This window comes from Anthonomus grandis, chromosome 11 (genome assembly GCF_022605725.1).
Source record: "Anthonomus grandis grandis chromosome 11, icAntGran1.3, whole genome shotgun sequence".
In the NCBI taxonomy this organism is placed as follows: Eukaryota; Metazoa; Arthropoda; class Insecta; order Coleoptera; family Curculionidae; genus Anthonomus; species Anthonomus grandis.
Window position 1 is genome coordinate 29,070,160 of NC_065556.1, and position 144,179 is coordinate 29,214,338.

At 33.5% G+C, this 144,179-nt stretch overlaps 3 protein-coding genes across 6 annotated transcripts; 1 reads left to right on the forward strand and 2 right to left on the reverse strand.

Moving 5' to 3' along the window:
• Positions 1-5,367: 5,367 nt before the first annotated feature.
• Positions 5,368-34,509, reverse strand: LOC126742383 (uncharacterized). Its single transcript, XM_050449033.1, has 6 exons — positions 34,299-34,509; positions 22,955-23,377; positions 17,345-17,554; positions 17,127-17,292; positions 8,855-9,169; positions 5,368-6,308 (listed from the first exon to the last, which is right to left on the reverse strand). The coding sequence occupies exons 2-6, from the start codon at positions 23,343-23,345 to the stop codon at positions 6,092-6,094; spliced, it is 1,299 nt and encodes a 432-aa protein (XP_050304990.1). The 5' UTR covers positions 23,346-23,377; positions 34,299-34,509; the 3' UTR covers positions 5,368-6,091.
• On the forward strand, positions 24,715-28,172 carry LOC126742384 (uncharacterized). The gene is made up of 3 exons (XM_050449034.1): positions 24,715-25,157; positions 25,707-26,011; positions 26,831-28,172. Exons 2-3 carry the CDS (start codon positions 25,769-25,771, stop codon positions 27,287-27,289), a joined length of 702 nt encoding a protein of 233 aa, XP_050304991.1. The 5' UTR covers positions 24,715-25,157; positions 25,707-25,768; the 3' UTR covers positions 27,290-28,172.
• Positions 34,510-46,614: 12,105 nt separating the features above from the next.
• LOC126742241 (neuropeptide F receptor) lies at positions 46,615-114,350 on the reverse strand. Of its 4 annotated transcripts, XR_007662511.1 has the most exons (7): positions 114,123-114,350; positions 71,026-71,324; positions 63,967-64,209; positions 62,917-63,177; positions 53,770-54,009; positions 52,425-53,281; positions 46,615-48,348 (listed from the first exon to the last, which is right to left on the reverse strand). XR_007662511.1 is itself a non-coding variant. In XM_050448866.1 (6 exons), the coding sequence occupies exons 2-6, from the start codon at positions 71,257-71,259 to the stop codon at positions 53,006-53,008; spliced, it is 1,254 nt and encodes a 417-aa protein (XP_050304823.1). In that variant the 5' UTR covers positions 71,260-71,324; positions 114,123-114,350; the 3' UTR covers positions 46,615-53,005. The 4 variants fall into 4 exon arrangements, 3 of the variants coding, with proteins under 3 accessions (XP_050304823.1, XP_050304824.1, XP_050304826.1); XM_050448866.1 differs by having other exon boundaries at positions 46,615-53,281; XM_050448867.1 differs by lacking the exon at positions 114,123-114,350 and adding an exon at positions 71,402-71,583 and having other exon boundaries at positions 46,615-53,281.
• Positions 114,351-144,179: the final 29,829 nt, after the last annotated feature.

Sequence of the window (144,179 nt, forward strand, 5' to 3'; positions counted from 1 at the left end):
TAACAAAAAGTACACTAATGCAGAAAGAATTATTTAATGAGCTCAACAGACCGGTTTATAAATCCAAAATATTTCAGTTTTGTTAATAATCGTATCGAACGCTTTCGAAAAGTCTAAAAAGACAAGTTTTGTTGACAATTTATTCATATTATACGCAGTCAACTGATTAACAGTCACCGCCTAAAGTTCCGCATAAATTCGATAAAAATTAGAGACATGATTTTTTGAGAAAATACTCGGATCCGTCGTTTTTTATTTTAAGTTACGCATTATTTCACATAAATTTTTGTATACAGGATGGAACAAAAAAAAAGATATGACGTCATCGGTCATTTTTTTAAATGGAATGCCATATTTTTTATTGCATTTATGAAATATAGGCGAAATTGGAAGCAAGTTTCATATAACACACCTTATCTCAAAACTCAACTGTTTCAGAAATATTTACATTTAACCAACAAGAAAGCAGGTAAGTACGTCTATTTACAAATTAGGATAAAATGGAGGATAAAATTTTATAAACTGTGAAAACTCTTATTAATGTATCAAGTGTTCAAACTGATCCCCATTTACTTCTTGGCAGAAAGCAAGACGGTTTACAAACTCATGTAAAACACTATCAATTATTTCAGGTGATATACGTCTAATTTCTTATCTAATTCTATTTTTCAAATCTTCTACGTTGTTTGACTTCTCAATATAAACTTTACTTTTCAGATACCTCTATAAAAAATAATCGCAGGGATATAGGTCTGGTGACCTGGCCGGCCACTCTATTGGCCCTCTTCGTCCTATCCATCTTCCTGGGAACACTGTATCCAAGCAATTACGGACATCTCGAAATAAATGTGGCGGTGCGCCGCACAGTATTGCAACTTATAGGGAAATCAGGACAAAAATCATTATCACTAGATAAAAGTTAAACTAAACACTTTTAAATTTTTATTTATACATGAACACTTTACCCAATAACATTAAATCATATTTTAAACAAAAAAGTGCATTGGTGTCTCTATCCAGGGTGAAACAAATCAAGACAAAAATCATTATCTAATTAAAAGTTAAAGTAACTAATTTTTTGGTTTTATTTATATATGAATACTTTTACCAACAACCTATCAAATTAAACATAGTTTGTATAGAAATTGGTGTCTTTATACAGGGTGAAAAAAAGAAGTTATTTACAATACTAAACATCTTCGGGTACATTATCATTTTTTAAAATTAACGAATCTGTTTCTATATGGTCATTTAAATATTCTACAATATCTATATCCCACGTTATGGGTTTGTTTTGTTTTTTTGACAGATTTCTAAGATAAGCCAAGTTAGGGTCGGAAGTTATCAAAAGGGTTCTAATGAGGTCTGTATTGCTTTGAATTGCTAGAAATTTAAATAAATGCTCCTAGTATTAATAAATAAGGACTGAAATCTAGGTACGTTAATCCTAGAACCTGAAGAAAGTACTCTTAAAATGAATTAAAAGTTTTTAATTAGAGTTGAGTCGATACCTGTTATTTCAGAGCTAATATCTACGTTTTTAAAAAAATGTCCTGGCAGTATTTCCATCATTTGTGGAACCACATCCGGGCTTTGGCTTATCGACTGGATTTGTATTTTCAAAAATTTCTTTACTTTTACCATTTTTAATTGTAAGTGATAAGCGATGTGCAATACATTCTTTGAAGCACTAAGTCCTGGTTCATTTGCCTTGGTGTGGCTCCACAAATAATACAGCTGGATGTAGAACAGGTTTCTGAAAGGATATTGGCCACACTACTGTCAAACAAAGTGAATAACATTTCGTACGAAACATTTACATTTTTTTCTGAAATAAAAAGATGGTAATTATTAAGATTAGTTATTAATGACTCAATTTCGCCGTGAAGGGTTCGAACAACATCTGAAGTTTCATTTGTAAATTTAAATGCAATTGGTCGACAATGCATTGTTGATGATGAACGTGGGTTAGACCATATACTTTCTCCATTTTCATTATCAATTAATCTAAGAGGAGCTAATGCGAAAAGAAACATGAACTCATCTGTTGACAAACTATCTTCAAATTTTTGCTTATAAAGACTATGCGCCGAGCTACCGTCAAACCCCCATTTGCAAATTAATTTAAAATTTTTGTTAGATTGTATTATAATATCCTGAATTTTTAAAATACTCTCTGCAGAAGCTTTTGAAGATTAAATTCAGCTGAAGTGTCAGTCACAATAATTTTCGAGGGTAAAAATGTTTTTTTACATTCAAATAGAGTGCGATAGCTCGGAAAACAGTTTGTATGCAAAGAATTAATAATCTTAGAACGCAGTATATTATATCTCTCAACCGAAAGGTTTAGGTGTTAATTTTTTTGCCTCTGAAGGAATTTCCTTTCGTTGAGAATTAATCCTCTCTGCCGCAAAACATATTTCTTCTGGCGTATAATTTGTCAACAACTCTTGTACTCTGCGCAATTTGGTTCTTTTTGATGCAGCTTCAAAAGACACATGCGGTCTTCCACGATTATGTCTTGGTTGAGGATCCACTTCCATGTCAGTTGCTTCAGTTGGAATATTGAAGATAGGGTAAATGAAGAGTGCTTTGTAACCATGTTGAATATTTTTTAAGAAAATCATCTCGGCGTCTTCCACAATTGGTCCACATTCTTTCTAATGAAACAGAAAATAGCTTGCTGCTCAATGTCAGTTGAACAATTATCTAATGCAAAATAAGTTTTAATTGTTTTCATTATTCCTTATGCCTTTTTATTTTTTTCGCAACTTAGCCATTTTTCATACAGGATTGTATTAGGTATGGTTTTTTCTAAAAAACAAAAATTCCGCATTATTTCGCAAAAAGTGATGGGTGTCATTTAAAAGCAAACACTTTAGAGGATTGATCCTAAAAATTTTATGAAACAACTTTAAACTACTTTCTGTAAATTTTGATGAAAGTGAGAAAAATGATAACTTACCTTCGAAAATGTTGTTCATACTTAAGTGTACAAAATTAAAAATATAATTACTTTAAAACACGAGTGCACACTACAAAAATTTTATTTTAAACTAAACTTCTAAGAATAACCACAAATCTTTATCGGTATAAAATGTTTTTATTTTCTAAAAATTTCTGAATAAAAACAGTTAAAGGTACCTGCCTTATCTTACTCGGGTATTTTGCTAAACATAACCCCAAGAATGTTTTAAAAATTAAATACTTTATTTGTACATTTTTGTCCATTTGTTGCAACACTGTGCGCCGTCAGCAGGGTCTTGTTCGTTTGGGTATAGGGCAGCCAAAGCAGGGATAAGATCTTCTGAAAAAAACTTCAAATAGCCTTGTCCTGTTAAGTTTTCTTCGAAAAAGTATGGCCCTATTACTTTATTTATTTTCCACGATACCAGCCCAAACATTTATAGATTTACGGTACTGTGTATGAGCCTCAGTTGCCTAGTGTGGATTTGACGGTGACCAGTATCGACAATTTATGCCGATTTACGACACCGTTTAAACAAAAAGTTGCTTCATCCGAAAACAAAACTCTTATCACAAACTGACGGTTATTATTGTAAATGTTCATCATTTGCTCGCAAAATTGGTTTCTTCGATCAGGATCGTCCTCATTTAATTCTTGTATTAGTCTAATTTTATAAGGATAGTATTCATTTTGCTTTTAATATGCGTCTTACTGACGTTCCGGCTATATTATTATCAACTGAAATTTGTGAAGTTGCATTGCTTGGATTTTCTTCGACGGACAGCAGAACGTTTAATTTTGTTTCGTCAGAAATTTTTGGACGACCTGATCTTGGCAAATCCCTAACATGACCTGAAGGTTTGAATTTGTGCTCTATTCTACTAACTGAGAAATAGGATGATTTGGGTATTTGGCATTAAACAGTTCACTTACTCCTTTTTGCGTGTGCACTCGATCCCCGTACCCTAGCATCATCAAAATTTCAATTCGTTGGGTTTTCGTTAAATTAGCCATCATTTATTCTGATAAAACTCCAATTGACAGTGACATTCTAAAATGGAGATTCTTTACAAGTGCAACCATGGAAATAGAAACAATTGGCAGTGTTTATAACATTATTTTTATCCTCGATTTTACCTTAATTTGTAAATAGGCGTACTTATTTGTTTTCTTGTTATTTAAATGTAAATATTTCGGAAACAGTTGAGTTTTGAAATAAGGTGTATTATACGAAACTTGCTTGGAATTTCGCCTATATTTCATAAATGTAATAAAAAATATAGCATTCCAGTTAAAAAAAAGATCGATGACGTTATATCTTTTTTTTTGTTCCACCCTGTATATAAACATTTATGTGAAATAATGCGCAACTTAAAATAAAAATCGACGGGTCCGAGCGTTTTCTCAAAAAATTATGTCTCTAATTTTTATCGAATTTATGCGGTCACTGTATGTACACTGACAAAATAGTTAAGGAGTGTAACTTTTTAGTAACAGGTTTACTTATCAAGATTCATTCTTTTTAAAAATGGACTATTATACTTTTTGACATTAATTCCATATTACTATGAATTATTTTCTTAATTTCAGTAACACAAGGTAAATTAAAAGAAATTTGAATTTAATTATTTAAAATACTTCGCTCTTAGAAGGTTATTTTAGTTTTACTAAAAAATGTGCTTAAATTATTAAAATTAATTAAATTATTAGGAACGTTTTTGGACCTATGTTAAAAGATCTTACTATTTTCCAAGTCTTTTAAAGGTTTTTCTTAAGAAATGCATTATTTAAATATTGTTCCGTTTTTCCGTTATTAGATTTATGGCCCTTTTATAGATCCCACTCGTTTTTTTAAAAAACCCCGGAATGCTGCATCACTTTATCCTAAAAACTTTAATATTTTGTGTCAATTATGGAGTCCAAGGTTTACTTATTCTTGTTTATCAAAAACTGAATTCAATATATTTAACAAAAATAGAAAGAATAAGCTGATTAAATAATAAATTAGTTTCTTTATATATTATATCAAGACAATGTATTGACCAAGGTATCATCAGTTTCAAATACAGGGTCCAGTAGTGATGGGGAATTACCTGATATACGAATGGGTTTTATTAAAAATTTAAATTAGGTTTAATTGTTAAAATCTTCCCTAAATATTATTTCCTCAATGTATTGTTTCCTTCTCTTTTGTTCTAAGAGTATTAGTTTTTTTTTGCATAATAATTGCTTTATTATACTCAAGATGTCCCTTTGGGTTTGCTTTAATTACACTTATTTTACATGTTTAACAATAATTGGTTTTCTTTCATTAAGTCCACAATTGAAGAAAAAATTATTCTCGTCCTAGGAAAAAGTGGAGGAGTAATTGTTTACAACAAAAATTTTCAATAAAACAATTTTTTCCTAAATAACAGTTTTTTTTTATTTACAAGAATCCCTTAGACCTATTTACCTAAAATAAATAAGATATAAAAGACAATAAATAGTAAATTAAATAACTATGGACCAGCGCTACCTTCATCAAATTAAATCAAACATTCCAAACGGGCGCGGAATTATTGATCTAATTTAATTACTATTTAAATATTATGCAGCACAAAAGTCGAAAATAGGCAAATCAGGTTCATTTAGACGGGGAAATCACTGTTATACCACTTGAAATTCAAATGTTATTTGGTAAATAAATATAGTGTAATTTATTTTGAATACTCATAAAATAATCAGTTTTCCCAGAAAATCACCGGGAAATTAATTGTTTTATAAACAAAAAGAGACAACAGTATGGAATCGGTCCTAATAACATTTCACTGGAAATTGGAAAATATAAAACAACTGGTGCTTTTATCATAAAGTTTTTTGTTATCGTTTGTAATTTAACTGACTTTAAAAGATTTTTTATAAGCTTAGGACAGTTTGGGTTGAAAATTGAAATTTGAACCTTAACCAGTCTCACGCCTGTAATCTAAATAATTTTGCAAGAAAACTACAATTTCATTATGATTAGAGCAATTACTTAAGAGTAAAATGCTATAGACCATATTCATTTTCAAGCATTATCTGCCATAAAATTACTATACTGGATACAATAAGATCTTCGCTAATAACAGTTATATGATTTATTTATTTACTAATTTTTCTAGCTTCAACCAGTTTATTGATTTCATTATAAGTAGTGAGCAAGGCGGGACTAGGTTCGTGGGCAGTTAAAGCAGAACATCCTCCATGTTCGGGACACTCCGTTTCACCATCTTGACCATCTTTGGCGGCCTTCATGTAGCGGAAGAACCGCAGGATTTCCGGGTTATCCGAAGTCGGTTTTCGCAGTTCGTTTAGTTCCCTGCAAGAAAAAAAAAACAACAAAATGTAAAGGGAATTTAGGTTTATTCGTTATTGATCCAGACATTCAGAGTTCGGCAGCGTTCCAATATTTCCGGAGCGTCAAGGATTACCTTGTTGTTACGAAAATAACCATAAAATCTATCCTAGGCCGGGGGCTTAAACTTGACGAATTAGCCGGAGAGTGGTCCAATGGGAGAACTAAGTTCCTGCTTTCGTCCGGATGCGGTTTTCGCAGTTGATGGAGGGATTTAATTAAATTTTCTACCGTGTCCGGCCTGTGACGGATGATGGCCGCAATCGCAAAAAGAACATCGGGGTTTGGAAAAAACACGTGTACAAAATGGCTTTTGCCTCAGAAATATCGATTAAAATCAAATTTGACAGGGGGAAGGCGAACCTCTGAAAAGGCCTTTTTATATGTCTCGATCCTCTTCTACATAAATAATTTAATAGAGAGGTCCGCAAAACCTCAAGAAAATAGGCCCTTGCCATTAAACAGCCTTTTAGGCTTATTTGATTACAGTTCCTTTCTCTTTGATAACTTTATTTGTCTGAAGCAATCCAATTTATTCCCAGACTGTTGAGATATGGGATTTAATTAAGAAATTTGTTTTTCTTTTTTTTTTTAATAATAATAATAATAAATATCTGCCGTTACATAAAATTTTGCGCCAAACAGATTTTTTTCTTGCACCGGATAACTGACAGGTATGCAATTCCCAGCTGATTTATATATCAATTCGGAAAATATCGAATGAAAATACCTCTACGTTTGGTAATATCGCTGCATTTATTGGTTTTATATGACGGCTTTCGAGTGGCAAATAAAAAGCGTTTTTAACCCAATCGATAGAGATATTTTCAGTTTTTCTATTTATCAGTAACTAGAGATTTTTAGTTAAAAATTAATTCAACCGCATTCGCTCCAGTTTTTAGTATGAATTGGCTTGCAAATGAAAACCATTTCGCAGTGGTCGTCAATGATTCCCGGATCCGAGGGCAGTTTTTGTTTTAATGAAATTATTTATTTTTAAAATAAACAACTATAAAGTCTTGATAATATCAAAGGCTTTACGAACATCTAAATATTTTTCAAGCTCATTGAATAATTTTTATTAATTTTAGTTTCATATGAAAGCCGATGAGTTTCTTTTCCAAAAAAGGCCTTTACAAGTTTCCTTGTAAATACAGCCATTCTTGAATTACTGAGTCATTGTTCAATAAATCAGGAAAATGTTGATGGTTTTTTGGAAATTTTTAAAATTTAAGGAATTTCCTATTGAATTGATTTTTAAATTTATTAATTTAAAAATTAATGTGATGGCTTTGGATGACAAGTTTTTTGCAATGTTGCAATAATTAATTAGTAGGTACCACTGTAAATTATTTAATAATTTTTTTTTTCTTTTAAGGTAATTATTTCATGCAATAAAAACGTTTTTTTAATAAAATTACCCTTAGCCCCCCACCCACCCCACATTTTTATCCAGTAAGATATTCTTCTGAAAAGTCATCGTTTTTATATTAAATATTTATATATAATTTATTTAAAATTATAATAAATTGAAATAAACAATTTTATTCATGTATTATTTGATAAAACAGTGATTTTGCAAAAGAATTTTTACTGGTAAAGTTTGTGGGGCGGGTGGGGGGCTAAGGGTAGTATTTTTGAAAAACGGTTATTTTGTAGAAGAAAAAAACAATTTTTTAATGCAACTATCCTTAGCCCCCCACCCACCCCACATACTAAACCGGTAAGAAATTCTTTTAAAAAATCACTGTTTTTGTATTAAATATTTAAAAATATACATACATATAATTATAACAAATCTAAATAAAGAAACTGTGTTATCCAAGCGTATTATTTTGGAAAACAATGATTTTTGAAAGCAATTTCTTACTGGTAAGGTGTGTGGGGCGGGTGGGGGGCCAAGGGTTGTATTTTTGAAAAATGGTTATTTTGTAGAAGAAAAAAACAATTTTTTAATGAAACTATCCTTAGCCGCCCACCCACCCCACATACTAAACCAGTAAGAAATTCTTTTGAAAAATCACTGTTTTTGTATTAAATATTTAATAATATACATATATATAATTATAACAAATCTAAATAAAGAAACTGTGTTATCCAAGCGTATTATTTTGGAAAACAACGATTTTTGAAAGCAATTTCTTACTGGTAAGGTGTGTGGGGCGGGTGGGGGGCCAAGGGTTATATTTTTGGAAAACGGTTATTTTGTAGAAGAAAAAAACAATTTTTTAAGGAAACTCGTTTTCCTTATCACTTTGTATAAAATATGTCTCAACAAAAAAAAAACGCGTACATGTCTAATTCACCATCATACGATAATCTAAATTTCCCCCTTTGGCATATTATTTCCACCCGTCCGTTTCGACTAATTGCAGAAAATATGTACCGAGTACAATGACCCATTTTAAAATTGCTCCGACGAGTGCAGCAGCGGTCATTAGCAAAAGTCGATTAAATTGTGCAATTATTGTAAAAGCCCTATTTTATTAATTTATTAAAATAATGATTACCTGCTTAGTTGAGCGGACACCAAATTACTATACGGAGCATATTTGGCGGGATTCGCGTACATTAAGCACACGAGTCGTTCCCGGCACCTCTCAGTTTCTTGGCCCTTATCTTGGCCGGCCAATCCCCACTGTTGGAAAACCGCATCCAGTCTGGATAGAAGTGGACTGTAGAACGGATCGTAGCTGGTCAATAAAAGCGACGAAGACGGAATCTTATGGAACACTTTGTAGTCGGTTTTCTTTTGGGGACGTCGCAAGTAGTAGTTGTCGCTCATGGTTGGGGCGGTGTAGATTCTTTTGTTGGCGAATCCTAACCTGGAAAATTGGCACGGACTCATTTTTTCGAATTCAAATTTACTATCTGAATCTGATTAAATAATTAGTTTTTTCTTAGAAAAAATACCCAAACTAACTTATACAATATTAATATAAATATGGAGGCATTATATAATAGACCATAGGTTTCATCAATGGTGCTAAAACTAATTTTTCACAATAGGCTTAAATTGTTATCCGCATAGTTTAGACAATTAAATATTTTATACGTAATTAAATGTAAGCAGCAAAAATTCAGAATAAAAGAAATTAAAAAAAGGAGTGTTTCAATTTAGTAATTGATAACAAACACTTAGATTAAAGGTCAATTTTTGTAAAAAGATCAAATAACAAATCCTATTGTTATCTAAATAATAAAATAATCTAAATAAAGAAACTGTGTTATCCAAGCGTATTATTTTGGAAAACAATGATTTTTGAGAGCAATTTCTTACTGGTAAGGTGTGTGGGGCGGGTGGGGGGCCAAGGGTTGTATTGATGAAAACCGTTTTTATTACATAAAATAATTTAAAATAAATAGAGTCATTTTTCAAAAAAATGTACAAAAAAGCTTCCAGAGCACAGATTTACTTGATTTTTTTTGATAATAGCTGAAATACATCTCATTAATAAATTTAATTAATTAAAAAATCTTGTTTAGTCATTTTTACTTTAGGTGGTAGTCCTTGAAGCAATTTTCCACACATTTTTCTTCACAGACAGAGGACAGAAATAACGTGTTTCTCGTCGAAGTTTATTCGAAGTACATACACGGCAAGGTCTTGTAGGTCGTTGTTTTTTTTCGGTTGGTGGTATACCTTCCAAATAGTGAAAATCCCGCTGCTGTACGCCTAGGCTTTTTCATAATGCCTAGGCATATTGTAATATAGTTCAAATAATTCAAAATATCACAATTTGACTAATAATTTTAGGCGTATTATAATACGACTGACGGCCATCCAGTCGAATTATTATATAAAAGCAATATCATCTCGGCTTTTGCTTCATTGCAGTTAATTTGTTATTTCTATGTATAATATAGTTATTATAGAAATAGATGTAGAATGTATAGCTAAAAATCTTGGCCTTGGACTTTTTTTAGCTTTCACAAAACTAGTAGTAGAGAGGAAAAAAAATTAAGCTATAAATATTTTAAATATAAAATTTATTTGGAATAAAAGTAAAAATTATAGTTCTAGAGTAATTATTTACTGTTGGTGGATTTTAGTTGGAGTTATAGGTCTAAGCTAGAAGAACACTTTGAAAAAAAATTGTATTTGCCGACGTTTTGATTTAAATTAGATCATCCTCAGGGCACTAAAAACAGGTAAAATTTATGGACAATTAAATCAGAGTTAATAATTATTTGTATAAAATAGACATGAATTAAATATACAGATAATTATTAACTCTCATTTATTATATTATCATAAATTTTGTCTGTTTTCAGTGCCCCGAGGATGATCTAATTTAATTTGAAACATCGGCAGATACAAGCATTTTTCTCCAAAGTGTTTTTTCTTTGACCTAAATCCATTAAAGAGATTTTAATGTTTTTGAAAATATACAAATAAACCAACAGTTTAAGGTTAAGGTCACCATCAAAAGATAAAATTATTATTTATTACAGCATGGTCCGCCTTTATGACATTTGCTACTACATTTTATATGAGCTTTAAAACATAAACATTTATTGTTGCGATACTGTACCTTACTTGGTTTACAAGAACACTTTTTAAAATCCTGTCCTTCAAACTTTGAAAACAATCTTAGAGCTTCCCTTAAGGAAATTGACTTTTCTTCTGGGATGTTAATAATGGTATTGTTTTTGCAATAAGAAATTTCATCCCTGGGAAACCATCGATTTAACATGCCATGTGTAGTACCAATTTGATAAACACCGTTAGTTACATTTACTATAGCTCCTAATATATTCTTGGGATCAAGTGGTCCTCTATCTACCTTAGGAACCTCGATTGCAATAATTTGGCCTATATTCAGAGGCTTTAATTTTTTATTGCTGACCTCCAACATTTTTTCTGCAGCGCGTTTTTGTCCCAAAGCAGATCCTTCTCTTTGATGCTTAACTTTTTTTTCGTTTCTGCATAGATCACAAGTCTGCTGTTGTTGATTTAAGGAAATTGATTTAGGCAAATTATTTTGGTCACACTTTATACATCTTAGGGTAGAAGCATCTGTAATAGTTTCTTTATTGTCAATATCAGGTTTTTGCTGAGAAATATTTTCATGATCTTTTTCCACAAATTCCTCTGTAGCATTATCATCAATATACAGTATTTCTACTCCATGGTTCGCTTCTAAATCGTCTATTGGTTCTTCTAACTCATAGATAAGTACCATCCTGTCATCTGTATTATTCAAGTCGGTAACTACTGAAGTCTCGATTTCTTTATAAATGTCAGTAGAATATTTGTCGTCAGTGTGATTGCTAGTCGTGTCGACTTGTAAGATAGTTAATGTGGCATCGTGTACTCCTTCAGATGTTTAACGATCAGCTAAAGTATCTTCTGGACATCCTCCAGTTGAACTATTATTTAAAGTTGTTTCTAAATCTTCTTCTTTGTTTATAATATGAATAACCTCAGAAGGCAAATTAGTAGAAAACAAACCAACCTGAAAATCCACTCCAAATCCTGTGATCCTGTGATAGGAAGAATTTTTTTGCCACTGAACAAAATAGCAGCCAAAGGACCAGTTTGTTGAATTATTATTTTTTAGAGCAAGATTTAAGCACATCCTGGTTTGATCTTTTAACACTTCCTTGACTTTGCGGGTGACGCGGGCGTCCATTAATGATCTTGCAAGAGGGCCATTTAGCAACCATTTCATGGATTATCTGGTTTACAAATTCTCTTCTATTATTACTTTGCAAGATAATAGGAGCTCCGATTTCTAAACAAAATTTTAGAAGTTCTTCGCATACATCTTTGGCATTCTGAGATTTTAAAGATCTGAGATGAATAAATTTGGTAAGATGGTCCTGGTAATTCATTAACCATTTGTATTCTCCATCAGGCGTTGACTGTAAATCGATAAGGTCCACTTGTCCGCGATGATTAAAATCTTTGGATATAATGAGTTTCACTACCACACCTTTTTTGCTTTTTTTTCCGCACAGGCTGTAAAACATTTAACAAATATTTCTACTGCTGGTCTGGGAATTGCATAATTGGATTTCAATGCCATTAACATCTTATCGCGGCCTCCGTGACCCGTACCTATATGAATTTCAATTAATTTCTTATAAAACTCTTCATAGGCAATTATGAAAATTATGTGATCATCTTCCTTGGTTCTTTTTTTAATTACTTTTCTTGTTCCACCAATTTCCATAGTTTCATAATTACGTGAGTAATACAGCTAGCTGGTTATTATTCCTTCTAGTTCCTTTATTTTTTGCTTCCCGGGAACTAACTAAAATATCGCTTACTTCTCTTATTTCTTCCAGGGTCCATGGTCTTTTACTGCTTTTTCCATATTCTGAAATTAAAAGACGTATTTTTGTAAAATAATAATTACAAAGTTCCCAATATGGAATAATGTAACTTTTTTTAGCTAAATTAATAATATTTATTAGTTTATCTCCGCCACTAGCTAATGTAAAAACTTCATATTTCTTACAGTTATGGCTCTTCATGCTACTAATACTTGTGCAATAACCCTTCCCCGCATAAAAATGCAGAAAAACGTGAAATTACATTAAATTTTGCATATTTTAGTGCTTAAGACCCCCTCCCCCCCAAGCCCCTCCAAAAGTTACTGTCTAGTTGCGCCACTGGACTTCTGTATTAATTTCGTATCTTAAGCAAAAAGTGTCTAATACAAAAGAAATATAAAGTTGTCAACAAACAAGGTTATAGTTATGTTTATATAGTTTACTTACCATTATAAAACTGCTCTTGTTCTATATAATAATTGGCTTTATTCACAAACATTAAATTAGCACTCATTTTAAATGGTATATAGGTAGGTATATCGCACAACACTAACTAAAATTAAGATTGCAATTCACCTGACAAACTGTTCAATCTAGTTAGTAGTCAGTTCTTCTGGAGAGCCATCAGTCGTATTATAATACGCCTGCTCTCATGTAGTCATATTGTAATATACTCACGTACAGATTGAATTTAACAATAAGCCTACTAAGATTCAGTCATATTATAATACGCCTAAAATTATTAGTCAAATTGTGATATTTTGAATTATTTGAACTATATTACAATATGCCTAGGCATATTCAAAAAGCCTAGGCGTATTACAATACGCCTGCGACATATATATTTCCAGAATATGCAATGAAATCTTTTTTGGCCATCTAATAGTTTTTCTTAGTGAGCTATAGTAACTTAGCATTTGATCGGACTGGTCGATACCTGACATTCCTGCATTGTAGTCCTTTATTAAATTAGGTTTCACAGAAACTTTTCCGTTCCTGTTGCGCACTTCAATCATTAATTTGTACTTTGTGCATATTTAAAATCGTGGTTGGGCGCCACAAGAAACTTCTGCTCGGACACGCCCGACCACGAGATAACTCGAAATTATGATTTGTAAGCCATTTTGACTAAATATTTCAATTTTGACATAGTGGCGTCTGAAAATGTTTTTTATGTAAATGTCATGGCAGTCAACGTGTTAATCATTATTAGATTTTATCCCTTAAGTTAAACAAGAATATGTTTAATTGAATATCTACTTCAGGCTTTATAAAAATATTTTTACTTCCTGTAATATAATAAAAGTATAAAGCTAAGTAGGTCCTCTATTGATTTCGAATTAATTTTCTAATATTATTAACAACTTTTCTAAAGTTTTTAAGCGGTTCCTTCATTCAGCATTATACTTTCCTATAAAACATCTTATAGACACTAGACAGCATGGCTTCATGAAGGGCAGATCCACTACCACTAATCTTATTACGATCACGGAATTTATTTCAGAATCTATAAATGATAATTCTCAAGTTGATGTAGTCTATACAGATTTCTCCATTCCATTCTTATATCAAATCTTTCTAACCAATTTGGGTTTTCATCTCGTTTAACTTCTCTGATCTCTTCTTATCTCGCTAAACGTCCTCAACATGTTGAATGCTTTGGACACAGCTCACCTGAAATAGTCTCTCCCTCAGGCGTACCACAAGGTTCCATATTGGGACCTCTACTTTTCAACTCATTTATTAATACCATTTCTAAGGAGGACCTAGAAGTAAACAGCTTATTATACTGTGATGATAATAAATTATACTGTAGAATTGATACTATTGAGGACTGCATTAATCTCCAAGCAGCCTTTAACGCAGTGAATGAATGGTGCAAGAATAACAACTTGCCTCTAAATGCCTCTTATCTCCTACTCCTTAGAAAAGAACTGTGTTACTTACCAATACAAAATGGATAAAGTGATACTACCAAGATCAACCCACTTCAAAGACTTGGGAGTCATTTTTGATTCAGCTCACTTTCATTTAGTTTTCATATCGAAGATATCATAAAAAGAAATTATAAAATGCTGGGTTTTGTTATCAGGAACTCTCCATTCTTTGAGAATATCTCTAGCATTAAACTCCTGTACTTTACCTATGTTCGTTCAATTTTGGAATATTCTTTCCAAGTCTAGTCGCCACATTATCAAAACCATATTCAAGAGCTTGAAAATATACAGCGAAAATTTCTTAAATTCCTTTGGTTTAAACGCGAAGGAGTGTACCTGGAAATAGGCTTCTCACATGATCGTTTGCTTGTACGATTTCAGGTAAAATCTTTACAGGAAAGAAGGGATTCGGCAGATTTACAGTTCTTACATAAATTAATTAATGGCGTAACTGACTCGCCAGAGATCTTGCAAGTTCTAAATTTACGCACTCCTCGGCTATTAGCTCGCAGTTCTCAAACTTTTTACCTTGCAATACCTCGAACCAACATTACAAAATTTTCGCCTATACGTAGGGCTTGCAATACATACTATATAGATTCAATGCGATATATTTAACTGTAGCCTAGCCGAAATTAAAAGAATTCGCTTAGTTTAGATAATCTTGTTTTCTTCTTTTTATATATTTATAAATAATTTATCATATCTGTAATATTAATTTTATTTTGATAAGATGATTTCATGTTTATATACATCGTTTCCACTCTATTATTGGAGTTTCTCTGTTGAGTGATGTAAGTAAATAAATAAATAAATAAATATTTTATAGATTATCTACCTCTTTAGCCTCTACCTATTATTCGGAGTAAAAAAATTGAAACCAATTCCTGCAAGTTTTATGTCAGTTTAGAAGCAAGTGGAGAGTCTTTTTTCTGGATGTCTTGCAAAAGAACCCCACAATCTAAAGAAAAAATATTACTGGAAATAAGATGCATCGTATCCATGATCCTGAAAAAGAAACTCACTATTCACCATCAAAAACGACTGACTAGTCATAAATTCTATTCATTGAAAGAGTGCTCTAGAATTCCTAAATATCTTGGATATACTGGAATCCTCAGCTTCATTTACAGGCCTAAATTATTTGTAAAAAAAAAATTATTTTAAGTACTCTTAGGACCAAAACATAAATCATCTTACTACATAGTGCGAGAAAATAGCCACTATTTTTCTCTTAAAAAGACCCTTTCTTGCAATTTTTCTAATTTAAATAAATTTCTATTAAATCCGTCACCTAGACAGCAAAAATAAGACATATCCTTTTAAAATGTTTGTTCGAGTTCCTTCTTGCTCCGTCCCTGATTCTTACGTCATCTGTTAAAATTGACACTGTTGACGCTATAAAGGTCGGTTTAGACGTAACGTCAAATGACACCGAAACAAAATAAGGGTACTTTTAGGTGCAACTGTATGTAATAAATGTAAAAAGGTTTTTTTTTTTAATTCCAGGCAGTACAGAGGAATGTAGCTGGTATATATATATCACTTGCCTGTAAAAATTATAAAATTATTAATATTAGTAACAATTCAGATAGTTAAAGTCACTTTCGACTTTAATGAATGACTTTGACTGCCTGGAATGACCACGAAATTACATAAATTGAGGCATTGCATTGAAAAATTAATTTAAATGTCTGGATAATGAAAAAACGAACTTGAAATAATCAGAAAGTGACATAAAAGAAAAAACTAAGTAAACGAGAAATGTCAACAGCAAATTTGACGCATATGTTACCAGATCATTACAAAAAAATACAATAATTGTCCAAGAAATTCGGATAATAAAACCCTTTTCTGTAAGAAATGTAGCATTAGCTTAAATTTTGTATGCACGTTTTTATTTTAATAAAAAGTGTCACTTTTAACGGTTTTTTAACGTGGCTGACATCTGTCAGATTCGCGCGGTTGCCAACTTGTCATTTTCAGTTTATGTATTTTTGGATTCTACGTAATTGAAAAGTCAAAGTGTCAAGACAATAGGACGGAGGCAAGTTATCACATAATTAAATTTCAGTTTTTATTCTGAACATATAAAGTTGTTGATCTATTTTTTTAATACTGAATACACAAGAAGACCTGATGATGCCCAGTACAGGCGAAATACGTGTAATCTTTTCACTTTGTTTAGTTTGATTTATTACTATCTAAGCGTATTGGTAGCAAGTATTAGTAATAAGGAGACTATGAGTGATTGAACAATGTTTACTCCAAAATTAGTACCTGCCATATTAAATCAAACAGAAAAAAAAATATAATAATATTTATTATGCATGGGTGTTTCTAACGGTTTAAAAAAACCTACTAAAGTGTATCGAAAAAATAAACATACCTTGAAAAAATTATTCGGCCATAAAATGGCTTAAGTAAGCGTCAATTATCCGCCTGACTTACCACAGTTTACATATTTACAACTCTTATAAAGCCATTATGGTATATAAACCGATTACTGTATTGCGATCCGTAAAATCGTTTTTAACGCTCATTTTAAATATTTTTTAAGTACCTGCTATTTGGAGAAGCGGTACTGCTACTATCCAATGTATTCAGAGTCAAACTATCCTGGTCATCATTAAAATCAGCTCCGAGTGGCGGTTCCTCGTTATTATACGGATCAGAGTCCTTAAATTCGAAATCTTCCATTTGCTGCAACTGTTGATGTCTATTTAAACCTGAAATCATTAGATTTAATTTCACGAAACTGTGATAGAGTGTTGAATTTACCGGTGGATGCAGTAGATAGTCCGGAAAACGTGGATAAACCTTTTCCGGCCAATCTGCCCAATCCTCCCAGTAGCGTTGGAAGAAACATGGCAATCAGCACCGACTTGATCAGTTGAGCACCAAGGAACACAGGGAGCATTAATTTTTTTAGGAAAAATGCTAATAGACCCATACTGAATCCCGCGAGGAAGGAGCTCTTGCCAGAACCATCTAAAAAAAACACAATTTCCAGAAGATCCAGATAGGACAGTAAAATTAAAGGGTGTTATAAGAAATGAGAAAAACAATTTAGTTTCTTATTAATATCTTTGTTTAACTTCGACGTATCACAGAGAAGGGTGATTGTGTGACCTGACAACTGATTGGTTCCGTTCAAGGGTTAGATTTTTGGTTACAGGGATGCCTTGTTTGGAACTTATTTTATTTAATATAAGTTTATTCGATAGAGTATTTACAGCTGATTTAAAAAATACTAAACACTATGTACTTATCTCCAACCGTTCTCGAGACATTTGGGTTTGAAATGCGGTTATATTGTGATCGGTCCTGGTATATTTTTAAATTATTAAAACGTGAATATCTTGAGAACGGTAAGAGATGACCCCAAAGTGTTTGGGCTTTTTGCAATCAGGCTTTTAAGGGCTATCTGACTGATTAATAAAATCGTACAAAAAACGTAGATATAAAAAAATTAATTAATAAGCCCTCAATTTTATTTTATCGATGAATAGAGATTTTGATGCTGATTTCAAGAATACCAAACACTATGTATTTATCTCCAACCGTTCTCGAGACATTTGGGTTTGAAATGCGGTTATATTGATCGGTCCTGGTATATTTTTGAATTATTAAAACGTGAATATCTTGAGAACGGTAAGAGATGACCCCAAAGTGTTTGGGCTTTTTGCAATCAGGCTTTTAAGGGCTATCCGACCGATTAATAAAATCGTACAAAAAACGTAGATATAAAAAAATTAATTAATAAGCCCTTAATTTTATATTGTCGGTGAATAGAGATTTTGATGCTAATTTTAAAAATACTAAACACTATGTACTTATCTCCAACCGTTCTCGAGACATTTGGGTTTGAAATGCGGTTATATTGATCGGTCCTGGTATATTTTTGAATTATTAAAACGTGAATATCTTGAGAACGGTAAGAGATGACCCCAAAGTGTTTGGGCTTTTTGCAATCAGGCTTTTAAGGGCAATCTGACTGATTAATAAAATCGTACAAAAAACATAGATATAAAAAAATTAATTAATAAGCCCCCAATTTTATTTTATCGATGAATAGAGATTTTGATGCTAATTTTAAAAATACTAAACACTATGTATTTATCTCCAACCGTTCTCGAGACATTTGGGTTTGAAATGCGGTTATATTGATCGGTCCTGGTATATTTTTGAATTATTAAAACGTGAATATCTTGAGAACGGTAAGAGATGACCCCAAAGTGTTTGGGCTTTTTGCAATCAGGCTTTTAAGGGCTATCTGACTGATTAATAAAATCGTACAAAAAACGTAGATATAAAAAAATTAATTAATAAGCCCTCAATTTTATTTTATCGATGAATAGAGATTTTGATGCTGATTTCAAGAATACCAAACACTATGTATTTATCTCCAACCGTTCTCGAGACATTTGGGTTTGAAATGCGGTTATATTGATCGGTCCTGGTATATTTTTGAATTATTAAAACGTGAATATCTTGAGAACGGTAAGAGATGACCCCAAAGTGTTTGGGCTTTTTGCAATCAGGCTTTTAAGGGCTATCTGACTGATTAATAAAATCGTACAAAAAACGTAGATATAAAAAAATTAATTAATAAGCCCTCAATTTTATTTTATCGATGAATAGAGATTTTGATGCTGATTTCAAGAATGCCAAACACTATGTATTTATCTCCAACCGTTCTCGAGACATTTGGGTTTGAAATGCGGTTATATTGATCGGTCCTGGTATATTTTTGAATTATTAAAACGTGAATATCTTGAGAACGGTAAGAGATGACCCCAAAGTGTTTGGGCTTTTTGCAATCAGGCTTTTAAGGGCTATCTGACTGATTAATAAAATCGTACAAAAAACGTAAATATAAAAAAATTAATTAATAAGCCCCCAATTTTATTTTGTCGATGAATAGAGATTTTGATGCTAATTTTAAAAATACTAAACACTATGTATTTATCTCCAACCGTTCTCGAGACATTTGGGTTTGAAATGCGGTTATATTGATCGGTCCTGGTATATTTTTGAATTATTAAAACGTGAATATCTTGAGAACGGTAAGAGATGACCCCAAAGTGTTTGGGCTTTTTGCAATCAGGCTTTTAAGGGCTATCTGGCTGATTAATAAAATCGTACAAAAAACGTAGATATAAAAAAATTAATTAATAAGCCCTCAATTTTATTTTATCGATGAATAGAGATTTTGATGCTGATTTCAAGAATACCAAACACTATGTATTTATCTCCAACCGTTCTCGAGACATTTGGGTTTGAAATGCGGATATATTGATCGGTCCTGGTATATTTTTGAATTATTAAAACGTGAATATCTTGAGAACGGTAAGAGATGACCCCAAAGTGTTTGGGCTTTTTGCAATCAGGCTTTTAAGGGCTATCTGACTGATTAATAAAATCGCACAAAAAACGTAGATATAAAAAAATTAATTAATAAGCCCCCAATTTTATTTTGTCGATGAATAAAGATTTTGATGCTAATTTTAAAAATAACAAACACTATGTATTTATCTCCAACCGTTCTCGAGACATTTGGGTTTGAAATGCGGTTATATTGATCGGTCCTGGTATATTTTTGAATTATTAAAACGTGAATATCTTGAGAACGGTAAGAGATGACCCCAAAGTGTTTGGGCTTTGTACAATCAGGCTTTTAAGGGCTATCTGACTGATTAATAAAATCGTACAAAAAACGTAGATATAAAAAAATTAATTAATAAGCCCTCAATTTTATTTTGTCGATGAATAGAGATTTTGATGCTAATTTTAAAAATACTAAACACTATGTATTTATCTCCAACCGTTCTCGAGACATTTGGGTTTGAAATGCGGTTATATTGATCGGTCCTGGTATATTTTTGAATTATTAAAACGTAAATATCTTGTGAACGGTAAGAGATGACCCCAAAGTGTTTGGGCTTTTTGCAATCAGGCTTTTAAGGGCTATCTGACTGATTAATAAAATCGTACAAAAAACGTAGATAAAAAAAATTTTATTATTAAGCCCCCAATTTATTTTGTCGATGAATAGAGATTTTGATGCTGATTTCAAGAATATCAAACACTATGTATTTATCTCCAACCGTTCTCGAGACATTTGGGTTTGAAATGCGGTTATATTGATCGGTCCTGGTATATTTTTGAATTATTAAAACGTGTTTATCTTGATAACGGTAAGAGATGACCCCAAAGTGTTTGGGCTTTTTGCAATCAAGCTTTTAAGGGCTATCTGACTGATTAATAAAATTGTACAAAAAACGTAGATAAAAAAAAATTTATTAATAAGCCCCCAATTTTATTTTATCGATGAATAGAGATTTTGATGCTGATTTTAAAAATACTAAACACTATGTACTTATCTTCAACCGTTCTCGAGACATTTGGGTTTGAAATGCGGTTATATTGATCGGTCCTGGTATATTTTTGAATTATTAAAATGTGAATATCTTGAAAACGGTAAGAGATGATCCCAAAGTGTTTGGGCTTTTTGCAATCAGGCTTCTAAGGGCTATCTGACTCATTAATAAAATCGTACAAAAAGCATAGATATAAAAAAATTAATTAATAAGCCCCCAATTTTATTTTATCGATGATAGAGATTTTGATGCTGATTTTAAAAATACCAAACACTATGTATTTATCTCCAACCGTTCTCGAGACATTTGGGTTTGAAATGCGGTTATATTGATCGATCCTGGTATATTTTTAAATTATTAAAACGTGAATATTTTGAGAACGGTAAGAGATGACCCCAAAGTGTTTGGGCTTTTTGCAATCAGGCTTTTAAGGGCTATCTGACTGATTAATAAAATCGTACAAAAAACGTAGATATAAAAAAATTAATTAATAAGCCCCCAATTTTATTTTATCGATGAATAGAGATTTTGATGCTAATTTTAAAAATACCAAACACTATGTATTTATCTCCAACCGTTCTCGAGACATTTGGGTTTGAAATGCGGTTATATTGATCGGTCCTGGTATATTTTTGAATTATTAAAACGTGAATATCTTGAGAACGGTAAGAGATGACCCCAAAGTGTTTGGGCTTTTTGCAATCAGGCTTTTAAGGGCTATCTGACTGATTAATGAAATCGCACAAAAAACGTAGATATAAAAAAATTAATTAATAAGCCCCCAATTTTATTTTGTTGATGAATAGAGATTTTGATGCTGATTTCAAGAATACCAAACACTATGCTACTAACCGTTTACAAGATATTTGAGTTAGAAATATTAATATATTGACCGGTCCCGGTATATTATAAAGTCACTGAAACATTTCACCTGTTGTCTCACTCACATTGTCCAAAGTATATTGGAAAAACGCAATTTCCAAAAGATCTAGATAGCAATAGAGAAATGAAGAGGTGATATAGGAAAAGAGAAAAAAAAATCGAGTCTTATATTTATATCTTTGTCTTACTTTAACGAATCACCGAGAAGGGTCATAAATTGGTGTTGTCTCACTCACATTGTCTAATTTATACCAGCAAAATCCAATTTTCAGTGGATCTAGATAATAACAGAGAAATGACGGGGAGATATAGAAAAAGAGAAATAAAAATTGAGTCTCATCATTATTTATTTGTCCCACTTTAACGAATCAATGAAAAGAGTGATACATTGATGTTGTCTTTCTTATCTTGTCCAAACTATACCAGAAAAATTCAATTTTCAGTGGATCCAGACAATAACAGAGAAACGAAGGGGAGATATAGAAAATGAGAAAAAAATCGAGTCCCATATACTATATCTTTGTCTCATTCTGACATATCACAAATGAAAGTAATGAGTTAATGTTGTCTTACTCACATTGCCCAAACTATGCCAGAATATCACAATTTAAAAAAAAATCGCCGATATATACGCGGTCAAGGCTTTTCCATATGAAATTTTAATAACAATTAAAACTCCCTGGACAAAAGTAAATGACTAAGACCGAGGACTAATGGGTCCCAAATTACAAAAGTAATTATCTTTTATGAGAGGGAGGCCGATAAAATATTGTTCGGCAATATTGGTTTTACTAGTCATTTAATAAATTGGTCATTACGGTGTCATCGCTATAGAGCCACCCCGGACGAGCTTACTTAGCTGGATAATTTTATTTCGGCATAATTACTTTACTATTGTAATTAATTAGTAATGGAACTAGCCAGATAATATGAGCGATATTGAATGGTTAATATTTTAGGGATTAATTTGGTAGGTAGTAATTGGATGAGAAAATAGCTATAATCGATCCGGGGTTATGAGGACGGGTAATAATAGACTAATTTAATATGTTTTGTGTATGATGTTCCCTTAACGTCAAGTGATTCCAATAAGGAAACAATCTATACTATATAATTCTATACTAACCAGTGCTGGAATTTCCAGTGGCATCTCCACTAGAAGTCAAAAATCTGGCGGTCTGTTCAAAATTAACTGACACCACGTGAGTCTCGGCATACTGATCCAGTCTTCTCCGTACGTAATCTTCAAAAGAGTAACTGCTACGCCCCTTTTCGCAACTGCTATCACTCACCACTGCACTAAAGTTTCCCAATTTTTCAACCTCCACCCCCGGTATGATACTAAAACGGTCGGTTTTCAGCACCCGATCCACGTAATTTTTTAATTCTTTATCTAAAGCACTCTCGTCTTTGATCTGGTTGTCACATGCGCAGCACACTTTGATACACAGGGAGATTATTATTAGTTTTATGAGGACCAGTTCACTGTTTCTTTGATTTTTTGGTGTGGATTTCATAATGATGTATGGTCATTCCGGATCACAGAAATCTGCAAAAATAGGATTTTTTTTAAAGCATTTTTTTAAAGTAATATTGTAAACAGAATTCCATTACAAATTCATGTTATTCGGGCTTTAAAGGAAAGGGATGGATAAAAGGATAAAACATATAATGCCGTGACATGAAATTTTCATTTCTATATTTACGTCGCTCGTCCTATTCAAAAATAAATTAAATTTGAAGTTGTCTTGCAGTTGGAACACGTTAAATCGAATTTAATAAAAGTGACGAATATATTTTAAAAAAATCATACATTATAAAGCGACTATTAAATAATTCTTCTTAAGTGAAGGGTTTCGATTGAAATTGAACCAACCCAACACGAATGTGTTCCGATTTCCTCGCGGTATTCGTGTCAGATATAAAAGAGAAATTGACGGCGCTCTGCTGCAGTTATTTAACGATAAAAGTCGTAAACAAAATAAGTTTAATCAGCGAATATTAATGCGCGCAAAGACGTTTGAAAAATAGTTCATGGCAGATAAAAATTGTGCCTGATTATTTAGTGGCTGGTTTGTTTAAATTGGAGCGTCGGTCGCTCCGAACGTCACATCGTCCCCAAATGGATACAAATTAAATTTGCTTTTATAATTTAAATATATGTTTTTTGGGTAATTTATTGTACGAAGGGGCTCAATTATTTATCTCTTTCGAGCGGTTAAATTGAGTTGTTTGGGATTTCCAGGCATTTGAAGTCATTATTTCTCTTCTTTATTTTTTTAGGCAGTTGAAATCGATATTTTTTTCTCTTCTTATATATCCTACAGGTTTTTCTTTATTTATTTTTCGTTAATTGAGTTGGGTTGGGATCGTCTTGTGATTCAAATAATATATTTTTTTTAATTTTCATAAGTTCTCAGGCATTTGCATTATTTCCCTTTTTTAACTGCTTCTCGACATTTTTTTCTTACACAAACGTCTGCAATAATTTCGAACTTATCGTTATTTATTAGGCATCAAATATTTGTTTCTTTTAGGTATGTAACCAGATTTATTCTAATTTCCAGACTTAACTTTACCACTTATGAAAAATATTCAGGCATACTTTTCATATTATGCTTATCAAAGTCATTTTTTTCACATTCAAGATTAATTCATTTTTAATTTGTCCAAGAATTAATTAACATTTATCCTTTTCGGGCGCAATTTTTTAACGCAGTTAATAAATTAAAAAACTATCTGAGAAGTCGAGATTTAAAAAAAAATAAATACACTGATGTTAGAACTATTAAAAAATTACATTGTGAATCCTAACAATTAATAAGATATATAATAAAGTAAAATTATATGAAGTTCTAGTAACAAGAAATATTTTGTGTTTTTCAATTATTAATTAATAGGGTGAAGTGGGGTAAATGTAATCAAGCCCTACGATTTTTTTTATAACGTTTTGGAACATATTGTCTTCGAAATTCGAAAATATGACCCTTTTTATACCCATATTACTTTTGATTAACCTCTTAGTTCCAGTTTCAAAGATTTTTTTTCTTTTTTTGGTACTTACCCTGGCTCTACACTTGCGTACACAAATAGACGAATATTTGGAAACGAATAATTATGTATGTTACTTTTGACCGAATAATTGCATTTTTGGTTTAAAATACGGAAAATATTCGCTTTGTACCGTCGCATGCTATTTAAGATAGATGATTATTTAATAGCTGCAGCTGCCTACTTTTTTATGTGTTACTATAATAATTTAAGGAAAAACCTAAAAAACCTAGGAAAAGAAGATGGTGGATGGTTTCCCTTCATCACAGTAGAAAAAGGTAGGACCTTTTTGGCATTTTTGATTAGGGTGTCCTAAATACCAAGTGCCACTATTGCTATCTCCGAAAGGGTAAGTGCCACGGCATAGGTTAAATTAGAGAAACGTTGACATTTTTTATGCTCATTGAAGATCTTTTTGTAATTTTGCAAAATTTTTATTAGTTTCTGACTTACAGAGTGATTTATGAAAAACGCCAAAATTAATTTCGTTGAATATTTCAAAAACTATTGGTTTTTAGAGGCCCAATTTCAATTAAAATTTTTTTAAAAAATTAATTTTTTCGTTTTTCATAAATCACTCTGTAAGTCAGAACGTAATAGAAATTTTGCAACACTGCAAAAAGATCTTAAAGGGGGAAAAAATGTCAACTGTGGCGCTTACCGTTTTGGAGATAGTAATAGTGGCATATGGTATTTAGGATACCCTGTATAAATTTAAAATAATTAGTATTTTTCAAGTTAGAATATAAAAAATATACCATCGACTTCTTAATTTTTGTCATTTTTATGTCCTGATGAGCACTGTATAATAAAACAATTAATTTTAGGTATGATGGAATCAACATGATTGCATATTTACAACAGGAGCATTCTGGTCAATTTTTGCCGGATGTCTTCATCAAATTTTAACAATTTACTTGTTAGAATTGGCCCAAGTATCGCAAGAAGAGATACTAAATGGCGAAAAGCAATTCCAGCAAAAATTCGTTTAGCTGTGACTCTTCGGTTTTTGGCGACTGGAGATAGCTATCAAAGTCTTCATTATCTCTTCAAAATATCTCCCCAAGTAATTTCTGAAATTGTGCCGGAGGTGTGCAGTGCAATAATTGAAGCATTAAAAGACATTATAAAGGTAAACAAATTTTAATAGTTTAGTCACTAAAAAAAAAAAGAAAATTAGATTTTTATTACCTACTGTTAGTAGTATTATGAAACAAGTTTTTAAATATTATCTACATTAAAGGTTTCATAATAATTACCAATATTTTGAAAAATTTGAGAATTTTGCGTATGTGTATAAGATAGTGATGACGATGATGCTGTAGTAAGGTCAGTATAATTGCTGAAAGCATCAGGAGATGGTGTTGGAACTGGTGTAGTCGGCACAGATTTGTTTCTCTTTCTTTTGAGCAACATAGTGTCAATTTCCACCATAATTTCCTCTCTTTCATCTTTATTATACCGACGAAGTTTTTTTGCCAGTAGTTGCCCATATAGTTCACAATCGTCTTTTTGAGGATCCGGCCGTTTTTCTAAAATATTTGTAAGAATGTTAAAGGCTTCATCTATACGCTTTGCGCGAACAGTTTCTGTATCAGAACAAATCGACTTTGCATTCCTTTTAGGTCCTACTGGCTTACGTGCATTAGGTATGATTTCACCTAGGCGAAAAATATTATTTTAGGTATATTAAAACAATTTTAAACACAGAAATACTATAGAAAAAGGTAATATTCATAAACTAAATAATGTTTTATTACCTTGCACTATTTATTCAACTGCTTTTTCTGTCTGGCTATTAGCGTTATTATCATCATTACCGATATCCTGTGACTCTTCTGTATCTGTAGCAACTGTTTGACTACTACTGTCTTTATTCACTGTTGAAAGGATCTATAATTAATGATGACTATGTTGTAAAATACTAAATATTTTCCTCTTTCTGTTTTAGATTCCCAAGGAAAAGCAAGAATGGTTAGCGATAGCTTCTAACTTTGAAACTGGATGGCAGTTTCCCCACTGTTTAGGGGTCATGGATGGGAAGCATATTGTACTTCAATGCCCATTTAATACTAATTCAGAATATTACAACTACAAGGGCAGCTTTAGCATTGTTCTCATGGCATTGGTTGACAGCAATTACAATTTTATATATGCAGATATAGGTTGCCAGGGAAGAATTAGCGACGGTGGTGTTTTTCGAAACAGCACATTATATGAAAACATTTATAGACCAAATGCAACCATTCCACAGTCGGTACCAATTGCAGGATATAAAAATGAAGATTTACCCTCTGTCTTTCTTGCTGACGATGCTTTTGAACTAACCACAAAAATTTTAATGGCATTCATAAGAAAGGGTCTGTTCAACGGATTTTCAATTATCGCCTCTCCCGTGCGCGCATTATAGTTGAAAATGTGTTTGGCATAATGGCCTCTGTATTTGGAGTTCTTAGAAAACCGATGTTATTGCAACCAAGTAGGGCAACTTTAATAACTTTGACATGTGTCTATCTGCATAATTATTTACGTAAAAGTAGAACTTCACGGCCTATGTACACGTTACAAGGCTCTTTTGATTCATTTACGGAAGATAAGGACTACCGACCCTGCTGCCACTACAAAAAATTCCACGTAAATCACCGCAAAGTGCTCAAAACGTGAGAGATAAATATGCGAATTATTTTATGACTTCCGGAAGGGTAGAGTGGCAAGAAAAATAAAATTAGTTCAGGTTAATTAATTACTACTTATTTAAAGAATGTACCTAGCTGTCATCTAATATACCTATGTACAGGGTGATTCATTATAAATGTTTACCCCCCTTAACTTTTTTAATATATCACACTTTTCTGGTACACCCTGGGGGGGGGGATAAACATTTATAATGAATCACCCTGTACCTTAATTAGTATTTATTAATTAAATATAATCCACGTTAAACTTCTGATTTTGAGTAATAATAAATATAAAAATTAAAATTTACAAGCTTTTCATATTAAAAACTTGTTTTGAATACCTAATCAAGTACCCTACCTACCATTTAAATATACCGAATAGCTAAATGACATAATTATGTATTTACCCCCTATAGGTATATTGTTAATTTATTTACCTCTGTATCAGTCGTTGGTACGCAATGGTAAACTGGGGCAAGGAACTTCTCCATGGTATCAAAAGCGAACCAACTGGGCTTAAAAATCTCGTCACTACCCATGCCAGATTTAAGGGATTTCTTTTTCTTATTAAGTAACATCCTAAATGATGCCATTAACGAGTCCTTCTTTTTTTTTTTAATCGTTTAATGTGCAGGTAAAATTTAAGTTTTCCTGCAATTTTTGCCAGGCATCAGCTACTTTATTTCTGTTTCTGTGGTCGGGATGCTGGGGATCCCAAAGACACGATTCTGTTTGATACCCTTCCAAAAACGTCATAACTGCCTGGTTTGTCCACTTCATATTGCTTATTCCGCACCAAAAACTATTATATAGGCACTCAAATTAGCACATCAACAATATTTTCGGCAATTCTCCTCTACATAACCTTAAACACTTATTTACATCCAAGACGCAAGTGCGGACGATAATACGAACATAAGCGTACGAATATTCGGACCCTTTGATGTCTATTTAATTTACCGACTCAAGACGGAACATGCTAAATATTCACCAACGAACACGAATATTTTATCCACACATGCAGTATTTTTTCCGAATACCGATTATTCGTGGGCGAATAACGCAAGTGTGGAGCCGGGGTTATCATAATTTTGTGAATGCCTTTTAGGAACTTTAATTCCCTATCACTACTACTAATAGTAGTATTTAGTTGTCATATTTTGCTCCCTTAGGTAATATTCGACAAGGATGTTGATTCTGCTATCAGATTTGATTTTCGATACTTAACAAAAAATGTATGCCAGAGATTACATTTTCCCCACCGAAATACGCATATGGGGTAAGTGCAATTACTGAGACTGGGGTAAATGTAATCACTGACTACATTTGCCCCAGCCTTGAGTTTTTAGGCTATAACATAATATCATTTTCTCTATTGTTACAGGCTAAGACTAATATCGAAGAAATAGTATAAATAAAGACTTTAATTAATTGTAAAGACAGTGTGGAAATCTTTAAAATAGGACCGATCTAAGACTAGTTTATACAGTTCCTAGTGAGTTCCTTCAAAATGGTGAGAGTGTATAAAAAAAAGAAACAAGACCCTTCTTACAGTGCTGAACTTTTAAAAGATGCGATCAGACACATCCAAGAAAATCGTATCAGTATTCGTGGTGCTGCCCAGAGGTATCAAATCCCATTTTCCACTCTTTAAAAACACCTACGAGGAACCCGAGGATCAAAAAGCACGTCCAAAGGAAGACCCACCGCAATACCTGCAGCTGATGAAGAAAAATTAGTGAATGCCATAAAAATCATGGAGAAGTGGGGTTGGGGGCTCAGCAGAAAGGAAATCTTAGAACTGGTTGGAAAGTATGTCACGAAAAATAATATAAAAACGCTTTTTAAAGATAGAATACCTGGCAAAGATTGGTTCTTATCCTTTTAAAAAAAGGCACAGGTTATCTTTATAAAAACCATAAGGACTAGAGTATGTCAGAAAAAAAGCCAATGATCAATTTGTGATTGAACAATATTTTGACATGTTAAAAGCAACCTTAGAAAATAACGACCTGCAAAATAAGCCTTCTCAGATTTATAACATCGACGAAACTAGTTTTACGCTCGATCCAAATAAAACTAAAATTGTGGGTCAGAAAAATGCCCACCGGGCCTGGAAGAGAGAGTACGACAGTTCTCATGGGTGGCAACGCAACATGGGGATAAACTGCCTCCATTAATTGTTTTTGAGGGAAAAAATCTATGAAGTACCTGGCTGGCTCCCAAGGAATCTACCTTTCCAGGTACTTCTTATGCTGCGTCACCAAATGGTTGGATGGAAACCGAAATCTTTGTAAACTATTTTACAAAAACTTTTATTCGCAACGTTGCACCTGAAAGACCAATCCTGCTTTTGTATTATGGACATTCAACGTACTTTGACCCAAAACTTATCGAGGCGGCTGTCGAAAATGATCTAACACTTTTCAATTTGCTAACACTTTTGAAAAGTCAAATCGTTGTCGACCCAGGTTTCGTCTATATATACTATACTTCTTCCTTCATTTCTATATTTCTGTATCGCGTTTATATATTTATACCACCAATGAAGTATAGAGGGCCTTTCCATCAATATTTTCCTTTTGTTTTGACATTTCCTAAAGTAAAACCCATTTGCTTTTAGTAAACATCTTAAAGTTTCCTTGGAATAGGGAAAATCAATGGTCTCTCGCAACTTCTGTAGAAGAAGCTGGTCGTGGCTGGAACAATTTTTAATTCCTGGTAAAAGTTATTAATTGTGCGCCTTATTATTGGAAAATCTTTAAAGTCATTCTTAACAGAAAAGCGAGCTTAAATAATTAATAATAATACACTAAATTGACAATTGTACTTAAATTGTACTTTAAATTACACCTATTGCAACCCATGGACCTAGCGGTTTTTAAGAGCCTTAAGTCACGCTGGGATTCCAAATTAGCGGGGTACAAAAGAAAACATGTGGGTGTTAAAATACCAAAGAAAGATTTTTCGGTACTTGTGAGCACAATTTGGAAAGAGACAGATCCAACTTCACTGACATCGGGCTTTCGTAGAGGAGGAATATGCCCATTTAATAGATCTGTCATCGACCGCTCTTAATATAATCCAGAAGCTCTACAAAGATATAAAGAACGTTTGAGAAATCTCCAACCTGCCACAGGACAACCTCTTAATGAACCCAGCGCAAGCAGCCACGCAGCAGCTAGCATCAGAACCGCGACCAGAACCAATAGCAGGGCCAAGTAGCGGTTCTGTATCATTTGAAGAATTGTTGCTGGAAACAGTGAGGCAATCGCCCCGTCCTAACGAAAAAGAAAGAAGAAAAACGGTAGCTCCGGGAGCTGAAATTATAACAGCAAAAGAAAACATAAAAAAAAAGAAAAAGGCTGAGCAATAAAAAGAAGATGAAAGAATAGCGAAAGATAAAGCAAAGAAATAAAAAAAAATAACAGTAAAACATATTAATGAGAGCTCTTCAGATGAAGAAGAGCCGCAAATTTTAAGTGACAGTGAATCCGACGACGTCACCTTTGAGACTTATGCAAAAAGGTTAGAGGAAGATGAAGAAGCATTAAAACAAGACGAATTGTTTCTCAAAGGGGTAGAAAACCTTAACATTGGAAACTGATTTTTGGTCTCACTTAAAGGAAAGAAAAGTATACTTTTCTATGCTGGTCAAATAACAACGCTTGATGAAGAATCGCAACCTACCATTAAGTTTAAAAAAAAATCAAACCAAAACGCGCATACTTCAGTGTTTCACTGGCCTGAACAAGAGGACCATCACTTAGTGGCTGCATCAGATAAAGAGCGAGTTGTACCAGAACCCACTTTAGGGCGAAGAGGAGAACTAACTTTTCCAGTATCTCATATAACGTTAAATAAATTTAAAAAAAAACATGTCACAGCCTGTTTTGCTCAACTTACCTACGTAATATACTTTTTAGAAAATCTTTGAGTTTTATTTCCTATCATTGCTCCACGAAAAAAGTTCATAACTTCCTTATAAATTAAGATAGGTATCAAGCTATATTTTTTTAACTCAGAATTTTTCATACTATATTACACTTGCCTCAGATCCATCGGCAGAGTAAGCATATGGCAGTTAGGAGCCGTGAGTACACTTGCCCTATTCTCTGGGGCAAGTGTAATCAGCCAATATTTTTTTTTAAATTTTGGTTTATAAAAAAAACAAAAGCAAACAAAAAATAAATAAATATGACATTGATTTAACAAAGAAATAAGCTCTGTGCCTACTAAAAATGAACCCGATTTCTCTTTTGGTTTTTTTGTTAAGAAATTTTAAAGTGCCACTATCATTTTTTTGATTACACTTACCCCACTTCACCCTACATAAATAATAAAACAAATTTGCTTTTATAATCAAAATATAATATATTTTTTAAAATAATTAATTAAAGGGCAATTTATTATACAGAAACAAGGGGGCTCAATCATTTGTTTCTTTTGAAATCAATATTTTTTTCTCTTCTTATTAGCTCTAGAGGCACGTTTCTTTTTTCCAGACATAGGGGTTTTTTTTTTTCATCCAATATTTATTTTTCTGTCTTTTTCGTTTAAAGAGTTGGGTTGGGATCTTCTTGTGATCCAAATAATAATTCTCTTTTTAAATTTATACAAGCATTGAAATTAATTTTCAATAAGTCTCCAGGCATTTACATTATTTCCTTTTTTTCAACTGTTGTATATTTCGCATGCAAAAGTCGGCAATAGTTTTAAATTTATCCTGATGACATTAGACATCAAATTCTTAAGGTCTTAGTATCAAAGTGGCTCGTACTTGTCCCATTATTATCTACCCTATTAAATTTTAGTAATTTCTTCATTCATGTAAATGTATTTTATTTTTTTACTGACAAACGGTACCTCATACGTATAAAAGTCAAGAGACTAATTTGATCCAAATTAAAGGGGGAAGTCAAGAGTTATTTTTTAAAAAAACAAGTCAAGTATTATTTTTTTTGTCTAAAAATATTCAGTTTCGATGTAGTACGGACGCCACTGTAAGAATTTTTAAAAAACCTATTGTGTATAAAATGATCCTTCTTTTATGAATGGGAAATTTATTTCATGAATAAAAAAAGGGGATTGTAAGCACATAAAAAATTTAAAAGTGGTATTTTTGTATATGATACACTTATTATATAATAACTATTTTAAAAAGTGTGTAAAATACGTAACTTTATACACCCTGGAATGTTTAAAAAGTGAATACTTCACGCACCGTAGTAGAAAAATACTTTTAAGCAAAAAGTGCTTCTTGATGTTTAAAAACTATATTGCATCAGATCCTATTCAGGTAATTAATATTTTTTCTAAATTTAAACGCGTCTTAGGGCCATAGTGGCATAGTGACACATTTCCGGACATAGGTTTTTATAATCAAATGGAGTTCTAAAACACCCTGTATTTATATAACAATCTAGGGCTCAGTTTTTACGTATAACCACCGTGTATAATTTTTTCAAGCACATGAGGTAATTTACGATGAAACAATTTCTAATTTTATCATAAATTAATATTTATCCTTTCCAGGGATAATCTATTAATAAATAAAAAAAAATAACTAAAGAGTCAACAAATAAAAAATTCAATAGCATAAAGGATTACGCTGATGAAGAAACAAATCTAAAAATTGATAACATAAAAAATATAATAAAGTAGAATCATTAAAAATTTCAACAAGAAATATCATAAATTAAAAAAAAAACAATAAATAATAAAGAAATGAGAATGAAGAAAAAAGATGAATGAAAGGAGTAAGGAGTACATATGGAAAGATTTATATATATCGGTCTTCTTTTCTATCCCATTTTCCACAAGTATAGTTCCAATATAATTAAATACTAAAACATAAACTTGTTGTTATAATGTTATAAATTTAAATATTTATTGATTATTTTATAGCTTATTAACTTTGCTAATAAAAATGTCTTCTTAAATTATAGTCACATATAATTACTAAGGAAGAAACTCCAAGGACTATACATATCGCAGTACGTGTCAAAGTAAGAAAAGAGGTGTAAATTTGATTTTTTTGCAACCATACAAGACAAATATTGCAGTGAAGTCGTAGATTAAGATAAAATGAAAATCCTACCAGTCTTTCTCCACTTATTTATTAAACATCAGTCCATCATCGAGGGATAAAAAGTGATGCAGACTATAAGACTGACACCAATTTTTTACTTTTTATCCCCTAATGATGGACACTGCTGTGTTCGAAACATGTCGGAAATTATAAAGATTGATTAATGAATAAGTGGAGGGAGACTGACCGGATTGTCATTTTACCCTTACGTTATCCTTAATACCTTCAAACTCGATATGCAAATAAAAGATTTTAAAATACAAATTTTCAAGGGATAAAAGGGTGAAGGTGTAACAAAAATTTTTATCAATTTCTATGATTATTTAAATTATTTATTTTACAAATAAAATTTTTGCAAAAAAATACAATATGCACCCGTTTTCTATAACATATGTAATGATGAGTTTTTCCTCTGGCCCTCTTAACTTTATTTTAGAAATATATTGTGAACAGAACTTATCTGGGTGACTGTAAAAATTAGATTTTCGTTTCTGCTTCTGTGGATAACCTCTGTGACGTAAAATAGAACAAATTTAGTCTTAACAGGTGCCAAATCATTGGCGACTGCTCCATTGATAGAAATATGAATTAAAAATATAACTGAGCGTTATCATAAGGACTTTGACGACCTTAAAATGTTATTTTCTTACCGCTTTAAACGCAAAACCGTTGCTCCATAGTCGTCAGTCCTATATACGAATATTCACCATCACAATTGAACACTTAAACCGGAACTGCAGCACCGAATAAAACTGTATCAATAAATAATTTGAAATGGAAGAAAGAAAAAAATGGCATAAAACTGAGACCGATATGGTGCGGCGTGACATGAGCCGAAGAAGCCGATGGATTGTTGAAAATTCTTCCGCTTTCTGGCTGTTGGTTGGTCGACGCGAAACGGTATCGAGGTCATTGGGTTACCCGACCGTAACCGCCGATGGGCATCGCACACGGACCATCCGACCCATCATCGACCGACGGTGGTACATTATTTTTTTATTGACCGAGACCAACTTTTCGGACGCACGGAAATTCCATTATTTGTACAACAGAGTGTGGTGCAAGGCCAGCGAGTTTTCAAAACAGGATAGTAGTAGTAAGGATGGGGAAGCTAGCGTACATCAAATAGGCCTAAACGCCTCTTTTCGTTAACCCTAAAATCACTCACTCCTCCCTTCTTAATGCACGATCATCACTGAGCCAGTTCAGAACTTCTTGCTGAAGTGTCGTTTTCTTGCTCCAAAAACAAGAAGGTGTAGATGCCTGTTTAGGCAGTTATGTCCAGTTAGGATGCCCACCAAATCTTTAATCATTTGTCAGCTCTTTGTTAGCAGTCGCATTACTTTAGAGCTATCATAATCTGGTATCTATTAGGTCAAATAATATTAGGTAATTATTAGATCAGAGCCTACGAAAAGGCTAATAGAACCTTGTCTTTCTAGTTCTGGAGTCCTGGGACCCACCTCACTTCCTTGTGTGCTGTACTCCTGGATTAGCTTTTGGATCACCTTGAAGGTAGCTTGACTATCAGAGTAGATACAAATCCTCTCGTTACCTTCCAATCATCTCATGTGTTTGCTACTTTAAATATAGCAAACACTTCTGCTTGGAAAACTGTCGTATGTTATGGAAAGGATACTCCTGTGTTCCTTTTCAACCTGTATTATATTCCTCACATGTTTTCCATGATCTATCTGTGTACCAGGCCTGAAAACAGTTTAGCTCCTTAAATTTAGTCCGTTGAGCATTCTTCCCTTGTCGTGATTTTCACCTTAAAGCCTTGCTTTAACCTTAGTTTGCTAGGTACATTGCGCAAGTAAACATTGCGTCATTTTTCGTTACCTTTCTTCACTCTTGTGCGCTTACCAAACAGGGTAAACTGTATAGTGATTGGCCAGTTAAAAAGTATTTGAATATTTAGGCTTGTAGAAATATTTATATGCTCAACTGCCTGGAATATTAAAGTCACTTCAAAATTTCTGGTATTTGAGTTTATTTTTTCAAATTCCAGGCAGTCATTTTTTTATTTTCAGGCTATTGAGTATTTTTTTTCAAATTTCAGGTATTCCAGTATTTTATTTAATTCCAGGCTACTGAACCTTTTTGCTTACATTCCAGGCAGTTGAATTTGTTTTCTAATTGTCCATGCAATAGAACCATAATTTTTCTTAACTGCCTGGAATTATAAAATCATTTTATCGCCTAGAATGTTAGGCATTTGAGTCAAATTGCAGACATTTGGGTCATTTTTCTTTTAGTTCCAGGCAATAGTAAGCAAAAATTGTTGAGTTGCTCAATTGCGTAAAATACTAAAAATCACACAACTCGAAATTTTACGTATCTGAGTCCGTTTTTTTTTTAAATTTCAAGTTCAGTTTTTTTTTGTTTTTCAATTTTTATTGAATTGTTTTTCAAATTCCAATCAATTAAGTTTTTGCTTAAATTCCAGGCAGTTGAGTTTTTTCTTCCCATTTTCCAGGCAGTTAAAAAAATAATTTTTATTAATTGCTTAAAATTCATTTTAAACTCATTTTTTTATTCTTTTATTTTCAGGCTATTGAGTCATTTTATTTGCAAACTGCCTGGAACAATAAAGCTACTCAACTGCCTGGAATTTTACATATTTTGATATATAGTCGAGTTTTTATTTTTCAATTTTTATTTTAGAGTTACCAAGGGGAACCAGGTAAAGTTAATATCACACGACTGCCTGGAATTTCACGTCCGTTTTTTTTAAAATTCCAGCCAGTCGACATTTTCCTTTTTAAATTTCAGGCTGTCGTGCCAATTTTTATTCCGGGCAATTAAGTTTTTCTTCTTATTTTCCAGGCAGCAGAATCACAATTTTGCTTAACTGTCTGAAATTTTAGGCATGTGGAATATTTTTCTTTTAATTCCAGGAAGTTGAATTTTTTTTCTCAAATTTCAGGCATTAGTAAGGAAAAATTGTTTACTTAAATACCTAAAATAAAACAATCTCACAACTCCCTAAAATTTTACGTATCTTAGGCCGTTTTTGTAAAAATTCCAAGCAGCCAAATTTTTATTTTTCAATTTTTAATCTATTTAGTTGTTTTTCAAATTCGAAGGATTTAAGTTTTTCCTTTCCATTTTCCAAGCAGTAAAACGATCATTTTTCTTAATTGCTTGGAATATTGAAATCAACTGACTACCTGCAATTTCAGGTATTTAAATTAGTTTTTGTCAAATTCCAGGCAGTCGGGTTTTTATTTCTTAATTTTCAAGACATTGAGTTAATTCTTTCGAAATTTCAAGTAGTAGAATCATAATTTTTTTTAACTGCATGGAATAATAAAATCAGCCAACTGTTTGGAATTTCTGCTATTTGAGTCTATTTTTTCAAATTTCAGTATTTCTTTTAATTTCAGGCAACTGAATCTTTTTTGCTTGAAATCCACTCAACTACCTTGAATTTTTACATATTTGAATTCGTTTTTCTTAAGTTCCAAATAGTCGAGTTTTTATTTTTCAATTTTCAGGTATCCGAAATATTTTATTACTTACAGGTAATTGAATTCTTCTTTTTTTAAATTCGAGGCAGTAGTAAGAAAAAAATGTTTTGTTCAACTGCCTGGAATAATACAAATCACTCAACTGCCTGAATCTTAGGTATTTAAACTCGTTTTTTTGAAGTTCCAGACAGTCGACTTATTATTTGTCAATATTCAGGCTATTGAGTCATTTTTTTTCAAATGCCATATATTTCAGTTATTTTTTATTCCAGACATAAATTAGTTTTCCTTAAATGCCTTGAATATTGTAATTACTTGACTCTCTGAAATTGTGGGCATTTAAGTCAAATTGTAAACATTGTAAGTAGTAAGAAAAAATTGTTTGCTCAACTACCTGGACTAATTAAATCATTTTCTTTCTAAATATTTTTTTCTTAATTGCCTGGAATATTGAAATCACTTGCCCCCCTAGAATTTCGGGCATTTAAGTCAAATTTCTTCGGATTTTAGTATTTTCAGTAAATGATGTTTTTAATTCCAAGCAGTAGCAAAAGAAATGATTTACTTAACTGCCTGGAATAATAAAATCACACAACTGCCCGGAATTTCACGTATTTCGTTTAAGTCCGTTTTTTAAAATTACAGGCAGTCATGTTTTTATTCTTTTATTTTCAGGCTATTAAGTCATTTTATTTTCAAATTTCAGGTATTTCAGTAATTTTTTCCAGACATTATTATTATTCTTTAAATGCCTAGAATATTGAAATTACTTGCTTCTGTGTAATTTCAGGCATTTAATCAGATTTTAGTAAGTTATGTATTAATTCCAGGTAGAAGCAAGAAAATATTGTTAACTTAACTGCCTGGAATTTCACGTATTTAAGTCCATTTTCTTAAAATTCCAGACAATCGACTTTTTACTTTTTAAATTTCAGGCTGTCGCGCCAATATTTTCCAATTATTAGACATTTGAGTTTTTTTTTTTCATTTCACGCAGTTGAGTTTTTTAAAAATTCCAAGCAGTCAAATTTTTATTTTTTTATTTTTAATCTATTGAGTTTTTTTCAAATTCCAGGCATTTAAGTTTTTTTTTTAATTCCAGTTCAATTTTTTTCTTCCAGACAGTTCAGTTTTCCTTCCCATTTTTCACGCAGTAAAATTCCTTGGAATATTGAAATCAACTACCTGCAATTTCACGTATTTAAATTAGTTTTCGTCAAATTCCAGGCAGTTCAGTTTTTATTTCTTAATTTTCAACAAATTGAGTAAATTTTTTAGAAATTTCAAGTAGTAGAATCATAATTTTGCTTAACTGCATGGAATAATAAAATCAGCCAACTGTTTGGAATTTCTGCTATTTGAGTGTATTTTTCCAAATTTCAGGTATTTCAGTATTTCTTTTAATTCCAGGCAGCTGAATCTTTTTTGCTTAAAATCCACACAATTACCTTGAACTGTTTTTCTTATATTTCGGATAGTCGAGTTTTTATTTTTCAATTTTCAGGTATACGAAATATTTTTTTGCTTACAGGCAATTGAATTCTCCTTTTTTTTATATTCGAGGCAGTAGTAAGAAAAAAATGTTTGTTCAACTGCCTGGAATAATACAAATCACTTAACTGCCTGAAATTTCAGGTATTTAATTTCTCGTTTTTTTGTTCTAAGTTCCAGACAGTCGACTTATTGTTTGTCAATATTCAGGCTATTGAGTCAATTTTTTTCAAATTCCATGTATTTCAGTTATTTTTTTATTTCAGACATAAATTAGTTTTCCTTAAATGCCTTGAATATTGAAATAATGACTAAACTCTCTAAAATTGTGGGCATTTAAATCAAATTGTAAACATTGTAAGTAGTAAGGAAAAATTATTTGCTCAACTACCTAGAATAATTAAATCACTTTCTCCCTAAATATTTTTCCTTAATTGCCTGGAATATTAAAATCTCTTGCTTCCCTAGAATTTGGGCATTTGAGTCAAATTTCTTCGGATTTTAGTAATTTCAGTAAATGATGTTTTTAATTCCAAGCGATAGCAAAAGAAATGATTTACTTAACTGCCTGGAATAATAAAATCACACAACTGCCCGGAATTTCACGTATATGAGTCCGTTTTTTAAAATTCCAGGCAGTCATTTTTTTATTCTTTTATTTTCAAATTTCAGGTATTTCAGTTATTTTTTCCAGACATTATTATTATTCTTTAAATGCCTAGAATATTGAAATAACTTGCTTCTGTGAAATTTTAGGCATTTATTAGATTTTAGTAAGTTATGTATTAATTCCAGGTAGAAGCAAGAAAATATTGTTAACTTAACTGCCTGGAATTTCACGTATTTAAGTCCATTTTCTTAAAATTCCAGACAATCGACTTTTTACTTTTTAAATTTCAGGCTGTCGCGCCAATATTTTCCAATTATTAGACATTTGAGTTTTTTTTTACATTTCACGCAGTTGAGTTTTTCTTCTCATTTTCTAGGCACTAGAATCAAAATTTTGCTTAACTGTCTGAAATTTTACAGGCATGTGGATTATTTTTCTTCCAGGAAGAATTCCAGAAAGTTAAATTTGTTATAATAAAATTTCACAACTCCCTCAAATTTTACGTATTCGAGACCGTTTTTTAAAAATTCCAAGCAGTCAAATTTTTATTTTTTTATTTTTAATCTATTGAGTTTTCTTTTCAAATTCTAGGCATTTAAGTTTTTTTTTAATTCCAGTTCAATCTTTTTTTTCCAGACAGTTCAGTTTTTCTTCCCATTTTTCAGGCAGTAAAATTCCTTGGAATATTGAAATCAACTACCTGCAATTTCACGTATTTAAATTAGTTTTTCGTCAAATTCCAGGCAGTCCAGTTTTTATTTCTTAATTTTCAAAACATTGACTCAATTTTGTCGAAATTTCAAGTAGTAGAATCATAATTTTGCTTAACTGCATGGAATAATAAAATCAGCCAACTGTTTGGAATTTCTGCTATTTGAGTCTATTTTTTCAAATTTCAGTATTTCTTTTAATTCCAGGCAACTGAATCTTTTTTGCTTAAAATCCACTCAACTACCTTGAATTTTTACATATTTGAATTCGTTTTTCTCATATTTCAGATAGTCGAGTTTTTATTTTTCAATTTTCAGGTATCCGAAATATTTTATTACTTACAGGCAATTGAATTCTTCTTTTTTTAAATTTGAGGCAGTAGTAAAGAAAAATGTTTTGTTCAACTGCCTGGAATAATACAAATAACTCAACTGCCTAAAATTTCAGGTATTTAAACTCGTTTTTTTAAATTCCAGGCAGTCGACTTATTATTTGTCAATATTCAGGCTGTTGAGTCAATTTTTTTACAAATTCCAGGTAATTCAGTAATTTTTTATTCCAGACATAAATTAGTTTTCCTTAAATGCCTTGAATATTGAAATAATTACTTGACTCTCTGAAATTGTGAGCATTTAAGTCAAATTGTAAACATTGTAAGTAGTAAGGAAAAATTATTTGCTCAACTACCTGGAATAATAAAATTACTCGACTTTCTAAATATTTATTTCTTAATTGCCTGGAATATTGAAATCACACAACTGCCCGGAATTTCACGTATTTGAGTCCATTTTTTTTGAAATTTCAGGCTGTAAAATTTTCCGTCCATTTGCAGGCAGTAAAATCATAATTTTTCTTAAATGCCTGGAATATTGAAATCACTTGCTTCTGTGGAATTTCAGACATTTAAGTCAAATTTCTGCAGATTTTAGTCAGTTCTATTAAGTCAATTTTTTTCAAATTCCATGTATTTCAGTTATTTTTTATTTCAGACATAAATTAGTTTTCCTTAAATGCCTTGAATATTCAAATTACTTGACTCTCTGAAATGGTGGGCATTTAAGTCAAATTTTTAACATTTAATTTTTTTTTAATTCCAAGAAGTAGTAAGAAAAAATTATTTGATCAACTACCTGGAATAATAAAATCACTCGACTTCCTAAGTATTTTTTTTTAATTGCCTGGAATATTGAAATCACTTGCCTCCCTAGAATTTCGGGCATATGAGTCAAATTTCTTCAGATTTTGGTAATTTCAGTAAATGATATTTTTTAATTCCAAGCAGTAGCGAGAAAAAATTGTTTGTTTAACTTCCTGGAATAATAAAATCACACAACTGCCCGGAATTTCATGTATTTGAGTCCGTTTTTTAAAATTCCAGGCAGTCATTTTTTTATTCTTTTATTTTCAGTCTATTGAGTCATTTTATTTTCAAATTTCAGGTATTTCAGTTATTTTTTCCAGACATTATTATTATTCTTTAAATGCCTAGAATATTGAAATAACTTGCTTCTGTGAAATTTTAGGCATTTAATTAGATTTTAGTAAGTTATGTATTAATTCCAGGTAGAAGCAAGAAAATATTGTTAACTTAACTGCCTGGAATTTCACGTATTTAAGTCCATTTTCTTAAAATTCCAGACAATCGACTTTTTACTTTTTAAATTTTAGGCTGTCGCGCCAATATTTTCCAATTATTAGACATTTGAGTTGTTTTTTACATTTCACGCAGTTGAGTTTTTCTTCTCATTTTCTAGGCACTAGAATCAAAATTTTGCTTAACTGTCTGAAATTTTACAGGCATGTGGATTATTTTTCTTCCAGGAAGAATTCCAGAAAGTTAAATTTGTTATAATAAAATTTCACAACTCCCTCAAATTTTACGTATTCGAGACCGTTTTTTAAAAATTCCAAGCAGTCAAATTTTTATTTTTTTATTTTTAATCTATTGAGTTTTCTTTTCAAATTCCAGGCATTTAAGTTTTTTTTTAATTCCAGTTCAATCTTTTTTTTCCAGACAGTTCAGTTTTTCTTTCCATTTTTCAGGCAGTAAAGTTCCTTGCAATATTAAAATCAACTACCAGCAATTTCACGTATTTAAATTAGTTTTCGTCAAATTCCAGGCAGTCCAGTTTTTATTTCTTAATTTTCAAAACATTAAGTCAATTTTGTCGAAATTTCAAGTAGTAGAATCATAATTTTGCTTAACTGCATGGAATAATAAAATCAGCCAATTGTTTGGAATTTCTGCTATTTGAGTCTATTTTTTCAAATTTCAGTATTTCTTTTAATTTCAGGCAACTGAATCTTTTTTGCTTGAAATCCACTCAACTACCTTGAATTTTTACATATTTGAATTCGTTTTTCTTAAGTTCCAAATAGTCGAGTTTTTATTTTTCAATTTTCAGGTATCCGAAATATTTTATTACTTACAGGCAATTGAATTCTTCTTTTTTTAAATTCGAGGCAGTAGTAAAAAAAAATGTTTTGTTTAACTGCCTGGAATAATACAAATCACTCAACTGCCTGAATTTTAGGTATTTAAACTCGTTTTTTTGAAGTTCCAGACAGTCGACTTATTATTTGTCATTATTCAAGCTATTGAGACATATTTTTTTAAATGCCATATATTTCAGTTATTTTTTATTTTAGACATAAATTAGTTTTCCTTAAATGCCTTGAATATTGAAATAATTACTTGACTCTCTGAAATTGTGGGCATTTAAGTCAAATTGTAAACATTGTAAGTAGTAAGGAAAAATTATTTGATCAACTACCTGAAATAATTAAATCACTTTCTTTCTAAATATTTTTTCTTAATTGCCTGGAATATTGAAATCACTTGCCTCCCTAGAATTTCGGGCATTTGAGTCAAATTTCTTCGGATTTTATTAATTTCAGTAAATGATGTTTTTTAATTCCAAGCAGTAGCGAGAAAAAATTGTTTGTTTAACTGCCTGGAATAATAAAATCACACAACTGCCTGGAATTTCACGTATTTGAGTCCGTTTTTTAAGATTCCAGGCAGTCGTTTTTTTATTCTTTTATTTTTAGGCTATTGAGTCATTTTATTTTCAAATTTCAGGTATTTCATTATTTCTTTTAATTCCAGGCAACTGAATTTTTTTTGCTTAAATTCCAGGCAGTTAAATTTTTCTTCGAATTTTCCATGCACTAGAACCATAATTTTTCTTAACTGCCCGAAATTATGAAATCATTTTATCGCCTAGAATGTTAGGCATTGTCAAATTGCAGTTGCATTGTTGAGTCAAATTGTAGTCATTTGGTTATTTCTTTTTTATTTCCAAGCAGTAATAAGAAAAAAATATTTGCTAAACTGTCTGGGACAATAGAGCTACTTAACTACCTGGAATTTTTTATATTTAAATTCGTTTTTCTTAAATTCCAGATAATCGAGTTTTTATTTGTCAATTTTCAGGTATTTGAAATATTTTTTTATTTACAGACAATTGAATTTTTCTTCTTTTTTAAATTCGAGGCAATAGTTATAGAAAAAAATTTTCCTTTAACTGCCTGGAATAATACAAATCATTTAATTGCCTGAAATTTCAGGTATTTAAATTCGTTTTTTTTTAAATTCCAGACAGTCGACTTATTATTTGTCAATATTCAGGCTGTTGAGTCACTTTTTTTAAATTCCAAGTATTTTAGTTATTTTTTATTCCAGACATTATTATCTTTCCTTAAATAACTAGAATATTAAAATCACTTGCTTCCCTAGAATTTCGGGTATTTAAGTCAAATTTCTTGGGATTTTAGTAATTTCAGTAAATCATGTTTTTTATGCCAAGCAGTAACAAGAAAAAATTGTTTGCTTAACTATCTGGAATAATAAATTGATACAACTGCCTGGAATTTTTTACGTATTTAAATTCTTTTTTTTTTTTAATTTTAGACAGTCGACATTTTCCTGTTTAATTTTCAGGCTGTCGCGTCAATTTTTTTCGTATTTTAGGCATTTGAGTTATTTTTTTTTCATTCCAGGCAACTGAGTTTTCTTTTCATTTTCCAGGCAGTAGAATCACAATTTTGCTTAACTGTCTGAAATTCCAGGAAGTTGAATTTTTTTTCTCAAATTCCAGGCAGTAGTAAGGAAAAATTGTTGTTTTTTTCCATTTCCTGGAATAATAAAATCTCACAACTCCCTGAAAATGTACGTATCTGAGTTCGTTTTTTTTTAAGTTCCAAGCAGCCAATTTTTGATCTATTGAGTTGTTTTTTAAATTCCAAGCAGTTAATTCTTTTTTCTTAAATTCCAGGCGGTTGAGTTTTTTCTTCCCATTTTGCAGGCAGTAAAATAATAATTTTTCCTAATTGCTTGGAATATTAAAATCAACTGACTACCTGCAATTTTAAGTATTTGAATTCGTTTTCAATTCGTCAAATTCTAGGCAGTCGCGTTTTTAATTTTCAATTTTCAAGACATCGAGTCAATTTTTTAACTGCATGGAATAATGAAATCATTTGACTACACACTAAATTATTAATACAATGAAACTAATTAATAAAATGATGTGAACTAATTAAATTAGATTAATATTAACACTTATAATGTTAAGGACAAAATCTTTTCTGAAGGATAAAATTATAGTGATTAGTCAGACCGTTACTTTTATTATCCAGTTTGGCATAGGCGGGTAAACTTTAAAAAAATGACGCACTCCCTATAGGTTTTAACCAAACAAAGGTTTAATAATAACCTACGTATAAATTAAAAATAAATACAAGTTAAAAACAGTTACTGTTTTTATTTTTACGGTCTTTTCGTTTTACTTACAAGTTTTAACTTTGTAAATTTGCAATGAATCCGGCTTTTGTTCAATTCTCTTTATACAATTAATAAATTACTAGTTTTACAATAGCAACTGTCATTAAATATCTTTGTGACAACTGATGCGTGTATTCCGTTAGCAAAATTGCCAAAGTTCCACTGATCGGGAGAATCTAAATTCGTTTGAAAGGTTTTATTATTATTTTACTCTTTTCTCTGATTTTTCTTCACTTTCGTGTCAATTTTAACATAATTTTTCTTATCTATCATACCTCGATACATAAAAAAGAATTTTCTAGGTGAATGGTTGCCTCACAGAGACTTTGGTCGTGGTAGTGAATTTTTATGGCCTCCGCGTAACCCGGATCTTAATCCTTTGGTTTTTTTTTTGGGGTTATATTAAGTCATTATTTTATACAGAAATCTGTACACGAGAGCAACTACTGCAAAAAAAACTATGATTCCACCAATTAAAAAATTAAATAAAATCATATTTATGATGCCCAAAAACTGCAGATTCCTCGTTTTTATGTGGATCATTGAAAAGCAACTTGAGCTATAGAGAAAAAACCTATTTGAAAATTAAATTTTGACACACTGTATCTTAATAATAGGCAGCATTTTACTTAGGCAAAATTGCCAAAACATCGATATATTCACCAGTTAAACTGACAAAAAAAAAATACATCCTGTATATGGAACTTTTTGCTTTATGTGGTATAGTTTAGAGTTGTTGACGCACCCTACATAAATTATTAACAGCTCTATTAATAGGGTCATAGGTGTAATTCGATAGGACGATACACGCAAATAAAGTATTAGCCATGGAGTCAATGGAGTCTTAAGTGTCCTGTCTAGACGATCATGTGAAGCTGATTAGGGACGAAAACTTTCTAAATAAAATCTTAAGTTAACATAATAAAATATTTAACCCCTATATCTATTGGTACAGTTTGAATATGGAATAAGTTCGGTTCAGGTCGGTTTCAACCGTTATTTATGTATGCCCATAAAAATAAAAGAGAAAACGACTATATGGTAATTTTAACTAAGTGACATCGAAACGTATGCAAATTTTTCTTCGTGTTTTTGCTTTTTTGCATAAAAATGTGTCTTTAATATAAAGTTTGTTCAATTTTTTGGGTTATGGGGGTTTTTAGGATCTTTGCCTTAAAGCGACTCTTTTAGAGGGTCAGAAACTGGGTAGCAAAATGACATTTTTATCAAAATTGAGGCAAATTTACATGAATAGATTAGTTAATAATATCGATGCAAGATTTACTAGGCATGAATTAATAAATCTTGATTCAACTGGATTTAAAGCAGTTACTTACTTTTATGCTTTATACGGCAGAAATATGTTAAATTTCCGATCTAAAAGACACCGTCGTATACTTACCGTTTAAATAATCAACAGGAAATTTTAATACGTACTTTCACCGAAGGTCATCATCACATTTCGTTCGAATGGAGGTCAATGTCGACCTTCTAATTACCCACGCGAGCAAAGGAAAGTTAGTTAATAAGAGTAAGAAACTTACAGTTTTATGTTTATTTAAATGAAATTTGAACCTAAAAATAATTCATTTTTTTTTACATAAGATTTACGTACACCCCGGAGTCTAAAGCTTTTAAGGTCTATTTATGACTCCCATAAATAATTTTTTGTATGGGACGAGGAACATTCTTTTGCCTGAATGGACGTGTATTAAAGTGTGATAGATGTGGGGACCGTTTTCTTGCTTTTGCTCTCATATTTTCCTTTTTCTTCTATAATGGTTGCTTGTTAAATGATGTGGCAGTAATGTGACATAGAGCGAATGTTGTACAAGATGGTTTAATTATTATTGAACAATCATTCAATAAGGGAGTTTTATTAATAAAACACGTAAACAGACAAATACTTTTAATACTTTATATCATTTTACAAAGACCGTTATATAATAATTATTTCTCTAAAGGTACATATAAAATTAGCCATTTTAATATAGAAGTTTAATAGAACGTGCAGCATTAGTAAATAATCAGACTTTAATAATTAATTACTATATTAAATAATTTTCAAAAAAAAAGTGTTAATTAGTGCATGTAAATAGAACATAACTTAATTAATTACAAAAAGGTTCGTAAAAGGTGTTAGGTAATTATATTATGTGAAAACAGTGAAAAAGAATTAAAGAGCAGCAACATCAATAACATTCACATTAATTAGAACTTTATTATATTTACAAAATAGGGCTAACATTCGGATAATAATATTCAAAATAATAGTTCATTGACCTCTTTTCGATTTTCTCAATGCACCCCAGAGGGGCAACCATAAAAAATAACCCTGTACATAAAACCACAAAATATTTTCTTAATGGTCGCAATCTTAATAGATTTAGTGTACGTGCACACAGGACGCGATTAAGCGATAAGCTTTGCTATGAGATGCTATGCTTTTGATTACTTGCTATATTTTGGTTGTGTTTTAATAGAAGCCGATAAACAAAAGCGTAGTAAATCAAACCTCTGCCTGCGTTAGTTCCAGCTACCATGGAATTATTATTATTAAAAAATTCATTTTTACAATATATAAAAAAATTAAAAGTAAAAAAAAAGAAATGGGTACATGAAATTTCAACATTTATTCTCCGAATTAACCCTATATCCTGACAAATTTCGAGAATATATCCGAATGTCTTTGGAAACATTCATACTTATTGAAAATGGTATGACACCATTAGTGGAAAAATAACAACAAACTGGAGGGTTCCAATCAGCGTTAAAGAACGCCTTGCCGTAACGTTAAGGTAAGAAAAAAATGCTCAAATATACGTGAGTACTTAAATATTTTATTTCAAATTCATTACAGTTATTTTAGAAATGTAAACGTATAAAATATGTCTTTTTTCTTCAGGGGAGAATTGTGTAAGAACTATTTGATTCTGTGGAATAAGCGGGTGAACCCAATGGTGTTGCCACAAAAGTGTGTGTCATTTGTGGCTGATGAGTTGGCATATTATTGGCAAAACTTATATTTTCAATATGGTACTCGTTCACTGTGGCTTGGTAAAGCAGTTCCTGCATCTTGAGACGAAACCACATCTTTGTTTCAAAACGCATTTTTTTAGCGGTGTATGGAAACTCATAAGAAAGTGATAATAATCATCCTGAGTAATTTGAGATTGTGTCGATAAAACGGAATTATTTGCTTTAAGAACGTCAATTTCAAAGTCTTCTTTTCTTTTAGCTGCTCTTTTTGCAGGACGTTTTGGCGGATGCCCACAGTCAGTTGGCTCTTGACGTACATTTTTATCTGAGCTAGTAGTTGCAATAGTTTAGTTATTGTGGTCAGATAACAGTTGTTCTGATTCAATTCTTTCATCCGGAGTAACAGATGTCTCATCGTCGATATCATCAGGAAATAAAAGATCTTCGTTTAGTTGCCTTGCGTTATCGTCAGTGGGTAAGTTGCCAGTTAGCTGTCTCGGAGTCATTTAATCCTTAAGGAACCATAAAATCTTAAAGTAAGTGCACTTTGAACTAAAGTTTGAAGAAGTTTGGTCTCCAGATTTAGGTTTCGGCAACTTCTTCAGCTCATTTCTGAAGACATCTCGTAAAGATTTTTTTAGCAGCTTCTTCTAAAAAAAAAAAAAGAATAAAATTGGATGTTTTCAAAAAGTAATCTCATTTTTATGAATCAATTATTAGTGAAAAATTAACAGTAGAATGTTCACATATCACTACAAATAATTCACTAAGGGCCAGTTCTACAAACATGGTATAACTTTTTTCCTGGAGTAATTACTATGACAACGATTGTTGAGACAATTGTAATTTTAGCAATTATTCTAAAAACATGATTGTAGAACTGGCCCTTAGTGATAATTACACACTAATTGATTCTCTTTTTTCCAGGTTTCTGGCGACAGGTGCCTCTTATAGAGCATGCGGGGGACTTATATCGGTTCGTCGACGAAATGTGGTTATAGGGTTGACTCGCTTCAGTTTATTTTCGACGTTTACCGAGTGTGCCAAAATTTCTTGTTTTTGTGAATTTAATATTCTGTTATTTAGTGCTAGTTTTACGGACATTTACTTTAATGTAATGGCTTCTCACGGACAATACTGCTGCGTTGAATCTTGCAAAAAACATTCAAACGACCCAAGTGTTTCTTTTTTTTGTATTCCCTATTGTTTTATCTATTTCATATTTCTTTACTAAAAACTCCACAAACGTTGATGATTTAAAAGAAATAATCTTTGAGGCAATACGAAAGCTTAAAAAAGTAGGATTAAATGTTTTAGCCGTAACTACTGATCAGGGTCCAAACTTTTATAAACTAGTTAAGTCAACTCTTATATTAACAATAGAAAAACCATATATTTTTGTTGATGATATAAAAGTTTTTTTTATGTTTGACGCCCCCCATTTATTAAAATCGACAAGAAATAACTTATTTTCTTCAAAGTTTCATCTTAATGATTATGAGGCAGATTACTGAAAAATGTTACATTGAAGAGATGTACAAACTGGACAAGGCAAAACAGTTTCGCTTAGCACCAAAGTTAACAGATGACCATTTAAATCCAAATGATTTTAAAAAAATGAGGGTAAAATTGGCATCACAGTTATTTAGCTCGAAAAACTCATCCATTATCCCAAAGATGCTGGTCATACACTTTTATAAAAGGTAAAAAACACGAAATCTACAGCATCACAAATACATTTAATAAAATAACAAAGGTTACATGTTTCGCTCGACTAGAGCATCATCAGACCTAAACAATAATTAAAATTATGTAACCCGAAAACAGGAGAATTCAACAAAAACTTACCATAACATACACAAAACACCTAATATTTAAGTAAACAAAGATTACAATAAAGTGGCACTATCTATGTACAAAGAACTCAACTAAACAATCAAATCCTTTATACATTTCAGAAATCTAACGAAGATTTCTACTAGGATTAGTGAACACAAGGCCCAATACAATAAATTTAAAAATACCGAAATCACAGTGACCAGATCAGCTTTTGCTAATCACCTTCTCGACTCCAGACATGATTTTCCTGACAGCCAAAATATAAAAATACTGCATCAATGCAACAAAAGTAAAAAACTAGACTTGTTGGAGACAATGGAGATTAGTAAAGCTTTTAAAAGCCCAGATCTGTCCTGTGTTAATGAAAGGTTTGATTTTGATGGCCACCTAGTTTTTAATAACCTCAAGTAGTTCTAGACTCTTAAATGATGGTTAGATTTCTGAAATGTATAAAGGATTTGATTGTTTAGTTGAGTTCTTTGTACATAGATAGTGCCACTTTATTGTAATCTTTGTTTACTTAAATATTAGGTGTTTTGTGTATGTTATGGTAAGTTTTTGTTGAATTCTCCTGTTTTCGGGTTACATAATTTTAATTATTGTTTAGGTCTGATGATGCTCTAGTCGAGCGAAACATGTAACCTTTGTTATTTTATTAAATGTATTTGTGATGCTGTAGATTTCGTGTTTTTTACCTTTTATAAAAAAAAAAAACAGTTATTTAGTCATTCTGTTTTCGTTGCTATGCATACCTATATTGATTTAAAATAAAAAATATCAGTTGAGGCCAAGACAACAGCAAATTTCATAAATGATATGAATCAATTATTTGACATTTTAAATTCAAGTACGCTGATATCATTCCATTTATGGGGACCGAAAAACAAATAAAATTTTTAGAAAAAATTGATTTTTTTCCACCTTAAAAGTCATCGGCAAAGTAAAAAATAGAAAAACTAACAAAATAATCGAAAAAGATGTAACGAAAAAACATTAAGATTTATTTATGGCTGGAGGTTGACCATATCATCAACAATAAAATTATGGGAGGTATTGAAACCTTAACCAAGATTGCCTGGAAAATTATTTTGGACAAATCAGGAATGCTTCTGGAAATGCTAAAAATCCAACTCCCATTCAGTTTTGTAGGACTTTTAAAAAGCTCTTTGCTTTAAGGTGTTGTGATGAAAAGAAAGGTTCCAATTATTTAGCGGATGTAAGTGATATATTAGTCACCATAACTCCAGTTTTAGTAAAACGGGTATCGGTTTTAAATCCAACAAAAAATTATACACCAATTTTAAATATCGACAGCAAAGATTATCAAAATTTACATACAGAAAAATGCAACGCACTAGTGTATGTAGGTGGATATTTATTACGAAAATGTAGTTTTAAACATAGTTGTGATGTTTGTATTAATTTTTTCAGAGGTGATGATGTGCATGATAAAACTACAATTTTTTGTGAAAAAAAAGCCTACGAGGGTAGTCAGGGACTGTACCCCCAAAGAGCTTCAATGAATACATAATCTTACTAGAGGATGTTTTTACCAAAAAATTTTATAATATTTGTGTAAAAAATAATGCAGGCATTTATTTAAAAGAAAAATGTGCAAAAATACCATTTTCACACTTTTGTTCAAGTTTTTTTTTCTTATCAACATTCCTAAGGTTTGGACTCAAATTTAAGCGTTTTATTAGTATTACAAAAAGAAATAAAAGCAAAGAAAAAATGGCGCCTGGATGCATACATTACCTAGTTGTTGTTTATTTAATGTGTCACAATGAATAAGCGTCAAAACTAATCAAAATATTTTAAAATAAAAAAACCATGATTTTACCCAATAATATTATTAAACTTAATACTTTCCTTATTACCCCCCCCGTAAACGCATTTCTAATGTGAACTTTCTGGACGGACTTGTATCCTGTCATGCGAGGGGTGCCGGCGTAGTTTACAAGTGATTTATAAAAAAGGCTGCATTTTGAGGCGATCAAAGAAGTGATTCTACTTGTTGAAATCTATATACTTTGCTAGTATTCTCTTTTCGCCTTGGCGTTTCAACTGTGGCAAAGATAGTTAAACAAACATGCGAAGCAATATGGAAAGTTTATGTTGCTACATATTTGCCGGTTCCGCCTCTGACTATTGGAATAAATGGAATTTGCCTTATTGCGTCGGCTCGATTGATGGTAAACATGTACGAATTAAATGTCCGGCGAATTCAGGAACAATGTTTTACAGTTATAAACAATATTTTTCCATCGTTTTACAAGCTGTGGCTAACACCAACTACAACTGTCCATAGAAGTGGGTACATATGGAAAACAAAGCGATGAAGGAATCTTTCAGTCATCACAAACATATGCCTTGTTAAAAAGTTTAATTTACCCAAGACAACAACAAAAAATTACCGTTCTATTTGATTGAAGATGAAGCATATCCGTTGACACATTTCCTAATACGACCATTTGCTCGAAGGCAACTCACAGATGAAAATGAGAATTTCCACCGTAGGCTATGCAGAGCTCGGAGGTGTGTGGAATGTGCATTTGGTATTCTAGTGGGTAGGTGGAGCATATTAACGAAAGCAATAGAGACCGACCCTTCCATAGCAGAAATCATAATTAAATGCGCTTGTTTGCTACACAATATTATAATATACCGAGAAGGAATCCATGATTATGATATAAACAATCACGAACAAACTTGCAGTGACATGATCAGCCAGCCTGCCTCACGTGTAAATAACAGAGCGTCAAAACAAGCATATGAATTAAGACATATTTTGAAATCGTATTTAGTATAATTATTATTATATTTTTCGTAAATTAAAAAAAGTTTTTTTTTTATATAAAGTATATAAACACCATGTTTAACTTACTTGAAACGTCTAGTTCTGCAGCTACATCCTGCCATAATTTCTCAACTTTGTCCCGTCTCGATAGCCTTTGTTTTGTTGATCCCATAGTGGAAGACGCACTCGGACTGCATTTATTAATTTTTCTGCATCCATACCACACGAAATATGGACAAATATAACTAGACAATAACTAGCAGCACGAGGACCCAAACAATTAAAATCAAACTTGCTTGAAAATCAAACAGACTCGCGAGATCGCGTTGAATCGCATCGCATCGCTTATCGCTTAATCGCATCCTGTGTGCACGTACACTAACACGTTAAATACCTCAATTTCTTACCAGGCTACATGACTGATATCACACCTCAAAATTCGGTTTTACATCTGTGTAGAGCTTGTTAATTTCATAAAAAAAATGATTCAATGAAATAACTGTCTTGCAGAGATCGACACTCTGCTACCATCATACCAAATAATCATCGAACATCTCCATCACAATCACATTCACAATATCACATTTCTACACCAAAGTGTTCATCACATTATTCCTCCCACTACTACTGGCCAATTGATTCCGGGCAGCAGCAATGTTCTTTAACCGCTAACACTTCGTCAAGACCGTCAAATCGGAGCTCACCGTGTTACACTGTTGATAGTTGGTGGCATCTGTGATCATTTCCGGCTTTAAGAGGGTTCCCTTGTTGTTTTTCTTTCGTAGGGAGATTTTTTGAGTGGTGGCACCCACCTCATCGGTGGCCTTTTCGATGCACAGGATGTCCTTGAACTCCTTCCAGAAGTTCTCGTTCAGGCAACCGTAGAGGATCGGGTTGGAACAGGCGGATGACATGCCCATCATGTGGCAGATCGCGTACACCACCTGAAAGAAATTGGGAAACGAGTGAAAACATTATAATCGATTAATTAAGTGTCTTGTTCGCAGACGACACTACAATCATTAGCAGATGGTAAGGTAAACTTGCTGTTGGAGGAGCGACGGCAAGTTTGGATCGATGGTTTGATGCAAATATTAATGTTATGTTTAGTTTTAAGAATTTGGGCATTATGATATTTGCAAAAGTGCTACTACTTTGTTTTCATAAGAAAACATCTCAATGTACCACAGTTGAGACGACCCATACATATTATGATATTTAACTTATATATATATTCTTCCAAGAACTTTACCAAAGAATCATTTTGAAAGAACTGTAAAGAGTATTAAGCGTCATTGAATTTCTGCAAGCAGACTTCTAGTGAACGCAAAATATCGTATTTTTCATTGGCCCTCTATTTATATTTTATAAGTACCTACATTTATTTGTGTTTTATACAGAACACAAGATAAAAAAAACAAAAGGTGCTTACCATCATTTTCTGACTGGTGAATTTATTCGAATCCGGATACAAGTCCGCAATAAGATTGAACAGGTTCAAAGGTAACCAGCTGATGCAAAAAATAATCGCGATAGACAGAAGCAGAATGTTCGTCTTCTGAAGTCTCCTGCCACGCAGTTGCCGTCTGTTCTTTTGTAGATTGTCTTCGGTGCTAACGAAACCCGCTTGAAATCTGTATCGCAGCTTATAAGATATCCTGTAATAGGCGGCCTGAAATTAGGAAAATTCTCGTTTATTATATTATAATATTCAGGTTACATTATATAAGCAGCACTTTTCCATTAGCCCTATTCTCTCTTCCTACTTATAAAGTGAAATGATCATAAAAAGAAAACTAAAAGCATCAAATAGGGAAAAATCTTGTTTATCCAAAAACCCTATAAAACCCCTCTATAGTGTAATTCAATCGACACCTGAGTGCGAAAAATGTCGTAAAGGGATAGAATAACGACCCAACAGAATACGTATTCAATTTACTACATAAAACAATTTTTACAGCTTTTCCACCGTAAAAATTTTAAAAATTATTGGTTGTTCACGTTACATTAAATCGCCATAATTTTTAATTAAATATATCTCGACGGGCCCTAGAACCTGCTCATAAATTTTAACACTTTTAAAGTTGGCTTTATCATCATCGTCTCTCTCTCTCTCCACCGTAACCAAAATATGCAAATTTAATAATAAAATACATTGAAATGAATTCGAGCGTTATTTTAATTTTGCTATGTTTTGTAAGAGTTTTCTTGTTGTTTTATTTCATTTTGATGAACAAAAGAATAATTAAATTACAACTGGGAATTTTTAAAAGGCTCTCGAACCCTCAGATCCTTACTCAGATATTTTAGGTTTTAATTTTTTCTATTTGATTTTTACGAAGCTTAAAATGTCGTAGCCGAGACCTAGCGTTTTTATAGCCTATTTTTTTAGAGCTTAAAAACGAGGTCGAAAAGTGACTTTTTTCGAATTTTCAAAGTGCTCTCATCCAGTTAGTTCTGGTCAAATCCCATTATAACCAGGTGTTTTCGTGATATATGTGATAAGAGCAAGACGATGAAATAGTTAGTTCGATTTCGAAAAAATCAATTTTTGGTGAAAAAATCGATACGGGGGGGGCATACCCGAAAAATGAAAAATTCCAAAGTTTGAAGGTCGATATCTCGGCTTCTATGGGAGCTATCGGGAAAAGTGACTTTTTCAGAATTTTCAAAGTGCTCTCATTCCCTTAGTTCTGCTCGGATCCTGTTATAACCTAGTGTTTTCGTAATCTAGATGATCAAAATAAGACGCTGGTATACTTAGTTTGATTTCGAAAAAATCAATTTTTGGTGAAAAAATCGATACGGGGGGGTATACCCGAAAAACGAAAAAAGCCAATTTTTGAAGGCCGATATCTCGGCTTCTATAGAAGCTATCGGGAAAATTCCAACGGTTTTGTCTTAGTTTCGTCATTATGAATCCAACAAGACCATCCACAAGGTCGTAGCTTCTACGATAGCCGAGATATGACATTTTTGATGCCCATTTTTGGCCTCAAAAACGGACGTCGAAAAGTGACTTTTTCAGGATTTTCAAAGTGCTCTCATTCCCTTAGTTCTGCTCGGATCCTGTTATAACCCGGTGTTTTCGTAATCTAGATGATCAGAATAAGACGCTGGTATACTTAGTTTGATTTCGAAAAAAATCAATTTTTGGTGAAAAAAATCGATACGGGGGGGTATACCCGAAAAACGAAAAAAGCCAATCTTTGAAGGCCGATATCTCGGCTTCTATGAAAGATATCGGGAAAATTCCAACGGTTTTGTCTTAGTTTCGTCATTATGAATCCAACAAGACCATCCGCAAGGTCGTAGCTTCTACGATAGCCGAGATATGACATTTTTGATGCCCATTTTTGGCCTCAAAAACGGACGTCGAAAAGTGACTTTTTCAGGATTTTCAAAGTGCTCTCATTCCCTTAGTTCTGCTCGGATCCTGTTATAACCCGGTGTTTTCGTAATCTAGGTGACCCAAATAAGACGCTGGTATACTTAGTTTGATTTCGAAAAAAATCAATTTTTGGTGAAAAAAATCGATACGGGGGGGTATACCCGAAAAACGAAAAAAGCCAAACTTTGAAGGCCGATATCTCGGCTTCTATAGGAGCTATCGGGAAAATTCCAACGGTTTTGACTTAGTTTCGTCATTATGAATCCAACAAGACCATCCGCAAGGTCGTAGCTTCTACGATAGCCGAGATATGACATTTTTGATGCCCATTTTTGGCCTCAAAAACGGACGTCGAAAAGTGACTTTTTCAGGATTTTCAAAGTGCTCTCATTCCCTTAGTTCTGCTCGGATCCTGTTATAACCCGGTGTTTTCGTAATCTAGGTGACCCAAATAAGACACTGGTATACTTAGTTTGATTTCGAAAAAAATCAATTTTTGATGAAAAAAATCGATACGGGGGGGTATACCCGAAAAACGAAAAAAGCCAAACTTTGAAGGCCGATATCTCGGCTTCTATAGGAGCTATCGGAAAAATTCCAACGGTTTTGACTTAGTTTCGTCATTATGAATCCAACAAGACCATCCGCAAGGTCGTAGCTTCTACGATAGCCGAGATATGACATTTTTGATGCCCATTTTTGGCCTCAAAAACGGACGTCGAAAAGTGACTTTTTCAGGATTTTCAAAGTGCTCTCATTCCCTTAGTTCTGCTCGGATCCTGTTATAACCCGGTGTTTTCGTAATCTAGGTGACCCAAATAAGACACTGGTATACTTAGTTTGATTTCGAAAAAAATCAATTTTTGGTGAAAAAAATCGAGACGGGGGGGTATACCCGAAAAACGAAAAAAGCCAAACTTTGAAGGCCGATATCTCGGCTTCTATAGGAGCTATCGGGAAAATTCCAACGGTTTTGACTTAGTTTCGTCATTATGAATTTAATGAGACCATCCGCAAGGTCGTAGCTTCTACGATAGCCGAGATATGACATTTTTGATGCCCATTTTTGGCCTCAAAAACGGACGTCGAAAAGTGACTTTTTCAGGATTTTCAAAGTGCTCTCATTCCCTTAGTTCTGCTCGGATCCTGTTATAACCCGGTGTTTTCGTAATCTAGGTGACCCAAATAAGACGCTGGTATACTTAGTTTGATTTCGAAAAAAATCAATTTTTGGTGAAAAAAATCGATACGGGGGGGTATACCCGAAAAACGAAAAAAGCCAATCTTTGAAGGCCGATATCTCGGCTTCTATGAAAGCTATCGGGAAAATTCCAACGGTTTTGTCTTAGTTTCGTCATTATGAATCCAACAAGACCATCCGCAAGGTCGTAGCTTCTACGATAGCCGAGATATGACATTTTTGATGCCCATTTTTGGCCTCAAAAACGGACGTCGAAAGGTGACTTTTTCAGGATTTTCAAAGTTCTCTCATTCCCTTAGTTCTGCTCGGATCCTGTTATAACCCGGTGTTTTCGTAATCTAGGTGACCCAAATAAGACGCTGGTATACTTAGTTTGATTTCGAAAAAAATCAATTTTTGGTGAAAAAAATCGATACGGGGGGGTATACCCGAAAAACGAAAAAAGCCAAACTTTGAAGGCCGATATCTCGGCTTCTATAGGAGCTATCGGAAAAATTCCAACGGTTTTGTCTTAGTTTCGTCATTCTGAATTCAACGAGACCATCCGCAAGGTCGTAGCTTTTACGATAGCCTAGATATGACATTTTTGATGCCCATTTTTGGCCTCAAAAACGGACGTCGAAAAGTGACTTTTTCAGGATTTTCAAAGTGCTCTCATTCCCTTAGTTCTGCTCGGATCCTGTTATAACCCGGTGTTTTCGTAATCTAGATGATCAGAATAAGACGCTGGTATACTTAGTTTGATTTCGAAAAAAATCAATTTTTGGTGAAAAAAATCGATACGTGGGGGTATACCCGAAAAACGAAAAAAGCCAAACTTTGAAGGCCGATATCTCGGCTTCTATAGGAGCTATCGGGAAAATTCCAACGGTTTTGTCTTAGTTTCGTCATTATGAATCCAACAAGACCATCCGCAAGGTCGTAGCTTCTACGATAGCCGAGATATGACATTTTTGATGCCCATTTTTGGCCTCAAAAACGGACGTCGAAAAGTGACTTTTTCAGGATTTTCAAAGTGCTCTCATTCCCTTAGTTCTGCTCGGATCCTGTTATAACCCGGTGTTTTCGTAATCTAGATGATCAGAATAAGACGCTGGTATACTTAGTTTGATTTCGAAAAAAATCAATTTTTGGTGAAAAAAATCGATACGGGGGGGTATACCCGAAAAACGAAAAAAGCCAATCTTTGAAGGCCGATATCTCGGCTTCTATGAAAGCTATCGGGAAAATTCCAACGGTTTTGTCTTAGTTTCGTCATTATGAATCCAACAAGACCATCCGCAAGGTCGTAGCTTCTACGATAGCCGAGATATGACATTTTTGATGCCCATTTTTGGCCTCAAAAACGGACGTCGAAAAGTGACTTTTTCAGGATTTTCAAAGTGCTCTCATTCCCTTAGTTCTGCTCGGATCCTGTTATAACCCGGTGTTTTCGTAATCTAGGTGACCCAAATAAGACGCTGGTATACTTAGTTTGATTTCGAAAAAAATCAATTTTTGGTGAAAAAAATCGATACGGGGGGTATACCCGAAAAACGAAAAAAGCCAAACTTTGAAGGCCGATATCTCTGCTTCTATAGGAGCTATCGGAAAAATTCCAACGGTTTTGTCTTAGTTTCGTCATTATGAATTTAACGAGACTATCCGCAAGGTCGTAGCTTCTACGATAGCCGAGATATGACATTTTTGATGCCCATTTTTGGCCTCAAAAACGAACGTCGAAAAGTGACTTTTTCAGGATTTTCAAAGTGCTCTCATTCCCTTAGTTCTGCTCGGATCCTGTTATAACCCAGTGTTTTCGTAATCTAGATGATCAGAATAAGACGCTGGTATACTTAGTTTGATTTCGAAAAAAATCAATTTTTGGTGAAAAAAATCGATACGGGGGGGTATACCCGAAAAACGAAAAAAGCCAATCTTTGAAGGCCGATATCTCGGCTTCTATGAAAGCTATCGGGAAAATTCCAACGGTTTTGTCTTAGTTTCGTCATTATGAATCCAACAAGACCATCCGCAAGGTCGTAGCTTCTACGATAGCCGAGATATGACATTTTTGATGCCCATTTTTGGCCTCAAAAACGGACGTCGAAAAGTGACTTTTTCAGGATTTTCAAAGTGCTCTCATTCCCTTAGTTCTGCTCGGATCCTGTTATAACCCGGTGTTTTCGTAATCTAGGTGACCCAAATAAGACGCTGGTATACTTAGTTTGATTTCGAAAAAAATCAATTTTTGGTGAAAAAAATCGATACGGGGGGGTATACCCGAAAAACGAAAAAAGCCAATCTTTGAAGGCCGATATCTCGGCTTCTATGAAAGCTATCGGGAAAATTCCAACGGTTTTGTCTTAGTTTCGTCATTATGAATCCAACAAGACCATCCGCAAGGTCGTAGCTTCTACGATAGCCGAGATATGACATTTTTGATGCCCATTTTTGGCCTCAAAAACGGACGTCAAAAAGTGACTTTTTCAGGATTTTCAAAGTGCTCTCATTCCCTTAGTTCTGCTCGGATCCTGTTATAACCCGGTGTTTTCGTAATCTAGGTGACCCAAATAAGACGCTGGTATACTTAGTTTGATTTCGAAAAAAATCAATTTTTGGTGAAAAAAATCGATACGGGGGGGTATACCCGAAAAACGAAAAAAGCCAATCTTTGAAGGCCGATATCTCGGCTTCTATGAAAGCTATCGGGAAAATTCCAACGGTTTTGTCTTAGTTTCGTCATTATGAATCCAACAAGACCATCCGCAAGGTCGTAGCTTCTACGATAGCCGAGATATGACATTTTTGATGCCCATTTTTGGCCTCAAAAACGGACGTCAAAAAGTGACTTTTTCAGGATTTTCAAAGTGCTCTCGTTCCCTTAGTTCTGCTCGGATCCTGTTATAACCCGGTGTTTTCGTAATCTAGATGATCAGAATAAGACGCTGGTATACTTAGTTTGATTTCGAAAAAAATCAATTTTTGGTGAAAAAAATCGATACGGGGGGTATACCCGAAAAACAAAAAAAGCCAAACTTTGAAGGCCGATATCTCGGCTTCTATAGGAGCTATCGGGAAAATTCCAACGGTTTTGTCTTAGTTTCGTCATTATGAATTTAACGAGACCATCCGCAAGGTCGTAGCTTCTACGATAGCCGAGATATGACATTTTTGATGCCCATTTTTGGCCTCAAAAACGGACGTCGAAAAGTGACTTTTTCAGGATTTTCAAAGTGCTCTCATTCCCTTAGTTCTGCTCGGATCCTGTTATAACCCGGTGTTTTCGTAATCTAGGTGACCCAAATAAGACGCTGGTATACTTAGTTTGATTTCGAAAAAAATCAATTTTTGGTGAAAAAAATCGATACGGGGGGGTATACCCGAAAAACGAAAAAAGCCAAACTTTGAAGGCCGATATCTCGGCTTCTATAGGAGCTATCGGGAAAATTCCAACGGTTTTGTCTTAGTTTCGTCATTATGAATTTAACGAGACCATCCGCAAGGTCGTAGCTTCTACGATAGCCGAGATATGACATTTTTGATGCCCATTTTTGGCCTCAAAAACGGACGTCGAAAAGTGACTTTTTCAGAATTTTCAAAGTGCTCTCATTCCCTTAGTTCTGCTCGGATCCTGTTATAACCCGGTGTTTTCGTAATCTAGATGATCAGAATAAGACGCTGGTATACTTAGTTTGATTTCGAAAAAAATCAATTTTTGGTGAAAAAAATCGATACGGGGGGTATACCCGAAAAACAAAAAAAGCCAAATTTTGAAGGCCGATATCTCGGCTTCTATAGGAGCTATCGGGAAAATTCCAACGGTTTTGTCTTAGTTTCGTCATTATGAATTTAACGAGACCATCCGCAAGGTCGTAGCTTCTACGATAGCCGAGATATGACATTTTTGATGCCCATTTTTGGCCTCAAAAACGGACGTCGAAAAGTGACTTTTTCAGGATTTTCAAAGTGCTCTCATTCCCTTAGTTCTGCTCGGATCCTGTTATAACCCGGTGTTTTCGTAATCTAGGTGACCCAAATAAGACGCTGGTATACTTAGTTTGATTTCGAAAAAAATCAATTTTTGGTGAAAAAAATCGATACGGGGGGGTATACCCGAAAAACGAAAAAAGCCAAACTTTGAAGGCCGATATCTCGGCTTCTATAGGAGCTATCGGGAAAATTCCAACGGTTTTGTCTTAGTTTCGTCATTATGAATCCAACAAGACCATCCGCAAGGTCGTAGCTTCTACGATAGCCGAGATATGACATTTTTGATGCCCATTTTTAGCCTCAAAAACGGACGTCGAAAAGTGACTTTTTCAGGATTTTCAAAGTGCTCTCATTCCCTTAGTTCTGCTCGGATCCTGTTATAACCCGGTGTTTTCGTAATCTAGGTGACCCAAATAAGACGCTGGTATACTTAGTTTGATTTCGAAAAAAATCAATTTTTGGTGAAAAAAATCGATACGGGGGGGTATACCCGAAAAACGAAAAAAGCCAATGTTTGAAGGCCGATATCTCGGCTTCTATAGGAGCTATCGGGAAAATTCCAACGGTTTTGTCTTAGTTTCGTCATTATGAATCCAACAAGACCATCCGCAAGGTCGTAGCTTCTACGATAGCCGAGATATGACATTTTTGATGCCCATTTTTGGCCTCAAAAACGGACGTCGAAAAGTGACTTTTTCAGGATTTTCAAAGTGCTCTCATTCCCTTAGTTCTGCTCGGATCCTGTTATAACCCGGTGTTTTCGTAATCTAGATGATCAGAATAAGACGCTGGTATACTTAGTTTGATTTCGAAAAAAATCAATTTTTGGTGAAAAAAATCGATACGGGGGGGTATACCCGAAAAACGAAAAAAGCCAAACTTTGAAGGCCGATATCTCGGCTTCTATAGGAGCTATCGGGAAAATTCCAACGGTTTTGTCTTAGTTTCGTCATTATGAATCCAACAAGACCATCCGCAAGGTCGTAGCTTCTACGATAGCCGAGATATGACATTTTTGATGCCCATTTTTGGCCTCAAAAACGGACGTCGAAAAGTGACTTTTTCAGGATTTTCAAAGTGCCCTCGTTCCCTTAGTTCTGCTCGGATCCTGTTATAACCCGGTATTTTCGTAATCTAGATGATCAGAATAAGACGCTGGTATACTTAGTTTAACTTCGAAAAAAATCAATTTTGGGTGAAAAAAATCGATACGGGGGGGCATACCCGAAAAACGAAAAAAGCCAAACTTTGAAGGCCGATATCTCGGCTTCTATAGGAGCTATCGGGAAAATTCCAACGGTTTTGTCTTAGTTTCGTCATTCTGAATCCAACGAGACTATTCGCAAGATCGTAGCTCTTATATTAACTGAGATATCGCATTTTTGGAGGCTATTTTTGGCCTCAAAAACGAGGTCGAAAAGTGACTTTTTTCCGAATTTTCAAAGTGCTCTCATTCAGTTAGTTTTGCTTGAATCCCATTATAGTTTGGTATTTTCGTAATGTGGGTGATACCTACACTATACCTACACTATCGATAGATTGCTAGTAACTCTTTAATTCAGGAGCAAATCCTTTGCCCAGCTGTGCCAATAATTCTAACGCTAAATCAGTCATAAAATAGATGAAAAAGTAAATTTTTTCTTGGTCATCTTTAATCATTCTTTTGACGAAGATCATATTTAGTTTTTGTCGAAACACCACCCATTTCATTGTACTTGAATCCTCTTTTTCCATATATTCAACTACACGAAATTCGCTCATGATTTTTCCCAATATATAGGTCACTTGGAAAATCACTTTTTTATAGATACTGCGACTATACTAAGCAAGAAGGATTTGAATAAGTATATTATGGAATTTTGGGAGAACTTTTTTATTAAAGGCCTAAAAGGATTTAACCATAATGCCGGTAATAAATTAATAAATTATATTCAGCTTATATAATTATTCTTCTTTCAAGTAATTATTATTCTCGTGACATCAATTTGTTTGATTAAAATGACTATAATACTTACCGAAACGATAATAATAGGTACTGTATACTGAAAAATTAACGTAAAAATGGAATAAAAAGCCCTCCCATGAACTATAGGCCAGTTTTCGATACAAAAGTCCAAACTGAGAATGTCGTTTTCCAGTCCAGGTAGATCGTGATGTTTCAAATGTCTCACTATGAATAACGGCATGGCCAGTATCAAGGCCACCAGCCAGATTAATAAGAGAATAAAGGCTGCTCCGAATATTTGAAGACTTTCCTTTGTCGGATACACAATCACCTGAAATTGAGGAATTTTTTCGTTAATGTGAAAATCTGATTAGAAAATAAATTGTTTTTATTCATGCTTTACGGAGAGTCGACATAAAAGAATCAGTGACCGGGTAATAAAGGGAATTTGCGAGTTGTAGCGCGAAGAAATCATTGCGAACAGAAAATCCTTTTTCTTGTTTCGTTTTATTTTTTAAGCTCCTTAGGGCCCAATTGGCTTTACTACCTTTAAAATTATACTTTTTAAATGTCATTTTGTTCTGTTTTTTTTTTATAAAAAATCGGAAGAATTGGCCCTGAAACTTTATATTCATAGCGAGAATATTTATACCTAGTCATAATAAATCATTTCACCTGCTACAACGGTGAATATGAAATTACCAAAATTTCCGGCCGTCTGATAAGGATAATGCATGGTCCAAATACACATTTTGTACGTTTAACTCCCGAGACGTATCCCGATTTAGAATTCCCTCTAGTAAGTTTTAGGTGTAAAATTACAATTTATAGAACTTAAATTCCATTAAGCAGTTAATAAAATTTTACGTTAAATCGGTGCCAGAAAAATCGATTGGCACGGCATCTGTCGAGTTTTAATTTTCCAACGGAATGAAAAATTTTTCCACCCCTTTGAATCTTGGCCCCGGGCGTCGTAAAATTATTTAACCATTTAAACGTGCAGGTAATTTTAATGTAAGGAAATTAATTTAACCCTCAAAGTTGTATATAAGAAAATCCTTCGTATTCCCAGACGGTGCACAACATTTTCATTTTAAATAATCGTCGGAAAAATACGCACTTGATATCTGTCGAGGGCGATCGCGGTAATGGAAATGGTCGAGACGTAGGTACTGGTCGCCTGGAGGATTCCGATCGTTTTGCATACGAACAAGTTGTTTCCCAACGGAAAGTATTTGGTGAGGATTTCCATTAGGGTGAGTGGCATCGTGACGGTGCAAAGCAGCAAATCGGCCACCGCCAAATTTACGATGAACATATTCCTGGGAGTGCGCATCGTCGGTTTACGAAATACGGCGATTATCTGTAATGGAAAATCGATCATTTTAGATACGGCAGTTGAAAGGATTTTTTTTTATATTTTCAGCGAAAATTTATTCAATGGAACATCATACTTTCGATGCACCACTAGATATTTTCTTACGTTCCCCTATATATTTATTACAAACCTCTAGTTATTTATTAAAAAATTAATGAATTACACACCTTTTAAATTTATTATCCTAAAATCTTACTTATTAATGGGAATATTTTGAATTTTTCCATTTTAAGTAGTGGAGTCCAAAGACAAATTATGAAGTTGGGTTAGGTTGGGTTGGTGGTCCGACAGGTGATTGAAAAGCCTGTTAACTTACTAATGACATTTAGAGTAAAATTGTTTTACAATTCCAGGCAGTTCAGCTATTTTATTTTAATTAAAACTATCGCTCAATTGCCTGGAAGAATCCATTAAATTCCAACGATAAATTTAAATTACAAATATAACTTTTTCTAATTTTATATTCCAGAATAATACCATCATAATGAATACCGTCATATGGCTTCATTCAGGAAAATTACTTTATCAAACATGTATTCAACGTAAAATTATACTTTCTACGCACCCCTACATATTATCTTACGTTCCCCTATATATTTATTACAAACCTCTAGTTATTTATTAAAAAATTAATGAGTTACACACCTTTCAAATCTATTATCCTAAAATCTTACTTATTAATGAGAATATTTTGAATTTTTCTATTTTAAGTAGTGGAGTCCAAAGACAAATTATGAAGTTGGGTTAGGTTGGGTGGTACTCCGACAGGTGATTGAAAAGCCTGTTAACTTACTAATGACATTTAGAGTAAAATTATTTTACAATTCCAGGCAGTTCAGCTATTTTATTTTAATTAAAACTATCGCTCAATTGCCTGGAAGAATCCATTAAATTTCAATGATATTTAAATTACCAATAATTAACTTTTTCTAATTATATATTTTAGAATAATACCATCATAATGAATACCATCATTTGATCTTATTCTTGGTTGCTTAAACATTGCTTAATTTCCTATTTATGTTTCAATAGACGCATTCAGAAGAAATAGTTCACCAAAAATTTATCCAATGTAAAATCATACGTTTTACGTGTCCCTAGATATTTTCTTACGTTCCCCTATATATTTAATAGAAACCTCTAGTTATTTATTAAAAAATTAATCAATTATTACACACCTTTTAAATATATTACCCTAAGATCTCACTTATTAATAGGAATATTCCTACGAAATGAAATATTCTTTGTGTCAATTATTCCAAGTAAATATTTTTGGAAATAAAGTCCAAAGACAAAGTATGGAGTTGAAGATGTTGACTCATTTTAAAAAGTCCAATATTTAAGAAACTATTGGGAACACTCTCATGAAACAAAAAGCATACTATTCAATGGAATATTTTGTAAAACTATTCCTTAAGGGAAAGTGAGAAGCGGTAGAGATGAGGAAAGTCCAAAAAAAAGTCGATATATGACACTCTCAGGCTTCTTTGGTCCAACAACCCTTGACGATCGTAATGAAATTATGCTTCTCGCATATAGTAGCATAAACTACGTAAGAAAAACACAATTTCCAGAAGATCCAGGACGTACCGGGGAAGTGAGAAGCGGTAGAGACGAGAAAAGTCTAAAAAAAAGTCGATATTACATTTTCAGGCTTCTCTGGTCCAAGAACCCTGGACGATCGTAATGAAATTATGCTTCTCGTATGTAGTGGGATAAACTACGTAAGAAAAATAGAATTTCCAGAAGATACAGGACGTACCGGGGAAGTGAGAAGCGGTAGAGACGAGGAAAGTCTAAGAAAAATTCGATATTACATTCTCAGGCTTCTCTGGTCTAAGAACCCTTAACGATCGTAATGAAATTATGCTTCTCGTATGTAGTGGGATAAACTACGTAAGAAAAATAGAATTTCCAGAAGATCCAGGACGTACCGGGGAAGTGAGAAGCGGTAGAGACGAGGAAAGTCAAAAAAAAAGTCGATATTACATTCTCAGGCTTCTCTGGTCCAAGAACCCTTAACGATCGTAATGAAATTATGCTTCTCGTATGTAGTGGGATAAACTACGTAAGAAAAATATAATTTCCAGAAGATCCAGGACGTACCGGGGAAATGAGAAGCGGTAGAGACGAGGAAAATCTAAAAAAAAGTCGATATTACATTCTCAGGCTTCTCTGGTCCAAGAACCCTTAACGATCGTAATGAAATTATGCTTCTCGTATGTAGTGGGATAAACTACGTAAGAAAAATAGAATTTCCAGAAGATACAGGACGTACCGGGGAAGTGAGAAGCGGTAGAGACGAGGAAAGTCTAAGAAAAATTCGATATTACATTCTCAGGCTTCTCTGGTCTAAGAACCCTTAACGATCGTAATGAAATTATGCTTCTCGTATGTAGTGGGATAAACTACGTAAGAAAAATAGAATTTCCAGAAGATCCAGGACGTACCGGGGAAGTGAGAAGCGGTAGAGACGAGGAAAGTCAAAAAAAAAGTCGATATTACATTCTCAGGCTTCTCTGGTCCAAGAACCCTTAACGATCGTAATGAAATTATGCTTCTCGTATGTAGTGGGATAAACTACGTAAGAAAAATATAATTTCCAGAAGATCCAGGACGTACCGGGGAAATGAGAAGCGGTAGAGACGAGGAAAATCTAAAAAAAAGTCGATATTACATTCTCAGGCTTCTCTGGTCCAAGAACCCTAGACGATCGTAATGAAATTATGCTTCTCGTATGTAGTGGGATAAACTACGTAAGAAAAATAAAATTTCCAGAAGATCCAGGACGTACCGAAGAAGTGAGAAGCGGTAGAGACGAGGAAAATCTAAAAAAAGTCGATATATGACACTCTCAGGCTTCTCTGGTCCAAGAACCCTTGACGATTGTAATGAAATTATGCTTCTCTTATGTAGTGGGATAAACTACGTAAGAAAAATAAAATTTCCAGAAGATCCAGGACGTACCGGGGAAGTGAGAAGCGGTAGAGACGAGGAAAGTCCAAAGATCGTGATTAACTGTTCGAAGTAAAAGTTTCGGCAATATCGGCCGTTTTAAGTAACGGTGTCCAAGGGCAATATATACTCTTCAATATGACCACTCAATTTAAAGTCCAGGTTTTTGCTATTCGTAGTGAAAAAAATGCATACCTATTGATTAAACGTAATAAACATAAACGAGATAAATAAAAATTGGCATAAATTAAATTAAGTTTATAAACTACCTGGAATAATTCATTAAATTCCAATGACATTTATATTAAAATTATTTTACAATTCCAGGCAGTTCAGTTATTTTAACATAATCAAAGCTATCGCTCAATTGCCTGGAAGAATCCATTAAATTCCAACGATAAATTTAAATTACAAATATTTATCCAATGTAAAATCATACTTTTTACGAATCCCTAGATATTTTCTTACGTTCCCCTATATATTCAGTAGAAACCTCTAGTTACTTATTAAAAAATTCATGAATTACACTTTTTAAATTTATTATCCTAAGATCTCCCTTATTAATGGGAATATTCTTTTGATAAAATATCCTTTAAAAATATTGCTTAAAGTATCAATTATTCCAATTAAATATTTTTGGAAATAAAGTCCATTTTAAGTAGTGGAGTTCAAAGACAAATTATGGAGTTGAAGGTGTTCGCTCATTTTAAAGTCTAATTTTTTACAATTCGCAGTGAAAAAAATGCATACCTATTGATTAAATGTAACAAACATAAACGAGATAAAAAAAATTGGCATAAATTAAATTAAGTTTATAAACTACCTGGAATAATTCATTGATTCCAATGACATTTAAATTAAAATTATTTTACAATTCCAGGCAGTTCAGTTATTTTAACATAATCAAAGCTATCGCTCTATTGCCTGGAAAAATCCATTAAATTCCAATGAGATTTAAATTACCAATAATTAACTTTTTCTAATTTTATATTCCAGGTAATTAAATCTCAAGAAATTTCAGACCATGACCGTCTGGAATTTTGTAAAATTTTAACCCTAATTGACCTGAGAGTTCTTGGATCGGGTTGACCATTAGCAAAAATTTGAAATGTGCCATTCGACATGATTGGTATCATGTCAGTGTTAAATTTTTGACAAGTATAAAAACATTTTGACAGCATTAAATTCTTATTTAAGAAACCTGTTTAAAAAACCCTTTACAATTAAAGAGTTACACAAAAAAAAAACATTTAATCTAATTTTATGAGTATTATTTAATTTTATTAACTTCCTATTTATGTTTCAATGGCTCCATTCAAATAAAATAGTGTAAAATCATACGTTTTACGAATCCCTACATATTTTCTTACGTTCCCCTATATATTTATTACAAACCTCTAGTTATTTATTAAAAAATTCATGAATTATTACACACCTTCTCAATATATTATGCTAGTGAATAGCATTATTTGATCTTATTCTTGTTTGCCTATACATTACGTATTTTCCTATTAATGTTTCAATGGCTGCATTTAGAAAAATTATTTCTACAAAAATCCATGCCACAGTAAATCATAATATCTACAAACCCCTAGATATTTTTTTACGCTCACCTATAAATTATTAAAATTATATTACATATTCCTTCTCTACAAAAATAGTGCTTAAGAATTTTTGTTATAAAATCAATGGTTTTTAAGATATTTGGCTTAGAAGCACTTAATGACAACTAATTCTGCATAATCCTTAACATATTTGCATTTTAGTTTATTTTATCAAAAAATTGCTTAGGGATTAAATTACTATTTAGATCCAGCTCTATAAAAGCGATTCCTGAAAAAGTCATAGTATCAATAGTTTTTGAGATATTTGACGTAGAAGAAATATATGCCCAATAACCTTGGATATTTCTTTGAATATTTTCATTGCTTCTTTCAAAAAAATGCCTCGAATTAATTTAATTCATCCTTCTAATTGAATATATTACTTAAATCCTGCTCTATAAAAATGATTGCTAACAATTTTCTCATATAATCAATAAAAAAATTGCAAATCGGGTCGTACGAGGAAGAAGTGATAATGTCACCGTACCGGTCGATACTCTGGTGAACTTGACCAACCATAATGAACTGTGGACTATGATGTTAAAAGAATGTGGTTTGTGTACAAAATAACGTTTTTAGGTGGGACTCCTCAAAATCTACTTAACCAGGATCTAACCCCTCGCTTCTTTTCAGGTACCTCAAAGAGACTTAAAAAAAAATTCACCAAAAACTACAATAAAACCTCTCGCTCGTCCGTTGGTGAACAAGAGGAATTTTGGCACCAAGACGAGTTCCCCATAGAATCAATGTCCAGATCCCTACAGGATGAAACGAGGAGGTTCCTGATGTGGAAACTTTCGCTTCCCGAGACGTTTCTACCGAACAGTTTCCTCAGGATCGCCTCCAAAGTAAAGCTGCTAAAAAGTAAAGTTATTATTTAGATCCAGTTTTATAAAAATGATATTTGATAGAATCAATTATTTTTGTGATAAATATCTTAGAAGCACTTGATGCTCACTAACTCTAAATAATTTTTACTTTTACAAACCTCTAGTTATTTGATAAAAAAAATTAATGAATTATTACACACCTTCTAAATACATTACCCCAATGAATAGAGAGAGATATACAATAGCACCATTTAATCTAATTCTCGGTTGCTTATGCATTACCGTCTATTTATGTTTCTATTACCTACATTCAGGTAAATTAGTTAATTAATTAAATTTTGCTATGAAGTACGATCAGGCAAGTTGTCGTGTCCTGAAAATTGTTTTTCGCATAAAAGATTCTCACAAAAAATTAATTGATATGGCGGAAAATTTTCGTATAGATATATTGTAACTGGTTCGATACTTTGGAAGTTTTCCGATTACGAGTCACCGGAGCCAATTCAAACTTTCGGCCATTAATTTGAGAAGAAGTTGTATAATAGGCGGTCTTGTTTAGTTCCTTTCTAGTTTATTATGACTTGGAAAGTTCCGTCTAAAGGATTTCATTTTGGAAGGATATGCTATATTTTGGGCCGGGGACTTACGGTTTAAAGTTTTATTACTTATCATTGCAGACCCAACTATATAATTACGTAAGAAAACTTTGATTTCAGTGTTGAAGGTGAACCTGGAAAGTCGACATTATTTAAGCTAAAATTTACTCACAATATTCAGTATTAACAGATATAAAAAATAAGAATTTAAGGCAATTAAATAATTTTTCTGATCAATTTTTCCACAATCTTCTGAGAGATTAAGGACCAAAAAGCTCTTAACGACTGAAAATGAAATTGAAAATTTGTTTTGTTGCCTCTAAATTCTCAAGCAGTTTTTTATGCTAATATAAAACTCTCGAATAAGAAGCGCATGCAGCGCATTGAAAACCCATTTTATAATTAAATATTGCTTCGCTAAGCCCCTCATAAAATCTTTCCGAGCGTAATAAACCACCCGTAGTCCTTAAACTGGAACAAAATTGTGTCAGGAATTTATTATATTTACTTTATTATGCCCTAATGCAACATTATTTATTCATAAATAAAATTATAGATAGGAGTTCGTAAGGAAATATCTAGGGGCACGTGCACATTCAATTTACTAAATCGCCTCAGTCTGTCGAGGAAAAAATCGAATTTTCGGAATCAGATATAGGAAATTGTTTTATTCGGGAGAGCAAAGCTTAATCTGGCCATTTCTGAGTGTAAGGGAATAATAAAATTCCGGATCAGGTCGTTCAGTTCGGGGTAAAGGAAACTTGTGTAGGTTCCATTGAACTTTCTTTAATGGAATTCTATTTTTTGCTCGCTTACCACAAGTGTGTTGCCGACAGCGCCCATAACGATCAAGAGACAATACATTCCAATTAGAATCGAGTAAAAGGGCTCGTCAATGGCCTTATTCATGACGTATCTCTCGTAAAGTTTAGGGTCGACTTCGTTGCTCCTATTGAGGACCTCGTTTAAGGTATTGTTGTCGAATCGATGAATTTCAGACTCCATTTTGCTCTCTTCTTTTAACAGGTGTGCAAATATGTAATAGAACATTCAATCTGTGAGACTTAATTCGTTCGATGCTTCGGTTGCCTTAATTGAGTTCTCCACATGTTGGTCTGAAAATAATGAGAAAGTTATATTATTTTTCAACAAATAAAAGCCCTCGTTTAACTAAACAAGTATAGTAATATACCCCCACGATTATAATTTCGACGCCTTATACTTAGCTTCATCCCTTGATAAACAAACCAGGCATATACTCTCCCATTATCCCCAGCTACTCCTTGCTTTACACGATATAATTTCAAAGAAGGCAAGGCGTAAGGAGGATTATCTTTCAAAAATTTCTGTGCAATTTTCGCGGAATTATACTGATTAACTTGATGGGTTGTCAAGTCTGTTTAAGGAACGTCAAGTTTAATTAGAACTATATGACTTTTAAGGACAGCTAAAAAGCATCATATGCAGCATAATAGTTGTAATTAGAACAGGCACAAAAAGCTATAAACAATATAATTGTTTACAGGCAAATTACCCGGAAAGTATTGCCCCTATCGTAAAAATTTGCCCGTGAAATGAGTAACAAAAAACGTCCTTAGGTCTATAACAGTAATTAGCCTAGTCAAATGGGGGAAAGTTTTGGTATAGTTTTGAAATTTTCTTTATAGATGATTTTTGGAGTGCTTTACACGATTATCAAGTTTTCCAACACGAATTTTGACCCGTTTTGTGAAGGAAACTTCCTTAAAAATGGTATTTTTTAATATTTTATTTAAAAAACTAAAAACATATTCATGTTAGGTAAATATTGGTTATATGAACGGTTCAGCCGCGTTGAGGACGCAAAATTATAGGTTTCTTCACCAACACTGAAAAAAATATCTGGATTCTGGCAAAGTAATGGGTTTCTTGGCTTTTTTTTTCTTATAGCAAAACCGCCGAGTTTAAACTAATAGTATTTTTCTTTCCTCAAGAGATCCAAAGTTTTTCAATCAAATCCCCGATTCATTTGCTATAATATTATTTATTGACAAAGCCGGTATTCTTGCCGCTAGCATGGGACTTTTAGCAAGATCTTATGATTTTAAAAGAAAATATCGATTTTTGTCATACGCGAATATGATTATCTTGTTCCTTTGTATTATTGTATTCCATCGTTTCGAGTTTCGGGGTCCAGTCAGTGTTCAATTAGGGTTCGACGTGCGACATCACACAAAGTACCGTGTATAGTGCATACTAATTTAGTAATTTACTTTCTTTTGTGATATTAACTTTGAAAAATGGGTGATATTGATGGAAATAATTTTAAACTGCTACTAGAAAAGTGGAACTGGGGCCACTTGTTGCAAAAATTTGCAGGTAAGTTTGTAATCTTAAATTTTTTTCCTCCATATGGTTATCCATATGCGCTATGCGCACCGGCATCATCAGAAACTCTTTTTTTTCCAGTCCTTTAGCTTATAATAGGTTAGTTTAGGTTACAGGTAAAATCATTAGAAAATTAATGCTACATGTAATGCTAGCTCATGTAGCCTCCATTTTGCTGACGCCGTTTATATAGAACAGTGAATATTTGTTGTCAAAATTATATGCTCTTGGCAGAAAGAATTTTCTTTTCCAATTACTGAGTTTACTCTTTGTTTAAAGTAACAAAATACTTTTATAAGAGTATATGTTTTTTTTCGAAGAGAAAGATCTTTTGTGATAAAATTATATGCCTTTGACATTTTTATTTTACAATTGGATTCTACAGTGTTTTTCTTAAAAGTGTAAATTTTCTTAAAACAGAAAAACTAATTTCACATTCCTATCTTTACTTTTTAATAGGTACCTATCTTTTAAGGTACATGTCAAATATATACAACTCCATATAGAGCCTTCTAAAATTATAAATAGGGCACTTTTCCACTCCTTGTATCTTAAAAGCTATAGCTAACAAAAAGTATGGCATGCGATACATCAAAGTTCTTGGAATTTTGTAAAGAATTCAAAAGTACAATAACACATAGGGTGTTCTATTTAAAATAAGAAAGACGTTGTCAAGTTTACATAAAAGTAACAACACTGCATACTAGAAAAAATATATGTCTAAAGTTTGCAAAGGTACCAAATTTTATTTTTTTAAATTAAAAATTAAAACAGATATAGAGGCAAATGATATTGCTGAGACCCGCAAGGTGATGGCCAGGAACTTCATCGATCGATGAAGGATTGGGGAACCTTTAACTTAAAAAGTAGTAGTAGTAGTAGTAGTTAGTATTTAGTAGTTTGGGATTTTGTTGGTAATACAGAATTATTTATTCACAGTTTAATTTTAGATAAAAGTATTGACATTGAGCTTATTAAGTATTTGTCAGTGGATGTTTTTGCTGCAAATATTGGAGATCGCATAAGGCTGACAAGATTAGTGCAATCAATGCAGAATGAAAAGGGGGAAGAGGATGTTGTTTGCAATGTAAGTATGAATATTTAGGACATATACAATACATACATTTTCTAATGTTTATTTAACTTTTGGCTGTTTCAACTTCATTTTATAATAAACAAAAATGCGCAACTTTGTCACAATTAAAACTTTTTTATATCTCTTTGTATATACTTAGTTTACGAGACCCCAAAAGTGAAGTAGCAATTTGCAAAACACCTTGCATACCTACTAAATATAATAAATAAGTCACATTTTTAAAATGGCCTTTGAAAAAATATCTATGATTTAAAATTCCCAAAAAAAATAATTAACAAAAATTATTTTTTATTTTTGGACCTTTCCTTTAAAAAAAAAACAAAAAATTACTAGTGATGTGGTACTGACTGAAGATGAATATATGCCCAATTTATCACCCCCGCCAATAGAAGAAGAAAGACACTGTACTGACTCTTTAGTCTAGAAGTCTGGGAACGACTAGACTTTTGAGAGACACTGTATGTTTTTTATGTAGATATTTTTAAAATGCTCCTTATAGTTTTAAATTCAATATAATATAAGAATCCCTAAATGATGGATTTACAGGAATGTGCCTGTGTTAAGTTATTTTTCTTCGTTTGTTACATATTTCTTCTATGTAAATATTTTTTATGTTTTATAAGAATTGATTTCGAGAAAAGTTTTTGAAGCCAAACTTATATTAATTTGTAGGACTATGTTATTACGTTGTTCCTATAATTATTTACTGTTGATTTTTTATTTTTTGTTTGAACCTTAATATTTTTTTTAATATAATATTTCATACATTTGTTATGTTAAAACTTTGTTTAAACATAATTAAATAATGATTTATAGAAAAAAATTGTATTATTTTTTTATGTAGGCCCATTTAAAAAGAAAAGAACTATAAGTATGTGTAGATACATATATTATAATACATATGTAGGTATGTATCTATAATATATTTTTAAAGATTCTATTTTATGGATTAATAATGTTTAATAAGGATCAATTATTATGTTTCAAAAATATATTACCTATCCCAAAAATAATGTATATAATATTTAATGAATGTTTGCAAAAATTTAAACTTATAATTTTATTGCTACAAATTAACAGAAAAATTAAAATCGGAAGCTGGCCTATTTTTTTATATTATTTGTAGAATAAAATTATAAAACTACTTTCTTGAAAAATTTTTATTACCAGCTATTATTACATCATGTTTTAAAGTACATAATATTTTTGGAGCAACAAATATTTATATGTACTCTTAAGAATATAATAAATAATTAAATATTTTCTTAAGAGTAGATATAAATTATTATTGCTCCAAACATATTATTATAATATAACATATTTTTGGAGCATAATTGTTCCGTATTAATCAGAATTATTTAAAAAATTGACACCCTTAAAAATATATTATATTAGGGTGTCCGCAGAAAGAATATCGAAACGCGTCTATAACTTTTTTTAGGTTAATTTTTTTTTGGTTAAGGTAATTTTCGTAGTAGCTTTTGGCGTTGCATCTAATGGTGTCATGCGTTTTACCTTATTGATGACATTTAAGGTTATGTCAAGGCCATATTCGATTTTTTAAGTGGAACACCATATTTTTTATTATTTTTTTTAATTTAGCATAAAATTACAAGAATTTGGATGTTCCATATGCCATACTTTTATTCAACTGTTTTTAAGATACAGACAGTTGCACTTTTAATGACTTGAAAAGGCTCTAGAGCCAATACTATTCATGATAGAGAAAAAACGAGAGAGTTCACTTTGCTATCTTAACTTTTTAACACCCATCTTTTGAGATGCATGACACTTGTCAAAATCTTTGACAGATATTTTTGACGGGTGTCATATTTGATACGTATATTAAAAGATAGATATTGGAAAGTTAAGATAGGAAAGCGAAATTCTTTTTCTCTATCTTTAATAGAATTGGCTCTGGAGCCTCTTAAAGTCAATAAAAGTGCAATTTTCAACTCCCTGTATCTTAAAAACACTTAAATAAAAGTATGGCATGTGAAACATTAAAATTCTTGTAATTTTATGCTAAATTAAAAAAATAATAAAAAATATGTCCAGTTAAAAAATCGAATATGACCTTGAAATAACCTTAAATGTTATTGATAAGGTCAAACGCATGACACCAATAGATGCAATGCCAAAAGCTACTACGAAAATGACCATAACTTAAAAACAAATTAACCTAAAAAAAAGTTATAGACGTATCTCGATACTTTCTAGACACCCTGTATATCTATTTCTTATTTTGGCAACTATTGCCAAAATGCCATAGTATTACTTTTGACTCAAAATATTAGAAGCCTTATATCAAACTCACAGTTACTGGGCGAAAAGAATGGGGCTTTTGAGATAAGATTCTTGAACTTTGGAACAAGTCTCTTGGAGTTTGTAAGAAATGCTCTCATACTTTTGCTAAAAGTATCGGGAACTTACTGCAAGATTCTAATTATTTTCGATAATATATTTAAGTTCTTATAAGAAGAAACGACTTCTATCGCATAAAATATTTAGGTTTTAAGACAAGTATTTATAGATTTATACAAAAACCATATATTTTCGTCACCAAACCAGAAGATCTTAAAAGAAATGATTTATATTTTATATGAAGTTCATATGTATTTAGAGTAAAAGAAGTTTCTGAATTATATCAAGGATAGTGCATCCTTGCCGCAAATCGGCCATTCATTTGGCATATAATATCAAGTCCGCGCCGGCTTTGAGATAATGCCGTGCGCATTAATAGCAAAGTATCCTTTTTTTCAGTGAACGCGTCCTTGTCCTTGAAGGCCCGGGCTCTTCATCGGCATCTATAATATAAAAAGGGACAAATGAACTTACATATTGTTGTTTATTTATTATTCCTAGTTTAAACTACCTTGTCTAGTCTCCTTTTTCCTTCCAGCTGATCCAGACTATATTAATAAAATAAAACATAATAACAAACATAGAAAATAGGAAGAAAAGTTGAATTATTATTTATATATCTCGATCTCAGTTCGATAACTATGAAAGGATGGACATAAAATGATATATTTCTTTTATAATTAGACCAACTGTGTCCAAAAAACACTATTTTTTTAAAAATACAAGAGGCAAAAAAGTTGTGTTTTTAAATGCTTAATCAAACAACAAATATTAAAGTCGAAGACCGTGGGGGACGCCACTGAACCTTATAATTTTAATTTAATTAGGGCTAAATTATCTTATTAATACAACAAGTAATTCTGCGAAGTTTCAAAAAAATCGAGTTAATATTTTATTTAATATTAATAAAAAAAAATTATATTTTTTTAAAATATATCACCCTGTATCTTGAAAACTGTGCATTTCCGGACCCATGTTTATAGAAACTTTTTCTCGTATTTTTTTACAAGGAATCACCCATTAAAATATCTCAATCTTTTTTTCGAACAGCCTATATACAGGGTGGTCCATTTAACTTGAGACATCGCAATATCTCGAAAACTAAATATGTATCCAGAAAATGTTTCATGCGACGTTTGAATAGTTTCGAGGGGGCCATAAAATAACGTCATTGGTTTGACCTTGAGTGAACGTTTTCAAGGTCAAATGAAGGTCAACTTCACTTTTTTGCATAAAAACCTCTATTTTTTTAATAGTATCTGATTTAGCGTTAAAAAATAAGTAACTTTCATCTGGCACTTTTTTACACGCGACCTCTCCTTTTCGAGATATTAATTCTTGATTCATTTACGAATTTTTTCCTTGACAATGACATTTGCCCTTGTAGGTAGTATCTGATAATCTATCAACAGAATCGAAAACTTGAAAATAAAACGTACAAAGCTCAAATAAAAGAAATTGAAACAAAAAAAGTTATTTCAATTAATATTCAAAGTGTTGACCTTCCACTTACATTTTTCGACTCGCTTTCTAAACGATCGATGAACAGAGTGCAGCATCTGTGGAGTTACCTGCCCGCAAACCTCCGTGATTCGCAGCTTCATATTTTCAGGAATCGTTGGTGGATCGCGATATACGATCTCCTTCAAATAACCCCATAGAAAAAAATCTAAAGACCTCAAATCAGGTGACTGGTCCACCGCGACCTATCCAACGTCCATTAAAGTCACCATCCAACACTTGGCGCGCAACCCGTAAATAATGTACAGGACAACCACATATTTAGTCTCACTTTAAAACACACATCTTCCAAAAATACTGGTAGAATTTGCAGCAAAAAATTAGGGTATTTTTCGCCTGTAAGGACACCATCAATAAAATAAGGTCCTATGACTTTATCATTGATGATGCCACACCAGACATTCACAGACCATGGCCGCTGATATTCTGCATGTTATGACGATTAACTACACCATAGTTTGTAAATGAAGCTTCATCGATGAATAAGACGCCCAGAAAGAAATTGTTATTTTCATGCAACCGAACACACTCGATTTTGGAAATCATTCCCGTGAAGCTCTTGATGTAACGACAAGGGATACGGATGAAACTTATGGCGTTTCAAAATTCTCAGGACACTTGTTTTTGAGATTCCAGAAGCAGAAGAAACTGATCCAGGATTATGGGCAACTGCAGCTAAGACGGCAATTTCATTATTTTGACTGGTAATGCTTCTCTTTCGTGATCGATTTATCGTTCTCACACTTCCATCTTCTATAAAGTGGTTCACTACACGATAAAATGATGCTCGCGATGGAAGTCGCCGTTGAGGATGTCGCATGGTATACATAATTAATATTCCATTCAGATTCACCATAGATAAGGACCATTTCAACTTTTTCATTTATTGTTACGGATTCCATAGTCACTCAACAAAAAAAAGTCAAATTTACTTTATTCATCAGTATTTGTTTACAATCGCCTGAAATACCTGGGATAAACACGTGAGATCTGTTCACTATAGAAAATTTTCGCATCATAACAACTTGCATTGATCATTGATCAACATCGCCTTGTCACAACAATATTGAAGAATTGCCGAATCAAAGCTATGCCTGTTTCTAATGGCATTGTCAAGGAAAAAATTCGTAAATGAATCAAGAATTAATATCATGAAAAGGAGAGGTCGCATGTAAGAAAGTGTCAGATGAAAATTACTAATTTTTTAACGCTTAATTAGATACTATTAAAAAAAATAGAGGTTTCTATACAAAAAAGTGAAGTTGACCTTCATTTGACCTTGAAGACGTCCACTCAAGATCAAACCATTGACGTCATTTTATGGCCCCCTGGAAACCATTCAAACTTTACATGAAACATTTTCTGGATACATGTTTAGTTTTCGAGATATGGCGATATATTCTGATGACCAAAATCCACTGTCCCCCAATCATTCTCTATAATATTAAATTAATAGGAAACATGTTCGAACTCCTATTTGAACAAATTTGATACCTAACCTGTCCCATCCAGTATACCTGACGTCACCTAGACTTGTAATTAATAGTTAATTGGCTCATTGTTAAATCATCCCTTATCAATCTTCGCCAAAACGGTCCAGGATGTCTGTTAATAAGCAATTATATAGCCAGATAAACTTGAACTATTATCCATTTATGCAAAACGATTTTTAAACAAAAAATTCACTGGTTACATTTAAATGTAAATTGTAATCCCTCTATATACATTTAGGCCCTTTCGGTCATGTCCATTGTTCCAAGATACGAATCTGTGTAATATAGGTGAACACTGACGCGACAGAAATTGGATTTGATCGGGAAAAAGCCCTTTTTATTGTCAACAAAAAAAAAAACAATACGTCATACATATTTATGAGGGGTTTTATTAATTCGGGCCTCGTTAAACTTTTGTTGGCATTTTACTGTTTTTTTTTTGTCAATGCACGGATTTGTTTTTTTTTTTAAAGTGGTAAAATCAAGAGTACCTCCCACGACGTTTTAAAAGAAAATATAACGAAAAGCGAAACGGCAACTCGTTTCCCCTAAATGAAAATAGCGTGTTTCACTTAACATCTCTGCCGTTTCGGAAGTGCATTTTGTTGGGTGCGAGACAATCAAACGAGACGTTATTGCAACGACATGTCTTCCCTCGTATTGCAATGAAGACAGTTTTAGAGGGTGTCTTCTGGGATAAAATTTATGTTTGAAATGATGTAGGAACCTCTAGTTTTATTTTTATGGATGCACTTTGCTCTTAACAGGATTGGGGATGAAGGTTTAACATTCAGTTTGAGAGGGCATGTTTTTACTTAAAGCGAGAGTCTATTAAATATTTTTCCACGTGCAGAAAACTATCCAGAATAAAATTGCCTAAAAAAAAAGCATTTCCGGTGCAATTCGCATGATTTTTAATAATTTTTTTTTATTGGTCACAGACACCTGCAATTTTTATTAAAATATAAAAAGATCCATTTAAGTTATGCATTCCACGTACATTTTGCATGATTATGATTTGAAATTTCTGTTAAAAAGAAATAATTTCTTAATAAATAAATAAGAAAATATCAAACGTAGTTTTTTAAGTCGTACATTTCAGGTACAATTTGCATGATTTTAAATAATTTCTTTCGTGCTTCCTTAACAAATTTTGTAATAAAAATAGAAGAAATCATCAAAGTTAATCATATCCATTTAAATTATGCATTCAATGAACAGTTTGCATGATTTACAATTTTTTTTCTGTTTTTTAAATACAATATATTAATCCTTGGAAATAACAAAAAATTTTTTTTTAATTGATTTAGATCCTACATTTATAGCACAAATTGCATGAATTGGAATAATTTCGTTTGTGCTTTTTAAAGATATTTAAACACTTTTGAACTAAAATATAAGATATACGCCAAATATGTCCATTCAAGTAATGAATTCCAGGTACAATTTGCATAACTTTAATAACTCCTCACGTTATTTTTAAACTTTGAGGGTGAAAAAATAAGTAAATATTAAACGGTCTAGTTATGTTCTGAATTTCAGACAAATACAACTTGCATGATTTCAACCAATTCTTTCCTTTAGTTTAGGAAAATTATAACCTTTAAAGATTTCAAGAAAATAAGAAGATGTCAAGTATATGTATTTAAATTATGCTATTAGGGTACAATTTGCACGATTTGAAATAATGTTTTTCTCGCTTTCTTAAGAAATTGAAACCCTATTGGTACAAACAAGTTGCATGACTTTAAACAATATCTTCTATTTATTTTTTAAAAATATTATAATCCCTGGAAATTAAACAAATAAATATAAAAAAAAATTATTCATTTAGGTTATGTACCTATTTATTGTACAAATTAAATGAATTGAAATAATTTTTTTTGTACTTTTTAAAGATATTTCACCTGGGAAATATAAAATATTATTTATGCCAAATAGGTCCACTTAAGTAATGAATTCCAGAAACAGTCTGCATGATTTCAAAATAACCTTTGAGGGTCGAACCAGTTAAGTTGTGAATTCCAGGTACAATCTGCATGATTTTAAACAAATGTTTCTTTCTGTCTTAGGAAAATTTTAGCCTTAAAATATTTTCAAAAAAAAAATTAGTAAAAGTCAATTGTATCCATTTATATTACGCTTTTAGGGTACAAATTGCATGGATTTCAAATAATTTCCTTTTTAAGAAATTTAAATCTTATTGAGAAGTTGAGCATGATTTTTATTTAAAATTTCTTTATTTTTTGATTTTAAATAAAAAATATAAAATTATAAATATTAAACGGACCCAGTTAAACTCCGAATTTCAGGTATAAACAACTTGCATGATTTCAAACAATTATTTCTTTTTAGTTTGGGGAGATTGTAACCTTAAAATATTTTAATAAATTAAGAAAATGTTCATCGTAATTTCTTCCTTAAGAAATTTAAATCCTTTTGGTACAAGTTATGGCGTGATTGCGATTTGAAATATTTTTTTTGCAAATGAATTGTCTCAATTGCCTGAAATTCAAGATTCAAGCGCCTGAAAGTCTTGTAGTAATTTGTAATTCCAGGCAGTTGTAATAATGTCCGAATGTGGTCCAAATTGCCTGGTATTTTTAATTTGTATTTCCAGGCAGTTGTGGTAATTCCTGGACTTAATCCCAACTGCCTTAAATTCTTGATCCATGATTTTATTTAATTTGTAATTCCAGGCAGATATGGTAATTCCTGGAGTTGGTCCCAACTGCCTGGAATTCTTGATCCATGATTTTGTCTTATTTTATTCTTTGATTCCAAACCGTTGAACTTTTTTAATTTCCTGAAATTTCAAAATTTTTATTTTTAAATTCCTGGACATGGATTCGATTGCCTGGAATTCTTGATCCAAGATTTCATTTAATTTGTAATTCCAGGCAATTATGGTAATTCCTGGAGTTGGTCCCAACTGCCTGGAATTCTTGATCCATGATTTTGTCTTATTTTATTCTTTGATTCCAAACCGTTGAACTTTTTTAATTTCCTGAAATTTAAAAATTTTTATTTTTAAATTCCTGGACATGCATTCGATTGCCTGGAATTCTTGATCCATGATTTTGTCTTATTTTATTCTTTGATTCCAAACCGTTGAACTTTTTTAATTTCCTGAAATTTCAAAATTTTTATTTTTAAATTCCTGGACATGGATTCGATTGCCTGGAATTCTTGATCCAAGATTTCATTTAATTTGTAATTCCAGGCAATTATGGTAATTCCTGGAGTTGGTCCCAACTGCCTGGAATTCTTGATCCATGATTTTGTCTTATTTTATTCTTTGATTCCAAACCGTTGAACTTTTTTAATTTCCTGAAATTTCAAAATTTTTATTTTTAAATTCCTGGACATGGATTCGATTGCTTGAAATTCTTGATCCACAATATTATTTAATTTGTAATTCCAGGCAATTATGGTAATTCTCAGACTGAGTTCCAACTGCCTGGAATTCTTGAACCATGATTTTATTCTATTTCATTCCTTGATTCCAGGCAGTTGAACTGTCTCGATTGCCTGAAATTCTAAAATTGTTATTTTCGAATTCCAGGACATAGAGTCAAGCGCCTGAAAGTCTTGTAATAATTTGTAATTCCGGGCAGTTGTAATAATGCCCGAATGTGGTCCAAATTGCCTGGAATTTTTAATTTGTAATTCCAGGCAGTTGTGATTATTCCTGGAGTTGGTCCCAACTGCTTGGAATTCTTGATCCATGATTTCGTTTTATTTTATTCTTTGATTCCAAACTGTTGAACTTTTTTAATTTCCTAAAATTTCAAAATTTTTATTTTTAAATTCCTGCACATGGATTCGATTGCCTGAACTTCTTGATCCACGATTTTATTTAATTTGTAATTCCAGGCAGTTATGGTAATTTCTAGAGTTGGTCCCAACTGCCTGGAATTTTTAAACCATGATTTTGTTCTATTTTATTCCTGGATTCCAGGCAGTTGAACTGTCTCGATTGCCTGAAATTCTAAAATTTTTATTTTCGAATTCCAGTACATAGAGTCAAGCGCCTGAAAGGTAATAATTTATAATTCCGGGCAGTTGTAATAATTCCCAAATATGGTCCCAATTGCCTCGAATTTTAAATTTATAATTTTATTTAATTTATAATTCCAGGCAGTTGTGGTAGTCTCGGACCTAATCCCAACTGCCTGGAATTCTTGAACCATGATTTCGTCTTATTTTATTCTTTAATTCCAGACCGTTGAACTGTTTCAATTGCTTGGAATTACAAAATTTTCATTTTTAAATTCCTGAACATGGATTCGATTGCTTGAAATTCTTGATCTACGATTTTATTTAATTTGTAATTCCAGGTAGTTGTGGTAGTCTCGGACTTAATCCCAACTGCCTGGAATTCTTGATCCATGATGTTGTCTTATTTTATTCTTTGATTCCAAACCGTTGAACTTTTTTAATTTCGTGAAATTTCAAAATTTTTATTTTTAAATTCCTGGACATGGATTCGATTGCCTGGAATTCTTGATCCACGATTTTATTTTATTTGTAATTCCAGGCAATTATGGTAATTCTCAGACTGAGTTCCAACTGCCTGGAATTCTTGAATCATGATTTCGTTTTATTTTATGCTTTGTTTTCAGGCAGTTGAACTGTCTCAATTTCTTGGACTTCCAACATTTTTTTTTTAATTCGAGGACGTGGGTGTAATTGCCTAGAATTTTTGATCCATGATTTTTTAAATTTTATTTTAGTTTTTTATTTCTTAGAGCTAAATTAACGCCAAATTCGAATTTCTCATGTCAAAAAACCTCCGGGTGTTTAATATTTTAACGTGTTCTTTTAATGAGTTACTTATTATATTGGGTATTACGTCACTTATAGAAAAATCAATTTAGATTTTTTTTTTTTTTTTATCTCACACGCTCAACAAATGAAAAGAAGAAGAAAATAGAATTAATTAAAAATTAATTTATAACTTAAGTTCATATTTCTTTTAAATAAAAAAAAAAAAAAAAAAAAAAAAAAAAAAAAATTCTAAATTTATTTTTGCTATTGATTGTTATTGATTATTGCTAAATTAATTTATAACTTAAGTTCATATTTCTTTTAAATACGTGAATAAGTCTATTTTCTTCTTCCTTTCAATTGTTGAGCGTGTGAGAAAAAAAAATCTAAATTGATTTTTGCTATAAGTGACGTAATACCCAATATAATAAGTAACTCATTATGAATTCGTCACAACAATACAGATTTTACTGTTCTTTTAAGTCAGGCATTTCAGGTGCAAATTGCATGACTTCAGACTATTTTCTCTGTTTTTTAAAGAAATTATTTTAAATAGGAAAATAATAAATAAATATCTTACTCATTTAGGTTATGCATTTATAGGACAAATTACATGATTTTGCATATTTTTTCCAGCTTTTTTAATAGACTGGAATACCCAACTAGAATAAAAAATAAAGTCAATTTAAATTATGCCTTCCAAGTACAATTAGCATGATTTCAACCAAGTTCCGCTATTTTTTAAAAAATTTAATATTTAGGAATTTAAAAAAAAATTGAGTCTTATGTAATTATGGTACATGTTGTATGAATTAAACAAATTTTTAAGCATTTAAAAGCAATTAAAAGCCTTGCACACTGGCTTCGGAACCGTTTATAGGGCGACAACGTAAATTATTGCAGTTTTAATGGGATTTCTACGAAAAGGCATTTTCGATGCTTTTCCACTCATTAAATATTCATTAGCCGGAATACAAACGGTGGATTCTTGTTTAAGGTTTCACTTCCTGAAATTAGCTCATTTATAAGGGGGGTTTTAAGTGAGAGCTTCGCCATTAGCTTATATTTTGATCCCACTATATTCAAGGTAATTTTAGAGAGAGAAGAGTTCTTAACAATTAAAGTAATTCCTTTTGTCCTTGAAGTTACGACCACAAAAAAGGCAATTTAGACAAATCCATCATAACCGCTCTCGAGGTAATAAAGGTACTGATGCCCCACCGTTATATCTTTTTTTTTATATTGGAGTTTATATACAGCCACTGTTTACCATTTTAGGCCTCCAGTAACAACGTTTTAGCGTCTATAAAATCCTCCTAATTACTTCGTTTGTGGTGCCTAATGGGCCCTTTTAACGCCCCCGCACAAAAAGCGCCTTGTATCTTTTTAATGTTAAAACTAATTGAACAACAAAGTAAACTGGGGTGTAATGGGTAAATGTAAATGAAGTTTACCATAATTACTCGACGTGGCACATAAGCAAATTCATAATGCCGGGATTAGTGTGAGGAAATTTACATAAATTTGTATTCTAACCTATTTAAATATGATGAATATGTGGCGCTTTTGCTTTAAGATAATCGATAAAGAGGAGATTTCAATCTTGGGTCTAATAAGTTCCAAATCAATTTCTATTAAAATTATTACTTCTCTATAGAAAAGGTAAAACCGATATTAATGTACTAATAGGCATCGCCCCAAGACTGGAAAATTAATTAATCCAGAAACCTGGAGTTCTCTCTCTCTCTCTTTTACTTTATTAAGATTTATTATGAAGGGAGAAACTGGCACCAGATAAAATTTTTAATGTCATCGCGTGTTTTGTAACGTTTTTAATTAAGTTCTTTTTTTATGCGAGTTTAGGGCTTAATTTAGGACGGTTCTGTCTGGAACAGTGTTTTTTGGAATTGCGATACCGCCACTCTTTATATTTTAATTAATTTAATTATGATGACTTGATCGCATATTCTAATTGAGGAGCAACTATCCATAACGCATTAAATCCATTTTTTAACATTTTTCAGGTGAATATTAAAATTTCCTGTATTTTAGACAACCTATTATCCTGACAGTCCAATTTCATAAAAATGATTTAAATCCATTAGAAACAGCTATAGTGAAATCGGGGAATTGCATTAAATCCATTTTAGTATCCCTTTTGTTGTGTGGATATGACCGAAAATATGGCTGGTAAGGGGGCTGTTGAGGTATCATCTGCACTTTTGGCTCATCTGAATTATCTGGACCTCCTAAATATATAGAAACTTCGCCTTTTCTGTGACGGGTGTGGAGGGCAAAACAAAAATGCCCATGTAATCCATGCCCTTTTAAACAATTATTCTAATCTTTAAAACATTTATTGGCTCAAGAGTTTGGTGAAGAATGGGAGCAAGAAGATGAACTGGAATGGTACAAAACTATTTTGGAAACCAGTGGAAATGAAATAGAGGAAGAACAACACGACAATGCTGGAGCCAACCTGTGACTGCTTAGAAGAAGATGTCGGTTTACGTATTTGATTTCTTTGTAATTTTCTTAATAAAATAAGTTTTTCACTAAAATTTCAGATTTTATTAACCATGTAAATAATATGAAATACTTATTTGTTTTGTATCAAACACCATAAATACAAAAATGGATTATAATTACCTCGTTTCATTGCTGAGATATTTACAGTCAAAGGTAATAATATACACGGTGGGTCATAAAAAAATTGACTTTCACCCGAAATATCTCAGGAATGGTAAGAGATAACTATAAAGTGTGTGGTATTTTTGGATTCAGGATTAAATTTTCTATTACTTCCCTTTATTGGTTAACCCATTTTAGCTTATAATTTATTTTACAACCTTGATAAGGAGATGGTTAGTCAATAATTAAAAAGGAAATTTTTTTCCGATTACAATGAGCCCAAACACGACGTAAATATCACATGCCATTCCGGAGATATTCGCATTCAAAGATGAAAATATACAGGGTGAATCATCAAATATTTTGCTTTTAATTTAAATATCTCGAGAACGGTAAAAGATAACTATAGAGTGTGTGGTATTTTTGAATTCAGGATAAAATTTCCTATTATTTCCCTTCATTGGTTAACTCATTTTAGCAAATAATTTATTTTACAACCTTGATAAGGAAATGGTTAGTCAATAATTAAAAAGATAATTTTTTTACGATTACAATGAGCCCAAACACGACATAATTATCACATGCCATTCCGGAGATATTCGCATTCAAAGATCAGAATATACAGGGTGAATCATCAAATATTTTGCTTTTAATCTAAATATCTCGAGAACGGTAAAAGATAACTATATAGTGTGTGGTATTTTTGAATTCAGGATAAAATTTCCTATTACTTTCCTTTATTGGTTAACCCATTTTAGCTAATAATTTCTTTTACAACCATAATAAGGAGATGGTTAGTCAATAATTAAAAAGATAATTTTTTTCCGATTACAATGAGCCCAAACACGACATAATTATCTCATGCCATTCCGGAGGTATTCGCATTCAAAAATCAGAATATACAGGGTGAATCAACAATAATTTTGATTTTAACTGAAATATCTCGAGAACGGTAACAGATAGCTATATAGTGTATGGTATTTTTGAATTCAGGATAAAATTTCCTATTACTTCCCTTTATTGATTAACCCATTTTAGCTAATAATTTCTTTTACAACCATGATAAGGAGATGGATAGTCAATGATTAAAAAGGTAATTTTTTTCCGATTACAATAAGCCCAAACACGACGTAATTATCACATGCCATTCCGGAGATATTCGCATTCAAAGATCAGAATATACAGGGTGAATCATTAAATATTTTGCTTTTAACTGAAATATCTCGAGAACGGTAAGAGATAACTATATAGTGTGTGGTATTTTTGAATTCAGGATAAATTTTCCTACTACTTCCCTTTATTGATTAACCCATTTTAGCTAAGAATTTCTTTTACAACCATAATAAGGAGATGGTTAGTCAATAATTAAAAAGGTAATTTTTTTCCGATTACAATGAGCCCAAACACGATGTAATTATCTCATACCATTCCGGAGATATTCACATTCCAAAATCAGAATATACAGGGTGAATCAACAAATATTTTGCTTTTAACTGAAATATCTCGAGAACGGTAAAAGATAACTATATAGTGTGTGGTATTTTTGAATTCAGGATAAAATTTCCTATTATTTTACTTCATTGGTTAACTCATTTTAGCTAATAATTTATTTTACAACCTTGATAAGGAGATGGTTAGTCAATAATTGAAAAGGTAATTTTTTTCCGATTACAATAAGCCCAAACACGACATGATTATCTCATGCCATTCCGGAGATATTTGCATTCAAAGATGAAAATATACAGGGTGAATCATCAAATATTTTGCTTTTAATTTAAATATCTCGAGAACGGTAAAAGATAACTATAGAGTGTGTGGTATTTTTGAATTCAGGATAAAATTTCCTATCACTTCCCTTCATTGGTTAACCCATTTTAGCTAATAATTTCTTTTACAACCATGATAAGAAGATGGTTAGTCAATAATTTAAAAGGAAATTTTTTCCGATTATAATGAGCCCAAACACGACATAATTATCTCATGCCATTCCGGAGATATTCGCATTCCAAAATCAGAATATACAGGGTGAATCAACAAATATTTTGCTTTTAATCTAAATATCTCGAGAACGGTAAAAGATAACTATATAGTGTGTGGTATTTTTGAATTCAGGATAAAATTTCCTATTATTTCCCTTCATTGGTTAACCCATTTTAACTAATAATTTCTTTTACAACCGTGATAAGGAGATGGTTAGTCAATAATTAAAAAGATATTTTTTTTCCGATTACAATGAGCCCAAACACGACATAATTATCTCATGCCATTCCGGAGATATTCGCATTCAAAGATGAAAATATACAGGGTGAATCATCAAATATTTTGCTTTTAATTTAAATATCTCGAGAACGGTAAAAGATAACTATAGAGTGTGTGGTATTTTTGAATTCAGGATAAAATTTCCTATTACTTCCCTTTATTGATTAACCCATTTTAGCTAATAATTTCTTTTACAACCATGATAAGGAGATGGTTAGTCAATGATTAAAAAGGTAATTTTTTTCCGATTACAATGAGCCCAAACACGACATAATTATCTCATGCCATTCCGAAGATATTCGCATTGAAAAATCAGAATATACAGGGTGAATCATTAAATATTTTGCTTTTAATCTAAATATCTCGAGAACGGTAAAAGATAACTATAGAGTGTGTGGTATTTTTGAATTCAGGATAAAATTTCCTATTATTTCCCTTCATTGGTTAACCCATTTTAACTAATAATTTCTTTTACAACCATGATAAGGAGATGGTTAGTCAATAATTAAAAAGATAATTTTTTTCCGATTACAATGAGCCCAAACACGACATAATTATCTCATGCCATTCCGGAGATATTCGCATTCCAAAATCAGAATATACAGGGTGAATCAACAAATATTTTGCTTTTAACCTAAATATCTCGAGAACGGTAAGAGATAACTATAGAGTGTGTGGTATTTTTGAATTCAGGATAAAATTTCCTATTACTTCCCTTTATAGATTAACCCATTTTAGCTAATAATTTCTTTTACAACCGTGATAAGGAGATGGTTAGTCAATAATTTAAAAAGATTTTTTTTTCTAATTACAATGAGCTCAAACACGACGTAATTATCACATGCCATTCCGGAGATATTCGCATTCAAAGATGAAAATATTCAGGGTGAATCATCATATATTTTGCTTTTAACTGAAATATCTCGAGAACGGTAAAAGATAACTATATGTTATGTGGTATTTTTGAATTCAGGATAAAATTTCCTATTACTTCCCTTTATTGATTAACCCATTTTAGCTAATAATTTCTTTTACAACCATAATAAGGAGATGGTTAGTCAATAATTAAAAAGGTATTTTTTTTCCGATTACAATGAGCCCAAACACGACGTAATTATCTCATACCATTCTGGAGATATTCGCATTCAAAGATCAGAATATACAGGGTGAATCAACAAATATTTTGCTTTTAACGTAAATATCTCGAGAACGGTAAGAGATAACTATATAGTGTGTGGTATTTTTGAATTCAGGATTAAATTTCCTATTATTTCCCTTCATTGGTTAACCCATTTTAACTAATAATTTTTTTTACAACCATGATAAGGAGATGGTTAGTCAATAATTAAAAAGGAAATTTTTTTCCGATTACAATGAGCCCAAACGCGACATGAATATCTCATGTCATTCCGGAGATATTCGCATTCAAAGATCAGAATATACAGGGTGAATCATCAAATATTTTGCTTTTAACTGAAATATCTCGAGAACCGTAAAAGATAACTATAGAGTGTGTGGTATTTTTGAATTCAGGATAAAATTTCCCATTACTTGCCTTTATTGGTTAACCCATTTTAGCTAATAATTTCTTTTACAATCTTGATAAGGAGATGGTTAGTCAATGATTTAAAAGGAAATTTTTTTCCGATTACAATGAGCCCAAACACGACATAATTATCTCATGCCATTCCGGAGGTATTCGCATTCAAAAATCAGAATATACAGGGTGAATCAACAAATATTTTGCTTTTAACCGAAATATCTCGAAAACGGTAAGAGATAACTATATAGTGTGTGGTATTTTTGAATTCAGGATAAATTTTCCTACTACTTCCCTTTATTGATTAACCCATTTTAGCTAAGAATTTCTTTTACAACCATAATAAGGAGATGGTTAGTCAATAATTAAAAAGGTAATTTTTTTCCGATTACAATGAGCCCAAACACGATGTAATTATCTCATACCATTCCGGAGATATTCACATTCCAAAATCAGAATATACAGGGTGAATCAACAAATATTTTGCTTTTAACTGAAATATCTCGAGAACGGTAAAAGATAACTATATAGTGTGTGGTATTTTTGAATTCAGGATAAAATTTCCTATTATTTTACTTCATTGGTTAACTCATTTTAGCTAATAATTTATTTTACAACCTTGATAAGGAGATGGTTAGTCAATAATTGAAAAGGTAATTTTTTTCCGATTACAATAAGCCCAAACACGACATGATTATCTCATGCCATTCCGGAGATATTTGCATTCAAAGATGAAAATATACAGGGTGAATCATCAAATATTTTGCTTTTAATTTAAATATCTCGAGAACGGTAAAAGATAACTATAGAGTGTGTGGTATTTTTGAATTCAGGATAAAATTTCCTATCACTTCCCTTTATTGATTAACCCATTTTAGCTAATAATTTCTTTTACAACCATGATAAGAAGATGGTTAGTCAATAATTTAAAAGGAAATTTTTTCCGATTATAATGAGCCCAAACACGACATAATTATCACATGCCATTCCGGAGATATTCGCATTCAAAGATCAGAATATACAGGGTGAATCATCAAATATTTTGCTTTTAACCTAAATATCTCGAGAACGGTAAGAGATAAGGATATAGTGTGTGGTATTTTTGAATTCAGTATTAAATTCTTTATTAGCACAAAGAAATAAATCCACACTAACTAAGCAAAGTGACATAAATCCACAATCCAATTAAGAAAAACGAATTAAATTTTTTGCGATAAAACTGTTTTTAAAATCATTCTTTTAAATTTAAATTTTTTCTTTCAACACTTTTGCTGATTTTTAAGGTCTTACTCAAAACAACATATTATGGATTTAATGCCTTTTGGATAGCTGCTCCTCTTATGGTATAACAATTTCGATTAAGTTTTTTTCATATTCTCATGCTCAAGAAGATTTCTCATTAAAATGTTTATCCAATGATTAATTCATTGTAATTATTTTTTCTAAATTCATGAATCACTCGATTAATGTGCCCGAATAAATTTACATGATGCGAAAGTTAAACAAAATATTTACGGAATAAATATCCTTTATTCCGTTCATCCGGGCATGTGTAGTAGTCGGTCTTTCGTTATATTTTGTTCATTTAGACAAAAGATAACAAACGCGCTTTCCAACGTCCGCCAATTACTTTCTAATTTATTGTTCTGTTTTGTTACCGAATTTAAAGAATTTGCGTTTAATTAAAAAAAAAGCTTTCTTGTCTTTTTTTTTTTTTAATTTACTTTGAGGAAATTAGTTTTAGTGGTTTGGAGAAGATAAGAATGTCTTGTGGCTTTAATTATATATCGTTATCACCACTTGACAACAAGAACCAGGCAAAATCTTTAAAACCATTAGGAACCCATAAATAAGATGACTATTTCTTTGGGTATCGGGTTACACAAATGGATCTAGGGCAACTTGAACCCAAATGAGGGACACTTGGGTTTTGGCCTGAAAAGCGTGCACTTGTCGGGTACAGAACCCTATTTTAGCTTAATTTAGTCGTTTGCGTTTATATTAATATTAATCTGATTTCATTGTAATAAAATCCGTGTGTTATTAAGAAATCGTCTTAATTATTTTTGAGTTTTACAATATATAAGTTTTTTCTTTATTTACTTCTATGCTATATACTTTAATCATTTTAATTTTTTAAATATATTACCAAGTCTCTCTGATCCTCTTTGCTCTCCTACTATGTTGTCCACATAAATAGTTAAAAAGTTTTTCCTTAATTTGTCTTAATACAAGGCAAGAACACTTTCAACACAAAAGCTTCGCATATTCAGCAATACGTCTTCGTAAAACCCCGGTTCCCGACCTTTAGGTTTGGGTAATAACATCCTAAAGTAGATTTTCCTGCGGCGGCTTTTTCTCCTCACGTTTCTCGGCAATTTTCTTGCTTCTTTTTTAATAATACCAGGACTAAAGTTATATATAAAAACATAAACGGAGGTTATTATAAAATTCATATATTGTTTTTTTCAAAGTATCATTAAGGCATTCTGGACCCTGGAAACGTTCCAGAAAATCGTTTTTTATACCGAAAAATGATAAACGACCATATTTTATTGTAGCGGTCCAATAATTTCGAATCAATATCTTCAATCTGTTATAAAATATATCCCGATGGAAGAGGAGTGTATTCGTAATTTATTACTTTTGCCTCATAAATCATATAAGAATTGGAAGTTCGGTTTTTCTTTTTTTTATATACAGTAAAAGCTCTTTATTCTCTTCTTTTTTAATAAAGAAACCGTAAATATGGAATGGTAATTTATATGGGATTGTACGGGATGCGTTCCTAGGTGACAAAATAACAAACAAGTACATACATACATAATATAAAAAATGAATTTAATTGAAGTTTTTAACCATATTCATTAATTATTACCTTCAGGCTTCGGCAATGGCTTAAAGAAATTTGTATCGCCATTCATAACGTAGAAATTCATACCGATATTCAGCAGTGGCATTAGCAATTTGCCTCTTAAAAATAAGGTCCTATAGATGGATCAATTTTCATAAAAAAATCACAAAGTTCATTTGGCATTCTTAAACCTTCGCTAAGATTTTTTGAATTAAATGTTACGTTTCCAGTGCTTGTTGAAGCCTCTTCTTCGATAGGCTGCAAATTTAACGTTTCCTCCAAGTCCGTTTCAGTCAAATCTTCATCTTGCGATTCAACGTTGATTGAAGAGGCGGTTCCCTTTTCAATCAACGGATTCAAGCAACGTCTGAATGTCATTTGATGCTATGTCTTCGAACCCATCTCGTCCTATTTCGTTCGCAATTTCGGCTATGCTTGCAGTCAAAGTTTGAATTTGCACAGATTCTTCGTCATTTCCTGTAGTCAGAGCGGCCTGTGTCAAAGCGATATCATTTAACAATATATTTTGGGTATGTTGTAATAAGGTCAATTTTACTTTTTTATTAGTCCATTTGACGATGCGTTTACAAGGGACATTTCTTTGAATACTTTTTATCATGCACCGACGTACTGATTCGATCCGCGAATAAGGACATTTTTAGCCGCGAATATAGGAGTTGGTTCGCATTTTTTTAATCCGCGAATCAAGGAATCGCGAATAAAGAGCTTTTACTGTACCTTGAAATTTTATGTTTGCATGTTTATATAATAGGTTTTTATGCAGATTTAGAAAGCAGGAGTATAATAATGAACATTGAACTTGTTACTGAACACCTTATTTAATGCCGGTGGAAAAAAATCACTATTTTATAAATATTTCTAATATGTTTAATCAAGTACATTAAATTACTACTCTAATATCACATTCTCCAATTAAATATTCAGTTTTGTCTGAGTTAATCAAGACGAAATTTTCGGTCAAAGGTTTTGATGGCATTTCGTTACAACTACTACACCTTGAATAATGATTCTTTTTTTCAACTAGCCTTTCAACTACAACAAATGTTTAAAGTCTCTAGAAGATATAACTCCGGTAATAAATTCCTTCCAAACTAAGTCTATGGGAATGAAAAAGCATCTAGAACATATCATGTAACTTGTAGTACTCTTCAGAACCGTCCTAAAAAGGTAAAATCGATCAAAATAATTAGAAATTAAGAAGACATGCAGTTTATTGGCTTTTAATTATGTGGAAGCCAACAATTAATGTTATTAATGTTAAAATATGTGGTGATGACTGGTACTATGAGTTCTTTTGGAAATTCTTACTGTCCCATGCACAGGACACTTCAGCGCACTCTATTGTCCCGGTTTAAAGACTCTAGGTCAGCTAGTTTCCTTAAGAAACTGACAAATGTTTCAAGGGTATCCTACTAATTATTTTATTAATTTTAACGAAAGCGAACTTTAAAAACTTATTAATATCTTAAAAACTAGTCAAAAATCTTTTGGAAATTTTTAGTGTCTTATGTACAGGACACTTGAGCGCACCCTACTGTCCAGGTTTTAAGACTCTAGGTTAGCTAATTTCGTTGAAAAACTAGCGAATGTTTCAAGGTTACCCTACTGTCATGATATGCGCATCTCAGTTCAGGTGCCGCGACTATACATCTAATTTCTACTTAGCTGTAAATATCTTATAAGTCTAGAGAATAAAGAGGGTTGAATTTAGACATGCACCGGTGTATCATTTATTAAATAAAAACCATAACATGGTGCTGTGAACAGGTGCTAACCGTGTTAATTAACGATATCTCAAAATAATTAAATTGATTTAGTGCTCGGGAGTATTTGTATTTGTATTATCACATTTTGGTATACATTAGTGTACCAATAGTACTAATTCTTAAAGTCGTGACGCCATTCAAGATGGCTACCGGAATTTCACCTCCATCACCAATGGAATGGACAGGAACAACAGATGAAAATTGGCGCTTTTTTAAGCAAAAGTTTGAATTGTATCTGAAGGCTACTGAAACAGTTCAAAAATCGTCAAGTAGACTTTTTCAAGATTTTCAAAGTGCTCTCATTTCCTTAGTTCTGCTCGGATTCTGTTATAACCCGGTGTTTTCGTAATCTAGACGATCAGAATAAGACGCTGGTATACTTAGTTTGATTTCGAAAAATATCAATTTTTGGTGAAAAAATTCGATACGGGGGGGTATACCCGAAAAATGAAAAAACCCAAACTTTGAAGGTCGATATCTCGGCTTCTATGGGAGCTATCGGGAAAATTCCAACGGTTTTGTCTTAGTTTTATCATTCTGAATCCAACGAGACCATCCGCAAGGTCGTAGCTTTTACGATAGCCGAGATATGGCATTTTTGATGCCCATTTTTGGCCTCAAAAACGGACGACGAAAACGACTTTTTCAAGATTTTCAAAGTGCTCTCATTCCCTTAGTTCTGCTCGGATCCTGTTATAACCCGGTGTTTTCGTAATCTAGACGATCAGAATAAGACGCTGGTATACTTAGTTTGATTTCGAAAAATATCAATTTTTGGTGAAAAAATTCGATACGGGGGGGTATACCCAAAAAATGAAAAAACCCAAACTTTGAAGGTCGATATCTCGGCTTCTATGGGAGCTATCGTAAAAATTCCAACGGTTTTGTCTTAGTTTCGTCATTCTGAATCCAACGAGACTATCCGCAAGATCGTAGTATTTACGATAGCCGAGATATGGCATTTTTGATGCCCATTTTTGGCCTCAAAAACGGACGTCGAAAATGACTTTTTCAAGATTTTCAAAGTGCTCTCATTCCCTTAGTTCTGCTCGGATCCTGTTATAACCCGGTGTTTTCGTAATCTAGATGATCAGAATAAGACGCTGGTATACTTAGTTTGATTTCGAAAAAAATCAATTTTTGGTGAAAAAATTTGATACGGGGGAGTATACCGAAAAAATAAAAAAACCCAAACTTTGAAGGTCGATATCTCGGCTTCTATGGGAGCTATCGGGAAAATTCCAACGGTTTTGTCTTAGTTTCGTTATTCTAAATCCAACGAGACCATCCGCAAGGTCGTACCTTTTACGATAGCCGAGATATGGCATTTTTGATGCCCATTTTTGGCCTCAAAAACGGACGTCAAAAAGTGCCTTTTTCAGGATTTTCAAAGTGCTCTCATTTCCTTAGTTCTGCTCGGATCCTGTTATAACCCGGTGTTTTCGTAATCTAGGTGACCCAAATAAGACGCTGGTATACTTAGTTTGATTTCAGAAAAAATCAATTTTTGGTGAAAAAATTCGATACGGGGGGGTATACCCAAAAAATGAAAAAACCCAAACTTTTAAGGTCGATATCTCGGCTTCTATGGGAGCTATCGGGAAAATTCCAACGGTTTTGTCTTAGTCTGGTCATTCTGAATCCAACGAGGCCATTTGCAAGGTCGTAGCTTTTACGATAGCCGAGATATGGCATTTTTGATGCCCATTTTTGGCCTCAAAAACGGACGTCGAAAACGACTTTTTCAGGATTTTCAAAGTGCTCCCATTCCCTTAGTTCTGCTCGGATCCTATTATAACCCGGTGTTTTCGTAATCTAGACGATCAGAATAAGACGCTGGTATACTTAGTTTGATTTCGAAAAAAATCAATTTTTGGTGAAAAAATTCGATACGGGGGGGTATACCCAAAAAATGAAAATACCCAAACTTTGAAGGTCGATATCTCGGCTTCTATGGGAGCTATTGGGAAAATTCCAACGGTTTTGTCTTAGTTTCGTCATTCTGAATCCAACGAGACCATCCGCAAGGTCATAGCTTTTACGATAGCCGAGATATGGCGTTTTTGATGCCCATTTTTGGCCTCAAAAACGGACGTCGAAAACGACTTTTTTAGGATTTTCACAGTGCTCTCATTCCCTTAGTTCTGCTCGGATCCTGTTATAACCCGGTGTTTTCGTAATCTAGATGATCAGAATAAGACGCTGGTATACTTAGTTTGATTTCGAAAAATATCAATTTTTGGTGAAAAAATTCGATACGGGGGGGTATACCCGAAAAATGAAAAAACCCAAACTTTGAAGGTCGATATCTCGGCTTCTATGGGAGCTATCGGGAAAATTCCAACGGTTTTGTCTTAGTTTCATCATTCTGAATCCAACGAGACTATCCGCAAGATCGTAGCTTTTACGATAGCCGAGATATGGCATTTCTGATGCCCATTTTTGGCCTCAAAAACGGACGTCAAAAAGTGCCTTTTTCAGGATTTTCAAAGTGCTCTCATTTCCTTAGTTCTGCTCGGATCCTGTTATAACCCGGTGTTTTCGTAATCTAGATGATTAGAGTAAGACGCTGGTATACTTAGTTTGATTTCGAAAAAAATCAATTTTTGGTGAAAAAAATCGATACGGGGGGGTATACCCAAAAAATGAAAAAACCCAAACTTTGAAGGTCGATATCTCGGCTTCTATGGGAGCTATCGGGAAAGTTCCAACGGTTTTGTTTTAGTTTCATCATTCTGAATCCAACGAGACTATCCGCAAGATCGTAGCTTTTACGATAGCCGAGATATGGCATTTTTGATGCCCATTTTTGGCCTCAAAAACGGACGTCGAAAACGACTTTTTCAGGATTTTCAAAGTGCTCTCATTCCCTTAGTTCTGCTCGGATCCTGTTATAACCCGGTGTTTTCGTAATCTAGGTGACCCAAATAAGACGCTGGTATACTTAGTTTAATTTCGAAAAAAATCAATTTTTGGTGAAAAAATTCGATACGGGGGGGTATACCCGAAAAATGAAAAATTCCAAACTTTGAAGGTCGATATCTCGGCTTCTATGGAAGCTATCGGGAAAGTTCCATCGGTTTTGTCTTAGTTTCGTCATTCTGAATCCAATGAGACCATCCGCAAGGTCGTAGCTTTTACGATAGCCGAGATATGGCATTTTTGATGCCCATTTTTGGCCTCAAAAACGGACGTCGAAAACGACTTTTTTAGGATTTTCAAAGTGCTCTCATTTCCTTAGTTCTGCTCGGATCTTGTTATAACCATTACGTAAACAAATTATGCGGGTCCTTAGTACTTCCTATTATGAACTACTGTAACATTGTTTAGATAAAGTCACCCTGTATCGTTTACAGAAGCTTCAAAATCAGTGCTGTAGATTCATTTTCAACTTAAGGAAATATGAAAAGAGTTTCCGAAAAAATGGTTGCGTGGAGTTCATATATATTTTTGTTCATGTAATTAGAGGTTAAGTTAATTTAGCTCTAGGCTAGACTTCGCCTTTGTATATTTTGCTATAATAAAGATATTATTTATTTATTTAAGTATATTTTTTCTATACTTAAAAACCTATTATCTCCTATGCAACATGGATTTTTTCCCGAGAGATCCATTAATACGAATTTGATTTCTTATATACAGTACATTAAGGATAACATAGAAAATTGATATAATCCTATTTACAGAAGGCAACAAATTTTCAGGTCTGGTTTGGTAGATCACAATCAATGATGAATGAATGCTTATTTCAACTTCCAAAATTCTAGTTATTTGTTATACGACGATAATTCGACAGTTTATAGGAACATTGGTAATTTTACTGATTGTCTTGACCTCGAAGGACTCCAATCTGATTGCTTAAAAAATCATCTGTCATTAAATGCAAATAAATGTTTAGTTATTACATGTACAGAAAATCGCAATATCCAATTATAATTTAATCTCTTCAATGCTTAAGCGTTAAAGAGTGGTCAAGGATTTACGTGTGCTACTTCATGAAAAAAAATTAAAATGCCCACAACGCAAACATTTTAGAAACAATAGTAATTTAATGCTTATGTTGGCAGTCGGCTATCCTTCTTTGTGTGGAATCCTGGGTATGATGGACAGAACAAATTCTTAAGGTGCCTGCCTTTCAGAAACTATATGCGATATATAATAATTTGAACTGTAAGCAATGAATTCAATGTGCTCCGCTTAAAACATCGACGAATCATTAAGAATATATAATTTTTTTATGAATTGTATGCATCTATTATCAATAATACTAATAGCTTCTATTGGTATTGTGGTTCTTGCATATCATATTAGTAGCTCTGCAAATTCATTAATAAACAGAATGTTGAGATATGCTAATATTAGGGACTAGATTTCTATCATGCATCAATATAAGTTGTACAAAATCGCTCAAAAATTAATTATTGGAATCAGAATTATAAGTATCGGAGTTTCGGATAAGAGATCTTTTTGCAATGTATTTAAGTTTGATTTTTTTTAATGTAATTAAATAATTTTTAGTTCCTATTTATGTAATATGAGGACATTTTTTAGGCGATTACTTGTTTGTGTCCCTAAGTATAAATAAATAAGTAACTTTATGGATTAGGTCTATTCGGGAGATTACATGTAGAAGACACTTATTGGTACTTCTATGGTGACATAGAACAATGTACGATTTTTTGTCATTAAAAGCTAAATTTCCTCCTAAAACCTAAAAAATTCATAGCATTTTTTTATGGAAAACTTCATAATATACGAAGAACGTAATAGCTCATTTTATCGTAGGATTGATAGTTTCGACGATATTTATAGTACAGTGTCTTTTATGCCATTGAACCATCATAAAAAAAATTATACTTAGATTCATTGGGATTTTTGAAGGATTACTAAATAATTCAATCAAATCAGACGGACATTTTTCAACAAATTAGTCTTATTGTCGTCTAATAGTCCTGGATTATGAGTCTGTTTTTTTTTTAATATTCAACAAGAGTAAAAAGAAGAAAAATGAAAATAATTTTAAAGGAAAAACAAACAAACATTAATTTCGTAGAAAAATATTTAATTAGCTTCTGGATAAAAATAAATTCGCCTGCCTCAAATAAATAAAGAAGTTATACAACTGATCATCTGCAGAAAAATAACAACCTCACTTAAGTAAAGTAAATGAAAGCAGTAATATCATTTAAAAAGCTTCCAAGAAGATGTCTGCAAATGTATACATAAAGAAATAGTTGAGCTCTTATTAAAATTCGCCGAACTTATTATACATGCAAAGTGAATTTAACTGGAAATTATTTCTCAAAGGACCCTTTTGACTTGGAACTTAATTTACTTGTTTATTATGCCATCGAAGCCTTCGATTTGTAAAAACATGCAAATTCTATAGTTTTTTTTTATGTATATATTATTTATTGTTAAAATCTTTTCATAGATACTATATTAAAGAGCCAAGTTCTGAGTTTGATCTCAGAAACTTCGACGAAATATAAGTTTTACCATGAATTTATTTGGCCTAAATCCAACAGTGCAGTTAGATTGTTAAACTTACGCCGAATGTCTAATATATTCAAACGGTTAATGATGTTTTATATAAAAAAAAATATGTTTTTACCAATAACTTTCTTTAGGTTATTATTATATGTTTTTCCGACCACGCGGCACAGACCTTTTAATTTAATACTATATAAAGGTTTCAAAGACATAAAGCGCGTTTTAATTAATATTGATCTAAAATTAGTCAAGCATTTATTGCTGCTGAAGTTTATATTTGACTAAAAGGGAAATAAAAGAAACCGAGCGAGATAGGTAGAACTCTTTTGCGAACCTTTTAATATTCGAAAAGTTTTAAATGTCTTGCGTTAAAAGTTCAGATTGCTTTTCCCAGTTTCGATACACCCCGAGATACTCTCCGGTAAGTTTGTATTAACGGAAAAGTTTTCGGGTATGTTACTTAGATTTATATTAATAGAGTTAACTTTTTGTTTTTGCAAAAAGTTCTCCGTTTCTTATCTCTAATTAACATCGAATACCTTGACTCAAAATTACACTGTCAAATTCTTGTTTCTAACCGATATTCCTCATTTAGCATTTAAATTAAATGGCAACATTTAATTTCGAATTTACCACTTGATCCGGGCTTTATCACATTAAAATAGAGAAATTGGAAAAACTTTTAACAAAGCTTTTACTACAGCGTTAAATTCCACTAACAGTTACGTAACACAAATAGTTTACTGTAGCTTTAGTTTGGTGTTTTATTACTGGATTCATTAGAAATGATTGATACGAGCTACTACTTCGTGAAAACTTTCCCAGAAGTTTTAGGAAGTAAATGATGTATTGCTTATTTTATGCTTTTGGACTTTTTTGTCATTTTATTGTAAAATAAATTCTCAACTAGTCTCTACTCTTTGTTGTAACCATTAGGGTATATATATAGAAGCTACGAACATTCATCTTGCAAGGAATAAAAGCTGACAAATTTTTACCGGGTGACAAATGAGGAAAATAGAAAAGTTTTTCGTAGCTTAAGGGGAAAATCTCATCGGCGAGATGAGGTTTGGAATTTTAAAGTGTACTTTTTTTTATAGCGAGTATATACATTTACTTTGACAAATTAATGTTATATAAGTGTGAAAAATGGTTGTAAAAAAAAAATTATTTTCAGCACTGGAGCGTTTATACAATGCTGCTTATACAAAGTGTTCCGAAACTATTGTGCCAGAATGAGAGAGTAGGGAGATCTCGCCAAAATAAACTTTTTTCACTCATTAATCATACTTAATTAACTATGTACAGGGCGGCCAAATAAGCGAGGCAAGCGGCTGTATCTCAGGACCTGTACATCTGGCGACATTGTGAATTTTTTTATTATTATAAAAGTGGTCATGAAAAAATTCTGGAAATTATCTTTAAGTTCCATATTTCACCACTGTAAATTCTAAACCACTTATTTGATTTTAGCAATTCAAAATTAATTTCCTAGATAAATGTAGCTGCTTTAAAAGTCTGATATCATCACTACTCTATAGTTTCTAATAAAAGCGCCAGAGAGCAATTTGCATTAATTCCAGTTTTTTTCATTTTGCTCTAAAAATTCAAATTGAATGGTATATTTTTGACATTCTATTTAAAAAGTAAATAAAATTTGAAAAATTATTGTGAAAACCACACGATGATATCTTTGCTCGTTTTAAAGTTATAGCGAATTAAAGTTTTTTACGCATCGAGGCAAAGGCGAATAATTTTATTAACGAATTTCTTTTTATATTTAATTTATGGTCCTGAAAAGGACCGATTTTAAACCCAAACATATTTGGTATTTAATGCCTCGACAGGTGTTCAAACTGCTTTCCATCACATTCCAAACAAGCTTCCGCAGTCTTCTTTGGGTGGATGAAACTGCTGTTTCGATTTCAGCAGCTGATATTTCATTTATTGCACCACGGATTCAGTTTTCCATATCCTGTCTTGTTGTAGGTCGAGTTTGGTACATAATATCTTTTAAACGACCCCATAAGTAAAAGTCTAGGCATGTTAAATCGGGTGACCTGGCCGGCCAAGGATACAAACTCCCCCTTCCGATCCAACGCCCTTGAAAGTAATTATTTATATGATTTAAGTAAAATCTGTATTGTTGTGACAAATTCATAATGAGTTACTTATTATATTGGGTATTACGTCACTTATAGCAAAAATCAATTTAGAAATTTTTATCTCACACGCTCAACAATTGAAAATAAGAAGAAAATAGACTTATTCACGTATTTAAAAGAAATATGAACTTAAATCTGTAACGATACCGTTCGATATACTTAATTTAATTTAAGTTCAATAAGTTTTAAATACAATAATTTACTTGGGGTATAATAGATTTTTTATATACCTAGGAGCTGAGGTTCAATCTATTAATCTCTGAGCTCGTTTCTTCTTTTCAATATCCTACCTAACTTTGTTATGAATATTACAATTAAAAAACGATAAAAAACAACAAGAAGACCTACTTTTTTAAAAAATACCTAATTTGAACCAACGTTTCGGTAGTTATATCTACTACCGTTATCAAGGTAATTAAAGTAAAATTAAATTAAATTAAAAATAAAATATACTTATCTTTCAAATTTTCAGTAATGCAGTCTCATAAAAATTTCTTCCTAATTCGAAAATACTTTATATACTTTTTTATATGATTTGACGGTTTATTAATAGTTTGACAAACTATTTTAAAAGATTAGGGTACTTTTTTAAAAATTAAAGGGGTGTGATCTTAATATAAATTAATCATAGAAAATACATGAATATCAAATATTTTAAATCATTAATTAATTTTGAGAATACCCTGATCTACTTCTCTCTTTAGCAAAGGAATCCATGTATTATGAAAATCAACCGAACAAGTAGCTAAGCATTTATCTTCATTTAATATTATAAATGCACTTTCCTTTAGCTTACGTAATTTTGAAATTGGTTCCTTTGCTAAAATTGAGGAAGCATTCCAGTCTATTCTGTGGTTATTGTCGAATGCATGTTGTGTAATTTTTGATTTTTGAAAATCATTGTTTTTTATGTAAGATTTATGTTCATTAATTCTTTTTGGTAATGGTCTACAGGTTTCACCTATGTAAAATTTACCACAAATACAAGGAATTTTATAGATTACATTTTTATTAAATTCATTTTCATTGAAAGGTTTAGTTTTTGTTAATAAGTATCGTCATGTGTTTTGTGATTTAAAAATAGTTCTTTTATTATTTTTTTTAGCAATTCTTTTTATTTTATCAGAAAAACCTGGAATAAATGGTAAAATAAGATTTGTCGTAAAAAGTGGTTGATTCAATTTTATACGTGGATTATCAAACTCTTTAAAGCAATTTTCTAAAAATTCTTTGGGATAATTATTTTGAATTAAGATATTTTTAATAAAATCTTTTTCAGTTGTTAAATATTGATTATTACAAATAATGTGTGCACGATCATATAAACTTTTTACCACTCCTTTTTTTACCATTATTGGATGATTAGAATTAAAATTAAGATATCTATTAGTATGAGCTGGTTTACGGTAAATTTTAGTTTCAAAATTTTGTAAATCCTTTTTAATTTAAATATCAAGAAAAGGAAGCTGACCATCAGCCTCCTTTTCAAGAGTAAATTTTATAGTAGATTCTTTTGAGTTAATGTAATTTAAAAAATTTATAAGATCTATTTCGTTATGGTGATATATTGAAAAAATATCATCAATATATCGCCACCATATTTTAGGTTTTTTATCAAATGTATTAATAATTTCAAATTCAAAATTTTCCATAAATATATTACTTAAAATTGGTGAAAGAAGAGAACCCATAGCCATACCAAAGTTTTGTTGATAAAATTCATTATTGTATTGGAAGTATAAGTAGTGGTATAAGTAGTTTTTACACAATAGGTTAAAAGTTCTAAAATTGTATTAACGCTTAGTGTTATACCTTCTGCCAAATTATTATCATTCTGTAATTTATTTTTAACAATATTTAAAGTTTTGCCAACAGGAACATTAGTAAAAAGACTTACAACATCAAAACTTACCAATAGATCATGAGGGTTAAAAGAAATTGTAGAAAGTTTTTCTAAAAAGTGTTGAGAATTTTTAATGTAAGAATCAGAATTATTAGTGTATGGAGTTAAGATATTTAAAAGATATTTTGCAAGAGGATGAGTAGGTGAATTTATGCTACTAACTATAGGTCTTAAAGGAACATTTATTTTATGTATTTTTGGTAAACCATAAAAATGTGGTGATTTACTATTATGTGGAGTTAATTTAAATCTATCAATATTAGAAAATTGGTTTTTATGCTTTTTAAGTAAATTATAAATTTGTCTTTCAATTTTTTCTGTAGGATCTTTAGATAATTTAAAATAATTGCCATCATTAATTATTAAATTTAATTTATTTTCATAAGTGTTAATATTTAAAAGAACAGTAGCATTACCTTTATCGGCTGGAAGTATTTTAATATTATTATCGGTTTTAAGTGTCTTTAAAGCTTTTAATTCTAAAGAGTTTAGATTTTGTTTAATTTTAATTGGTTTTTCAATTTCTACCTTTGCCCTAATTCTAAATTCATCTTGTTGATCCCTTGGTAAGTCTTTCGTTGCGTTTTCTATAGCTGAAATGATATTTAATTTTGGCAGAATTTTTGGAGTAATTGAGACCTTTAGAAAGAACAAGTTTTTCTGTATCAGATAAAACTCTATCTGACAAATTAATAACAGTTTTATTTATAAAATCATTATTATTTGTGTTTAAAAGTACTTGATTTATATTTTCATAATGAAGTAGATTTATTTTATTTATGTGAATTTGTTTTTGTTTTTGAAAATTATTATACCTCAAGTAAATTAGGTATATCGAACGGTATCGTTACAGATTTAAGTTCATATTTCTTTTAAATACGTGAATAAGTCTATTTTCTTCTTCTTTTCAATTGATGAGCGTGTGAGATAAAAATTTCTAAATTGATTTTTGCTATAAGTGACGTAATACCCAATATAATAAGTAACTCATTATTTATATGATGCCGCACCAAACCGGAAAAATATGCTTGGCACCTGTCCAATTGGAAATACATGGTCCGTCTTACTTCCGATGTCAAATCTTCCATTAAAATAGGCAAGGAATTTTTTTAAAAATGCAAAAAAACATTACCGGTTAATGTGCCATCAAAAAAACAAGGACCAATAATTTTCATTCCGATAATGCCACACCACCATGGCCGGATTAAAGTTTTGTGGGGCCCGGGGCTAATAAAGGATCAAGGGGCCCCTTATAAATAAAATGCAAAAAATATTATTTATAACACTACATATATATTACTTATATAAAAGAAATGGTTTTTTTGAAAATAGGAATATTAAAATACATTTTTTCGTAATTTTAGTTTTACAAAATCTTCTATTACGTCATTAAACTCTAAATCCTTCAAAACGTTCATTTCTTTACACATTAATGTTCCTCCTGCATTGTGGCTCTATATTTATTTTTTATATAAACTAGCTTGGAAAAGGAACTTTCAGACCCACAATTTGCTGGTATCTGGATTGGTATCGATAGATAAATTTTCAAAAGCGTATATACGTTAGGAAACGTGTCAATTAATTGGTGTTCTAAAATATATCCTAAAAGATCAAGTGGATTGCATATTTTTCGGAAGAGGATTTAAGAAGTTCCGAGAAAAATACCAGCTCATCTATTAAATTAATGTTTAGGTCATCTGCGTACACGCTTATTACTTTTGCAGAAAACTCTTCAACTTCTGATTTAGATAAACATACATTAGAGCTAAGTTTTGAAATCAAACCAAACAACTGGGCAAAATCTAAATAGGCATTACACCGTCGTTCTAATTCATTGACCAGCTTATCTACTATTACTAAAAATGACTGCGTGCGAAATAATTCTCTTTCATTCAATAATATTTTATTTTTATCGCCCGGGTATTTTTTTTGTCGGTTTGATCTGCCCATAGAATACTCATATTCTTCCTGTGGTAGTAAACTTTTGGCTTCTTCTTCAAACAAGTCAAATTGGTCTCGGAAACAGGAAACACTTCTGATTCACCAAACAACAAATCCAGACCTGGCTTTTGAAGTATATTGGAAGCTTCCCGAAAAAGTCTTAAAATTTTGCCATTACAAGAGTCTCCATTTTTATCATTTGTTTAGAAAGTCCCATGGCTTCTAACTTGGTGTCTTTTTTTTCTGATGGATCATCCGACATCATTTTTAAGCAGCTGTTGATTTGCAGATAGCTTGTTACTAACGCTTTTGCTGCATCTTCTCTACAGCTCCAACGAGTGGTACTTAACGACTTGACAGTAAGGTTTTTGCCAATATTATCTAAAAGCAAATGCCATCGATGTGTGGAGGACCCAAAAAAAAGCATACAATTTTTACAAAATTTAAAAAACTTTGTAGCATCAAGGCAATCGTCAACAGCACATTCTCCAACTAAATTTAAAGAGTGTGCAAAACATGGCACGTAAAAAGCTACCTTGTCATTCACGGGGCCCGGGGCTCCAGCCCCTTTAGCCCCATGGGTAATCCAGGCCTGCACATCACAGAATCTGTGACAAAAAATCCCCGTTTTCGCGAATCATTGCTAGTATCATAGAATAACCAGACAAAACTTCTCTCGTTAGCCTATGCTAGTATCAAAAATTCGGCGCTCAAAATCATGTTTGTTTAGTGCTTGGTGTAGGATTATATGAAAAGGGTGTAGCCTTAAAATAAAAAGAAATCCCTATAGGTATTCGAGAAGAAGGTGGTGTATAATAAGAAGATGTATTGCCTGTGGCCTTTAAGTATATTTTGAACAGTAGTTCGAGCTATTCCCAAATCTAAAGATAACGCACGAGTTCAATCCAATATGCCTATTAAACTCTACGTAGGCCAACACATTATTTTCTTCAGTTCTTCCAGTAGAGCGATGCCTTCTAAATTTGGGCCGACTAAAACTACCAGTATCGCGTAGTCGCTGTACCAACCGTCACCCTTACATTTTTGCATAATAGTTTCGGAACACCTTGTATAGAAAAATGGCAACAAATTTGATTTTTTAAATGGAGCACTAAATTATCTTAAGTATGCGTGTAGAAATTTGAAAAAAAAAAATTTTTACTAATTTTTTGAGATATGGGTATATTGTAAAAATCTTGGAAATAAAATTGAGTTTTCCAAAAAAAAATTTTCTCAAAAGCTTCTAATTTTTTTTGAAAATCGCTAGAATAAGTATCCAGCTCAATTATACCAGGAATGTGTGTAGAAATATTCAAAATTTCATTTTAACTGGTTTTTGAGAAAAAAAAATCGATTTCTCCAAAAATTTTTTTTTTCTCGAAATCCTTATCTCAAATTTTTTTGCAAAACGCTGAAATAGGTGTCTAGTCGAATTATTTCAGGAATATGTGTAAGGATTTTTATAATTCTATTTTTACAGGTTTTTGAGTTATAGGTACTTTTTGGAAATTTTTTTTTTTTCAAAATTCTGTGAATTTCCTTATAAACGCTCAACTAGTTTTCAGTTAAATTATCCTAGGAATACGTGCAAAAATTTTCAAAATATTACTTCTACTGATTTTTGCGATTTTTAGAGAAGTATGATTAGAAAAATGCTCAAAATGAAGCAAGGAATCAAAGTTCAAAAATCAAAATTTAAAAATCAAAGGTCTTTGCATTTTTCTAAATAAGCGGTAACACTGCAGTGTTGAAAATATTTTAAGTCGTTAGAGCATTATTGGTTGCCAAATTTTCAGAAAAATGCCACATTCATCACCCTGTATATTAAAATGTCCCAAAATTTTAACAACAAAACTTTCTATCGATAGCAAAGTCACTCTACTGTATTAAAACTGGAAAAAGTAATTAAAACTTTAACAGATACCACTGAACTTTGAGCTTCTCATTTTTTTTTTACTCAATTCTTTATGAAAGTCGAATTAATATGAACAAAAATTGCCCTTGACACGAACTCTACATTTATATGTACGGACCATCAAAGTCGTCATTGCATTTGAAATGCCGCTTTTAAAACTTCAATTTCTATTCTGCCCTAGTAAATGTATATTGTTTTAAAAAGAACCTTCGCGCAGCACAATAATATTAATACGGTGGAGCGCAAATAACTTCGGAAAAGGACCGTGAAAACCGTCTGGAAAGTATTTTATATCCGCTCTATAACCTTTTGTTCCTTTGTCAGATTTTTATTTTTAAGACAATACTGTGTTTTTATGACTTTAAGGGATAAAGTGAAAGAGACTTATTGTATTGTGGCCATGTAATAAACAAAAACAACTTATCCAATAAGGGAAACTGAGATAGAGACTCCATGAACATTGGAATTTATAGAAATGTTTATTTTTTATGTTAAAATATATCAAGGATGTAATGTCATTATAATCATCAAGGATTCTTAGATATAAAAAAACGTCTATTCTTTTTATTGGGCTGGATATAACAGTAGTCTAAATAAATATGAAGACTTTTAACATTTATACACAAGGGCAATAAATGATGTATATAAATCATCGCCGATACATACGAAAAATATAAATTGACACCGATATACAAAGAGTTTGCTAGCGAATTGATTTCTTTTTGTCACGATATTATTTATCTCAAAGCGCGAAACGGCGGTAACGAGACGTTTCCTTCTGTTCGCTTTATTCTTGTTTTCTGTACGTGGTGGATTGATTATTAATGTCTTAGACAGTGCACATCCTCCAATTCAAAACTAATTCAAAAAGTCCACAGATTATTAATAATGGACATCTATGATTTTGAGCCATTCATTGAACTTCAAATAATAAAGCCTTAAAAATACTACGTTAAAATCTTTTCAAATTCCTGAACTAAGTTAAAAATTAGGTATTCAAGAAGGCCTAAGAAAATACAGTAAAGAAAAATGGAAAATTTATTCTGCTTTTCTTAAATGAACCGCATCGTTGTTTCTCGAGTTTTAGACACTTGAATTTTTTTAAAGTATTTAATGTAATTTTTATGTATCCTCCAGACAGTCGAAATATTTTTTTTATATTTTTCCAGATATATATGAATTTCAAGTAATTTTTATTTCTATCAAGTATTGATACTTACTATTCAAACCTTCCAAGTATTTTAAGTTTTATTTTATTTCAGGCATTTCGATCGTTTCTTTATCAAGTTTTTTATTTTGAATGAAATAAAATTAAAAGTCAATCCAAAAGTCTGGAACATATAATAATAATAATAATAATAATAATAATAATAATAAACGTCTTTTATTTAACAAACAAATAGTTTACAGTTGTGATTATCATACATACATTTCTATAGGGATATAAGAGAGGCGAAGTCTAGCCATGTGGCTACTCTTATTTAACCTACCTAATCCCTCTGAAGTGAAAATAAAACAATATCATGCAATTTATTAGCGAATAGCTCTTTAAATGTACGCACACACTGTAGGAAGAAAAAAGAGTTACTTAAAGAATTATTATACACAACGACAAACTGTGCGATACAAAAGATATATTTTGTTATATTTTGAAATAATTTCAAAGCCTAGTCCAGTTCAGCATACAATGCCAATACCTGTTTATAAATTCTTCAAATATATTATAAGGTTGGTTTATTACACAAGTCAGATACACTTTTCCTGGTTATTCTCCCATTTTTTTTATTTATTCTTTTATTTTAAGTATTGCCTCAACATGCTCATTTTAAGTGTCTTTTTGTCTTTAGTAAGAAAGAAAAAAAAATCCTTTCTTATTCATGGTGAGTTTGTTGATTAAATAAAAACAAACGCATTTTGTATTTATATTTGTTAATAATAAATATTTTTAAATTATCAGGTATGGAATTATATAAGGTGATTGCATTATATGAAAAGGATCTTTTATACATAGATGTTTTATGTAACGGGATGGAGAATTTGGTTTTGTTTCTAATATTTTGTCCATGCATGTTTGTCCTTGGCAGAAATTTATTTTTAAGAGTATTCGATGTGTTAGTGGTATTAAGAAGCTTATGCACAAAATTTGAAAGATGTAGTTTTCTACGGCTTTCCATATTTAGCCAGTTATAAAAAAAAAAAATAAAAAAAAAAAAACAGTTATAGATTCTACAATTTTATGAGTAATATGGTCATGCTTCCTGATTCCGTATATCAATCGACAGCATGCGGTCTGTACCCTTTGTATTTTTTGTTTATCGAGAGCTGTAAGGCATGGACCGCATATAAAGTCACCATAGTTGAAATGTGAGAGTATTAATGTGTCGCATAAGCTTTTTTTCAACGAGTAGTTAAGCATATACGAAAATAATTCACACAATTGACCTGATATGTCTGCAATGAAATAAGAAATATCTTCCATCCATTTTATATCAGTATTTAAGTCTCTGGGTATTGCAAATTCTTTATCATGCAAGTAACGTCTGATCTCTTTAATATTCCAGACTTTTGGATAAATTTTATTTCAGGCAATTGAAATAGTTTTTTCCATATTTTCAATGTTATTTTTTTATTAATTTCAGTCATTTTAAATTATTTACAATGCCTGGAAGGTATCAATATTGGCTTCAAAACTATTAAAAATGTCTTTTGAGTTATTTTTCATTTTATTTTAGACACTTTTATGTCTCTTTGTAGGTCTAGGGTTTTTGAATGTTTTCCTCATACTTTCTCATATAAAGTGTATGTCTTCCAGGAATTTAACAAATACTTCTCTATGAATTTCAGATTTATTATATTTTAAAAAATTTTCCAGTTTATTCCAGGCATTTAACTCTGGAGCTGCAAATAACAACCCTAGTAACAATAAAATAATAAATAAATATTGAGAATCGAATATTTGACATATATTAAGATTTGCAATTATATCACTTGAAATTTAAAATATATATCCTTTCCGCTATAACTCGAAAACTAAAAGACTTAGTTTATTGATTTTTTTTGTAAAAACTTTGTTAATGTTATGGCTTTATTTCATACGCAGATAGTATAGCTAAATATCTTAAAATAAAAAAGTTTCTCGCTTACTGAAAATAGCTATGCCGAAAATGTTGATATTAAATATTTTTCTAGTTTTACAAAAAAACTAAGTTTTTCACACTAACAAAAATACCGCAGTTATTTTCGCTAACATTTCTTTTATTGAGGAAAAAAAAAGTAAGGTGATATCTTAATTAGTTCCCGAGATATCGCGAAGTATGTTTAAAAAAGTATTAAAAATCTTTTTGACAAATTTCCATAAAAAATGTTGTCCCTGCTAAAAAATGTTGTAATTGCCGATTCCGGGTAGCCAGGGACTTACTCTATCATTTTGTAAAGACCACATGTGGTTGTACCTCCAAAAATTTTTTTGAAACATTTTTGCACCTTTTTCAGTGGATGGATTTTTTTTTCTTTGTATTTATATTGTTAATTAATTAATTAATCTATAAGTGAGCATATGTAATATCTTATGAGGAAATATAAATTGTCTATTATTATATTGAAACAATAATATTTACATTCAAGAAATAGTCCATACTTGCAGTGGAGTCGTAGATTAAAGCAAAAAGAAAATCATCCAGTCTTCCTCTACTCGTTTATTAAACATTCAGTTTTTTAAAATACCCGACACATATTTCGGACACAGTGATGTCCATCATCAGGGGATAATAAAAGGAAATAGTTCTGAACAAAAAAAGGATTGAAGAACAGTTGTTCTTCTGAGTATTTTAAAAAACTGAATGTTTAATAAATAAGTGGAGTAATATAATAATATTTATTTTAAATTTTCATAGAATAGTTGCCTGGTCTCTCTAATATTAAAAGAATATATAAATAATTTATAAATACTTTACAAATGAAATCTATACTCGTAATGTAAATGCGTAAATATCAAGTTCGTTTTATTGCAATTTAAGATAATACTTAACATTCGTATATGATCTTATTCAATTAAGTCATTATTGCAAACAGAAGCATTTAAGATATTCATGTCGTAAATGAGATAAAATGTCTTTAAGACTTTTTAAAGGTATCTCTCTACTACCGGGGGGTACCTCCATCTATTTTATGTTTCATAATTATTCAGATATACAAAATACATTTTTCGAACACCTTATATTATTGTAGTCTGTACGTCATTATGGGTGAGATAAAGTTTGCCTCATTTACTAGATAATTTCATCTAGAAGACCCTTGGAAATGCTCTTTACATTGACAAATTTAAGACAAGGGTCCTATTACGGTCTACTTTGGTGACATTTGCATCATTCTATGATCATTGGATTTTTTAAAGAAATTAACGGATTTTCGTTGGACTTTATATTTTGATATATTTATTATAGGCGGTTGCCTTTTTTAAAAATTGATTATACCCTAAATTTACAATAATTAATAGATGTATTTACACGAAGTGTCTTGGGTACATTTTTCAGATTATGTTAACAAAGACGATTATGTTTATTTCAACACCAGATGGCCACTTATGTACACATTAAGCCACATATGTTCGTTTTTATTAAATATTTATTTATATTGTATATAGACGGGATAATTAATTATATATAGTGCAGGCTGTTCTCAAGTATACAGGGTGTTTTTAGTATTGTCATAATTCGATAGATTTGATACCTTTGTAGATGTTTTTCTAAAAATTGAAAGATAGTTTCTAAGCATCCATCTTTTATACACAATTTAATTTTTTATATTCGGCAGTGGCGTTCATGTGAGCTTTGAACTGAATATTTTCTTGAAAAAAAAGGGTATGCCACTGGATTTTCTAGTAAAAAAAATATTTTTTGCATTCTGTTATTCTTTTAGAGCGTATTTGGTCTCTTGATAATTTTTCGCCCGATGCATGGTTTTCGCATAAAAAATTGTTATTTTGAATAAGCCATAACGCTTAAATTTGATTATCTTAATAAAGTTATTTACTTTTATAACGTTTTTTTTTTCAGTAAAAAAATTATAAAATAATCTACAATTTATCGAAGAGTAGTGTAAAATTTAAGAAGTTTAGAACATAGAAAAAGGTTAAAAACGCCCTGTATATACACTTTTGATTGCTCTTTTTATATTTGGGACGAATTAACCGGGCTGAATTCTCATTCACCTGGAACAGGTTTGCCACAAATTTAAAAAAAAAACAAAAGACAGTTTTCACACACGTGAAAAAAAATTCGATACTTTGTTGTTTTTAACAAGCGTTGAACTGCCAAAGGAAAGTTCAAAAGAGAAGTGGAGAAAATTGTCTTCAACTGCCTGGAATAAAAAGAAAATTGTATCAATTTGACGATGGCAAACGCTTTAAAAAAAAAGACGTAAAATTGACCTACTTTTCCAAATAAAATTTAAAAAAAAAAATGCTTGATGCTTTTCGATCTCGGATTCAATTCATATTTCGCGCACCCGATATCCATATGTACGAATGTACGTTATCCCAAGGCAAAAGCTATTTCGACTGTTATAGGGTATTTGAAGTCACTGGTACATTAATAATATTCCATTATAGGAATTTTGTTTGCAACGCGATATGGAATGCTTCGTGTTCGTGAAATAGGAATGTCTATTTTTAACTTAAAAGGGATAGATAAGCTTCTATATTACATTCTTTATAAACGACTTATGTTATTGTGTATTATAACATAATTGCGTGGAATGTACTTAAATACTGATCATAAAACTTAATACTTATTAAAAAAAAAATGCCTTGCTTACTTTTAAATGTGTGAACCAGTCAAACTTCCAGTACTTTCCAAATTTCACCCTTCACGCACAAACCAGCATTTAAATTAATTCATTCACGATTAACGGATTTAATTATTTAATAAACTCCTCTGAAGTTTCGATATTAATATATTATAATAAAAGGAATAAGAAGGGTCGTTAATCGAAAGAGCGCAAAGCGCGACTAACTAGAGTTAGAGAAGGTAAAGGAGGCGTCGCGACGCCCGTCGATTCGCAACTGTTTTGCGTCGCGCAGCCCGATTTAACTTCTTCAATTTTTCGCTCCGAATATGTTATTCGCAAATCGGGAAACGAGGCTGCGCCGAATGACGTGACAATTTTACACTGAATATGACATAAATAGGTTCATCTTTGACAAAACTCTTTAATGGCTGAATTGAAGCCTATTATCTCTGACCACGATTTTTTTTCTCTTTTGTGTAATTAGTGCGTACTTTTGAGAAACGATTTTTTAGGATAGAAGCACAATGGCTACATGCTAAGTCACATTTTTCAAAGGAAAAGCACACTGGCTACAGGGTTTGTCAAGATTTTAGGGTAAAAGTCCACTATGTACATGTTTTGTCAAAATTTTTAAGGTAGAAGCACACTGAAACATTTTAAGTCAAATTTTCAGGCTATTAAGGACAGTGGTTAAATGCTCAGTAATTTTTTTTGGGGTAAAACTACACTGGTTATATGCTACGTTAATACACACATCAAAATGGTCTAAGGAACACTTAGAAAAATAGTTTTTTTCGCCTTATAAATTTTTATATATTTATATTTTCATACGGAATAGATACTACCTTTAATATTAAGATACCAACGAAGTAAAATAAATATTTGGTTACAAAAATCATGCTAGAACAGCGTTTTTTGCTACTTTTTGTCGAAATAACGCAGATTATAATTTTTAAATTCTAACGCAATATCGCATTTTCTGTGGTTCCAACCGAACAATTGTGATTTAGTTTTTATTCAATAAAAATGGAAAGACGACATTTAACTCGAGAGGAAATGCTTGAGGCAGGAACAAGTCAAAGAGACGTTGCAAGAGCTTTGGATACATCTCCAAGTGTAATTAACCGTTTGTGGACAAGATATGGAGAGACAAATGATGTTAGAGAACGGCATCAAGGCCCGTAGCGAGTTATCACACCTGCCCAAGACCGTTTTATAACTTTGCAAACTCAAAGAAATCCCACGGTCACAGCCTCTGTTTTAGTTCAGCAGCTCTCACGAGTGCATAACGTCGAGGTTTCAGGTCAAACTATTAGAAACCGTTTGCGTGAGAGAGGACTTCATGCCAGAAGATCCCTAAGGGTTTCTCGGTTAACTTTAGGAAATCAAGGTGCAGGATTTACGTGGTGCCAAGAACATGTTAATTGGAATCAAGAAAGATGGGCCACAGTTCTTTTTACAAATGAGTCTCGATTTTCATTTTATCCTGATTCTGGTAGAATTCGTGTCTGGAGAGAGGAATGAAATGAAAGTCGTTTGCGTCATGTCCGGGAAGTAGTAAGGCAACGTGGTGGATCACTATTGTTTTGAGGAAGCATTAGACTTGACGGAAAAACGAACCTCATTTTTGTGGAAAATACAATGACTGGAATAAGTTATAGGGATAATATACTACTGCCTAAAGTTGTTCCATATTTACGCGAAATGGGCCCAAATTGGTTGTTGCAACAAGATTATGCCCCACCACATCGAGCACGGCTTGTACGAATCGCTATTGAGGAAAATCAAATCAATCTTCTACCCTGGCTCTCTACCTCACCGGACCTTAATCCAATTGAGAATGTTTGGGATTGGTTAAAAAGGGAACGATTTGACTTTTTTCAAAGCGCTCTGGAGCTTCGTCAAAAATTTGGAAAAAATTATGTAATTGTCGGTTTGTTCCTTCAATGTGAATTTACCATATAAATCCACCAACTTCTATTAAAGTTAAACGCCTTAGAAATATAATTAATTTTTAAAGAAAATTGCAAAAATGTATGTATTTACCCCCTGAATGTGAATTTAGCGAATAAATTCACACAATCTCATTTTCAAAATTTAAAAGGAAAATTTGTAATCCCTGATAGAACCAAATAATTGTCCTAAAAATCAATATTAACATGAATCGATTATCCAATCGTAAAAGAACATGCTCAAATAAATTGCACCAACAAATACTGAACAGTCGTAAGATACCCTACGCATTTGAGTTTTGTCATATTACAAAATTAAATAAAATGATTAGAAATTTAATGATGTGAATTTAGCGAATAAATGTACTCAAAAATTATTATTCATAAATTTATGAATCATTTTGATTGGTTTGAAAAGATTGATCCCAGACCCAATTCCCCAAATTTTTTTAATAATAAATCCCAACTAACCTAATCCAAAGCCTTTTTTAAATCATTAAATACTACAACCACTATTTTTTTCTTATCCAATGCCTTTGAAATGGTGCTAATAAAATTGAGAGAGTGCTTAAATTTTCCGATTTATTTACTCGTAATTTCTGCATTTGAGACTCGTTCGCTACCAGCGTCGCATATAATGCGACACATCGGTTCTTGCTTTTGAGCCCGACTTCGCAAATGTGTGGCGTGACTGCCTTATCAGTTTTTGCTACGCTGTTTATTGTAATGCCTGCTTACTTATATGTTCTTCCAGTATAAAGTATGCCCTCTGTATCTTTATTTCTTCTGATGTGATCTTGAATATTGATATAAAAATGCGTGATTTTTACTGCAGGCTTAACCTAAATCGACATTGGTACCTAATTACGGATACGTGAGGTTTTCAAGCCTATCCGTGACTTTTAGCTAGAGACATGGGTATCTGTAGAATGACATTATATTTTTACTCGAGTTTTCGGTGTTTACGGTTTTGACCTCCTACAATTATTGCTTCAACTTTTTTTTATGCCTTGATTACAATCAGGGGGTTCTCGAATCCTGTAGAGGTTTTTTGGCATCAATTAATAAAATTAACAATTCGTCGTCTAATTTGTGGTGTTTTGGCCACTAAAGTTAAAATATGGTCCTCATTGGCGCAAGGCTCGAAGGTAAAATGGTTTTCCTTCTCCTCCTTATATACTGAGAAATTTTGCTGTTCTAAATAATTTTGGCACTGCCTATTAATTAAAAAGTCACATTTAAAATATGTGGAACCCGGGGTCGGACCCGAACTTGAAGCAAATTAACAACTAGTAAAAAAAAATTAGTATTAAAACAAAGGACTTTCCTATAAATTAAAAAATGCCGCGCAAAAATTATAGTCGTAGCTCCTATATTAGCTGAGATATCGCATTTTTGGTGCCCATTTTTGGCCTCAAAAACGAGGTCGAAAAGTGATTTTTTCTGAATTTTCAAAATGCTCTCATTCAGTTAGTTCTACTTGAATCCCGTTATAACCCAGTGTTTTCGTAATCTATGGGGCCTAAATAACATACTGGTATAGTTGGTTTGATTTCAAAAAAAAATTAATTTTTGGTGCAAAAATTCGATACGGGGGGGTATACCCGAAAAATAAAAAATCCCAAACTTTGGAGGTCGATATCTCGGCCTCTATAGCCACTATGGCGAAAATTCCAACGGGTTTGTCTTAGTTTCATCATTCTGAATCCAACGAGACCATTTGCAAGGTCGTAGCTCTCATATTAACTGAGATATCGCATTTTTGGTGCCCATTTTTGGCCTCAAAAACGAGGTCGAAAAGTGACTTTTTCCAAATTTTCAAAGTGCTCTCATTTAGTTAGATCTGCTCGAATCCCGTTATAACCCGGTGTTTTCGTAATGAGGGTGATGAGAGGAAGCCGCTGGTATAGTTAGTTCGATTTCGAAAAAAATCAATTTTTGGTGAAAAAAATCGATACGGGGGGGTATACCCGAAAAATAAAAAATCCCAAACTTTGGAGGTCGATATCTCGGCTTCTATAACCACTATCTGGAAAATTCCAACGGTTTTGTCTTAGTTTCGTCATTCTGAATCCAACGAGACCATTTGCAAGTTCGTAGCTCTTATATTAGCTGAGATATCGCATTTTTGGAGCCCATTTTTGGCCTCAAAAACGAGGTCGAAAAGTGACTTTTTCCAAATTTTCAAAGTGCTCTCATTCAGTTAGTTCTGCTCGAATCCCATTATAACCCGGTGTTTTCGTAATGAGGGTGATGAGAGGAAGCCGCTGGTATAGTTAGTTCGATTTCGAAAAAAATCAATTTTTGGTGAAAAAATTCGATACGGGGGGGTATACACGAAAAATGAAAAATCCCAAACTTTGGAGGTCGATATCTCGGCTTCTGTAGCCCCTAACGGGAAAGTTCCAACGGTTTTGTCTTAGTTTCGTCACTCTGAATCCAACGAGACCATTTGCAAGGTCGTAGCTCTTATATTAGCTGAGATGTCGCATTTTTGGAGCCCATTTTTGGCCTCAAAAACGAGGTCGAAAAGTGACTTTTTGCGAATTTTCAAAGTGCTCTCATTCAGTTAGTTCTGCTCGAATCCCGTTATAACCCGGTGTTTTCGTAATGAGGGTGATGAGAGGAAGCTGCTGGTATGGTTAGTTCGATTTTGAAAAAAATCAATTTTTGGTGAAAAAATTCGATACGGGGGGGTATACCCGAAAAATGAAAAATCCCAAACTTTGGAGGTCGATATCTCGGCTTCTATCGGAGCTATCGGGTAAATTCTAACGGTTTTGTCTTAGTTTCGTCACTCTGAATTCAACGAGACCATTTGCAAGGTCGTAGCTCTCATATTAACTGAGATATCGCATTTTTGGAGCCCATTTTTGGCCTCAAAAACGAGATTAAAAAGTGACTTTTTCCGAATTTTCAAAGTGCTCTCATTCAGTTGGTTTTGCTCGAATCCCGTTATAACCCGGTGTTTTCGTAATGAGGGTGATGAAAGGAAGCCGCTGGTATAGTTAGTTCGATTTCGAAAAAAATGAATTTTTGGTGAAATATCTATAAAAAATAAAGACTATAAATATAATATTAAAAAATCCGATGCCATTTAAAGTCATTTCATAAGAAAAATTTCCATGGCCTGTGGTACAAGATTTTCTTCTCAAGCTCCGGTAGCGAACGTGTTAATAAAAAAAAGTGGGTGGAAAATTTGTACAAAAGCTTAACAGAGCTTTGTACTATTTAAAAAATCAATACTGGCCCTAATGATAAAAAGGCTCACATTGTTGAGAAGAGCCAATTTTATTATTGTAATAAAATTTCAGTTTTTAAAATGCGAATGATGCTGTGGTGGTTTTACTTTTTACTGTCGATTGAAATTGTGCCTTCCATTACCGGAACGTCTAGTTTATCGTCAAATTTTTGATCTTTATGAGAATTGTACATTATCATTAATATGATTTTTTTATTACGTATAAATCTATATTAGTGGTATTTAGAAACATGAAGTAGGAGTCCCTAGAACACTCTTTCCAATTATTTGGATAAAATCATAAAGTAAAAATCCCACCAGATAAGGGGATAAGTCAATTAAATAAACTTTGTTTATCCACTGATATTCGCACATCAATTTATGCATCAAGATAAGGCGGTAAATATAAAGCATGCACTTCAACAGTCTATACTTGCATATCTTTGGTTTTCACTCTGGTTAATTAATATCAATATTTGCAAACCTTTTATCCTATAGTCAAAAGGAATTATCCGGAATTTATAATAATAATAATGGGTTTTAGGGAAAACTAGCTATTTTGCAAAAACATAATGATAATAAGTGTTTTTTATTTATTCTAATATATATATATATATATATATAGTATTCACAGAAATAATAAATAAAAGGATGGCAAGATCTAACCTGGGGCTCATAGCAACAACTAATTTAATGCTAATTTACAATATCTAAAGATGAGAAGTTATTGATACTATTCTTAACCAATTTCCTTCACTCGCGAAAATACAGCGAGTTATTGGCTATATTTGCCATTGGTTAAACAAATTAATATAAAAGCACAGTCAAAGGATTGGATCCCCCATCGTGAAATTCTAACTTGCAAAATGCCCCCTTTCTTATTCTCAAGCATGTTCAAAGGCAGACTTTTGAACATATCTTCACTCTTATAGCTGAAAATAAATTAGTTCCGAAACCTTTGCGAAAACTCGCTCTCATTCGTTATCCTTTAGTGCAAAACACCCCTTGTTGTTGCCGAAAACTCACCGATTCACTGATTTAGTGGTGGAGTTTACTCATCAAAAATATTTGCATCCAGGGTTGAAAACTTTGCATTATTTAATTCTACAGCAATATTGGATTTTGTCACCACGGCAAGCTATAAATCGTTCCTTATCAAAATGCATTCGATGTTTTAAGGCTAAACCCAAATCTTATACCCCTATGATGGCTGACCTTGCTCTATTTAGGGTGTCCCAAAATAAATGTTTTTCACATGTCATTCTAGTATTAGTGTCGGTTTAGTATTTCCTCGGGCAAGTATCGAGGTTGCAAAATTACGATTTAGGGGTATGTCGCAATTTTTTGTTGTGCTGCTACTCGGCCAAATCATCTTGAATTAGCCTCAGATCTCTCAACGGAAGCTTTTATTGCGGCATTTCGCCGTTTTGTGGCTAGAAGAGGTCATGCATCAGATGTCTATTCTGATCAAGGTACCAATTTTGTAGGTGCAAAAAATGTTTTATGCGAATTTTAAATAAATTGGCACCTAAATCCCCCTGGAGCGCCTCGTTTTAATGGCCTATCTGAAGCTGGCGTTAAGTCAGTTAAAACACATCTTGATAGGGTAATTGGCGAACAAATCCTGACATATGAAAAGTTTTATATACATTCCTGACTCAGGTGGAGGCTCTGTTAAATTCACGTCCCTTAACCGCAATCTCATCCGACCCAAATGATTTGAATTCATTAACTCCCGGCCATTTTCTGACCATGGAGGCTCTGAATACCCTTCCAGATCCATGCCTGTCGCATCTAAAATTAAATCGATTAAATCGATGGCAGTTGGTACAAAAGATTGACGCGGATTTCTGGAAGAAATGGCAGGGCGAGTATTTGCATTCATTGCAGCAACGTTCAAAATGGAACGAATGTAACGAAAACATACGTTTAAATACTCTAGTTTTAATTAAAAATGAACAAACTCCTCCATTGCAGTGGGTATTAGGCAGAGTAACTGAAGTACATCGTTGATTGAAAAGGGAATCTCATCGTGATTTCGAAAAAAATCAATTTTTGGTGAAAAAAATCGATACGGGGGGGTATACCCGAAAAATGAAAAATTCCAAACTTTGAAGGTCGATATCTCGGCTTCTATGGAAGCTATCGGGAAAATTCCAACGGTTTTGTCTTAGTTTCGTCGTTCTAAATCCAACGAGACCATCCGGAAGGTCGTAGCTCTTCTAATAGCCGAGATATGGCATTTTTGATGCCCATTTTTGGCCTCAAAAACGGACGTCGAAAACGACTTTTTCACGATTTTCAAAGGGCTCTCATTTCCTTAGTTCTGCTCGGATCCTGTTATAACCCGGTGTTTTCGCAATCTAGGTGTCCCAAATAAGACGCTGGTATACTTAGTTTGATTTCGAAAAAAATCAATTTTTGGTGAAAAAATTCGATACGGGGGGGTATACCCGAAAAATGAAAAATTCCAAACTTTGAAGGTCGATATCTCGGCTTCTATAAGAGCTATCGGGAAAATTCCAACGGTTTTGTCTTAGTTTCGTCGTTCTAAATCCAACGAGACCATCCGGAAGGTCGTAGCTCTTCTAATAGCCGAGATATGGCATTTTTGATGCCCATTTTTGGCCTCAAAAACGGACGTCGAAAACGACTTTTTCACGATTTTCAAAGGGCTCTCATTCCGTTAGTTCTGCTCGGATCCTGTTATAACCCGGTGTTTTCGAAATCTAGGTGACCCAAATAAGACGCTGGTATACTTAGTTTGATTTCGAAAAAAATCAATTTTTGGTGAAAAAATTCGATACGGGGGGGTATACCCGAAAAATGAAAAATTCCAAACTTTGAAGGTCGATATCTCGGCTTCTATAAGAGCTATCGGGAAAATTCCAACGGTTTTGTCTTAGTTTCGTCGTTCTAAATCCAACGAGACCATCCGGAAGGTCGTAGCTCTTCTAATAGCCGAGATATGGCATTTTTGATGCCCATTTTTGGCCTCAAAAACGGACGTCGAAAACGACTTTTTCACGATTTTCAAAGGGCTCTCATTCCGTTAGTTCTGCTCGGATCCTGTTATAACCCGGTGTTTTCGTAATCTAGGTGACCCAAATAAGACGCTGGTATACTTAGTTTGATTTCGAAAAAAATCAATTTTTGGTGAAAAAATTCGATACGGGGGGGTATACCCGAAAAATGAAAAATTCCAAACTTTGAAGGTCGATATCTCGGCTTCTATAAGAGCTATCGGGAAAATTCCAACGGTTTTGTCTTAGTTTCGTCGTTCTAAATCCAACGAGACCATCCGGAAGGTCGTAGCTCTTCTAATAGCCGAGATATGGCATTTTTGATGCCCATTTTTGGCCTCAAAAACGGACGTCGAAAACGACTTTTTCACGATTTTCAAAGGGCTCTCATTTCCTTAGTTCTGCTCGGATCCTGTTATAACCCGGTGTTTTCGTAATCTAGGTGTCCCAAATAAGACGCTGGTATACTTAGTTTGATTTCGGAAAAAATCAATTTTTGGTGAAAAAATTCGATACGGGGGGGTATACCCGAAAAATGAAAAATTCCAAACTTTGAAGGTCGATATTTCGGCTTCTATAAGAGCTATCGAGAAAATTCCAACGGTTTTGTCTTAGTTTTGTCGTTCTAAATCCAACGAGACCATCCGGAAGGTCGTAGCTCTTCTAATAGCCGAGATATGGCATTTTTGATGCCCATTTTTGGCCTCAAAAACGGACGTCGAAAACGACTTTTTCACGATTTTCAAAGGGCTCTCATTCCGTTAGTTCTGCTCGGATCCTGTTATAACCCGGTGTTTTCGTAATCTAGGTGACCCAAATAAGACGCTGGTATACTTAGTTTGATTTCGAAAAAAATCAATTTTTGGTGAAAAAATTCGATACGGGGGGGTATACCCGAAAAATGAAAAATTCCAAACTTTGAAGGTCGATATCTCGGCTTCTATAAGAGCTATCGGGAAAATTCCAACGGTTTTGTCTTAGTTTCGTCGTTCTAAATCCAACGAGACCATCCGGAAGGTCGTAGCTCTTCTAATAGCCGAGATATGGCATTTTTGATGCCCATTTTTGGCCTCAAAAACGGACGTCGAAAACGACTTTTTCACGATTTTCAAAGGGCTCTCATTTCCTTAGTTCTGCTCGGATCCTGTTATAACCCGGTGTTTTCGTAATCTAGGTGTCCCAAATAAGACGCTGGTATACTTAGTTTGATTTCGGAAAAAATCAATTTTTGGTGAAAAAATTCGATACGGGGGGGTATACCCGAAAAATGAAAAATTCCAAACTTTGAAGGTCGATATTTCGGCTTCTATAAGAGCTATCGAGAAAATTCCAACGGTTTTGTCTTAGTTTCGTCGTTCTAAATCCAACGAGACCATCCGGAAGGTCGTAGCTCTTCTAATAGCCGAGATATGGCATTTTTGATGCCCATTTTTGGCCTCAAAAACGGACGTCGAAAACGACTTTTTCACGATTTTCAAAGGGCTCTCATTCCGTTAGTTCTGCTCGGATCCTGTTATAACCCGGTGTTTTCGTAATCTAGGTGACCCAAATAAGACGCTGGTATACTTAGTTTGATTTCGAAAAAAATCAATTTTTGGTGAAAAAATTCGATACGGGGGGGTACACCCGAAAAAATGAAAAATTCCAAACTTTGAAGGTCGATATTTCGGCTTCTATAAGAGCTATCGAGAAAATTCCAACGGTTTTGTCTTAGTTTCGTCGTTCTAAATCCAACGAGACCATCCGGAAGGTCGTAGCTCTTCTAATAGCCGAGATATGGCATTTTTGATGCCCATTTTTGGCCTCAAAAACGGACGTCGAAAACGACTTTTTCACGATTTTCAAAGGGCTCTCATTCCGTTAGTTCTGCTCGGATCCTGTTATAACCCGGTGTTTTCGAAATCTAGGTGACCCAAATAAGACGCTGGTATACTTAGTTTGATTTCGAAAAAAAATCAATTTTTGGTGAAAAAATTCGATACGGGGGGGGTATACCCGAAAAATGAAAAATTCCAAACTTTGAAGGTCGATATCTCGGCTTCTATGGGAGCTATCGGAAAAATTCCAACGGTTTTGTCTTAGTTTCGTCGTTCTAAATCCAACGAAACTATCCGGAAGGTCGTAGCTCTTCTAATAGCCGAGATATGGCATTTTTGATGCCCATTTTTGGCCTCAAAAACGGACGTCGAAAACGACTTTTTTCACGATTTTCAAAGGGCTCTCATTCCGTTAGTTCTGCTCGGATCCTGTTATAAACCCGGTGTTTTTCGTAATCTAGGTGACCCAAATAAGACGCTGGTATACTTAGTTTGATTTCGGAAAAAATCAATTTTTGGTGAAAAAATTCGATACGGGGGGGTATACCCGAAAAATGAAAAATTCCAAACTTTGAAGGTCGATATCTCGGCTTCTATGGGAGCTATCGGAAAAATTCCAACGGTTTTGTCTTAGTTTCGTCGTTCTAAATCCAACGAAACTATCCGGAAGGTCGTAGCTCTTCTAATAGCCGAGATATGGCATTTTTGATGCCCATTTTTGGCCTCAAAAACGGACGTCGAAAACGACTTTTTCACGATTTTCAAAGGGCTCTCATTCCGTTAGTTCTGCTCGGATCCTGTTATAACCCGGTGTTTTCGAAATCTAGGTGACCCAAATAAGACGCTGGTATACTTAGTTTGATTTCGAAAAAAATCAATTTTTGGTGAAAAAATTCGATACGGGGGGGTATACCCGAAAAATGAAAAATTCCAAACTTTGAAGGTCGATATCTCGGCTTCTATAAGAGCTATCGGGAAAATTCCAACGGTTTTGTCTTAGTTTCGTCGTCCTAAATCCAACGAGACCATCCGGAAGGTCGTAGCTCTTCTAATAGCCGAGATATCGCATTTTTGATGCCCATTTTTGGCCTCAAAAACGGACGTCGAAAACGACTTTTTCACGATTTTCAAAGGGCTCTCATTCCGTTAGTTCTGCTCGGATCCTGTTATAACCCGGTGTTTTCGTAATCTGGGTGACCCAAATAAGACGCTGGTATACTTAGTTTGATTTCGAAAAAAATCAATTTTTGGTGAAAAAATTCGATACGGGGGGGTATACCCGAAAAATGAAAAATTCCAAACTTTGAAGGTCGATATCTCGGCTTCTATGGGAGCTATCGGGAAAATTCCAACGGTTTTGTCTTAGTTTCGTCGTTCTAAATCCAACGAGACCATCCGGAAGGTCTTAGCTCTTCTAATAGCCGAGATATGGCATTTTTGATGCCCATTTTTGGCCTCAAAAACGGACGTCGAAAACGACTTTTTCACGATTTTCAAAGGGCTCTCATTCCGTTAGTTCTGCTCGGATCCTGTTATAACCCGGTGTTTTCGTAATCTAGGTGACCCAAATAAGACGCTGGTATACTTAGTTTGATTTCGAAAAAAATCAATTTTTGGTGAAAAAATTCGATACGGGGGGGTATACCCGAAAAATGAAAAATTCCAAACTTTGAAGGTCGATATCTCGGCTTCTATAAGAGCTATCGGGAAAATTCCAACGGTTTTGTCTTAGTTTTGTCGTCCTAAATCCAACAAGACCATCCGGAAGGTCGTAGCTCTTCTAATAGCCGAGATATCGCATTTTTGATGCCCATTTTTGGCCTCAAAAACGGACGTCGAAAACGACTTTTTCACGATTTTCAAAGGGCTCTCATTTCCTTAGTTCTGCTCGGATCCTGTTATAACCCGGTGTTTTCGTTATCTAGGTGACCCAAATAAGACGCTGGTATACTTAGTTTGATTTCGAAAAAAATCAATTTTTGGTGAAAAAATTCGATACGGGGGGGTATACCCGAAAAATGAAAAATTCCAAACTTTGAAGGTCGATATCTCGGCTTCTATGGGAGCTATCGGGAAAATTCCAACGGTTTTGTCTTAGTTTCGTCGTCCTAAATCCAACGAGACCATCCGGAAGGTCGTAGCTCTTCTAATAGCCGAGATATCGCATTTTTGATGCCCATTTTTGGCCTCAAAAACGGACGTCGAAAACGACTTTTTCACGATTTTCAAAGGGCTCTCATTTCCTTAGTTCTGCTCGGATCCTGTTATAACCCGGTGTTTTCGTTATCTAGGTGACCCAAATAAGACGCTGGTATACTTAGTTTGATTTCGAAAAAAATCAATTTTTGGTGAAAAAATTCGATACGGGGGGGTATACCCGAAAAATGAAAAATTCCAAACTTTGAAGGTCGATATCTCGGCTTCTATGGGAGCTATCGGGAAAATTCCAACGGTTTTGTCTTAGTTTCGTCGTTCTAAATCCAACGAGACCATCCGGAAGGTCTTAGCTCTTCTAATAGCCGAGATATGGCATTTTTGATGCCCATTTTTGGCCTCAAAAACGGACGTCGAAAACGACTTTTTCACGATTTTCAAAGGGCTCTCATTCCGTTAGTTCTGCTCGGATCCTGTTATAACCCGGTGTTTTCGTAATCTAGGTGACCCAAATAAGACGCTGGTATACTAAGTTTGATTTCGAAAAAAATCAATTTTTGGTGAAAAAATTCGATACTGGGGGGTATACCCGAAAAATGAAAAATTCCAAACTTTGAAGGTCGATATCTCGGCTTCTATGGGAGCTATCGGGAAAATTCCAACGGTTTTGTCTTAGTTTCGTCGTCCTAAATCCAACGAGACCATCCGGAAGGTCGTAGCTCTTCTAATAGCCGAGATATCGCATTTTTGATGCCCATTTTTGGCCTCAAAAACGGACGTCGAAAACGACTTTTTCACGATTTTCAAAGGGCTCTCATTCCGTTAGTTCTGCTCGGATCCTGTTATAACCCGGTGTTTTCGTAATCTAGGTGACCCAAATAAGACGCTGGTATACTTAGTTTGATTTCGAAAAAAATCAATTTTTGGTGAAAAAATTCGATACGGGGGGGTATACCCGAAAAATGAAAAATTCCAAACTTTGAAGGTCGATATCTCGGCTTCTATAAGAGCTATCGGGAAAATTCCAACGGTTTTGTCTTAGTTTCGTCGTTCTAAATCCAACGAGACCATCCGGAAGGTCCTAGCTCTTCTAATAGCCGAGATATGGCATTTTTGATGCCCATTTTTGGCCTCAAAAACGGACGTCGAAAACGACTTTTTCACGATTTTCAAAGGGCTCTCATTTCCTTAGTTCTGCTCGGATCCTGTTATAACCCGGTGTTTTCGTAATCTAGGTGTCCCAAATAAGACGCTGGTATACTTAGTTTGATTTCGGAAAAAATCAATTTTTGGTGAAAAAATTCGATACGGGGGGGTATACCCGAAAAATGAAAAATTCCAAACTTTGAAGGTCGATATTTCGGCTTCTATAAGAGCTATCGAGAAAATTCCAACGGTTTTGTCTTAGTTTCGTCGTTCTAAATCCAACGAGACCATCCGGAAGGTCGTAGCTCTTCTAATAGCCGAGATATGGCATTTTTGATGCCCATTTTTGGCCTCAAAAACGGACGTCGAAAACGACTTTTTCACGATTTTCAAAGGGCTCTCATTTCCTTAGTTCTGCTCGGATCCTGTTATAACCCGGTGTTTTCGTTATCTAGGTGACCCAAATAAGACGCTGGTATACTTAGTTTGATTTCGAAAAAAATCAATTTTTGGTGAAAAAATTCGATACGGGGGGGTATACCCGAAAAATGAAAAATTCCAAACTTTGAAGGTCGATATCTCGGCTTCTATAAGAGCTATCGGGAAAATTCCAACGGTTTTGTCTTAGTTTCGTCGTCCTAAATCCAACGAGACCATCCGGAAGGTCGTAGCTCTTCTAATAGCCGAGATATGGCATTTTTGATGCCCATTTTTGGCCTCAAAAACGGACGTCGAAAACGACTTTTTCACGATTTTCAAAGGGCTCTCATTTCCTTAGTTCTGCTCGGATCCTGTTATAACCCGGTGTTTTCGTAATCTGGGTGACCCAAATAAGACGCTGGTATACTTAGTTTGATTTCGAAAAAAATCAATTTTTGGTGAAAAAATTCGATACGGGGGGGTATACCCGAAAAATGAAAAATTCCAAACTTTGAAGGTCGATATCTCGGCTTCTATGGGAGCTATCGGGAAAATTCCAACGGTTTTGTCTTAGTTTCGTCGTTCTAAATCCAACGAGACCATCCGGAAGGTCTTAGCTCTTCTAATAGCCGAGATATGGCATTTTTGATGCCCATTTTTGGCCTCAAAAACGGACGTCGAAAACGACTTTTTCACGATTTTCAAAGGGCTCTCATTCCGTTAGTTCTGCTCGGATCCTGTTATAACCCGGTGTTTTCGTAATCTAGGTGACCCAAATAAGACGCTGGTATACTTAGTTTGATTTCGAAAAAAATCAATTTTTGGTGAAAAAATTCGATACGGGGGGGTATACCCGAAAAATGAAAAATTCCAAACTTTGAAGGTCGATATCTCGGCTTCTATGGGAGCTATCGGGAAAATTCCAACGGTTTTGTCTTAGTTTCGTCGTCCTAAATCCAACGAGACCATCCGGAAGGTCGTAGCTCTTCTAATAGCCGAGATATGGCATTTTTGATGCCCATTTTTGGCCTCAAAAACGGACGTCGAAAACGACTTTTTCACGATTTTCAAAGGGCTCTCATTTCCTTAGTTCTGCTCGGATCCTGTTATAACCCGGTGTTTTCGTAATCTGGGTGACCCAAATAAGACGCTGGTATACTTAGTTTGATTTCGAAAAAAATCAATTTTTGGTGAAAAAATTCGATACGGGGGGGTATACCCGAAAAATGAAAAATTCCAAACTTTGAAGGTCGATATCTCGGCTTCTATAAGAGCTATCGGGAAAATTCCAACGGTTTTGTCTTAGTTTCGTCGTCCTAAATCCAACGAGACCATCCGGAAGGTCGTAGCTCTTCTAATAGCCGAGATATCTCATTTTTGATGCCCATTTTTGGCCTCAAAAACGGACGTCGAAAACGACTTTTTCACGATTTTCAAAGGGCTCTCATTTCCTTAGTTCTGCTCGGATCCTGTTATAACCCGGTGTTTTCGTTATCTAGGTGACCCAAATAAGACGCTGGTATACTTAGTTTGATTTCGAAAAAAATCAATTTTTGGTGAAAAAATTCGATACGGGGGGGTATACCCGAAAAATGAAAAATTCCAAACTTTGAAGGTCGATATTTCGGCTTCTATAAGAGCTATCGAGAAAATTCCAACGGTTTTGTCTTAGTTTCGTCGTTCTAAATCCAACGAGACCATCCGGAAGGTCGTAGCTCTTCTAATAGCCGAGATATGGCATTTTTGATGCCCATTTTTGGCCTCAAAAACGGACGTCGAAAACGACTTTTTCACGATTTTCAAAGGGCTCTCATTTCCTTAGTTCTGCTCGGATCCTGTTATAACCCGGTGTTTTCGTAATCTGGGTGACCCAAATAAGACGCTGGTATACTTAGTTTGATTTCGAAAAAAGTCAATTTTTGGTGAAAAAATTCGATACGGGGGGGTATACCCGAAAAATGAAAAATTCCAAACTTTGAAGGTCGATATCTCGGCTTCTATGGGAGCTATCGGGAAAATTCCAACGGTTTTGTCTTAGTTTCGTCGTTCTAAATCCAACGAGACCATCCGGAAGGTCTTAGCTCTTCTAATAGCCGAGATATGGCATTTTTGATGCCCATTTTTGGCCTCAAAAACGGACGTCGAAAACGACTTTTTCACGATTTTCAAAGGGCTCTCATTCCGTTAGTTCTGCTCGGATCCTGTTATAACCCGGTGTTTTCGTAATCTAGGTGACCCAAATAAGACGCTGGTATACTTAGTTTGATTTCGAAAAAAATCAATTTTTGGTGAAAAAATTCGATACGGGGGGGTATACCCGAAAAATGAAAAATTCCAAACTTTGAAGGTCGATATCTCGGCTTCTATAAGAGCTATCGGGAAAATTCCAACGGTTTTGTCTTAGTTTCGTCGTCCTAAATCCAACGAGACCATCCGGAAGGTCGTAGCTCTTCTAATAGCCGAGATATGGCATTTTTGATGCCCATTTTTGGCCTCAAAAACGGACGTCGAAAACGACTTTTTCACGATTTTCAAAGGGCTCTCATTTCCTTAGTTCTGCTCGGATCCTGTTATAACCCGGTGTTTTCGTTATCTAGGTGACCCAAATAAGACGCTGGTATACTTAGTTTGATTTCGAAAAAAATCAATTTTTGGTGAAAAAATTCGATACGGGGGGGTATACCCGAAAAATGAAAAATTCCAAACTTTGAAGGTCGATATCTCGGCTTCTATAAGAGCTATCGGGAAAATTCCAACGGTTTTGTCTTAGTTTCGTCGTTCTAAATCCAACGAGACCATCCGGAAGGTCTTAGCTCTTCTAATAGCCGAGATATGGCATTTTTGATGCCCATTTTTGGCCTCAAAAACGGACGTCGAAAACGACTTTTTCACGATTTTCAAAGGGCTCTCATTTCCTTAGTTCTGCTCGGATCCTGTTATAACCCGGTGTTTTCGTAATCTAGGTGTCCCAAATAAGACGCTGGTATACTTAGTTTGATTTCGGAAAAAATCAATTTTTGGTGAAAAAATTCGATACGGGGGGGTATACCCGAAAAATGAAAAATTCCAAACTTTGAAGGTCGATATCTCGGCTTCTATAAGAGCTATCGGGAAAATTCCAACGGTTTTGTCTTAGTTTCGTCGTTCTAAATCCAACGAGACCATCCGGAAGGTCGTAGCTCTTCTAATAGCCGAGATATGGCATTTTTGATGCCCATTTTTGGCCTCAAAAACGGACGTCGAAAACGACTTTTTCACGATTTTCAAAGGGCTCTCATTTCCTTAGTTCTGCTCGGATCCTGTTATAACCCGGTGTTTTCGTTATCTAGGTGACCCAAATAAGACGCTGGTATACTTAGTTTGATTTCGAAAAAAATCAATTTTTGGTGAAAAAATTCGATACGGGGGGGTATACCCGAAAAATGAAAAATTCCAAACTTTGAAGGTCGATATCTCGGCTTCTATAAGAGCTATCGGGAAAATTCCAACGGTTTTGTCTTAGTTTCGTGGTTCTAAATCCAACGAGACCATCCGGAAGGTCTTAGCTCTTCTAATAGCCGAGATATGGCATTTTTGATGCCCATTTTTGGTCTCAAAAACGGACGTCGAAAACGACTTTTTCACGATTTTCAAAGGGCTCTCATTCCGTTAGTTCTGCTCGGATCCTGTTATAACCCGGTGTTTTCGTAATCTAGGTGACCCAAATAAGACGCTGGTATACTTAGTTTGATTTCGAAAAAAATCAATTTTTGGTGAAAAAATTCGATACGGGGGGGTATACCCGAAAAATGAAAAATTCCAAACTTTGAAGGTCGATATCTCGGCTTCTATAAGAGCTATCGGGAAAATTCCAACGGTTTTGTCTTAGTTTCGTCGTCCTAAATCCAACGAGACCATCCGGAAGGTCGTAGCTCTTCTAATAGCCGAGATATCTCATTTTTGATGCCCATTTTTGGCCTCAAAAACGGACGTCGAAAACGACTTTTTCACGATTTTCAAAGGGCTCTCATTTCCTTAGTTCTGCTCGGATCCTGTTATAACCCGGTGTTTTCGTTATCTAGGTGACCCAAATAAGACGCTGGTATACTTAGTTTGATTTCGAAAAAAATCAATTTTTGGTGAAAAAATTCGATACGGGGGGGTATACCCGAAAAATGAAAAATTCCAAACTTTGAAGGTCGATATTTCGGCTTCTATAAGAGCTATCGAGAAAATTCCAACGGTTTTGTCTTAGTTTCGTCGTTCTAAATCCAACGAGACCATCCGGAAGGTCGTAGCTCTTCTAATAGCCGAGATATGGCATTTTTGATGCCCATTTTTGGCCTCAAAAACGGACGTCGAAAACGACTTTTTCACGATTTTCAAAGGGCTCTCATTTCCTTAGTTCTGCTCGGATCCTGTTATAACCCGGTGTTTTCGTAATCTGGGTGACCCAAATAAGACGCTGGTATACTTAGTTTGATTTCGAAAAAAGTCAATTTTTGGTGAAAAAATTCGATACGGGGGGGTATACCCGAAAAATGAAAAATTCCAAACTTTGAAGGTCGATATCTCGGCTTCTATGGGAGCTATCGGGAAAATTCCAACGGTTTTGTCTTAGTTTCGTCGTTCTAAATCCAACGAGACCATCCGGAAGGTCTTAGCTCTTCTAATAGCCGAGATATGGCATTTTTGATGCCCATTTTTGGCCTCAAAAACGGACGTCGAAAACGACTTTTTCACGATTTTCAAAGGGCTCTCATTCCGTTAGTTCTGCTCGGATCCTGTTATAACCCGGTGTTTTCGTAATCTAGGTGACCCAAATAAGACGCTGGTATACTTAGTTTGATTTCGAAAAAAATCAATTTTTGGTGAAAAAATTCGATACGGGGGGGTATACCCGAAAAATGAAAAATTCCAAACTTTGAAGGTCGATATCTCGGCTTCTATAAGAGCTATCGGGAAAATTCCAATGGTTTTGTCTTAGTTTCGTCGTCCTAAATCCAACGAGACCATCCGGAAGGTCGTAGCTCTTCTAATAGCCGAGATATGGCATTTTTGATGCCCATTTTTGGCCTCAAAAACGGACGTCGAAAACGACTTTTTCACGATTTTCAAAGGGCTCTCATTTCCTTAGTTCTGCTCGGATCCTGTTATAACCCGGTGTTTTCGTTATCTAGGTGACCCAAATAAGACGCTGGTATACTTAGTTTGATTTCGAAAAAAATCAATTTTTGGTGAAAAAATTCGATACGGGGGGGTATACCCGAAAAATGAAAAATTCCAAACTTTGAAGGTCGATATCTCGGCTTCTATAAGAGCTATCGGGAAAATTCCAACGGTTTTGTCTTAGTTTCGTCGTTCTAAATCCAACGAGACCATCCGGAAGGTCTTAGCTCTTCTAATAGCCGAGATATGGCATTTTTGATGCCCATTTTTGGCCTCAAAAACGGACGTCGAAAACGACTTTTTCACGATTTTCAAAGGGCTCTCATTTCCTTAGTTCTGCTCGGATCCTGTTATAACCCGGTGTTTTCGTAATCTAGGTGTCCCAAATAAGACGCTGGTATACTTAGTTTGATTTCGGAAAAAATCAATTTTTGGTGAAAAAATTCGATACGGGGGGGTATACCCGAAAAATGAAAAATTCCAAATTTTGAAGGTCGATATTTCGGCTTCCATAAGAGCTATCGAGAAAATTCCAACGGTTTTGTCTTAGTTTCGTCGTTCTAAATCCAACGAGACCATCCGGAAGGTCGTAGCTCTTCTAATAGCCGAGATATGGCATTTTTGATGCCCATTTTTGGCCTCAAAAACGGACGTCGAAAACGACTTTTTCACGATTTTCAAAGGGCTCTCATTTCCTTAGTTCTGCTCGGATCCTGTTATAACCCGGTGTTTTCGTTATCTAGGTGACCCAAATAAGACGCTGGTATACTTAGTTTGATTTCGAAAAAAATCAATTTTTGGTGAAAAAATTCGATACGGGGGGGTATACCCGAAAAATGAAAAATTCCAAACTTTGAAGGTCGATATCTCGGCTTCTATAAGAGCTATCGGGAAAATTCCAACGGTTTTGTCTTAGTTTCGTCGTTCTAAATCCAACGAGACCATCCGGAAGGTCTTAGCTCTTCTAATAGCCGAGATATGGCATTTTTGATGCCCATTTTTGGCCTCAAAAACGGACGTCGAAAACGACTTTTTCACGATTTTCAAAGGGCTCTCATTCCGTTAGTTCTGCTCGGATCCTGTTATAACCCGGTGTTTTCGTAATCTAGGTGACCCAAATAAGACGCTGGTATACTTAGTTTGATTTCGAAAAAAATCAATTTTTGGTGAAAAAATTCGATACGGGGGGGTATACCCGAAAAATGAAAAATTCCAAACTTTGAAGGTCGATATCTCGGCTTCTATAAGAGCTATCGGGAAAATTCCAACGGTTTTGTCTTAGTTTCGTCGTTCTAAATCCAACGAGACCATCCGGAAGGTCTTAGCTCTTCTAATAGCCGAGATATGGCATTTTTGATGCCCATTTTTGGCCTCAAAAACGGACGTCGAAAACGACTTTTTCACGATTTTCAAAGGGCTCTCATTTCCTTAGTTCTGCTCGGATCCTGTTATAACCCGGTGTTTTCGTAATCTAGGTGACCCAAATAAGACGCTGGTATACTTAGTTTGATTTCGAAAAAAAATCAATTTTTGGTGAAAAAATTCGATACGGGGGGGTATACCCGAAAAATGAAAAATTCCAAACTTTGAAGGTCGATATCTCGGCTTCTATGGAAGCTATCGGGAAAATTCCAACGGTTTTGTCTTAGTTTCGTCGTTCTAAATCCAACGAGACCATCCGGAAGGTCGTAGCTCTTCTAATAGCCGAGATATGGCATTTTTGATGCCCATTTTTGGCCTCAAAAACGGACGTCAAAAACGACTTTTTCACGATTTTCAAAGGGCTCTCATTTCCTTAGTTCTGCTCGGATCCTGTTATAACCCGGTGTTTTCGTTATCTAGGTGACCCAAATAAGACGCTGGTATACTTAGTTTGATTTCGAAAAAAATCAATTTTTGGTGAAAAAATTCGATACGGGGGGGTATACCCGAAAAATGAAAAATTCCAAACTTTGAAGGTCGATATCTCGGCTTCTATAAGAGCTATCGGGAAAATTCCAACGGTTTTGTCTTAGTTTCGTCGTCCTAAATCCAACGAGACCATCCGGAAGGTCGTAGCTCTTCTAATAGCCGAGATATGGCATTTTTGATGCCCATTTTTGGCCTCAAAAACGGACGTCGAAAACGACTTTTTCACGATTTTCAAAGGGCTCTCATTTCCTTAGTTCTGCTCGGATCCTGTTATAACCCGGTGTTTTCGTAATCTAGGTGTCCCAAATAAGACGCTGGTATACTTAGTTTGATTTCGGAAAAAATCAATTTTTGGTGAAAAAATTCGATACGGGGGGGTATACCCGAAAAATGAAAAATTCCAAACTTTGAAGGTCGATATTTCGGCTTCTATAAGAGCTATCGAGAAAATTCCAACGGTTTTGTCTTAGTTTCGTCGTTCTAAATCCAACGAGACCATCCGGAAGGTCGTAGCTCTTCTAATAGCCGAGATATGGCATTTTTGATGCCCATTTTTGGCCTCAAAAACGGACGTCGAAAACGACTTTTTCACGATTTTCAAAGGGCTCTCATTTCCTTAGTTCTGCTCGGATCCTGTTATAACCCGGTGTTTTCGTTATCTAGGTGACCCAAATAAGACGCTGGTATACTTAGTTTGATTTCGAAAAAAATCAATTTTTGGTGAAAAAATTCGATACGGGGGGGTATACCCGAAAAATGAAAAATTCCAAACTTTGAAGGTCGATATTTCGGCTTCTATAAGAGCTATCGAGAAAATTCCAACGGTTTTGTCTTAGTTTCGTCGTTCTAAATCCAACGAGACCATCCGGAAGGTCGTAGCTCTTCTAATAGCCGAGATATGGCATTTTTGATGCCCATTTTTGGCCTCAAAAACGGACGTCGAAAACGACTTTTTCACGATTTTCAAAGGGCTCTCATTTCCTTAGTTCTGCTCGGATCCTGTTATAACCCGGTGTTTTCGTAATCTGGGTGACCCAAATAAGACGCTGGTATACTTAGTTTGATTTCGAAAAAAGTCAATTTTTGGTGAAAAAATTCGATACGGGGGGGTATACCCGAAAAATGAAAAATTCCAAACTTTGAAGGTCGATATCTCGGCTTCTATGGGAGCTATCGGGAAAATTCCAACGGTTTTGTCTTAGTTTCGTGGTTCTAAATCCAACGAGACCATCCGGAAGGTCTTAGCTCTTCTAATAGCCGAGATATGGCATTTTTGATGCCCATTTTTGGCCTCAAAAACGGACGTCGAAAACGACTTTTTCACGATTTTCAAAGGGCTCTCATTCCGTTAGTTCTGCTCGGATCCTGTTATAACCCGGTGTTTTCGTTATCTAGGTGACCCAAATAAGACGCTGGTATACTTAGTTTGATTTCGAAAAAAATCAATTTTTGGTGAAAAAATTCGATACGGGGGGGTATACCCGAAAAATGAAAAATTCCAAACTTTGAAGGTCGATATCTCGGCTTCTATAAGAGCTATCGGGAAAATTCCAACGGTTTTGTCTTAGTTTCGTCGTTCTAAATCCAACGAGACCATCCGGAAGGTCGTAGCTCTTCTAATAGCCGAGATATGGCATTTTTGATGCCCATTTTTGGCCTCAAAAACGGACGTCAAAAACGACTTTTTCACGATTTTCAAAGGGCTCTCATTTCCTTAGTTCTGCTCGGATCCTGTTATAACCCGGTGTTTTCGTTATCTAGGTGACCCAAATAAGACGCTGGTATACTTAGTTTGATTTCGAAAAAAATCAATTTTTGGTGAAAAAATTCGATACGGGGGGGTATACCCGAAAAATGAAAAATTCCAAACTTTGAAGGTCGATATCTCGGCTTCTATAAGAGCTATCGGGAAAATTCCAACGGTTTTGTCTTAGTTTCGTCGTTCTAAATCCAACGAGACCATCCGGAAGGTCGTAGCTCTTCTAATAGCCGAGATATGGCATTTTTGATGCCCATTTTTGGCCTCAAAAACGGACGTCGAAAACGACTTTTTCACGATTTTCAAAGGGCTCTCATTCCGTTAGTTCTGCTCGGATCCTGTTATAACCCGGTGTTTTCGTAATCTAGGTGACCCAAATAAGACGCTGGTATACTTAGTTTGATTTCGAAAAAAATCAATTTTTGGTGAAAAAATTCGATACGGGGGAGTATACCCGAAAAATGAAAAATTCCAAACTTTGAAGGTCGATATCTCGGCTTCTATGGAAGCTATCGGGAAAATTCCAACGGTTTTGTCTTAGTTTCGTCGTTCTAAATCCAACGAGACCATCCGGAAGGTCGTAGCTCTTCTAATAGCCGAGATATGGCATTTTTGATGCCCATTTTTGGCCTCAAAAACGGACGTCGAAAACGACTTTTTCACGATTTTCAAAGGGCTCTCATTCCGTTACTTCTGCTCGGATCCTGTTATAACCCGGTGTTTTCGTAATCTAGGTGACCCAAATAAGACGCTGGTATACTTAGTTTGATTTCGAAAAAAATCAATTTTTGGTGAAAAAATTCGATACGGGGGGGTATACCCGAAAAATGAAAAATTCCAAACTTTGAAGGTCGATATTTCGGCTTCTATAAGAGCTATCGAGAAAATTCCAACGGTTTTGTCTTAGTTTCGTCGTTCTAAATCCAACGAGACCATCCGGAAGGTCGTAGCTCTTCTAATAGCCGAGATATGGCATTTTTGATGCCCATTTTTGGCCTCAAAAACGGACGTCGAAAACGACTTTTTCACGATTTTCAAAGGGCTCTCATTTCCTTAGTTCTGCTCGGATCCTGTTATAACCCGGTGTTTTCGTAATCTGGGTGACCCAAATAAGACGCTGGTATACTTAGTTTGATTTCGAAAAAAGTCAATTTTTGGTGAAAAAATTCGATACGGGGGGGTATACCCGAAAAATGAAAAATTCCAAACTTTGAAGGTCGATATCTCGGCTTCTATGGGAGCTATCGGGAAAATTCCAACGGTTTTGTCTTAGTTTCGTGGTTCTAAATCCAACGAGACCATCCGGAAGGTCTTAGCTCTTCTAATAGCCGAGATATGGCATTTTTGATGCCCATTTTTGGTCTCAAAAACGGACGTCGAAAACGACTTTTTCACGATTTTCAAAGGGCTCTCATTCCGTTAGTTCTGCTCGGATCCTGTTATAACCCGGTGTTTTCGTAATCTAGGTGACCCAAATAAGACGCTGGTATACTTAGTTTGATTTCGAAAAAAATCAATTTTTGGTGAAAAAATTCGATACGGGGGGGTATACCCGAAAAATGAAAAATTCCAAATTTTGAAGGTCGATATCTCGGCTTCTATAAGAGCTATCGGGAAAATTCCAACGGTTTTGTCTTAGTTTCGTCGTCCTAAATCCAACGAGACCATCCGGAAGGTCGTAGCTCTTCTAATAGCCGAGATATGGCATTTTTGATGCCCATTTTTGGCCTCAAAAACGGACGTCGAAAACGACTTTTTCACGATTTTCAAAGGGCTCTCATTTCCTTAGTTCTGCTCGGATCCTGTTATAACCCGGTGTTTTCGTAATCTAGGTGACCCAAATAAGACGCTGGTATACTTAGTTTGATTTCGAAAAAAAATCAATTTTTGGTGAAAAAATTCGATACGGGGGGGTATACCCGAAAAATGAAAAATTCCAAACTTTGAAGGTCGATATCTCGGCTTCTATGGAAGCTATCGGGAAAATTCCAACGGTTTTGTCTTAGTTTCGTCGTTCTAAATCCAACGAGACCATCCGGAAGGTCGTAGCTCTTCTAATAGCCGAGATATGGCATTTTTGATGCCCATTTTTGGCCTCAAAAACGGACGTCAAAAACGACTTTTTCACGATTTTCAAAGGGCTCTCATTTCCTTAGTTCTGCTCGGATCCTGTTATAACCCGGTGTTTTCGTAATCTAGGTGACCCAAATAAGACGCTGGTATACTTAGTTTGATTTCGAAAAAAATCAATTTTTGGTGAAAAAATTCGATACGGGGGGGTATACCCGAAAAATGAAAAATTCCAAACTTTGAAGGTCGATATCTCGGCTTCTATAAGAGCTATCGGGAAAATTCCAACGGTTTTGTCTTAGTTTCGTCGTCCTAAATCCAACGAGACCATCCGGAAGGTCGTAGCTCTTCTAATAGCCGAGATATGGCATTTTTGATGCCCATTTTTGGCCTCAAAAACGGACGTCGAAAACGACTTTTTCACGATTTTCAAAGGGCTCTCATTTCCTTAGTTCTGCTCGGATCCTGTTATAACCCGGTGTTTTCGTAATCTGGGTGACCCAAATAAGACGCTGGTATACTTAGTTTGATTTCGAAAAAAATCAATTTTTGGTGAAAAAATTCGATACGGGGGGGTATACCCGAAAAATGAAAAATTCCAAACTTTGAAGGTCGATATCTCGGCTTCTATGGGAGCTATCGGGAAAATTCCAACGGTTTTGTCTTAGTTTCGTCGTTCTAAATCCAACGAGACCATCCGGAAGGTCTTAGCTCTTCTAATAGCCGAGATATGGCATTTTTGATGCCCATTTTTGGCCTCAAAAACGGACGTCGAAAATGACTTTTTCACGATTTTCAAAGGGCTCTCATTCCGTTAGTTCTGCTCGGATCCTGTTATAACCCGGTGTTTTCGTAATCTAGGTGACCCAAATAAGACGCTGGTATACTAAGTTTGATTTCGAAAAAAATCAATTTTTGGTGAAAAAATTCGATACGGGGGGGTATACCCGAAAAATGAAAAATTCCAAACTTTGAAGGTCGATATCTCGGCTTCTATGGAAGCTATCGGGAAAATTCCAACGGTTTTGTCTTAGTTTCGTCGTTCTAAATCCAACGAGACCATCCGGAAGGTCGTAGCTCTTCTAATAGCCGAGATATGGCATTTTTGATGCCCATTTTTGGCCTCAAAAACGGACGTCAAAAACGACTTTTTCACGATTTTCAAAGGGCTCTCATTTCCTTAGTTCTGCTCGGATCCTGTTATAACCCGGTGTTTTCGTTATCTAGGTGACCCAAATAAGACGCTGGTATACTTAGTTTGATTTCGAAAAAAATCAATTTTTGGTGAAAAAATTCGATACGGGGGGGTATACCCGAAAAATGAAAAATTCCAAACTTTGAAGGTCGATATCTCGGCTTCTATAAGAGCTATCGGGAAAATTCCAACGGTTTTGTCTTAGTTTCGTCGTTCTAAATCCAACGAGACCATCCGGAAGGTCGTAGCTCTTCTAATAGCCGAGATATGGCATTTTTGATGCCCATTTTTGGCCTCAAAAACGGACGTCGAAAACGACTTTTTCACGATTTTCAAAGGGCTCTCATTCCGTTAGTTCTGCTCGGATCCTGTTATAACCCGGTGTTTTCGTAATCTAGGTGACCCAAATAAGACGCTGGTATACTTAGTTTGATTTCGAAAAAAATCAATTTTTGGTGAAAAAATTCGATACGGGGGGGTATACCCGAAAAATGAAAAATTCCAAACTTTGAAGGTCGATATCTCGGCTTCTATAAGAGCTATCGGGAAAATTCCAACGGTTTTGTCTTAGTTTCGTCGTCCTAAATCCAACGAGACCATCCGGAAGGTCGTAGCTCTTCCAATAGCCGAGATATGGCATTTTTGATGCCCATTTTTGGCCTCAAAAACGGACGTCGAAAACGACTTTTTCACGATTTTCAAAGGGCTCTCATTTCCTTAGTTCTGCTCGGATCCTGTTATAACCCGGTGTTTTCGTAATCTGGGTGACCCAAATAAGACGCTGGTATACTTAGTTTGATTTCGAAAAAAATCAATTTTTGGTGAAAAAATTCGATACGGGGGGGTATACCCGAAAAATGAAAAATTCCAAACTTTGAAGGTCGATATCTCGGCTTCTATAAGAGCTATCGGGAAAATTCCAACGGTTTTGTCTTAGTTTCGTCGTTCTAAATCCAACGAGACCATCCGGAAGGTCGTAGCTCTTTTAATAGCCGAGATATGGCATTTTTGATGCCCATTTTTGGCCTCAAAAACGGACGTCGAAAACGACTTTTTCACGATTTTCAAAGGGCTCTCATTTCCTTAGTTCTGCTCGGATCCTGTTATAACCCGGTGTTTTCGTTATCTAGGTGACCCAAATAAGACGCTGGTATACTTAGTTTGATTTCGAAAAAAAATCAATTTTTGGTGAAAAAATTCGATACGGGGGGGTATACCCGAAAAATGAAAAATTCCAAACTTTGAAGGTCGATATCTCGGCTTCTATGGAAGCTATCGGGAAAATTCCAACGGTTTTGTCTTAGTTTCGTCGTTCTAAATCCAACGAGACCATCCGGAAGGTCGTAGCTCTTCTAATAGCCGAGATATGGCATTTTTGATGCCCATTTTTGGCCTCAAAAACGGACGTCAAAAACGACTTTTTCACGATTTTCAAAGGGCTCTCATTTCCTTAGTTCTGCTCGGATCCTGTTATAACCCGGTGTTTTCGTTATCTAGGTGACCCAAATAAGACGCTGGTATACTTAGTTTGATTTCGAAAAAAATCAATTTTTGGTGAAAAAATTCGATACGGGGGGGTATACCCGAAAAATGAAAAATTCCAAACTTTGAAGGTCGATATCTCGGCTTCTATAAGAGCTATCGGGAAAATTCCAACGGTTTTGTCTTAGTTTCGTCGTTCTAAATCCAACGAGACCATCCGGAAGGTCGTAGCTCTTCTAATAGCCGAGATATGGCATTTTTGATGCCCATTTTTGGCCTCAAAAACGGACGTCGAAAACGACTTTTTCACGATTTTCAAAGGGCTCTCATTTCCTTAGTTCTGCTCGGATCCTGTTATAACCCGGTGTTTTCGTAATCTAGGTGACCCAAATAAGACGCTGGTATACTTAGTTTGATTTCGAAAAAAAATCAATTTTTGGTGAAAAAATTCGATACGGGGGGGTATACCCGAAAAATGAAAAATTCCAAACTTTGAAGGTCGATATCTCGGCTTCTATGCGAGCTATCGGGAAAATTCCAACGGTTTTGTCTTAGTTTCGTCGTCCTAAATCCAACGAGACCATCCGGAAGGTCGTAGCTCTTCTAATAGCCGAGATATCGCATTTTTGATGCCCATTTTTGGCCTCAAAAACGGACGTCGAAAACGACTTTTTCACGATTTTCAAAGGGCTCTCATTTCCTTAGTTCTGCTCGGATCCTGTTATAACCCGGTGTTTTCGTAATCTGGGTGACCCAAATAAGACGCTGGTATACTTAGTTTGATTTCGAAAAAAATCAATTTTTGGTGAAAAAATTCGATACGGGGGGGTATACCCGAAAAATGAAAAATTCCAAACTTTGAAGGTCGATATCTCGGCTTCTATAAGAGCTATCGGGAAAATTCCAACGGTTTTGTCTTAGTTTCGTCGTCCTAAATCCAACGAGACCATCCGGAAGGTCGTAGCTCTTCTAATAGCCGAGATATCGCATTTTTGATGCCCATTTTTGGCCTCAAAAACGGACGTCGAAAACGACTTTTTCACGATTTTCAAAGGGCTCTCATTCCGTTAGTTCTGCTCGGATCCTGTTATAACCCGGTGTTTTCGTAATCTAGGTGACCCAAATAAGACGCTGGTATACTTAGTTTGATTTCGAAAAAAATCAATTTTTGGTGAAAAAATTCGATACGGGGGGGTATACCCGAAAAATGAAAAATTCCAAACTTTGAAGGTCGATATCTCGGCTTCTATGGAAGCTATCGGGAAAATTCCAACGGTTTTGTCTTAGTTTCGTCGTTCTAAATCCAACGAGACCATCCGGAAGGTCGTAGCTCTTCTAATAGCCGAGATATGGCATTTTTGATGCCCATTTTTGGCCTCAAAAACGGACGTCGAAAACGACTTTTTCACGATTTTCAAAGGGCTCTCATTTCCTTAGTTCTGCTCGGATCCTGTTATAACCCGGTGTTTTCGTTATCTAGGTGACCCAAATAAGACGCTGGTATACTTAGTTTGATTTCGAAAAAAATCAATTTTTGGTGAAAAAATTCGATACGGGGGGGTATACCCGAAAAATGAAAAATTCCAAACTTTGAAGGTCGATATCTCGGCTTCTATGGAAGCTATCGGGAAAATTCCAACGGTTTTGTCTTAGTTTCGTCGTTCTAAATCCAACGAGACCATCCGCAAGGTCGTAGCTCTTCTAATAGCTGAGATATGGCATTTTTGATGCCCATTTTTGGCCTCAAAAACGGACGTCGAAAACGACTTTTTCACGATTTTCAAAGGGCTCTCATTTCCTTAGTTCTGCTCGGATCCTGTTATAACCCGGTGTTTTCGTAATCTAGGTGACCCAAATAAGACGCTGGTATACTTAGTTTGATTTCGAAAAAAATCAATTTTTGGTGAAAAAATTCGATACGTGGGGGTATACCCGAAAAATAAAAAATTCCAAACTTTGAAGGTCGATATCTCGGCTTCTATAAGAGCTATCGAGAAAATTCCAACGGTTTTGTCTTAGTTTCGTGGTTCTAAATCCAACGAGACCATCCGCAAGGTCGTAGCTCTTCTAATAGCTGAGATATGGCATTTTTGATGCCCATTTTTGGCCTCAAAAACGGACGTCGAAAACGACTTTTTCACGATTTTCAAAGGGCTCTCATTTCCTTAGTTCTGCTCGGATCCTGTTATAACCCGGTGTTTTCGTAATCTGGGTGACCCAAATAAGACGCTGGTATACTTAGTTTGATTTCGAAAAAAATCAATTTTTGGTGAAAAAATTCGATACGGGGGGGTATACCCGAAAAATGAAAAATTCCAAACTTTGAAGGTCGATATCTCGGCTTCTATAAGAGCTATCGGGAAAATTCCAACGGTTTTGTCTTAGTTTCGTCGTCCTAAATCCAACGAGACCATCCGGAAGGTCGTAGCTCTTCTAATAGCCGAGATATCGCATTTTTGATGCCCATTTTTGGCCTCAAAAACGGACGTCGAAAACGACTTTTTCACGATTTTCAAAGGGCTCTCATTCCGTTAGTTCTGCTCGGATCCTGTTATAACCCGGTGTTTTCGTAATCTAGGTGACCCAAATAAGACGCTGGTATACTTAGTTTGATTTCGAAAAAAATCAATTTTTGGTGAAAAAATTCGATACGGGGGGGTATACCCGAAAAATGAAAAATTCCAAACTTTGAAGGTCGATATCTCGGCTTCTATGGAAGCTATCGGGAAAATTCCAACGGTTTTGTCTTAGTTTCGTCGTTCTAAA

What these genes read in the sequence shown, in the direction of transcription:
- LOC126742383 (XM_050449033.1), bottom strand. Translation starts at nt 23,345, where the DNA reads ATGAAATCCACACCAAAAAATCAAAGAAACAGTGAACTGGTCCTCATA. An exon ending in CACTGGAAATTCCAGCACTG is followed by an intron (nt 17,555 to 22,954) that starts GTTAGTATAGAA and finishes TGTTTTTTTTAG; the next exon opens with ATGGTTCTGGCAAGAGCTCC. An exon ending in GTGTCCGCTCAACTAAGCAG is followed by an intron (nt 6,309 to 8,854) that starts GTAATCATTATT and finishes TTTTTCTTGCAG; the next exon opens with GGAACTAAACGAACTGCGAA.
- LOC126742384 (XM_050449034.1), top strand. Translation starts at nt 25,769, where the DNA reads ATGTCTTCATCAAATTTTAACAATTTACTTGTTAGAATTGGCCCAAGT. An exon ending in CATTAAAAGACATTATAAAG is followed by an intron (nt 26,012 to 26,830) that starts GTAAACAAATTT and finishes TTTCTGTTTTAG; the next exon opens with ATTCCCAAGGAAAAGCAAGA.
- LOC126742241 (XM_050448866.1), bottom strand. Translation starts at nt 71,259, where the DNA reads ATGTTCTATTACATATTTGCACACCTGTTAAAAGAAGAGAGCAAAATG. An exon ending in CTGTCGGCAACACACTTGTG is followed by an intron (nt 64,210 to 71,025) that starts GTAAGCGAGCAA and finishes TTTCCATTACAG; the next exon opens with ATAATCGCCGTATTTCGTAA. An exon ending in TACCTATTATTATCGTTTCG is followed by an intron (nt 54,010 to 62,916) that starts GTAAGTATTATA and finishes TCCTAATTTCAG; the next exon opens with GCCGCCTATTACAGGATATC.